Source organism: Anastrepha ludens, chromosome 5, assembly GCF_028408465.1.
Source record: "Anastrepha ludens isolate Willacy chromosome 5, idAnaLude1.1, whole genome shotgun sequence".
In the NCBI taxonomy this organism is placed as follows: Eukaryota; Metazoa; Arthropoda; class Insecta; order Diptera; family Tephritidae; genus Anastrepha; species Anastrepha ludens.
The window spans coordinates 105,646,337-105,759,048 of NC_071501.1; the positions used below are offsets into that span (position 1 = coordinate 105,646,337).

Sequence of the window (112,712 nt, forward strand, 5' to 3'; positions counted from 1 at the left end):
TAACTGGCTCAAGAGGTTGTAAACAGAAACGGCGAATGTATAATTGATTAACTTATTGACATAATTATTGTTGTTTTTTTGAAAGTTATTGAACATTATTCCCCAACCTAATATTTTATACATCTAATTTTTAGCAGTAAATTATTCCAAAGACGGAGAGAGAACACAAAGTATTGACGTTTACTTACCAAAAAACTATAATTCATAGGAACTAAGTCTAGTCAACGGCAAGATTTTGAAAACATAAGGCGTTCTATAAGATGTCTGGGTTCCTCAGTAGTAATGATCTGAAGAATCTGGATATGGTCTTACCGGCACACACTGCTTGTAATCAGTCACTAAGATATTTTTCTACAAAAGCTAAAGCCGAAGTAGAAAAATTAAATACGTTTTTCAGCTTTAAGGTTAAAAGTTCGTGGCCTACAGATTCAAATGCTTTGGAATGGTCGAGTAAAGTAAGAAAAGTCAGACGCTTTTTGCTAAAGGTCGTAATATGTTGGCCGCACATGCTCACGAACGAATGCAGGAAATGCAGAGAGGATGTTGAGAAAACTTTAGAACACCTTCTGTGCGTTTGTCCGGCATTATTAAAAACGCGTTTAAAATGCCTGGGAGCCCCACTGTTTGAGTGTCTGGAGGATGTCTCAAAAACGGATCTCCCAGCTCTGCTTAGATTCGCCAAAAGCGTTGACATACTACATATACGATGTCTACTTTCAGTATTCATCCCTAACCTAACCTAATCTTTGTCAATGTTTAGTCTTATATAGTCACCATTCGGTTTCTCTTAGTGAAGATGACACCAAAAAAAAATTAATATGAATTCCAAAAAAAAAAAAACCAGAAAACGCATTCTCATTTAATTAATTTAAAACTTCTCGGATTTCCCATGGTCGAGGTCATATGCGGTTAGATCAACAAAGTGCTTTGTAGGGTCAGCGGTATTGGTTCCTAATGATTTATTGATTTTTATGTACTTAAGGCTAGAACTCACACATGACTTTGTATGCATTAATTATATACATATATACATATATATATATGTATATATATAATTGGCGCGTACACCCTTTTTGTTTTTTTTGAATGTTTGGTCGAGCTCCTCCTCCTATTTTGTGGGTTGCGTCTTGATGTTGTTCCACAAATGGAGGTCCCCGTTTCAAGTCGATTCCGAACGGCAGATATTTTTTTTTTGTTTTTTGTTTTTATGAGGAGCTTTTTCATAGCTGAAAAACACTTGGAGGTTTGCTATTGCCTGTCGAGGGGCGACCGCTATTAGAAAAATGTTTTTCTTTGTTTTGGTGTTTCACCGAATGGTAGTCTCGAACCAACCCATTTGGCTACGGCGGCATTAATTGCACTAATATAAAGTACGGAACTTATTTTGAGAATTGAGAAATTTTTTAACTTAAAAAACTTTTTTTTTTAACTAAAAAAAATATTAGAAAAAACGATGAAATTCCGGCAATGTGAATGTGTCTGTTGGGTCGGTTTTATATGGGGAAAAGCGCAATTTTTGGGTAAATGTGAACTATTCAATAAGAAATTATTATAAATTTTTTCTACACATTAACTTGAAAAGGAAATTATTCCTTGATTCATATCAACTACATTGAAGATTGAATTTTGGCACTTAGAAAACACCGAAATTTCGGTATCTCGGTATTGACATCCCAAGCAGGCGATAGCGCCGTTAATGTATTGGATGCATGTGAATGTCACAGAATTGGAGCAACGATCATTGCAATGGCGAGACGATAAAAAGTAAATAAAAATCCTTAGTTTAAAGGCGGTTGTGGGCAGCAAAGGAATATTGAGTGTTCTACGATAAGAAAATTATGAATGTGAATTACATAATTGAAAACCTCTTTGTGTGGGATCGCAAACTGTAAAATGAGTCCAATGCTGGGGTTCAATTCACGTTCTGCGTAAACGTGAAATGAAAAGTTTTTTCCCGTTTTCATTACACTTTCGACTCGAATGCCGTGAAACAATTAAAAGAAACGTTAAGATGTTTTCACATGAAAATAACAAAGGGGAATGAAACGAAATCTTTTCACTTTCTCATTTCGCACTCTGGTCGCGTGCGAAAGTGAAAACAGCTGCCAAAATATTTTCACATCAAAATTTTCCTTTCACAGATATTTCGTAGGAGAAAAATGGAGAAGTAGTAGTGCTAGGAAGACATCGGAGCACTATCGATACTATCGATGTTCGACATTATTTTAAACCATCGATTGTTTTTTTCCACTATCGATGTTTTGAGAAAATTTTCCATCTCTATACATTTTGTGCGTGGCTGATTTGGAGTAAGCAAAATAAGAAACAATTAAATAATTTTACTAATATTCTTTAATTCATTAGTTGAATTTTAATTGGTGTTGGTGCTCGGATGGTCGCAAGGATGGATAAGTTCGTTGGGAACAAAACAAAGGGTGATTATAACTTAAAATTTTTACCATTTGAAATTGCAAATTTATTTTTGTGTATGTGTATTTATGTGCACACAGAAAACAACAATGCGTGCGCTGCATGTGCAAAAACGGCTCTAACGAGGAGAGCAGCAACAAAACAAATAAGTTTGGAAAATCGGAAGTGTGGAATTTTTTTATCAAAATGAATGGTTCAAATTCTAAGTGCAAAGTCTGTGGTAGGGTTTATAAAACTTGCAATAATACGTCAAACCTCAGAGATCATCTTCGGCGATTGCAACCGGATATAAAATTATCAGACCATAAGTCTTCTGGCAATATTTTGTCTTTTATGGAAAGAAAATACGATAAGAGTTCTGATCGTACAATAGTAATTGACAATGCGATTTCTGAGTTCGTTGCCTGTAGCATTCAACCGTTCACCCTTGTTGAAGAGACCAGTTTCGGTAAATTAATGAAATTGCTGGATCCCCGCTATGAATTACCATCTAGGAAGACATTGAATCATGTGCAGTTGGAAAATTTGTTTATTAAAAATAAAGTTGACCATCTTGCTATTACGACGGATCTGTGGACTTGACGAGCAAGTAAATCATTTATCACTGTCACATGTCGTTTTATCGATGATCACTATATTTTGCGTTCAGCTGTGCTTTCTACAAACCTTTTGCTAAACGAAACAAACCATTCAGCACAACATACGAGGTGTGTTCAAAAAGTATCGTGAATTTGGAATTTCGCAAGTTACGTATATTCGAATTTCGATTTTTTGTGGCGATATGTTGGTACTCATGTCTCTCACTCATGCCGACGAGTTCGGCCATTTTGAATGTTTAGTTAATTATTGGCAGCTGCTTTGCTTGCACGTGTTTCGGCTTGTCTTCGATTTTTACCTATTCAAAAAGATGGATCAAAGAACCTGTATCACATTTTGTGTGAAAAACGAAGTTAAGTGCGCGGATGCATTCCGACTGTTGACTGTGTCATACGGAGAAGTTACTTTGGACCAAAGCAACGTTTATCGGTGGTACAAAATGTTCTCAGAAGGCCGAGAAGATGTGAACGATGAAAAGCGTGCCGGACGCCCGAGCCATTCAACAACAGACCAAAAAATTGATGAAGTGAGGAAAATGGTATTGGCCAATCGTCGAATCACCGTTAGAGAAGTTGCTGAGGACCTAGACATACCAATTGGCTCGTGCCATTCGATTTCTTTTTCAAAGATTTGGGCATGAGACGGGTCGCTGCAAAATTCGTACCAAAACTGCTCAATTTCGACCAAAAGCATCATCGCATGAACATTGCTAATGAGATGTTGGACTCTGTCCGCGAAGACCCAAATTTGTTCCAGAGGGTCATAACTGGTGACGAATCGTGGGTTTATGGTTACGACGTGGAAACCAAAGCTCAATCATCTCGATGGAAGCTGCCGCACGAACTAAGACCGAAAAAGCGCGCCAAGTTCGGTCTAATGTAAAAGTTTTGTTTACCGATTTCTTCAATTGCAGGGGCGTTGTGCATTATGAGTTCTTACCACAGGGTAAAACGGTCAATAAGGAATATTACCTGCAAGTTATGCGCAATTTGCGGGAAGCAATCAGCCAGAATCGCCCGGATTTGTTGAAGAACAAAAATTAGCTATTGCATCACGATAACGCCCCTGCTCACACATCGTTGCTTGTGCACAATTTTTGGCCAAAAACAACACACTAATGATGCCACAGCCACCGTATTTCTAAGATCTGGCCCCCTGTGACTTTTTCTAGTTCCCGAAACTGAAGAGGCCCATGAAAGGACGACGCTACGCTACGATTGACGAGATAAAGACGGCATCGAAGGAGGAGCTGAACAAGATAAATAAAATGATTTTTTGAAGCGCTTCGAAGATTGGAAAAAACGTTGCACTAAATAGATATTAATGAATAAATAAATAATTTTTGAAAAAAACACAAAATTCGCGATACTTTTTAAACACACCTCGTATTGGCGGAACAGTACGCTTAGTTTTAAATGAGTTGGCAAATTCTCCACAAGGTCAACGCAATTTTAACCGACAACGATAAAACAATGACTAAAATGTGCGAGAATATACAGAAAAGAAATTTGCCTTGCTTCGCACATACACTAAACTTAATAGTACAAGAAGCTCTTAAGATGGATGCGATACATTCGCTGGTTTTGAAGTGCAAACTCATTGTAACATTTTCTAAACAAAGGAACATAGCATTTGCAAAGCTTAGAAATGCACAGCAGCAAGGAAAAGAAAGCTTAAAACCCAAAGTCCAATCGGAAGAAGGTTCCCAAATGCTAATATATTCAATTTAATTGATAGCAGTTAACGTAGACTGTTGGGATATGGAAAACACACTATAACCAGATTATCCACGCTGCTGGATCCTTGATTCAAAAAGGAGAGCTTCCTTTTTTCTCACAACATTTCAAAGTCCGTAAAAGCGCCAAATCAGCAATTGTTTGCTTTTTTGAAAAGGAACCTTGCCAAAAACCCGAGGCCTGAAGGTGGCGAAGCCATTTCAAGCCCTCGAAACTATTATGAAAGTCCAAATTTGGATGAAGATTCTAACCCTCTTGATTATTGGAAGGTAAGTTTTTTTTATAATACAATTTTAGATAAATAATATCACTATGGTTTTTTGTAGTACATGAATGGAAATGACGCTCTGATGCCTCGCTGCAAAAAGTTTGTATGCATTCTGGCAACCTCAGAGGAAAGCGAACGCATTTTCAGCAAAGCTGGAATTGTTGCAAGTGACAAGAGGGCTTGACTTAAAGCTTCCACAGCAGATAAAATTATTTTTATGAGTCGAATCAATTGGCCACTAGAAGAATCTGATCTCTGAACAGTTATAAACACAATTGAATTGTGATATTTTATTTTAAATATTAGGTGCGCAACTAAAAAATTCGGCTGTAGCGTATCGAGAGCTACAAAAAGTTTATGGAGATGCTGTTTCAAATTGGAGGCATTGCTCAATGAGGATCCGTGTCAAACGCAAGAAGAGCTAGCTTCAGTATTAGGAGTTAGCCGCGAAACCATTTCCAAACGATTGCATGCATTGGGAATGATTTAGAAACAGGTTACTTGGATTCCTTATGAGTTAAAACCAAGGGATGTTGAACGACGTTTTTTCGCCTGTGAGCAAGTTCTCCGTCGCATTGTGACGGGTGATGAAAAATGGATTCATTACAGCAATCCAAAGAAAAGAAAGTCATGGGAACTGCCCGGTCACGCTTCTACGTCGTCGCCTTGGTCGAATTTTCACGCTATTCATGCTATATATTTGGTGGGACCAAGTTGGTGTTATTTACTATTAACTGTTAAAAACAAACGAAACCATCACTGGGGATCGGTATCAACTTCAATTGATGCGATTGAGCCGAGCACTGCGCGAGAAGCGGCCACAATACACGGAGAAGCATGAAAAAGTGATTCTACAGCATGACAACGCTCGGCCTCACGTTGGCAAACCCGTTAAAACCTACCTGGAAACATTGAAATGGGAAATCCCATCCCAACCACCATATTCTCCAGATATCGCGCTGTCGGATTATCACATGTTCCGATCGACGGCACATGGTCTAGCTGATCAGCAGTTCCATTCATATGAAGACATCAAAAAATGGCTTGATCCGTGGATTGCCTCAAAAGATGAACAGTTTTACCTCGACGGTATACGAGATCTACCAGAAAGATGGGAAAAGTAGTAGCCAGCGATGGGCAATACATTCAATGATTCACTTGCAACCATTTTTTCAGAATACTTAAAGTTGTATTTTCATCAAAAAAACAGCGAGAATAATAATTATTGCCCACCTAATAATATTTATATAACTAATAAAACTATATAATTCTAAGATTTAATACCTAATGAGAAATGTATTTTCTATCGTATATATTTTTATACAAATGAATTGCAACAGTGGCTTTAAGTTTATTTATTTCTGTTATTTTTTATTTCATAAAATGATTCTCGGTATAATTTTTTATATTTTGGTTTTCTTCATAATAAGAAGTATAAAGTATATCAATCGCTCAAATGAATTGAGTTTTGTTGTAAATAAACTTAGCCTTAAATAAATGCATGTTTATTTTTAATTTACCAAGATTGCAAAATATAATTAGTTTCAAGGCGATAATATCGATGTTTATTAGTGCAAAATATCGAAACATCGATTGCGCAAAACATATATGTTTTCCCGGCTCTAGCCGTCTTGTTGAAACCAAATGTTGTGGAGATCACTGGCTTCAATTTCCGGCATGAAAAAGTCGTTTGTGTTCGCCATTCACTGTTACATTGACGCCAGCCTCGCTTGGAAGAAATATGCACCGAGGATTCTTCCAGCCCATAGGCCGAAGCAAACGGTTGTTTTTAATGGATGTAATGGCCCTAGACGCTCAATTTTACATTATTGGATGAGTCTCGGCCGATTAGAAAGTGAAGAGAATATTAGGGCTGTTAATGAGTTTTTTGCCGAAGACCTGGAAGAATCGATTGGGCGCAGATCTCAACAACTTGGCACTACTTGGGCGATTTTACGCAAAGATCTTGATTTGGAAGCGTAAAAAATAGAGCTAGTCCACGATTTAAAGCTGGGCGATCTTCCAAAGTGTCATAATTTCAGTAGTTGGACTCTTGACTCTGGAGGAATCCTCGGCCCATATTTCTTCCACGACGAGGCTGGGGTCAATGTAACAATGAATGGCGAACACTAGCACCGTCATGATAGACGAATTTTTGATGCCGGAATTTGAAGCCCGTGATCTCCACAACATTCGGTTCCAACAAGACGGCGCTATTTGTCATACAATGGATTTACTGCCACGTCGTTCCGGTGAGTAGTTTATCTCTCATCTCGGGCCAGTGGATTGGCCGCCAACATCGTGTGATATCACACCATTGGAATTTTATTTGTGGGGGTGTATAAAGTCTAAATGCTTTGTGGATAAACCAGTTTCGATTGAGTCAATAGAAGCCAACATTACTAAATTTATTCACGAGACACCGACCGAAGTCTTCCAGCGAGTCATTCAAAATTGGTGTTTACGGATGGCCCTTACGTGGCAGTTGCGGCCAACATTTGAAGGGTTTTTTGTTTTTTTTTTAACAAATGTCTTGAATGGTTGTACAAAAAAATAGTAAAGATTACCGATGCCTCTAAATTAGTCAGCCTCTACGTATAACTAATATTTAAAATTAATATTTTATATCAAAGAAAAAGAACTTATTTGAAGTATATTATTTTTTTGTAAGTTTATTTTGGTACAATTAAATAACCTTTAAAAACTAGTTTTAAGCAAATGTAGCACATGAAGAAACGTTTTTATTAAAATTAAATATAAAAAATAAAGAAATGAAGATAAATAAGTTTTATAGTTGAGTGTTATTGGTAAAAGCATCTTCCACTATTTTGTCTTGTTGTCTTTTTGCAATGTGCAAGATTCCTCAAAGTCCTCTAAAAAAACCTCATCGAACCGCACTCTTGCCCGAAGTAAGAAATTGTATAGCACCAAATTGGTGTTGATTATAAATCCTGCATTTTGCGGAGTGTAAAAAAGAGTTATTTCCTTTGACAAACAGCGAAACCTGGATTTTAGTATACCGATACATCATTCTGAGCTTTCAGAGCTCTAGTTGACTTGTGCGCCACGTTGCAACGTTCTTCAGCAGTTGCAGATGTTAGATCCATTCGCTTTGCTTCGTTATCCAGTTTGCAAAAGGTAGAACTAACAGCCAGACCATTAAGGAACAGCCTTCGCAAAAAGTGCAAATCCTTCAAAGATTCTACGGATCCGTTCAGCGTTTCGGAAGTGAGGTTTATGCAGCTATTTGCGCTGACAAAAGAATTTTGTACTAATGTCCTTTTCATTCTGACAACGCGCAGCCGGAATTTCGGAACGGTTATTACTAATTCTTAGACATTTTCTTCCGAAATATACAATATATATATATAATTGGCGCGTACACCCTTTTTGGGTATTTGGCCGAACTCCTCCTCCTATTTGTGGTGTGCGTCTTGATGTTGTTCCACAAATCGAGGGACCTACAGTTTCAAGCCGACTCCGAACGGCAGACTTTTTTTTGTTATGAGGAGCTTTTTCATGGCAGAAATACATTCGGAGGTTTGCCATTGCCTGCCGAGGGGTGACCGCTATAAGAAAAATGTTTTCCCTTATTTTGGTGTTTCACCGAGATTCGAACCGACGTTCTCTCTGTGAATTCCGAATGGTAGTCACACATCAACCCATTCGGCTAGGGCGGCCGCCGAAATATCTAGGTATATTTTACAGAACTCAGAGCCAGCTGATTTCACATTTCAATTTGAAATATGTTTTTCAAAATATCTTAAAAATGCTGAGCGTTTCCATAAGGCAGTGATTTTCGGAAGATACCAAATTTTTGAATGTGAAGAGGTTTACTTGAGCTTCATGTCAGGCTAACAGCAATATTAGAATATAAGTTTTTATATTGTACAATATGAGTTTTATACATCATTTAATTTATTAACTTTTTTTATTGAGGAAGCAAAGTTATTGCGTCTAAATTGTCAGTATGTTTGTGCCATGGATACAAAAATGAGTTTCGAACAAAGTGCTAATATCAAATTTTGTTTTAAAATCGGTAAAACGTTTACCGAAACATTTGAATTGATGGAAAAAAGTTTATGGCGATTATATCTATCTCGTGCCAGAGTTCATGAGTGGTTTACAAGTTTCAGAAATAGTTGTGAGGGCATATGTAAATGACAATGAACATACGAGCCGCCCAAAATCAGTAATCACCGAAAACTCCATCGAAATTTTTCGTAAATTTATCAAAAATGAACCAAAATCATCATTGAAATTTATGGACTCGGAGTTGTATATATCCAAAACGTCGATTTATAGTATTTTAATTGATCATTTAAGCTTACGAAAGGTCTGTGCACGTTTCATTCCGCACAAGTTAACTGAGGACCAAAAATTGCTCAGAATTCAACATTCTAAAGATCTCATGAAAGAAGCGAGAAAACGCGAGAACTTTATTTAAAATATTGTAACTGGTGATGAAACGTGGTGTTGCCAACATGAACCTGAAACTAAGCGTCAGAGTACAGAGTGGAAGACTCCAGATGAGCCACCACCCGAAAAAACGCGCTTGGAGAAGTCAAAATCAAGTCGATGCTCATTTGTTTTTATGATTCCAAGGGAATTGTCCACAAGCAGCTCGTGCCAATGGGCCAAACCGTCAATGCAATTTTTTATCTTGGCGTTTTGAAGCGTTTGTTGAATCGCATTCGTCGAATTCGCCGTGAATACCATCTCATTGATCCACTCTTGTGACTGAGTTTTTGACTAGAAATCGCATTTTAACCATCAATGACTTACCGTATTTGGCTATGAAAGGAAAACGTTATGCGTCCGTAGAGGCCATCCAAAAGGATTGTACCGACATTCTGAAGGTCATTCCGGCCAATGACCTGAAACACTCTTTCGAAAAGCTTTTAGATCACGCAAAACAATGTATCGAGGCCAGAGGGGACTATTTTGAATAAATAAACTCAAAGCAAAGATCCTGTCGTTTCAATTTTAGCTCAGTCTTGTTTATTTTGGACTTCACCTTGTATAATTAGTTTGAAAAGTGGTGACTTTCATGACTATACTTGCATGTTTTTAAAGGGAACCTTTATGATGTCCTCCTCGAATTCTCAGGTATCAATTCAGTAATTAGTATAATTACACCATTGTTCAACGGATTCCATGCCTAGTATACTAATGGGTCGAGGCTGTGTAATGGCTGTACCAGGCCATCAGAATCTCTACTTAGAGACCAGTTAAATATATTCTAAATAAATGATTTCGCATTTAAATTTTCTGCCCTTGAACCCAGGCTAAGGCGCAGATAGCAGTTACGTCATAGTTATAGTGGTCGGTATTATAACAGGACGCGCTTTAAGAAGTTCACAAGGAAAGTGGCTGTATTTATTTTCTAAAGCTTTTTGCGACAGCTGCATATACGACGAAAAAGTAAAAAAGTGTTGAGCATTAATCTCCCGGTAATGTACTGTTTTGGCTACAACCGTGATCTACAAAAATACTCCCTTGAATATCCAGCGGATTTAGTGTCTGTGATCACTCACTGTATTTTGTTCTTCATAAAGCGTATTAGTGTTCCAACTTTATGTGAAGGCAAAACAAGAGGAGCCCGCAAGGGAGCAGAGGTCGCGGTCGACCAAAAAACATTTGGAGAAGGTCGATGTTGTGCGAACTAGCAGATGCCGACATCTCATGGGACGGTGCAAAAACAACAGCATAGAACCGTGTACGATGGAAGAGTCGTGTCGAATAAGAAAAAAAAAAAAAAAACAGATGGCACCACTGTGGCAATAATCTGAGTAAACGATAGTGATATCAATAATTTCTATTTACGGAATTTTTAAGAACAATGCAATAAACTTAACAACCCAATATATTTCGTGGTGTCAAATACTTAGTGAGTAATCGGATACTGTTGACCCAACTCTTTTATATTCAAAAATGTAGTTCAATTTGATGATGGCTTTAGATGAAAATGTGTATTTACTTTTACTTAATAATTTTGTATCTGTAGTGTGCTGACTTTTTGACCTAAATGATCTTTTGTGCCTTTTTACTTTTACGTAGGGAGACATAGAAAATAGAAAACTTTAGGGCAGTTTTTATAGATTTTTTTATTTTTTGATTTTTTTATGCAGCGTTATGCGGGTGGACAAGTTTGTAGTAAGGGCTATAAGTTTTGAACAAATTTGTTTGTGGTTTGACAGCACGTGCACATCCCACGAAAATTGACAGCTGAAAGATTAAATTCATTTGGCTTCAGAAAATCCTAATTTGCTTGCAGTGTGATCGAGGTTGCAGGCCAAAAGATAGGATAAATAAAATATTAATTTAAACATACGCCAGTTTTCTTCTAAAAGGACTTATTACGATGAAAATAAAACATACTTCAATTTATTATAAAAACTAGTTTTGCTTAAACAAAAAAAATATTGCTTAGACATTAATATTAACAAGATTAACTTTTTTTTGGTAATATTTTTGTTTTTGTAAAAAAAGAGAAAAAACAAATGCTTTCCATAATACCGTGTATATGTATAGTATGTATGTATGTATGTATGTATGTATGTATGTATGTAGGCGTATGTACTTCTTGATATTGCCAAAATCCCATAAAAGCCTATCAATTTACCAAGGCGGAAAATTTTACCAGTTTCGCTAGGAAAAGCTCAAAATGGCGACACTGGCTGCGCACATCGTTTAAAGGCAAACGAAACTTATTTGCGTGCTTTTACGCCAATTGCGGCGCCGGTGTCTTAATCTCAGCTTTAAAAGCTTTTTGTTGAACTGCTTTACACACACACACGCACTTCTATATTACATGTGAGTAACCGTTTAGGAGGGGGGGAAAAGCGCCATGACGCGATTTGGATACATTCACTGTGTCGAGCTTTGGCAGCAGCTCCAACACATGGATAGCTAAGGTTAGGTGGTCTGCTCTTAGAAAGAATTCACATGGATAACTCAAACGGAGCGGAGAGCAAATACCCGCAAACCCATTACATTAGAGTAGTGTAAAAATTAAGTTGAGTATATTCGTGGCTCATCAATTTCAAGCGCTGTAGATGGAGAACTGAGCGAAGCGTCATAAAAAGCCACAATGCGGTGTATTTCGCCTCAAATGAGTTTGCTTCCCACTCCATTTCGTAGTACAACACATTTCAGCCGTAAAGTGAGTTTTTGCCAGCCATCAAATACCAGTTACTTGCGCACAACGGACGCGAATACAACAAATCAATTGATCGACGGCAGCGTACACTACGAGATATATTTTATGGAGGGTATAAGCGATTAGTGGGGAATCAAACGAAATACTTGTTAAGTCTAAGAAAGTGAGATTAACATTGCCGATAGCAGCGATTAAAAAAGTTTGACGGTTAAGAAAAAATAAACACAGTTTGGTAGCCGGTGCGAGTATAAATTGGCACAAGACACGGCGTATGCGCTGCGAACATTTCAATTCATAATTAAATGTAGCCAGTGATACATTCTAAAAGAACGATTGTTTCATTAAATTAACGTAGTACGTAGTTGGGTTGTTGGTTGAGTGCAAAGCGGAGAGCCGAAAAGTGGTAAAGTGCCAAGGCAAAGCAAACATAGAATTTTGTAAGCTTCGAAAAGGCGGAGACCACAAATAAATAGTTATTTAATTATCGGTAAGTAAAGTGAATGGCAAAGGGTGCATTAAAGAAATTTACTAATTAAATAATATATATAAATAATTAAAAATATAAATATATATATTACGTACATACAAAATTGAAAGTTGGACTTTTTAAGTCCGAAAATTTAAATAGGGGAAATAATGCGAAAAATCGTGAAACTCAGAAATGAGCGCATGCGCAACAGCTGTGGCCCACAAAGCTCCAAGTGGTTGTTGAGAAAATAAAAAAATAAAATAAAAACAACAAATGCAATTATTGTAGCAACAATCGCGAGTAATAAGCTTAGCAAAAAAAAGCAACAACATAACGACGATGGCGAAATTTTTAAAATTTTGGAGTGAATGAATGGCAAACATGAAGCACAAAACCAAAAACTACAGATTACATTTTTTTGGTTTTTTAATACCTGCACGTATAGACATTTTTACGATTTGTCTGTTTTATGCTAACTCTATATACAGGGTGAAACAAACGGGAATATCTTTTTGGAAAATTAAAAGAAAAATATATATTTCAAATAAATAGAAAAAAATAAATAATTAAAAAAAATATATATTTAAAATAAGGAAATGAAAGAAACAATTTTTTAATAAAATATTAAAATAAAATGAAATATAATATATATACAATATATAAATATATTTAATAATAATATTAAAAAAAATGTTTATTTAATTTTTTTATTAAAAAAGAACGATGCACAAAATCGGTCAAAATTGGCCCGACTGGGGATTGTAAAAGATCATCATTTTCTGACAGCTTTGACCTCGCTGAATCGAAAAATGACACTTAGAATGTTGTAAACCCTGGGGAAAGTGTTGAAAAACCACCCTCATCCCTTAATCTCAAAATATGAATATAAACTGTAAAACATTTTAATACAAAAATAGCACGAGTTTTATTCTCATATATTATTTAATTTTATAAGTAAAAAGATGTAAAATCAGATACACCCTTATCAGTTTTAAAAAACCACCTCTTTGCACCCTTACATTGAGTGAAGTAATTATCTATTGTTTTAATCATTTTTTTCATCCCAAGATTATTGTCATTAATAATATTTTTTCTCTCAAGCGAGCTGATAATTACCCCATAGAATTTTAATACCCCCTGGTATTTTTGAAACCCCCCCTATTATATCCTTCTTACAAAATACAATCAAAAGTGTCCAAAAAGCCGAAAGTTGTCTCTTTTTCTAATCCATATAATCTTTGTCCTATATGAATGTTAAAAAGACTCTAGTAAACTTCAAAATCCCCACACTAAAAAAACTCACCCCCTTTACACCCCTTATATAAAAATAAATCATTAAAATTCCCAAAAAAGCGTAAGAAATCTATTCTTTTTTGCTTTCGTTACTTGCTTCTTGGCAATATGATCACGTCTAATTCATCCTCCGAAGCTGTAAATTAGATGTAGCGTATTCATTCTTCTTCTTCTTGTGATTTTTGCTAAAAAAATTGACAATATTAACACTATTTTTTTATCAGTATATAAGTTTCGACTATTACTTATTTTTTAAGGGATGTAAAAAAGGTTGTTTTTTAAGCCATCAGGTGCTCCTTAAATTGATTAGAATGTTTTTGAAATAAGGTCAAGAAGCAAGTAACGAAAGCAAAAAAGGGTGGTTTCAAAAATACCAGGGGGTATTAAAATTTTATGGGGTAATTATCAGCTCGCTTGAGAGAAAAAATATTATTAATGACAATAATCTTGGGATGAAAAAAATGATTGAAACAATAGATAATTACTTCACTCAATGTAAGGGTGCAAAGAGGTGGTTTTTTAAAACTGATAAGGGTGTATCTGATTTTACATCTTTTTACTTATAAAATTAAATAATATATGAGAATAAAACTCGTGCTATTTTTGTATTAAAATGTTTTACAGTTTATATTCATATTTTGAGATTAAGGGATGAGGGTGGTTTTTCAACACTTTCCCCAGGGTTTACAACATTCTAAGTGTCATTTTTCGATTCAGCGAGGTCAAAGCTGTCAGAAAATGATGACTTTTACAATCCCCAGTCGGGCCAATTTTGACCGATTTTGTGCATCGTTCTTTGTTTTTTATTTTCTTATTTAAAAAATATTTTTTTTATTATTTTTTAAAATATTCGAAATATACCAAAAACATTTTAGTTTTTCAAAAACATATTTTTGTTTGTTTCATCCTGTAGAGCTAACACAAAATAGACGAATCGTAAAAATTTCTATATATTCAGGTATAAAAAGCAAAAACAAAAATTATAATATATAGGCATGCATATATGTAGGTATAATTGGCGCTTACACCCTTTATTTGGTGTTTGGCCGACTTCTACTCCAATTTGTGGAGTACGTTTTAATGCTTTTCCACAAATGGAGGGACCTACAGTTTTAAACCGACTTCGAACGGCAAATGAGAAGCTTTTTTCTGGCAGAAACACACTGGAAGGTTTGCTATTGCCTGCTGGCTGACAGAAAAAACTTTTTCTGTCATTTAGTGTTGTATGCACAGAGATTCGCACCTGTGTACTTCCGAATGTTAGTCACGCACCAAGCCATTCGGCTGCAGCGGCCGGCTTAGGAATACCAATAAATCACTTTTGCTTTTTGCAATCACGATTCCATTCATGTGATTACTCTGACTGGCTTCGTAGTTCGAGTGCCAACCTAATTTTTCCATGACCTTGACGCTGATATTCGTTTCAAGGGAATCAAATCGTAGCAGCGAGACGTCCAAATTAAATCGCCATGGTGGTTGATAAGATAACTTCCGAACTTAGTTCGAAAAAAAAGTATTATTTGACGGATTATGTAACTTGGCTCACCACCTGCCTAACACTGAAAATTTTCCAAGTGCATATTTTCAACTGGCCCTATGTTCCACGCTGGAACTCTAGGAATTTATGGTGATATATTCAATACTAGCCCACAGAAGTTGTTGTTGTTGCCAAACGTGTAAGTTCGACGGGGTCGGTCTAAAAGAAGCTAATAATTATGGTTCTGATGCCAGTCGCAGATGATGCCACCACCCCGAAATTCCCACTTAACTGTCACTTATTTGCATTGTACAGATCCATAAGTAAAAACACTCTCAGTTGGTTGCCAAGAAATACCCACAGCTGGGATCACCTGATTCCAAAACGGTCTTTTATGGAACAGGGTTGCCTAAAAAATTATTCAAATTCATAGAAAAATATATGAAAAACGCTATAAAATGAATATTTCTGAATAAAAAGCATTATTATAACTAAGAGATATATTAAAAATATTTGCTATAGTAAACTTTCCAAGTCAAAGATATATAATTTTATATATTTTTTGCTTTTGCCGATATTTTATTTATTTTTTTCTGTTACCATAAAAATTCTAATTTGGCATAGAAACCCGTAATACACTCAAGCAAAATGATCAAGCACTCACGCCATCACACACTGTCAAAAAATAAGAAGAAGAAGAGTGTTTTTACTTGCATTCTTCTGCAATGCTTATTTGTGAATGCGCTGTGCTCCCGACAATCACTTGATGGCTTTCCCATCGTCAAAAATGGCAAATATTGTTTGTTCATAATAGTCAGTGAGCTCAAGCAGAAAGCCTTCAATGTTCGAATAATTTTGTAATATTCCTATCGCGGAATACAGGTTTTGGAAGGGAACAAATTTTCAGCTACAAATTAACACCTAATTGAAGCAGATACCCGTGTTTTGACCACCCTTTGTTTTAATCACATTTACTTGCATATATGTATGTTCGTGTGTGCGCTTCATTATTCATATGAAAAATTTACTACTTATATTTATAACTATACAGTCTTAATCACTTTACTTGTTCCTATAGGTATGTCTGTATGTATGCCGGCATGTATGCAAAAGGCTTAAACCCAGTTCATCAACTGGTTGTTAGCCACAATATGACTGACAAATCACTGTGCAAAGTAGCTTCTTGTAACCACTTAAATTGATTTGGAAATTTTGCTATTTTATGGCAATCATAAACCGCAGAGCTAAATTACAGATTACTTAACAAACATAGAAATATGCAAATACCGAAGCAGAAGAGTAGAGTTAATTTTTATTAAAGTCTTCATTTGGTTTACAATCCCAAGTAAAAGTAAAAATAAAAAAATCTCCGGTCACTCCACACATTTTGTATAGACGACTCTGATATTTTGGCATCTACGAGTACCTGGAATGTCTCGCTTATTTTCCACTTGTTGATGTCCTTGCAAAGTAAGAGTTAAATTTGAAAGATGCAGTTGTCGGCACAAGACCAGAGTGAAGGGTTTAGCCTAGCTGACACTGCATTCATGCGTATATTTTTAAAAGCTTCGAATTCAGGCCAGCTAAGAAACAATGTCGCATTGGTCTGGCGGTAAAAAGTAACCACCATTAACCTTCTGGAACCATGTATATATAGATATATATGGTATATATTTTCCCATAGTTCCTAGATGAAACATAGGGCCTTAACCTTCTGAAGCCATGGGCATGTGAAACTGTTCTTAGATGAAACGGAGATGGAAATAATTGACGGTAATTTGTCAGAATTTATGTTATCAATCACAAATAGAGGCTTCCCAACCACTGTTTTGGATTAGTAGGAGTTTACCAGGAATACCAAAATGAAATTTTGTTTTCTAAGAGCGATCGCAATGGCTTCTCATTCCTATTTCTGCCATTGACAGCCCCTCATAAAAAATATCTTCCGTTCAGAGTCGGCTTAAAACTGTATTTCGCTCCATGTGCGAAAGCTCATAAGACATTAGTGTAATATACTTTACTTACGTTTACTCTAACAGCAAAGCGGCCATCAAGCACTTATCTTTCGAATGCCTTCTTTTTAAACTTCTATAGCTACGAGGACAAAGTAATGTACAAGGGTATAGAAATTAGATAGCCAAGGTCTCTGAGCAATAGGTGTTTTGAAGCTATTTTGCACAAAAATTGTCAGCTTTGCAACAGTTTAAAGTCGCGAATTTATGCTATCCCGAAGTTGACGGTGATTGTAGAAGTTGTACGAGAAACCAACGCAGAAAAAACCAACTCAGCTAACTTAACTTTGGTGAATTTTTGAACAAAGTTTAAACTTGCGAGGTTAGAAATTTTTTCTTAGTTTAGTTAGACGTAAGAGCTCAAAAGGCCTGCTAGCACTAAAATCTTCGTACCTAAATACATAACGAATCTTACTATACTCAACCATAGTTTGCAGCTCTGCGGAAGATCTTCCAGTGTAGAAATCAAAGAACGCAGGAGCTTTCTTTCACTACATTTCTTTTGTTCTTAGTTTTACATGGAAAGATAGATAATTTTATTTTTGTGGACCGCTTTTAGGGTTTCATCTTTGTTTCAGTCAATTAAACAATTTTCGGAGTAATTGTCGATATTCACAAATAAAGTGTAAATATTATATCATAAATAAAGGCCACAAATAGCCCACTGTAAATATTAGCCAGTAAAGATGTTCTCACTCCACACTCTACCCGAACTTAGCTTCTCCAATGAGAAGTTGCTTAATCGCTCCAGATCCTCATAAAAAATTATCCCCCAGAATTTTGAAACCAATTCCTTGAAGTCTTGCACAATCGTGCTTATGGAGGTGAATATTCTCTGACCCTTTCTCATATTACAGATTCTACGGGAATCATTATGCTGAATATTGTGCTGTGACAATTTGGCCGCCAGGTTCATCGTTTTTACATAGACATAGAGGCTTGAGAAGTTTCGAGAAAAACAAAACTTTGCTGCTGTACAGATGAGTCCATCTGCTGGCTACAACTGCCATTTCTTGCCCAAAAAAATTGGCAGGGTTTGTTTGCTACTACTTGGAGAAGGTCTTATTTCAGATCATTATGTAGTCATTTGTCTGCTCAGATAGATGCTGTACGGGGAAGGGATTGTACGAATCTTCGAAAGTTTTTAATACAAATTGAGTTAGTCCTTACCGACCTAAGCGTCCTTATTGCAGAAAAGTGGAATTTTTCCGAAGTGAGAACCAATATGCTTACCAACTTTGTCGCCAAATCATTTCATTGAATTTCAGCTTGAAAAACTTTTGGAAGCCTGAAAAATTCCTTTTGTTAGAGTTACTGGGACACTCTATCCATTTCACTTTTGAACAGGAAGCAATTTTAAGTCAAAAGAGTTTGTATGTGACTATGGTCCTATTCAGAAGGGCCCGGTTTTGAGAACCACTGTGGGCACAAAACACCAAATGATGGTTATGGTAATGGTAATGGTTGTACAGCCGAAAAATGGGGTTGGCCAAATAAATATACCTTTTGCTCCTTTTTGGCATAAAACTCGCCTGCTTTCTCGTTTTCCTTCGTGCCCCTCATATACTGATACCCAAATCAGTGAGACCTGATTATGAGTGGCCAGTTTGTTGAGAGCATTGCTACACTCTACATCAGGTGATAGAAATAGTTAAAAAAATAGCGGTCGCCCCTCTGTAGATAATGGCAAAGCTCCGAGTGTATTTCTGTCACGAAAAAGGTTCTCATAAAAAAATATCTGCCGTTCGGAGGCGGCGCACACTGGGGATTTTTGTACAGAGCTGCAGAAAAAAGTATACATCCAAAAAAATATTTACATTTTTACTACTAACGAAGTTGTATATATTTGTGTATGAAAAGAACATGTTTAAAAATAATTTTTTTTTTTATTTTAAAAAAACAATGTCAAAACAAAATTAAAAGTGTTTCGTTATCATTATGCACACACTAGAAAGCGTTTAGTTATTATCATTGCCAAAAAATAATCAGTGGCGCCTGGTGGCACCTAGTTTCTGACCGTAGGTAAATGTAGCTCAACGTGCAGATCCAAGAATATGAAGGAATATGATTTTTTTTTGTAAAATTAATTATAAATAGATAATCAAATGCTTCACAGCCTTTGTTCTTCCGGCTAAAATATATAAAAATATCGTACCCTAAATGAAAAATAAAAAATTGGACGTCGGCTCAAGCAAAAGGAAAAAAAACACCTTGGGCTTTGAAGTTTTTTCTTAGTCAGTTCAATACTATAAAGAAATTATACTTTTACATATCTATAAAAAAACTGTAAGTCGGAGTTTAGTAATTCTTTTTGATTTTATTGTTGGTTCTATTCTGGAATTTAGAAATACCATTAAACATTGCGTAGGTGGTATGTTGCAAATTTGACTTTCTTCCGCTAAATCCCCAGTGTGCGGCGTAAAACTGTAGGTCCTTCAATTGTGGAACAAATTCACAACGCATACCACAAATAGCAGGAGGAGCTCGGTCAATAAAGGTTGTAAGACCCAATTATATATTTGCGTTGAGCAGAAAAGTGCGCAAATGCTGAGAATGTCGAAAGCAAGCCGATAAAGCTTAGCCCTATGACGTTTTTAATACATTTTTGTTTTCGGGTGTGTAACCAAACCCAACTGGTCAAGTGGAACATTGGAACTATGGAACATTTTCTACATCTTGACCCCCTCTCTATCAATCATCTCTGCCAGTCATCTACCGTTTACTTACCTACTAAATTCATTGAAATACATTAATACGAAATTTATTGAAATACATTTCAAGCGAATCAAAAGACAGTCTATAAGTAACCACTTTACAAATATCAATAAAAATATCTTTGTGATCTTGATCAAAATGGATGCTAAGAAAGAGAAATAGCGAAAACTAATAAATTGACAGCCTAAAATGGACACAAATATTTAGGCATATATTTAAGTGTTTTATTCATTCATTATCAAATGCATGAGTTTACGGAAATACATACATATTTATGCATAATATTATTTATACTTATACCAATATAAATACATTAAAAATGAGGCCTATTAATACGAGCTGCCGTGTCTGCTCAACTTGCCTGCCATTTAATATCAACACTGCAAAATTTGTATTTGTTCGCCAAAGATTTATTAATAATACTACAGGCTGTCCTTGAGTACAGTTCGTTGTTGCCAAAATCAAATCAAAACTGTGGTGAAGTCAACTTAAATGAAATAATTTAGACATGCACGTCGCTGGCGGAAAACAAGTTTCAAAATGTTTTTCGCGAAAAGTAGGCCAAACTGCAGGCGTTCCAAAAATGGTGGTCAGCACAAAAATAGCCAATTCAGCAAATCAGAAAAAAAATATAAAAAATTAAAAGTATAACAATTTTTAATTTACAAGAATAGGCTGGAGCTTGTTGACAGTAAATGTAATTACATATTTATGTATCTAAATATGATTCGTCATCATTCGCGAAAGACCTTGAAGAAAAAAGCGAAATAAAAACATTTCCTACCAAAAGTACTTACAAACTTATGTATGTATGTATGTGCATATCTGGTACTTTTTCGATATCGTCAGCTCATTTTGGGGGCCATACTTTCAACATAATGTCGGATGGGGCCATTGTGAATGGTGATGAGTGGGCGTTTATGTATTTATTTTCAACGGTTTTAGTAGTTAAAATCTTTGGCTAGTTTCTGGGAGAACGTCATAACTAATAACGAGAAAAATGCCATCGAATTCAATTCTTCTTCAATTTCTTCTTCAATTTACTTTGTCTCCCTAAGTAAAAGTAAATACGAAGGCGGCTTGAAATCTTCGTGCAAAGTCAGAGAGATGACACTAATGGCGCGTATCGAGATCATGTTTAGTTAGTAGCATCTCTTGGAAGAACACACACCAAATTTCAGTCAGATCGGTCTTTGTCTTTGGGCTTGGCTTGAATCGCGAAAGACTAGTGGTTTTCCATCATTCCATTCCATTTTCCATTACGACAACGCACCAGTTCCCGCCTCAGCAGTTGTGGTCGCAAAAGTAATGGGAATAGGGTTCCAATTCGTTTCATATTCCCCCTATTCTCCATACTTTGCTCCCTCGGACTAGTATTTCCTCCCCAATTTGAAGGAATGTTTGGCCGGAAAATTATTTTATTCAAACGAGGAGGTGATTACAAAAACGAGTGGCTATTTTTCAGACTTTGACAATTTCTATTATTTGAAAGGGATCGGTAAACTAGAACATGATTCGACGAAGTGTATAAGCCGAAAAGAAGACTTTCTCGAAGTGTATTGGTAGGGATCGATAAACTAGAACAGGATTCGACGAAGTGTATAAGCCGAAAAGAAGACTTTCTCGTAGAATAACAAAAGATTTACCCAAAACAATTAAGTCGTTTTTATGTTTGCATGGAAGTTTCAAACGACCCTTTAAAGCATTTTCATCTAAGACTACATAAAATAAGAGCTGGTAGAGGAAGGCACTGCTGCACACCTATCCACATTTTTTGTTTTTTTGGATTATTGCGTTCCTCAAGCAAAGAAATGGCATGGAATTGCATTAAAAGTTGGAAGTAAAAATTAAGTATAAATGTAGAGTGCCACTGCCGCAAATGTTTGCTTATGAGTGTATCCATCCTGGTACTATTTTGTATTTTTTTTTTTACATTGTAATTAGTTAAAAAATTAGGAACTAACGCAAAATTTGGATTAATTTTGTGTAATACAAATAAATTTAATAATTCGCTGCACAAAGCTTGTCCAGGAGTGAGTTACTGCGTAAGATGGTGCGTTTTTTTTTCGTTTCAGCCTTTCTTTCCATTTACCTGGGTCAATTAGGGTTGAGGCTTCGCTATTTACATGGTGGCGTAGTCTTTCCATACGAGACTTAGCATTTCTATTGATGGCAAACGCAGCAGTAGAATACTTCTGGGCCAGGGTTGAGCTTGATACCAGCCCTGAAAAGAAGTATTTGGAGCAGACTTGCTGCATATATTTGCTCCTATAACGATAGATGAGTGGTAAGGTACGTTGCACTAGACTGGGGTGGCAGCCCTTGGTCGAGAAGAAGCCGAGTAATTCTGGTAACGTAGAACCCGCTGCCATGGGAATGGTTTCTGTTGATCGGAATGGCAACTGATTCTATGCCAAGGTTGTGGTCGACATCGATGTTGTGAACGTATCGAGGTGGATTAACAGCGTATTGTAATACTTTACTTTGGAATCTTTCTATTGATTTTGTATTGGTGGAGCTTAAGCAGCCCCATAGCTGAATCTCATAAGCTCAAATTGGTTGATGCACCTGCTTGTACGGGAGAATTTTATTGTATATGGATAAATAAATCTCATTCTAACTTTTCTTGTTTCTTTTTCTTTTTAACTTTAGCATTCCCTCTAAGCTTGGTATCTAGTGTCGCACCTAAGTATTTGGCGGTGTTGTGGTACGGGATTTGCACACCCGTTATGTGTGGTGGTAGATAATTGATCTTCTTCTGTGTGCAGCCTATATGAACCGATTTTACTTTGTTTAATTTTATGTGCCACTCCAGGTTTTGAAGTTTTTCGATCAATCGGAATTTGTCCAACCGACAAGTTGGCTGTGTCGTCAGCAAAAGATGCTGTGGAGCAATTTGTGTCATTAGGCAAGTCACATGTAACAAGTCACAAGCCATCCTGTGTGACGCCAGCTTTTATTTCCTTAAGTTCGGAATGTGTGTCTGCGTATTTTATTCGAAAAAACCGATCGGATAGTACGATTTTGGAATATGAAATTTTGTTGGTAGAAGCGGTAGTACTATTGCTCACATCTTTCTTTGGCCAAGTACAAAACAATGAGGAATTTATTGCCACATTTTCTCGACCCTATAGTTTCTGTGAAAAATGTACTCTATCCTTTGTAAATATGTACGAATAACTCAGCTCTGTACATGGTAAAATATATTTCTTAACTGGAGATATGTTTGTACCTTAACTTTTATTCAGCTTTTCTTCATCCACAAAGTGTAGCTATTAAAAGCTGTTTATACGCGGCGATGTTTGATTTAACTATTATTTAACTTTAACTTTCAACAAATTGCTTTCAACACAGTCGCCAGCTAACTTCGAGCCATTCATATTTTACTGCAAGCAATACTTTTTTTTTTATATTCTGTGCCATATGTGGGTTCATTTTGAATGTCAAATAGAAGCGAGTGGATCGTTTACGATTGTTAGTATTATTATATATAATGAAATTAATACTACATAGTTTTTGGAACGATAAAAGCATTATTCTGAGTTATATTGGGCACCTTCGATTCGCTACTTCTTTGCTCGCTTTGTTTGTGCTCTGCTCACTTGATTAAATATTTTGTATTATGATATCGATACACTTTTAGCAATCAGTTCATGCTCAGTAGAATCATCCGATCCCTGCTACTGCTTGGGAGAATTGGGAATCAACAAACGATAGGCAAAGCCGGAACGAAGTCGCTAATCCATCTCCTAAGTTCCCACAACAGTCGCTTCTACGTTACCGGAACCACCCGGATTTATATCCGCTCAAGGACTGTCACTCTAGCAGCATTCCCCGCACACGTATGCTTATACAAGTACAACAACATCTCCTATCCTTTGATGAAAATCTAATCTATATTGGACATAATTTACTGATAATTAAACAAATCTTTAAACAAGTTGTACGGATTTGCAAGTTCCACACATGAGATCATCACTCGACTGTCAATGTTGTATGCCATGCAAATCAGAAACTACTTATTGTTTTATGCAATGAATAGTAGCTAAATTAAAAAAACTATATCAACAACAATAATGGGGTGACCAGATAAGAATGATAAGAAATAATTTTAATTTTAATTTTAAAAAATTTAATTTAATTTATTAATTTTATCAATTACATCAACATCTTCATTTGGCGCTACAGCTCTTTGCGAGCTTTGGCCTGCTACTCAAAATGTTACCATTTGACCCGAACCTTGATTGTTTCGCTCCGATTGGTGACCTTTAGTTTCCCCATGTCGTCTTCTAGTTCGTCAATCCCTCTTGATCTTGGTCTACCTGTTCCTTTCGTTGCAAATGTTTTAGCGTCAATTATTTTTCGCGGGGTCCATTCTCATTGTATGGCTTAGCTATCTTAGTCTTTGAGCTTTGATGAACCGCACAACATTTTCCCCTCTTATAAGATGGCCCAGTTCGTGGTTCCATATTATACGCCACTCACAGTTGTCTTTGACGGCACCGAAGATTTGCCTCAAAAGTTTATTAAATTTATTAAAATTAAAGAAAACAACATAGGGCTACATAGCATGACGCATCATGCATGGAATAACACATACTTTAAGTGGCTGCCTCGACTTCGCTGACACTGCCGCAAGGGGTGGGTTCAATCTTTTATGCCGCCATGCAATATATGCCGAATTGCGATAATATTTTTTAATCATTTCCACACGCTCTGCAAGCGTGCAAATACGTAGGATGAAATGGCAAATATGACTGAATATTTTTAAAGCTGGATGACATTGGTAACTTTAGGTCTGTTCATTTGAAAATTATCCTGTAACTTGCCAGTAACTTAATTTTGAATATTTGGTCTGAAAGAGAAAAATATCAACAAAAAAAGACATTAACGCAAAACCAGTAAATATTTCCAAGATTAACGATGAGCTGATGAAATTGTTGGCTGGAAAAATTACAAAAAAAAAAAAAAAAATCAGTTGCAAAATAACGAGCTTTGGCATTACATGATTTTATATTATTCTCAATAGTTTGTTCCATCTCATCATCGCTGTGAGGCCTCCGTCTAAGCAACGAGGAACCCACCCTTAGGCAAATCAAATGCAGATAGTGGAGATGGATAGGTCACACATTGAGAAAACCATCAGATAGCATCACGAAAATGGCACTGGACGGGAACCTGCAAGGGAGCAGAGGTCGCGGTCGACCAAAAAACACTTGGAGAAGGTCGATGCTGCGCGAACTAGCAGATGCCGACATCTCATGGGACGGTGCAAAAACAACAGCATAGAACCGTGTACGATGGAATAGTGTTGTCGGGGCCTTATGCTCCCGAGAGGTGTGAACAAGAAAGCAAAAAACAAAAAAACAAAACACAAAAGACACCTTCAATGCTCTCGATTTGTAGTTCGGTAACTGCAGCATTGGAGACAGAAGTGCATACCTCTATACCATTGGCTGATTCCTCTTTAATATACGATTTCAAATAAACTTTATAAATTTTATCTAAAATATAGTTACTTACATTCTCCACTTTAATCACTTTAATTTTAATTCTTACAAGTCAAAATTTATCCAGTAAAAACTTGCAATTGCCGCTCCAAACGAAATGCCATTTTGTTCGCTCACTTTCCCCTACTTTACAAGTTTTTTGAATACATGAACACCAAAACTTGATGATTTCTAATAATTATTACAAATTATTCTCTTCATGATCAGACCTTTTGACAGCTGCTGAAATATAATACAATAATTGAAAAAACTACCATTGCTATTTAGTCACCCTAGTCACAACTGCAAACGGTAGCAGAATTATATATTTTTTTCGTATACTATGCACAATGCAATACCTGCTCGCGTGCAAGCGTCAAAAATGGGAATTCGTGAACCTCATCCCACTTACATATCTGCTTGTAATTAAAAAGTGATAATTGGCTGATCTGCAATTACTTACATTCGAAACGTACGGTTAATGCATGAAGACAGTTGCAACCTCATAAATGCATATTAACACATATTCATATTATGGCCACTTTCAAAATAATAAGTTAAACAAGATTGCACTGCTGTCAGCCCTCCCGTTGGCCGCTTTAGTTGTTGGCAGGCCCAGGCATTGATGGAGTTATCAAGTGCACGCAAAGTGTTATGAAAAAGCTAATTAAACAGCTTTTGATGCAAGAAAAAATAAAATAATAAGATCGTAAAAATATGAATATTACATAATTGCTAGATATGCACTTACTTGTGGATGTGCGAGTATTGCAGTCAGTTTAATGGTTTAGGGTATTTTAATAAAACTTGCACGTCGCTTGTTTGAGATGCTGGTCATCAACGAATGTAGTAATGCGGGGAAGTTGTAGTAATCTTTCGTGATTTCGTTTCTTCACCTGCAATGGGCACATGTGTATGTATGTAAGTGTGTTTTTAGTTTCGGAGTTATGATACATGTGGACTTAGTAATAGGTTGAAGATCTGAAGCGCAAATGTTAAGTAGTGAATCAAATTTTCAAGTCATAACATTTCTACAACTGTGAACTAGTCTGGCAGTAACCAGATTGCAACCGGTTGAGAGGGTCACAAGTACTTTAAAAACAGGCAAGGCTTTGTAGTTGTTCACACTACTTCTCTACAAACACCCAGAATGACGAGAGCAATCGATTTAGCGAAGTATATCTGCCTCTGTTCGCTGTCCACACGATAAAGCGAGTAAAAATTTAGATAATTTATTGGAATTAAGTATTCAATTTACCCCCGGTTAAAGTAGAAAACTTGGTTCAATTTTAGCTGCGTTAGTTGGAACTACCTTTCATATAACGGCAAGTGCAATATTTCTGTAACTAGCAGCTAAATTTCAGGCATTTTGTAAATTTCCGAAAGTAGGCGCGCCAACGCCCACTCTTAAATTAATGTGCGTATCTATAGAACTAATTTGGCACACACATTCCATTTGAATTTACGGAGCGAGTTTTTGACAAGCATTGAAAAGGGTTAAAAACCGAGTGCATCTTCCATTAAATAAATTTTGATTTCCTATATATGTATATACGTATGTTTGTATTATATTATATTACATATATTGTAATTATTAGTTGCTATAGAGCCGACTTCGGGTGCGTAGCGCCGATGCTTGAATGCTTAACGACTAAGTCGAGCCAAATTTGAGAAATTTGAATGAAACTACTTAAAAAACTATGCTTGATGAGAGGCATGCTGCTATTTAAAATATGCATGTGCAATCGCGAATCGACATCGGCAAATAACTAAGCCCCACTTTTTATAGCAGGGCAGTTTTAAAATCTTCAAAAACATCATATATCATTGCTTAATATTGCGTTAGAGTAGGACATTTTATTCATTTTTAATTATTTTATATACCAGGTGGCGCAACATTAATCACTCTATCTCGTATGTCAATCATATTTGTGAACTCGACAGCTGCAGTATACAAATAGATAAGCCATCACCCAAAATAATTTTTTTTATTTAGTAACAAAGTGATTAAAAAAAAGAGTGACTAATTTTGCGCAACCTTGTACAAAACAAAAATAAGAAAACTTAAGATGGCGGGTTTTTTTCAAAAATGATGAGAGACAATTGTTTTTTAATTTTGAACAAAATGTAATTCTTTTTTTTTTCAAATACATTTTTTCCAAAAAGTATTTTATCCTAGAAAAGTAAAATATATATATATATGTATTAGGGTGGTCCAAAAAAAAATTTGTATGCTGCCGCCCCCCAAAATAGTAAAGAATGAAAAATAAAAATACCCGTATTTTTTTTTCTTTAATCAGACCATATTTAATGGTGCCGCCGGGGCTTTGAAATATCCCATGTATTTTGCATGGGGAAAAAATACTTTTTCGTAGATTTCATGTAAAAACCTGGAAAATGAATATATTTTAACCGGATAACTCAGTTTCTCTTCATAATTGGTCAGGGAATAACAACCAATTATGAAATAATTAATTTTTTTTGTATTAACTATTTTTTATAGAACCCCAAAAAGCCCCCATAAAACGAAAATCTAAGAAAAAATCGAAAAACAATATTTTATATTACTTTTATGATATTTTTTTGTGAGATTGGTTGTTATTCCCTGACCAATTATGAAGAGAAACTGAGTTATCCGGTTAAAATATATTCATTTTCCAGGTTTTTACATGAAATCTACGAAAAAGTATTTTTTTCCCATGCAAAATACATGGGATATTTCAAAGCCCCGGCGGCACCATTAAATATGGTCTGATTAAAAAAAAAAAAATACGGGTCTTTTTATTTTTCATTCTTTACCATTATGGGGGGCGGCAGCATACAAATTTTAATATTAATTTTTTCCCATGCATTTTTGGACCAACCTAATATGTATATAGAAATGCTAAAAAGAACCGAAAATAAAATTTTACTCTAAAAAGTATTTACCACAATTTCCAACATTGAATGAATCTCAAAATTATTATTTTTTTTCTCAAAATCGTTTGAGCTCACTTCTTAGCGGTTACTGAGCTAATTTAAGCTATCTTAAAAAAACAACAAAAGAAGAAAATCTGAGGTGGTGTGTTTTTCAAAAATGGCAAACAAAAGAATAATATTTTGTGGCATGTTTTTTCAAATATGATGAACAAATTTTTTTTCAAAATTTTTTAACAAAATACAGCGCACGCTCGATTACGTGAACTAATTCAAACCAAGGCAGTTCACGTTAACAAAAGTTTCCACGTTTTGGAATGCCGAAAAAGACAAAGTAAATATATTTTTTCACATTCAAATTCACATTTTATTCTTGTTTTCGATACATATTAATTTAAAATTATGTCATACGATGGTTTTATTTAAAAAAATCAGTCAACTTTTTTGAAAAAGTAAAAATATCTGTTTTTCTAAAACTTGACACAGCTTTCTCCCTTAATCGTCTTAGCACACTCATATCATTTTGATCGACGTCTTCATGGCCAGCCCATATTAACGCCTTGTTGAAAATTTCAACTGCTTCAGTCGGCTTAAATTTCTCCAGTTGCTCTGATACGCTGTCATCATCGGATTCGTCCTCTTGTTGAAGATCGTCATCTGCATTGCCCTCCTCGATATCTTCGTTCCATTCATGAATGGCTGGTAACGTGAATTCAATCTGAAATTTTTAATGAAAAAAAGTTTTTTCAATAACTCACAAACATATCTTTGAGCATATCTGCGAAGACGAACGAACCTCAGGATTTAAACTACTAGGAAGATCGACGGTGTTGCTCATCAAGGTGCGAAATTCAGCTTCCCATTTTTCTTTTAAAACCGCCAACGGAACATTATCTTCGCGATCATCATTGTTTACCCCAAAATTTAAAATACTGTTCCACCACTTAGCTAATGGTCTTCACCAACACGAAACCAAGCCGCATCCAAAAGATTTATAGCTGTTTTTAAGTTATTTTTTTTCAACGACTCGAGCAAATCAAACTTTGTCGCTGCTATTGAAGCTAGAAGGCTGTTTCTGTAATACAACTTAGTGATTTTTATTGCATTCTGATCCATCGGTTGAATGAGGGGAGTAACGTTTGGTGGCATAAACATTGCCGAAATTTGCCCATTCTCCGTTGTCAGTTCAGCTTCATTTGGGTGAGAAGGAGCGTTGTGGATTAGGAGGAGAGCTTTAATTGGTAAGGCTTTCTCCTTTAAAAACGATGTAACCTTGAAAAACAATCAGTTAACTTAAAAAATCGGACAAAACTTAAAAAGAATATTCACCTGTGGAACAAATGACTAATGAAACCATTTCTTGAAAATAGGCGACGTCATCCAGGCGGATTTCGAGCTCTTATAGTCGGTGAAACACTGAAAGTTTTTAAAGCAGCGTGGATTCTTCGCCTTTCCAATTACCAAAAGTTTAAGCTTGTAGGGTCCAGTGGCGTTTGAACATCATAAAAACGTGATTCGCTGCTTCTTGGACTTTACCCCGGGGCTCTCTTCTCCAAACTTGACGCGTACGTTATCTCTGGCAAGTCTCCAGAATAACCCCGACTTATCAGCGCTACGCTGTATATTTCTTTTTTTCAAAATCATTTTTTTCAAAAGTATATGTTTTCCTAGGAAGGTAAAGAAAAATATATGGAAATCCTAAAAAGAACTGAAAAAATTTCACTTAAAAAGCTACCATAATTTTCATCATTGAATAAATCTCAAAATTATTAAATGGTTTTCAACAGTTTTTGAGTTCAGTATTGGGGACTACTGATCATAGTAGCTTAACGCATCGAATACTTTCCCCTACAAATGAACCAATTTTTAGAAGAATAGACGACAACGTCCAAAATACTTGGATCACTTGACATGTAATCGCTCATACCCCAGACAGTTTGAAATGAACTTCAGAATGCATTAAATGTGCTTTAGAAGTTATGTGATTTATATCTGTGCTTTAAAATATGTAAAAATGTATTGTAAAGTATATTAAACATTTTTTTAAGTATTTTTAAAAAAATGTAATATAGTTTAAATATATCAGGAAGGATAATAAAAACCAGAAACTGTGTGAAAGCTACTTTTAGCTAGTAGCTCCTCAGCTACTTTTATTTCAAAATAAGAAACGCGAACTAATTGTGGCTCCACATTCACTAGAAACGCACCAGTCGAACGCAGTGAATTCAACTGCGTGGTTTTTATGTAAGCTTATCTTCAAATAAATACAAAGTCTAGCTTAATGACGAAGCAACGTAAGCGTCACGTTCATTTATGAAAATCGACATTTAAATATTTGATTTTGTAAGTGTCATTACTTAAAGTGTTAAATTGGCATACAAAGCGAGAAAAGTGAATGAGTTACAAATACTAACGCACAACAGGTATTTGTAGAGCCTTTCTAGGAGACAATGCATTAACTATAACAAATTGTGACAATTATTTCATTATCAGCAGGTACGTGTACACTAAAATAACAATTAAATGTTAGTTAAATATTCTAAATATGATTTTTTCTTTTGCTGCTGAAAGGCCCATGCAATTTATATTATTTGTATATATTTATATTATTTGTAAATATTTTTATGTATTTATATATATATATATATGTACGTATGTGTGCATGCGGTAAAATACACTGTAGCTCTTGAAAGGCGCATGCAATTTGTATTATTTGTATTTATGTATATGTGCTTGCGGTAAAATATGCGTGTGATTTCTATATACTCACACTTATGTGTATGTATGTGTGTAGTTTAGCCAGTCTAATTCCAATCGAACTTTGATTTAAAGTAATTACTTGCATGCGAGTTCGATTGCGACCAAAAATTCTAGTGCAAAGGTTATTGGGTGTGAGTAAGTTTTGGAATTTTTTCTTGTGAAATTAAAACTTTATATTATAAATGAATGTGTCGATATGTATTTGTACAGAAAAACTGCTAGATATGAAAAATTAATAGTGAATTGGGAGCCACAATTCTTGAAGTTTATCTTTCAAAGCTCTGTTCAAACGCTTCAGTTTGCAGAAAATCCTCAGTCTAATAAGCGAATGACGGCTTTTAAGAATGGATTAGGTTTTACAAGCAATAGGTTAGGTCTTTGTGGTAGTCGGCTTAGAATGGCCAACTCATTTAGACCATCTAGATCACTTAGACCATCTCGTGCTACTGTGTAACACAGGAATTTTCGTGTTTATTCATCATTGCAACCATTTAGATGCTTATATGACGCTTTATCCCAACACCGAATAGTTTCGTAAGGGAGTGAAAAGAGTGTTTTCCTAACAATCTTGCTCTACTCCTAGCTAAGGCTGGGCAATTAAAGAGGAAGTGCTCTACTGTTTCGTCCGCTTCCTCATGAGAAAATACTCCTAGCCTAGAAAAGGGCCTACGTGACAGTCAAAGACTGGTAACAGGAGCCACGACCTTCGAGATGATCTCTCTTGAGTGGTTGAGCAATTTTCCTGGCCTTTTCTTATCTATTTGCGGCCAAATTAGCCTGGTTGTAACACAAGTATTTTCTTCTCTCGATGGCCTATTGGCATCGTGGAGGATATTATTTATGATTTTTAATTGCAAGTTGCAATAGGAATTCCAATTTTGTACCTCTGTTTTCAAGCAGTGGAATATTAGTACCCTTTCTGGATAACTCTTCGGCCTTGCAATTTCCTTCAATATCTCTATGTCACAAAAATCATATAAGACTGACCTTCAAGAGTAGAGCTGTCAGCCATTCCTGAGCAACCTTTGAACTTAGTATGTATAACTGCCTCCATTTATTTGATGGCCGCCTGGCTATCCAAGAAGATATTATCGTTGTTATTGTAACGGCGTGTGTGTGTTAAGGTACACAGTTACCTCCTTTATGGCCAAGACTTCTGTTTGGTAGTCCGTAAGTCGGACAGATAATTCTAGTCCTAATTCTTTTGAAAAAACTCCATAGCTTACTTTATTTTCTAGCTTGGATCCATCCGTGTAAAAATTTATGAGTTTGCCACTCTCTTCTTGACGGGATGTTAGTCTTGAAGGAAATCTTTATTTTGGACCTTTACCCAAGATCCATTGCTTGACTGTTTGTATACAAGGTGGCTCAGAATGAATCTTCTAATTAAGTTTTTGAATAACTTTCTTTACTAAATAAAAAAAATATTTTGCGTGATGGAAATCTTTATTTTAACCTTTACGCCTTCCATTGCTGTTTTTGTTTGTATATACTGCAGTTGTCAAGTTCCTAAGTGTCAAAAATTATTGGCGTGCGATGACATTTGAAAAAAGTATAAATTTTCCGATAGGGTGATTAATTTTGCGCATATACCTTCAGATGTAAGTATTTATATGATTTTATTTACAATACTTATTTTCATAATTACCTCGCTTTCCTCTATTTACTTGCTTAGCGCCACATGTTTGTTTTTTTTTTACAGAAAAAAAAGTTATAATAATAAATAAATATAAATTAAGAAAAATCTCTATATGAAATAAATATTTGTTTTCCGTACGTACATTGCCAGCTCAGCCAGTTTTTTGAGTCTGTGCACGTTATTTATCCCTCAGAGTCATACTTTTGCTGTAAGCAATGTGTGTATGTATGTGTAAGTATATCTGAGCTCCGTTATTGTTGTTACTGTAACAGATGTCTGATCTTGCTCTTCTTGGGGCCTTTGTACTTGAAATTGTCGCTGCTTGCCAATTAGCGCATTTCAAGTGGCATTGGCACTTCGAAACTTTATCGCTTCATTCGCTCAAGCGGAGCATCAACTTTCGATATCTATGGATCGCATAAACTATGATACTTCGTGCAGTTAAGTTTTGATGATTAATTGTTGCAGCCACCTTGATGAAATCTAAATATTGAGGATTCAGGTGGCTTGCGAGTTCAATGAAAACCATTTTTTTAGTTATTTTCTTATTTATATTAACACTTAAAACGTGTTTTTAAATCGGTCAGCGATTAAGCGCGGGGTTAGGGCAGGTTAAAGTGACTTGGCTACTTGACAGTGATCTCAACTAGTTGTCATTCTTGCCAAGAGATTTTAAGGAGTCGTAGGCTTAGCTCTAATCCAGTTGTACGGTATCTAGAGCGAAAACGAAATTATGTGAAGAACGCAAAACCAAGGCAGATAAATTGGGATTTTTAAAATGCTGGACAGTGACTTAGCATTACTTTCGTTAAAACTACGCCTATTAAGCTGTGTAGCGGTTCTTAATTGGCCGCGTAAGATAGAGCAAGACACTGCTCCGGCTATACGTCTCCGATATCACTGCTATGTTGAGCTCAGTTCAAAAATTGCTGAACGAGATGCCCTGTTGATCGACGATGGGCTTGCACCGGCTTATTTGCTATACTTTTATGTCTTTGTGTTCAGGCACTGAGTAGATTATGACTTGCTTTGTCTTTGCATTGTACTCGTGCGCAAAGCAAATTAGTCATCGCAACAGTTAAATGACTATCTGGCTGTTTGGCTGTTTGGCTGCATGGTTTCTGATTGTTCGGCTGTCTAATTGTGAATATTCACATAATAATTAAAAGCGATTAGCTTGGCTGCCAATTCATCTGTTTCAGTTTGAGTAATTTTTAAATAAATTTTTGTCATGCCAGGCGAATTTGCATACTTACATATAGACATAAATACATGCATATATAATACAAACCTGTACACTTTGGAACAAAGTTTTGATTTCAAAAAGGATAAATATTTTTCTGAATAATTTTCAAAAACACAATAATAAAAACAACCAATGCATTTATTTTGATAGTTACTATTTATTTATTTCAGTCAATTACAAAAACAAAAAAGATAAATAAAAAAATGCGTCAATATTAGCGCCCAAGAGCTAATTGGCTTAAAAATTTTGAAAAATAAATATTACCTTCGACAAAATAATCGTCTGGTGTTGATAACCGCTCGCTAGGTAAACATGAACCTTTTGTGTAACTAATTTTGGTTAGCACAAATTTCTTGCGTTTACTTAATTTTTTGCCGTAAATTTCGTCACTGCAAAAAAAAAAAACTCTTTGTTTGCAATTTACACTAACGTTTATGCCACCTTTTTAGTTGAGTAGATATGCAGGCCGTGAAAAATATTCATCACCTCAACAGTTGGACAAATTTTGACTATTTATTTGTTTACTTATTTTTTGTTTAAAGAATATTTTTACACAATTGTACTTCATACCATCATTTTAACTCAAGTTTCAAACTTTGTACAAGATTTGAAATTCAAAAAATTTTCATCAACCTTTTTAATGAGAATTAAAAAAAAAATGGGGTACGCTGTCTTTTGGCCCATTAAATTTTAGTGTAATAAAGCGCAAATTTGAAGTAGCTCACAATTCTTGTTGACTTTTGGCAATTTTTACCCCTGCTTGTGTTGCATATTTTCTCCACATAAGAAATTTTTCGTGGATTTGTATCACAAATGATGAACCAAACTTCTTTCGTCCAAGTGGGCCGACTTTCTGGACAACCATAACAACCTATATGGAGAAAATGCGCAACACTATAAAGAAAAAAATATATTATATAAAAAATAAAGGCATTTTCTAACAACTTCTAACTTGTACTTTATTGAATTGTTTTATTTTTAATTAAATCTAACTCATTATTTTATTAATAATTAAATTTTATTAAATTAATTAAAATTTTGTTCAAATAATTCACTTAATAACAAATTTAATAATTAATTTAATTAAATGAATTTAATGCGCCTTAAAATTGCGTATCGATTTTTTTAGTTCTATTTTAAAAGTTTGAAATTTTGATGAAAATTGGGCCAGTATCCTTGATTTTTGTACAATATAAAGTTTGAAATTTGGATTTATATGATTTTTTTGTTAGATATTAAATAATAAAAATAAATAAAAAGAGAAAAACAGTCAAAACATTGAGTTGCCATATTTTTTTCGCAACCTGCAAGTCTTAGGGAAGGAATCAATACTCTTATTCACTGCGACCAGAATTAATATGTTCTACAAAATGTTATTCGTTTGCAAGTCTTTATTATTTAAATCTCATTACAGGGTGAGAAAAAATAAGTGTATACAACATTTTTTAATGAAAAAAATGTATCATTGATAGTAGCTCAAAACAAATTGTAAAATTTTAATAGACAATGTTTGAGTAACATTATATTCAGGCAATTTCGAAGTGGCCACCTCTAGCACGAATACACGTTTCAAAAAATTTTGGGCTATAGGCCGTAGTTCGTCTACCGTTATGCGATACCACTCTCGACGCAACGCTTGCTTCAGGGACTCCAAAGTTTTGTGGTGTTTTGCACAGGCCTTCTCTTCCAAAATCGACCATACACTGTAATCTAGCGGATTCAGATCCGGTTTTGCACCACTCTTGGGTTGATTTTGCTCCGTGGGCTAGTGCCGAGTCCTGTTGTAATGTCCACAATTTGTTTTGAGTTACTATCAATGATAACTTTTTTTCCTTAAAAAATACATACACTTATTTTTTGTCACCCTGTAAAGAACCGCGCAAGGTTCTCTGACGAGACGTGAAATAAATGTCTGGGCTTGGTAAGATCTTCAAAAAACCAAAAAAACCTTTCTTACCGGTAAGAAAACCTAGCAAGATTTAGGAGTATTGTGGATCTACTCCGTAAATATTTCAACCTTTTACTTTCCATTATGAGACCTAGTGACAAAAATCACTTTGTTTTGTTAGATAGGAAAAATTTCAACGCACGTGAAACTATAGATCTTATACTTATACAGTAAGGCTGCACATTCAGTTTATCCTTTTCTTATCAACTTAAGTTTTTAAAGGCCTTTAGAGCTTAATGGTGGAAAATGTTGATAGAAGTACCTATTGCGTATACTTTATTTCGGAGGAGAATGTTCAACTATGTTTGTGTATTTTTAAAGGGTTTTCCAATAAGAGGTGTTATTTCGATATTCAACGAAAAATGCTATTTTTTAATATGCATAAATGATCGGATGTTTATTTCATTATAAAGAGGAAGGTATGCCGTTAATAGTGGAAAATAACATCAGGCAAATGACCACCACGACCACGCTTACAGTACAATATCCTTTTCATGAAATTTTCCATAACTGAATTGCAAAGTGGCTGCCCTATGTCCTCGATAGCCTCACGAACTCCATCTTTGAAGTCGACCGTGGGCTGTTGGCGTAGATCTTCTCTTTCAGGTGGCTCCAAAGAAAAAAGTCACAAAGTGTTAAATCACAAGATTTCGGTGGCCAATTGTGATCACCTCTTCGAGAGATAACACGGTCCGGAAAATTTTCCTGTAAAAGATCAATGGTTTCATTGCTTGTGAGGCTCAAAACGCCATCTTGTTGAAAATAAACGTTGTCCAGATCAATACCATCCAATTCCGGCCATAAGAAATCGTTAATCATCCCTCGAAATATGACCTGTTATTCAAAATAAGACCTGTTATTGGAATACCCTTTACTTACATATAGCTTCAATATAAATTTTATTAAATTAATTCACTCGTCAACTTCAAGGCTATTTAACGATACATTTTTCAAAGCACATTTTGGCACTATATTTGTCCTGGCGAAAAGTAAGGAAAAATTTATTTTCAGTAGCTGGGTATATCCTCATTCGATTGATGCCCATATTAATACCAAACATTTAGTATAATCATTTAAAATAATTTTTTTTTAAATTTAGCCTTTTGAAGCTTTAAAAACTTGTAAAATATTAAATTGATGAGAAAATGAAATACTGAGTATGCAGCATTACTGTATAGGATCTATAGACACACCTGCATATGCAAATTTTACACGGTACCATTTACCGTCACACGGTGTAGTAGTTTTTCCAAATGGGACTTCAAATCATTCCGAGGTCCTGGGCTAATATATTTTTGAGCTGTACTTTTCTTGGCAAGTACCATATATCTTTAACTTCAAGAGCCTATGTATCCATTGTGTCTAGGTACCTATACTCTGTATAAGTAGGAGTGGCTATTCATAGTTGAAGGCAGTCCCACATGAGCTTGGAGGTATCCCACGCGAGCTCTGCTGTCCGTGCCTATTTACATTTGTTTATTGCTCGCTGTCTCATTTTGCACATAGTTCTATGCCTCATAGTTCTCACCATGAAAAACAGTGTTATCTTTGTTCTTGGCACTGGCGGTTGATAATAGGTCTATTTATAAGTTCGTGCGGTTTTACAACAGATGGCGTAACTTGATTATTATTCCATCGATCCACATTTCCAAACATTCATTGGAGAGCTACTGTCGTAAGGCACAAACGTCAGTATAAGTTTTTTATTTGAAGCGTAAACAACAATATTTTTACCACACTTGAAAATGTCGAATTTCGTGCCAAATAATGTGTTTTTGCGGGGAATTCTTCTTCATTATTTTAATATGAAGAAAAAAGCAGCCGAAAGTCATCGTATCTTGGTGGAAGTTTATGGTGAGCATGCTCTATCTGAGCGAACGTGCCAGAAGTGGTTTGCACGCTTTAAAAGTGGTGATTTTGGCTTGGAAGACGAAGAACGCGAGGGTGCGCCGCCAAAGTTCATGGATACCGAATTGGAGGAATTGCTCGATCAAGATCCGGCTCAAACGCAAGAAGAGGTTGCAAAAACTTTGGGAGTTGATCAATCAACCATTTCCAAACGTTTAAAAGCCATGGGAATGATCCGAAAGGTAGGCCATTGGGTGCCGTATGAATTGAAGCCAAGAGACGTTGAACGCCGTTTTATGGCATGCGAACAACTGCTTCAACGGCACAAAAGAAAGGGTTTTTTGCATCGAATTGTGACTGGCGATGAAAAGTGGGTCCATTACGACAATCCAAAACGTCGGGCAACGTATGGATACCCTGGCCATGCTTCAACATCGACGTCGGCGCAGAATATTCATGGCCTGAAGGTTATGCTGTGTATCTGGTGGGACCAGCTGGGTGTTGTGTATTATGAGCTACTGAAACCGAATGAAACGATTACGGGGGATGTCTACCGACGACAATTGATGCGTTTGAGCCGAGCACTGCGAGAAAAACGGCCGCAATACGCCGATAGACACGACAAAGTTATTTTGCAACATGACAATGCTCGGCCACATGTTGCACAAGTGGTCAAAACATACTTAGAAACGCTCAAATGGGATGTCCTACCCCACCCGCCGTATAGTCCAGACCTTGCGCCATCCGATTACTATCTCTTCCGATCGATGCAACATGGCCTGGCTGACCAGCACTTCCGTAATTACGATGAAGTCAAAAAATGGATCGATTCGTGGATTGCGGCAAAACCGACCGAATTTTTCACAAAGGGAATCCGTGAATTGCCAGAAAGATGGGAAAAAGTAGTAGTAAGCGATGGACAATATTTTGAATATTAAATTTGTAACCATTTTACGTCAATAAAGTTTCAAATTTCGAAAAAAAACCGCACGAACTTATTCATAGTCCTATTATATAAAAGTATTTTAGTTTGATTACCACAAACCCCTGCTCCCATGCATTGCTTTTGGTGTAAAATATCTTAAAAATGTGTGTGAAATTAAAATTCGTTAAGCACCGATTCTTATTTTACTGGTTGGGGACGGTTGTATTAGCTTCTTATCCGCTGTATGAGACTTTTAAAAATTTTTGTTTTACTTTTAAGCTTTTCAACTCAAAAGGTTAGAGTAAAAAAAAAAAATTAAAAGCTTAAAAATTCATCCACAATGTCAATACGAGGTGCTTCATTATTATATTCGTGGTGGATGACTATATTAGCTTCTTATATAGGGTGGGCCATGTAAAATTTGCTTTTTGAATCGGCTATAAAACAAAAAACTAATCAATATTTTTTCAAACTTTTTTTTTTATTTTGAAGATTGAACATTGTCATTTACGAATAAAAAATAATATCGTTCAAATGACTGCCACGACTGGCTTTACTGTATGCCATTCGATCAACCCAATTTTTAAGCACATTTTCGATTGTTTGAACTCCAATTTCATGAATGGCAACTTCGATTTCGTGTTTTAAAGCATCAATCGTCTCTGGATGGTTCGAATGGCATTTGTCCTTAACGGCTCCCCACAAAAAATAGTCCAACGGGCTTAAATCGCAGCTCCGAGGCGGCCAATTGATATCGGAATTTCGGCTGATTATTCGGTTTTCAAAAACGATAGCCAAAAGTTCGAGTGTAAGTTTGGCAGTGTGACAAGTTGCACCGTTCTGTTGAAACCAAATGTCGCCCATGTCATCCTCTTCAATTTTTGGAAACAAAAACTCGTTGAGCATGTCACGGTAACGCTCGCCATTTACTGTAACCGCGGAAGAAGAAGAAGACTCACCACTTTGGAAATAGGTTTTCAATATTTCCCAATTTTGTTCAAGCGTATAGCGTCCCATTTCGTAAATGTCAAACCTTTAAGTAAATTATGAACATATTTGACATGTCATTTGTGTTACCATTCTCAAAAAAATAGGTGGTTCGAAAAGCAAACGCTATATGGCCCACCCTGTATTCAGAATTTTTTTGTTATGGTAATGTTAGGTTAAGTTAAATTGTTACCCATGAAAGGGTTCACTTGCACTCTGGTATGATTCGTCTTCTAATTTTTGTTTACTTTTTTCCTTTTTAACTGAAAATCTTAAAAATTCATTTACTCATATTTTAACAAATACTTTATTCGTTTCATTTGATTACCAATGCTGCTTTCAAATTAATTGCTACTATTTTTCCATTTCTGCTTCTATTTATTTAAATGTATTTTAATTGATGTATTATTCCTATTTGTCTTCATTTATTGTCACCATCTGTCTCGATATTTGTCATTATGGTGTGACTTTGATGCTTTTTGAATGCGACCTTGACTTTTACCTTTAAATTTTGAGAGTCATCCAACTCAAATAAAATAAACTTGACAAAAAGCAAATTAAGATTGCAGCAATACAAACAAAAAAAAAAACGACTACCTTCCGATCACCTACAAATACTACTAAAGTTACTAATGATCAGCGTGAACAGCCAATGGCGTTGGGTACACATCTACATATGTACGTGTGCATATAGAAATACCTGTTAGTATGAATGCATGGTTGCCCATAACACTTAAAAATGCACCGTCACGTTCGCGACAGACAACTAAAATTAGAAAAAAAGTTATAAATTGAACTCAATTGTCGCTCGCACGAGAATATGGGCTGCAACAATAGGGCTGCGCATGCGCATAAGGTGGTTTTTCATATTTCAGCCATATACTAAGGGCATGACTGGAGTGGAGGTAAAAACGTTCTTGGACAGATTTAGATTAATTATTTTTTTAATATTGAAGTGGGTCAGATTTGTGGCAGGTTTGCATATTTCATTACTTGAATTTTATATATTGAGCGTTCTTTTATTAATGAGCGTTCAGTACGAAATTCACTAAGGTCTCAAATTGATGCGTCAAGGGCCGCTTCTTTGAATTGAAATATAAATGGGATTGGCGCATAGCTGGGTATGGAAAATTAAGAAGACCTTTTCCAATGTCACTTTTGTACTTAGTTCTGATTTCAAAGGCTTTCTATGAATGGAGTGTATTTTCTAATATATAAGTGAACATGTGATTCTTTAACTTCTATTTAGAGCATAAACACACAAAAAAATTTCAAAATTCATCAATAAGTCCCCGTGCTGCTATGAAACGTACTGTATATATGTGCATACTTCATACTGCGCAACAGAAAGAAAAACAAAAAACATCAAAAAAAAACTTGTTAAAATTTGTACACCGTCTTTTAATTTTTCCATTTTTTTATTAGAAATAACTCAGTTCTTAACGATTAACCCCATGCCACTTTGAACCAATTAATACTCGTATTACTCATACGTCCTAACAACTTTATTCTGAGTACATAAACAAATTTTATTCGCCTATGGGCAACAATTCACATATGTATGCACATACTAATATATCAACCAACAGAACGAATCTTAATGTTGAGATTTACTGACAATTTCTCACACAAATTTGCGGCGAATTTACACAAATCTCCACTTCACGGCGCTTTAAGGTAAAAAACACTTAAGAATTACATGAAGAATATTTGTTCACAATAGGCGGCTGGAGAATGAGTTAAATAAATGATAAATAAATAAAAATGGTAAGGTCGAAATGAGCATTCAAGAGAGAATTTACATTTGCGGAAGTAATTAAAAATCCGGTATATCGTAAGTTTTTTTTGTTTATACAGCCTCTATTTAAAAAAAATTTGAATCTTTAGCATATAGAAATAGCCATAAAAAATATATTGTGAACAATATTGTGGGAATATTTTCCATAAATCAATAATTTCCCACTCACTTTGTTACACAAGTTCGCACGCTTTTTTATATTAACAAACACTTAACTCTTTATGCCCTTTTTAGGAATGTTGTTTAGGATGCGTGTCACAGCAGTTTGAGTTTCTTCAGTTCACTTTCTTTTCATCGCCAAAAGCAGTTTCGTAAATTGATAATAGTCGGACGTGCCAAATTTGGTAAATATGTCGAATGCTGCCTTTTTGCTAGAAACTCAATCACAACTCTTGTCCGAACGATCGATTTTACTGCCTTCTGTCAGCTTATGTGCCGCAAATCTTTAATAGAGTTCATGAGTCTGAGAAGTCCACAATTACCTTTTAATCAATTTGATATACGATTTATTATTATTTTTTTAAATTAAATAATGCACTTTTCGATACTTCTGGGAATAATCCACTTGAAAATCCATCCAATGAAAATCGCTTGGAAAATTTATAAGCTTGCGCACCATTTGAAGCGAAGGCCAATGATGGATTTTCATATCGAATTCAAAACCATTTCATTTAATTTATAAAAAGTTTGGTTTTTTTGGAATAGAGGATGTAGGTTCTTGTAGGCACAAATAAGATTCAGCAGAAAGCAGACTTTTAATATAAATACCTACATATAAAATTTGCCCTTTTTGTGCTTTATTTGAAAGTTGAACTTGCGCTGCGAGAGATGCTCGCTTTTCTTAAAATTTGTAGTTTTTCCCATGGAAACAACCGAGTTTTCAAAAATTATATATTATAGGCCTGAACTCGAACGTCTAGCGAATAGCAACGAAAATAATAAACACGAGATCTGAAATATGATGCTGCAGTTGAATGGGTTGGTGCGCGGATCACTCGAACCTGGTTGAAACAGTTAGTGGGGGAGTATTCTGCGAGGAGCTCCCCATTAAATTCAAATTTAGGCTTGCGGACCACTGTAGTGATTTCCAGGCGGAAGTAGCTGCAGTTTAGGAAGCAGTGGATTGGTTGCTTACTTCTTTAATTACAGTAAAAGGACGTAAATATTTACTCCAACAGCCAGGCGGCGGTTAGGGCCTTGGGATCGTTGTTTGCGCGTTCGAAATTAGTCGGGGAATGTCTGATTTCTCTCTCGATTGCAACCGAATATTTCGATATAAGGCTGATTTGGATTACAGGTCCCAGCGACATAGAGGGAAACTGTTTCATTGATAAGCTGCCTAGACAGCGGGCCCTGGAGACAATTTCAAAGTAAAACGAGAGGAATGGGGTTCTCTTGAGAAACTGTGGTCTACTCCTGGAAGCAGGAACCTCCCGCGAGCGTTGAGCTGGTGCGCAAACGTGCAAAATCACGTGATCTTTCTGGTCACGGGTAGATCGGAGACGCTCGAGTGAACTTCTAAGGCTAACAAAGCCAGAGCTCTCGAATTTGCTTACCGGATATTGTTCGTTAGGTGCTTATGCGGTAAGACTTGGGATGGCTTCAAATCTTTTCTGCAGAAGTTGTCTGTAGGATGATGTAGAATTACTTACTCATTACTTTCTTCATAGCTTCCCTGCTCTAGTAGGACAAAGATTTATACACTGGGCCGCTGTTGGTCGTTATCCTCTAACTCAAAGCCCCTTCTTCCTAATTCCACCTGTTTTGTTCGTTTGTCAGATAAGGAAAATCTGGCCAAAAGCCAAAAAAAGTGAAAAATTTCATGTGGTCATGTCTCTAAATCGTTTCGCCTTTGGCTTTGTGTTGAAGCAAAATAGCAGGACTCTTGCCATTAGACGGTTTCCATCGCAAGAGGTCGACTTCTATTGCAATTGCAGAGCTGCACGATGAGGACGCGAATATTGTACACTATCCTGATACTTCTTTAATCGCATTTCCGAATACCTAGTTTCAGCAAATATTTATTCAAATTAGTTTTATTATTAAATTGAAGCTGTTGAATTCCTACTCTTCTTGAAAGCCCAATCGTTCAGATTTAAGGGATATCAGCATAAGGGAAACCAATCCATTTGACAGTATCCCACTTTAATGTAACTTTCCTACGATATACTCATCCTATGTGCTTCCGGATAGTTTTGTTTGGTTGTCAGAGAAGAGCACTAACTCTCTTTTCTCTTAACCAGTATACCTTTAGCCTGTTAAATTGACTCGCTCTGCTTGTATTAGAAACACAAAAAAAAAGGTTTCAATACCATACAAGAAAAGTAAAGAAACACATGCCAAATTTAGCTGTGCTCGTTTTTTTAATCATTTTTAAACTAATGCGTCTTAGCCATCATCGAGATCAGCACCCGAATGACCCGCACACATCGAAAATTCCAATATAAAACAATCGGCAAATCACAAAAACGCACTCGATAGTGAGTTGTAAATGATGAGCGCATTTGCATAAACAACATTCTTGACCTTTGCGAAGGGAATAACCTAATTTCCAGTCAATTAAAATCCAAATCAAACGTACCAAACCAATGCGTATCAAATTAGTACTATTTTTTCAGTCTTCTCCACGATTTGTTTGTGTAGCCGCAGCGTTGAGTGACTCGGTTCGTTATATACACACTTACACATACACTGGTGTGATGTATGCAGATATGTAGTTGTGTTTATGTGCAATGTTATTGACCGCTGGCGTTGCTTCTCTATTTTGTTTTTTGCGCTAAAAATTCGAGTTAAAGTGATAGCAAAAACAAAAAGAAATACATTTTCAATTGTTCAAATGAGTATCGAACGCGTGAGTTTTTGTTATTACTTTAGTTTTGTTTTGTTTGCTTCTTTTTGTTTCTTGTTTTTTATTTGGAAGTTCTAAAGGTCAATATGGCACGAATACAATATTTCAATAACAAAAACAAAAAAATCAAAATAGCAACTCAACCTAGCGTAATTATAATCGCATCATGGCAAATTAAAAAAAAAAAAAATAATCGATTAATTGTATTTGCTGTCTTTTTATACAGTTGCGAGCTTTGCTTTATTCGAATACGACAAAGTAGAGTTAAGCGGTTGTTGCGCGCAAAAGCATAACCACTTCAGTGTTTGGCATATAGCAAAGTAAGTTGGTCCACATGTTTGTTTTTATTTTATTTTCTTGGAGCAAATGACTAATGAAAATGAATTTGATTATGGATGACAAAAAATGTATTCATATACATATAGATATATACAGTTACATATGGTTGGAGGGAAAAAGCAATCTATTGTTTTTGCGTAAATTTTTTCTGAAAATGGTTTAATACTGTTTTATGGTCTAACTTTAGCTCCTAGGTGATGCTACGACTATCTAAATGCCGGTCTACTTCGATTATTTCTATGATTTTATCGACATTTCCATCAATTTCAACGATTTCAGCGGCCTGGCTTGGAAAGGAAAACCTTTATCAAAGGAAAACTGTAAAATGAAGCGAATTTTCTCTTTGTTGACTTCCATTGTTAACACCCTGTAACTCATAACTGAATGGAACAAACAAAAAACTGTTCAGCAGGCAGTTCCTGCTAGGGTGTTATCGCAAATCTCACCCATGCAGACACCTGCTTGAGCCTGAGCCACCTCCCAGGCATGTCAGGATGCACCTCCTTAATTACGCGGACGAGATCCAGGATAAAACAGACCGACAATTACGGATCAGAAAGTTACCACCTTCTTAAGCTCCCGACCCCCGAATGTCGTCATCGGAGTCTAACCACCACCCATTGCAGACAAAGAGCTCCAACTTCCCCGAGAGTCCCCCGTAACCTTCGCACAATTACGTTCTGGACAATGTAGCAGGTTAAACTCCTGCCTATCCAGAATCGACCCCCGATAACCGACGTACTAAACATATCGCACCCTAAATACAAAAGGGTCACAACTCAAAATTTTCCAAAACTCAGTTTTTTGCATAAATTAATTCAGAGTACACATTTCTTACATACAGTTATGTCTATTTTTATGTCAAGTGTGTTGCTTTTGCACGATCAACTAAAGAGAATTATTTTTAGTTGCGTTAATGGGCTCAAGAACAGCTGATTACTTTTATTACACATAAAGAGTTTTATTTTGAGTTCTGCCTCTATAACTGTAAAAAGTGATAAATTTCGTGGTATTATATATTATTTTGCATTGTGCCTCTTTAGTTGTGAAAAGTGAGTTCAATTAGGTTAGGAAACTTATAAAATTAAAACATTTTATCAGTTAAAAAGGCACAACTTAAGATAATATCACCAATTAATAGAAACAATTTCAGTTAAAGAGTCATACATAAAAATTTTGTTTTATTTTCGCAAACATAATATAAAATTGAAAAAAATATAGTAGAACCTTCTTCAATGTTGTATATTTTCATGATGGAACAATATTTTCTTTAAATATTACAATAATTTTTACATAAAACGTTTTTCGTCTCTCCTTAAAGTCTTAGTATTTTGAGTTGTGACCCTTTTGTATTTAGGGTGCGATATGTCCGGCATGTGAAGGCACCCCGCACAACACTAACCACCGTTTCATATGCCCCATCAAACCCACTCATCTAACACCTCTCTCCCTCTCGACCCAAAATGTCGAAACGGCAAGTTTCCTGGGCCTACCGTTAGATGACGAAGACGACCGGTGATTTATACTACACTGACAGGGCAAAATTACTGCTACAACAGCAACAACAACAACAACAACAACAACAAAACATCAAAAGAATTTGTTTAGTGTGAAATGTCACCTTGACAGAGAGCATAAGCTTGGAATAGTTTAATCGATACTTCACGAGAGATCGTTCACAACAGCCCTCGTCCGAGAAAATAATGGATTTCTTATATATAATTGGCGCTTACACCCTTTATTTGATATTTGTCTGAGCTCCTCCTCCTATTTGTCGTATGCGTCTTAATGTTTTCCAACAAATGGAGGGATTTACAATTTTACGCAGGCTCCGAACGGCGGCTGATTTTTTATTAGAAGCTTCTTCAAGGCAGAAATGCACTTGGAGGTTTGTCATTGGTTGCCGAGAGCCGACCGCCATTAGAAAAAACTGTTTCTCTCATTTGGTGTTTCCCATTTGGAGCTTCGAACCTGTTCACTCCCGTATGGTAGTTACGCTCCAACCATTTGGCTACGGCAGACGCCGATATGTATAAGTACAGTTGCAGTGCAAACAGATTAAATCCTGCCCAGAAATTTGAAGTTTTAGCTTGGTTCTCATAGCTTTAGCTAAAGGTTCTCATAAAAAAATATCTGCCGTTCGGAGCCGGCTTAAAACTGTAGGTCCCTCCATTTGTGGAACAACATCAAGACGCACCCTACAAATAGAAGGAGGGGCTCGGCCAAACACCCAATTATGTACTTATATAATTCTAACTATAAGTATTCTAAGCTCATTTATTGAAAAATAGCCAAACTTGTGTTTTTCAATCGGCCTTCTTTCTCAAAACGGTCAACCGTTTTTCAATTAGCGCGCAATCTCCTCACTCATTCACGCAGTCGGTTTTGTGGGCTTTTGAACAAGAATTTTGTGTGTTTAATAGCGGGAAAGTCTAAGACCATAACAGTTTTCGCATTTGATTTTTTTTGATATATCGCGAACACACACGAGCTGACTAACAAATTTATGTTTAATATATTGAAAACTGTCAATATAAATCCCTCTTTCATCCTTAAATATTTTGCAGGCAGGCCCATATAATTCATGCTCTTTTCATGCCACTCATAAAAGCCTGCCGTTACTCATTATTTGCACGCATCTGTGGATACACATTTACGCATTTTCGAACCTATACTACTGTAGCTATGGTTATACTCGTACATTTAGAAATTTTCATACTCCACGTGCTGTAGTCGCACCTTTGCTTTTGGCTGTGGTTAAAAGTAGTCCGTTAGCATTGATATTGAATCTGGTTGAATAGGCAAATTTTGAAAACAGGTTGGTATTTATTACTTGGTAGGCTGTTTTCATTGGAATATTCGTGTGCGCTAAAAACTTATGGATTGTTGAATTAAGATGTATTCAGCAAAAATTTAATTAAATTTTTATTACTTATTTTAAACCAAAATTTTATATACTGATATAAAGCGTTTTTCAGTAAGAGCGCTTCAACTTTTTTTTGGAATAAAACACAAACGGTTTGACTTTTTTAACTAATTTTTTTTTATTATCGAGTTTGAACATATACATTTAAGTATGAAATTCGATTTCTTTTGCATGACCACCGCGTGCACGTTTTACGAAGTCCAATAGTTGAACCCAATTTTCGACCACTCTTTTGCATAAATCGGCCGAAATTCCAGCAATTTCGCGTTCAATATTGGCTCTGAGCTCACAAATCGTCGCCGGCTTGTTACTGTAGACCAATGGCTTCACATAACCCCAAAGAAAATAGTCTAGAGGCGTCAAATCACACGAGCGCGGCGGCTATTCGACCAGTCCATTTCTGGAAATAATGCGCTCATCGAACTTACTCTTCAACAAATCAATTGTAGCGTGTGCTGTGTGGCCCCTGTCCTGTTGAAACCACATGTCGTCTAAGTCCATACCATTCAATTGCGGCCAAAAATAATCGTTTATCACGTCGCGGTATCGATTTCCATTCACAGTAACGTGGCGATCGTCCTCGTCAACGAAAAAATATGGGCCAATTACGCCGCCGGCATGTAAACCGCACCAAACAGTGATTTTTTCGGGATGCAACGGTGCCTCATGAATCACGTGTGGATTGCTTTCTGCCCAGTAACGCATATTTTGCTTGTTGACAAAGCCATTGAGCCAAAAGTGAGCTTCATCACTGAAGATGATTTTTTGGAAAAAATCTGGATCATTTTCGAGTTGATCTTCAGCCCAATTTACGAATCGACGTCGCTTCAAATGGTCAAACGGCTTCAGTTCCTGTGTGAGCTTGATCTTGTACGGATGTAGGCCAACATCTTTTCGCAAAATTCGCCACAATGACGACACAGAAAGACATAATTGTTGAGAACGTCGTGTGAGCGACACATTTGCGTCTTCTTGAACTGAAGCCCTGGCGGCAGCAATATTTTCAACACTTCGTGCACTTCTTGCTCTCACTGGCACCGGAACATTATGTAGCGAAAACGTAGATACACATTTTTTCACTAGACGGTCGATTGTCGAACGGGATGGCTTGTTAAATGGACCGTAATGCTCTTAAAGTAGCAGCAACAGAACGTTATTTTCATAAAAAATTTGTACGATTTGCAATCGTTGCTCAAGTGTATAGCGTTCCATGATAAAATGTATACTAATGAAGTTTACAAATGACAAGCGAAAAATAAAAAATATTGCGTCGTTCGCCCTCACTATCGGAAAAAAGTTGAAGCGCACCTATTGAAAAACGCTATATTATATATAGGCATTTACACTCTTGTGTAAATTAATTAATTCCCTACGATTTCTTCTCATATTCATATTTCAAACTCATTATAAGCCTCTTCTTCATAAATATATTTCATAGAATACACAAAGTGGCGCAAAATGAATTAATTTTGTCTTAGAATAATAGTTTTAAAAAGATGTTGAGTGATGGCAATCTTTATTTTGACCTTTAGGCTCTCCATTGTTTGTCTGCTTGCAAGCTGCAGCTGTCTAGTACACAAATTTCAATTACGATGGTCACAATCTGGTATCACTGGGAGTATTTTTTCCTATTTTTTCAATTTTTCGTAGCATTTTGAAGCCATAAAAAACTATTTTCGACAAGAAAAAATTGACAGATTTCTCATTGTAATATTAATGATTACTAAAAAAAGGGCCCGAGGGATACCTGGAATACTAGATTTTGAGTTATGGCGTCCACGAACTTCAAGCAAAAAAAAAATAGGAAGAACAAAAACGCGAGAACAAAAAAGTTGAGCAGGCATAGAAAATCGGTGTGCCTTTCCGTAATTCGATAGTCGGTACAATCCTTGGCTCGATAAGTCATTTCGATATCGAACTTTCCACGAGACCGTTTTGGGTGCCTGCATTGAGCGATGTAAGCACTCTCGTTTTCGTATTTTAGGGAGTGTTTCGAAAATGTTTTGTAGTCGCCAAAAACTGTGTGAAATACAAAATCATTTGAACGTTTTGTGTGATATCGAATTCCCGAAAACCACCGTTGATCTAGAGCAAAAGGTGCTCAAATACTTAGAACTTTGTCAATTTTGATCTGATCGACTTGAAGTAAAAATTAATAAAAAAAAGTATGGTGATATACATATGTAACTAACATTATATTAAAAAATATCTTAAGTTTATGAAAACAAGAACAACTCTACAGACCGAGTACAAAACTAAGCAACTTGCATGCTCCTTTGTTTATTTCAGCCTCCATTCATACATATTTAAGCTCTATAAATATCATATATACATACATATATATGCATATATAAGTATATGCATCTAACAAAAAACCAATTAAAATATTGTTAACACACGACTATGAGATAATAGTCGTAAACACTCTGGCAATCGGAGTCAAGGGCTACTGATCTAGAACCACTTAGACGAATTATGTGCGAGCAGGCTGGGAAATTATTGATTAACCGTAAAGCGCTTCCATTAAATGTTGTTCGATTGAGTTAAATGTTTTTGTTTTTGTTTTGTAAATGAATATTTAAATAATACATATAATAAACAAAATATTAATTGAAGTAAAGAGTTCTCAATACTTTTGCTCTATTGCGTCGATGAAGATAACAAAGTTATAACTACAAAACTCTCTTTTTCTACATATATGCGACTGGTTGCCTTTGTATTTTTGCGCTTAATACTATTATAAAGGGTTTTCCAATAACAGGTGTTATTGGTGAATGGATTGCGCTATCGAGAGATGATTAACGATTTCTTATGGCTGCAATTGGATGGTATTGATCTGGACAACGTTTATTTTCAACAAGACGCCGCTACGTGCCACACAAGCAACAAAACCATTGATCTTTTACGGGAAAAGTTTCTGGACCGTGTTATCTCTCGAAGAGATGATCACAATTGGCCACTGAGATTTCGTGATTTAACACCTTGCAACTTTTATCTTTGGCACCACGTGAAAGAGAAGGTCTACGCCAACAGCTCAGGGTCGATTCAAGACCTCAAAGATGGAATTCGTGAGGCTATCGAGTACATGGGGCAGCCACTTTGCAATTTGGTTATGGAAAATTTCATGAAAAGGATATTGTCCTGTAAGCGTGGTCGTGGTGGTAATTTGTCTGATGTTATTTTCCACTATTAACGCTATACCTTGAAATAAACATCCGATCATTTTATTAAAAAATGACATTTTTCTTTGAATATAGGTAAAAAACACCTCTTATTGGAAAACTCTTTATAACCCAAAATTGCTCATAACGTCATGGTTTTGAGAAAAGAAACGTGGTTTTTGATATTTTTATTCCTACACTTTTTTTTAACTTTACGTGGTAAAGAATTCAACCTAAGTATGCTCAAATTAAATTATTCTTATACCCCGTAGGTATACAAATAAAACAGGCTCCAACCAGTTTTTGGGTAATCGTCAATTTCAGCAGGACTTTAAATAGTTTCGTTGGTTGTTGTTGTTATAGCAGCAAAAACATTCATCAAACATGTACGAGGAATGCTGCTGGAGTGACAGTCCTTGGTCAGATATAAATCTGGGCCGTTCGGGTAGCGTATAACCGACTGTCTTGGAACCACAGCTTTGCCGTTGCTTTCGATACTGTATTGGGTCCATAAATAGCACACAGTTTTTTTGCGGCTTGTTCCGGCTTTTCACCTTGGTCGTAGTTATGGTTGTACGGAATAGGTTAAGGCCTTTATGCATTGCAACTAGATTCATCTATTGTGCCCCCTAATTACTTAATTATAACTTAGTATACCGAGGAATCGAACCAGCTCCTTAGGAGGGAGCAATTGCAGGTCTTCCTAATCTAGTAGGTATGAGCCTTGGATTCTGTGTCTCCTGTGGCCTAATGCCTCACAGTTGGTGATTAAGTGTTCTATAGATTCCTCTTCATCACCGCAGAACCTGCATGATCTTGCACTAAATAATCCTATTGTGTTAAAGTGTTTATTACAGCCAAAGTGACCTGTAAGTGCTCCGCAGAGTAATCTGAGGCCCTTTTTATCTAGGGTTAGAGCAGATTTTGCTCTGTTGGCATTGAAGTTCAAAAACTTTTTGGAGTGGTTAAGGCCACTTGTGCCGTTCCACTGTTCCCTGATTTTTGTTTGGATCAATTTTTTGGTTTCCCTGTTTTATATTATTTTTGTTAAAGCCGAAATATGGGGTTGGTCCAATAAATAGCTCTTCTGCACCTTTCTTGGCATAAAAGTCTGCATTCTCGTGTCGTCCGTGTCTTGGTACCCAAATCGTAGTTATACTGGAGAATGTATAAAATGTTCTCTGTTTTTACCTTTGCCTTGGAGCGCTGTAACATATAATTGACTTCACCAAATAAACAAAATTGTCTAAGAACTTTTTTAAAGGTATGATTGTGAGGTATCGCTCACAAAAGACATCTAGTAGAAAATATTCAGAACCTTTTGTGGATTTTAATAAAATATGAAATTGGACGTCTTGATGTTGTTTCACAAATGGAGGGACGTACAGTTTTTAGCCGACTCCAAACGACAAATGGTTTTTTAGGAGTTTCTGCATGGCAGGAATACACTCAGAGGTCTGGTATTGTCTGCCGAGGGGCACCTGCTATTAGAAAAAACATTTTCTATCACTTTCTTGCATGCACGGAGATTCGCATTTACCCACATCGGAATGGTAGTCACACACCACCCAATTCGTCTACGGCGGCCGCTGTCACCCGCTGGCATCTGTTGTAAATAATTAAATAAAGTATTTTTCCAAAGAAATTTAAAATTAAAAACGGCAAATCGTTTCAGTAAATTATCCGACGTCAATTAGAATTACTATAAAAATATTTAAATGGCTGCGTTCGTAAACAAACTAATGTTACTGAAAGTTACGAGTATATCAATAAAGCTTTAGTCATCCACTAAGTGCTGAGTAGCTAATTACATATTTTAGTGCGTAATATTTCCTACATACATAGTTGTGGCTGTTTGGAGTAATTTTAAAATGGATTTTTCAATTTTTTACTCTAAAACAGTGCATACAGTAGGTCAAAGCGAAATTCGTACAATGAAACAAAAAAAATTATAAATTCCCCTGATACTGATACATAAAACTGATACATACATTGCACAAACAATATATATATAAAATTTTTTAATACATAAAAATATGTAATAAAATAATTTAAAAAATATAATATATAAAAACAGTTCATTCAGTATATAGCCTCGACCAAAAGTATTAGACACCCCTTAATTAATGATTTTTTCGTTTTAAAAAGTGATGTAATTATCTTTTATAGACAAATCCTTACAAATAAAAAGAACTTGTGATTAGAATATTAATATTTAGTAGGTCCACCCTTTGATTTGATAATCCACTGGCGTGTGCTGCGTCCAAGCTTGGCTCATTCGGCTATACTAAAGGCACTCCACTTCTGATTTAAAGCCTTTTTTAGGGCTATTTGCGATGTTATGCTGTGCTCCTTTATCTTTCTTTTTGAAATAGGCCACATGCACTTTAAGAGGCTTAAATTTGGAGACTGTGCTGGCCAATCTAAAAACAAAATGTTGTTGTCTCTACGCCAACCCATCGTGACGGATGATTTGTGACAAGGAGCATTGTCTTGGGAGCAATTGAGTTCCATCTAAACCAGTGTCGCTGTAAATGCGCGTTAACGGAGGTAAAGTTAAAGTTTCTAATTTACTAATTTATTTATACACTTTTGACTGTCTATGCGGCATAACTCATTATGCGGCATTACATACAACTCCAGATCATAATGCTGCCTCCGTCGCCTAACGAACGCCACACCAGGTGTTCCAAGTACCTGTAGAAAAGGAAAAAATCGTTTTATAAGATTGTCGGAATTAGATTAGCGTAAGAAGCCATGGTTGTTGTTATTTTAAAATGATGTAAACGAAGCTTACTTCGAAGTTCGAACAGCTCACTTTGGAGGTATCCACTTATGAAGTGGAAAATTAAAAAGTGCTTTGAAAATTGCTTCAAGCAGATACAGAAGTGATGAGTGTTAACTTTCAAGGGGTTAGGTTAGGTTAGGTTATAATTGTTGTCCAGAAAGCGAATCCACTTGAACGAAGAATTTTTGTTCATCCTTTGTAAGTTCATTGTAAGGGAAAATAGGTGAAGGAAACCCATAGGACGAATGGCGAGAGAGGAGAGGAGTTTTTGTGGATTACTTGTGGATTACGAACGGTGACTGATTTTCGGTAATGTTTGCCGCTTTATTCTGCCGATGAAGGTCATCATTTTTTTGCTATCAAGGCCTGCTATATCAGCAGGCGTAGGAAAGAAGTGAGAATCAAGTTGCTCAAATCTTAGTACCGCGAGAGCGGTCCCGCTAAGGAGAAGATGCTGAGATGATTCCACCTCATTCTCCATACAGCTGACATAAAAAGGGCCGGAATAATTTCAAGTCTCACGGCGTGCATACCACGCGGATAGTGCCCCGTGAGAATACCCACAAAATTTGAGAGCTGAGGTTTTGTCATCCTCAGAATATCCCTTGAACGCCTCCGACCCACACGTGGCCAGAAAGATTTCACGACCTTACAAGTTTGTGTACTTGTTCAGTGCTCACTGAGCTGACGCGAGGCCCATAGTTCCAGTAGTAGAGCGCAGGCCTAGGGTATTCCAATCTAATTTCCCGTGGAAATTACCCCACAGATCCCTTGTCTAGCCAGCTCGTGCGCATCGCAGTTACCCGCAATGTCATATTGACCAGGTACCCTAATTAGCCTTATGCCCAGGGCTATGGTTGCTGTTCGGCTATCGGAGTAAATATATACTTTCTTAACAGTTATTACGCAAGTGAGTAGCCAATCAGCTCTTTCTTTGGTAGCAGCTACCTCTGCTTGGAACACACTGCAGTGATCCGGCAACCTGAATTTCAGTCTGATGGGGCCCTCTTCGCAGAATACTTCCACGCCAACCCTTGCGTCCAAGTTAAAGTCATCCGTGGAGAGGTTCACCAAACCCTGTCCCCAAGTGTTGCATCAAGTCCACTCTTCCCTTGATAGAATGTGGGTGGAGAAACTTCCGCTTGGACTAAGAGAGGGTATACACTTATGCGATGTCAGGCTGATGTACCCAAAGCTTCTAAGGATACTTGAGTGTCCGTAAGTGAGGTCGAGCCTCGAACCTCTCAGTCTGTTTGCGGTACGTACAGCAGCAGTTTTGCCCGCGATGTCTACAGGTGACTTCCAAGCGGAAAATTTGAAAAAGAGTAAAACAATTTCTATTATTGTTTTACTGTGTTTTTATTATTTGGCGCAAAATATATAGAGCAATCCTCGAATCCCTTGCTACATATATTTCGGGCCAGTTAATGGAATAAAACTACATATAACCTTTGCTTTTAAAAAATTTAGTCCTAGAAACATAGTCAACATTTGATAAAATTACGATAATTTATTAATTTTCCTTTCCCTTCTTAACCCTTATGACGCCAGTATGGTATCTATTACCGCTATTTAAAATTGTACGTTCCATAAGAACTGCGCCATCGACCAAGAAGACCGTTGAAAACGCGATGCTCTCTCATCCAATTTAACAATAAAAATTAGTTAAAAAGTTTTATTTTCCTTATAAAAAAATGTATACAAATCTCAAAAGCGGATACGAATAAAGTAAAATTTATGAAACGTGGGTTAAGGGTGAGCATTTCCGTTTTTCCACCAACTTGGTGCTTTTAAGGGGACAGATACCTGTAAACGGCCATATTTTCCCTGATTTTCATTAAAATTATTAAAAATGAAGAAGTCAATATATTCTTTTCAAAATTGGCATACATTAAAATAATATAAATTTAATCATTTAAAATGGCGGATGTACATTCAATTCTTCTAGGAAGGTCGCAGCGGGGCTCCTCAATCGGCCGGCATTGTAGTATCGGCGTCAGTGACCTGAATACAAAAAACCAAAAGTTTTTTTGTTTATTAATGTCATAATTTCTATATAAATTAAACCAAAATTGAAAAAAACGCGGAATAAAATGCTTAAAAAAAAATGAATTTCGGGGCGAATTTTCCTACTATTTTTGCTTCGAAAAAATTATTTTTTCGAAAAATTTTCCAAAACTTGAATCCCATCGAAAGTAATATCATAAAAAAGATATGTATGTGTAAAATTTCAGGGAGATCAATAACTTTTCGAGTTATCGTGTACGCCAATTTGAAAAATCTAGTTTTGAGAAAAACGCGTCTAAAGTTTGAGTTCAACGTAACTATACCTCTCCCAGCACTCGAACGCAAAGAATAGAGTCGTCACGGTTGACGATCTATAATATAAGAAATACTTAAATTTACGTTCTAAACATTTTTTGACAAAATCTTAAAGGATTATGAAAAAAAATTAATATTTTCGAAATTTTACGATTATCTGCCCCCTTAAATTGCAATAATTTGTTTTTTAATTTACATACATATATCAATATTTCCTCTACAAAATATTTCTTCTTTGAAAACCAATTGCGTCACTTACGCTAGTGATTTTTATTCGAATACTCGTCATTATTCATATGAAATTTTTTTATTTTTCTATGACTTAAATTACATGCGGTTTGAAAAACAATCACGTTAAACGAAAATTGAGTAAAAAATTTGAACAGATAATTTGTATCATCCATAAAACAGACTATCGTAATTATGTATGCAGATTTGGCCAATTAAAAATCTCTTTATGGTCATTGGCGCGTACCTCCCAGTTCGCGCAAATTTCTGTGGCATATCGCTTATCAGCACATTTATGTATCTGTGTATGTGTGGACGTGAGTATTTAAGTAGTTATTTGGATTCAAATCTAATAGCTGTTTACTACACAAATCTGCAAATTATACATTTGTTCATTTTAATGCGATTGTGCGAGTGTAGACTGAATTAAATAGCAGTTGGAATACCAATAAGTATAAGGTGCATACCCATGCATACACAGGCACATATAATATAAATTAACTGTTTGACAATATAATTTGTTATTCCTCAACAGACAATTAAAATTGTCGTCAGCCTTTAAACGCAATGTGGATGAAAGCCTTAATAAAATAATTAATATTTACAATTTATAGCATTCACGGGTATCTGTGTAGACGAGCATACATACCTACATACATGCATATGTATGCACTTATGTGTATAGTCATGCAGCTGAGGAGGTAACGGAGCATTTTGCGATAATTGTGGTTCAAGAGGGATTAACCAGGTTTAAGTTGTGCAAGGTGCAATAATTTTAGTACACAACTGGAATATTCCGATTATTATGTACATTTTTAGAATTTTATAATACTTTTGTAAATTTTATAATATTATATTAGAGAAATACTGGTTTTTTATTGCGCTTAGTAATGCCTGTAGATCATTTATTGATAATCGTTTAGTTTTGCGTTACGGATTCCAGTTCCTATTGAGGAGTGAGGGAAGTTAATTTATGATTCGGGGTGTGCTCGTTTATTATTTCATTTATTAAAGCTCAATTACTCTGTGGTAGGGGCTGTCGAGAATAGCCTATTCATGATTTCGCAACTCACGGCTCGTCTATAAAAAAGCTGTTGAGAATTGCAAGGCTGTGCTGGGCGAATGCGATAATAAAATAAATAGTGCGGTTCGCTTGAATATTCTATGTAATATCCTCAGTCAGCTTAGTTCAGACCTTTTATTACTTAAAAGTCTCTAAAATCAATTAGCAGTACCACTGCATTCTACTTTGAATTATAAGAAAGCGAAGCAAGCGAGGGTCCTTTGAAAACTTCGTGCAAAGTCAGAGAGGTGGCACTGCTGGCGCGTATCGAGATTATGTTTAGTTAGCAGCATCTCTTGCAAGAACGCACACCAAGTTTCAGCCAGATCGGTCTATTTCTTTTTGTTTGGCATTCGGTTGAACCGAGAAAGTCGAGTGATTTTCTTTTTCCATCACGACAATGCACCAGCTCGCGCCTCAGCAGTTGAGGTCGCAAAATTAATGGAAAAGAGGTTCCAACTCGTTTCACATCTCCCCTATTCTCCAGACTTAGCTCACTCAAATCACTCAGACTGCTATTTGCTCCTCAATTTAAAGAAATGGCTGGCTGAAGAAAGAGGATGTGATGGTAGAAACGTATTTTCCAGACTTGGACAAATCCTATTATTCGGAAGCGATCAGCAAACTAGAACAGCGCTGAACTAAGTGCATAAGTCGAAAAGGAGACTATGTCGAAAAAAAAAATTAATAGTTTATATTTTTGTACGGACTGTTCAAACGACCCAAGTAATGCGAAATGACCGTGAGGTGTGCATCGGGTATTTCATAAGTTTGATGATAATTCTAGTGTAGGGCAATTGCTCTGACTAACTACGGTAGATAGGCAACTGTTTTGAGTGTATCGAGAAAGCTTTCGCAGCGTTTCCACTAGTTATATGCCAATGGAAACTATTCAACCGCTTTTTTTCACATGCCCAGCTCTAGCCAGAACCAGGAACCGATATTTAAGTTCCTACTTCTAACGAATATAGATAATCTATACACTTTAGGTATCAACAACCTTTTACGGTTGGTTAAAAGCTCAGGATGGTTCAATATGGAGAGGGAAATGTAGCCCAGCCCCCGTGGCTCACAACGGACCCATTTCGTGGCCTAAGTGGCATCGTTGTCTCTATGAGCGATGCGGCTGCCAAACTTAACCTAACCTATATGCCAACGATTGTAGTTGAGTGGTAGAAAGTAGGGAAGGTAAAAGAAAGCGAACGAGTGTGAATGATTCAAATAAAGCGGATGCTATTAAAGAGGACAAGGTATTTCAACTTTTATTTAATTTTAGAAGGTGATTGAAGAAGTTTGGAAAATTGGCAAGTTAAGGATAAATATTTGAGCGTCCGTTGTTTCAGGTCTTATTCCTATACTTACTCGAGTTTAAAGTATTTTATTTTTTTACTATTTATTTTCGAAGTCGTTATGTGCCATTATTCTAATTCTACTAGACCAATCCTTTCCAAATACCTCGGCAGGCAATAGCAAACTTCCGAATGTATTTCTGTCAAGAAAAATCACCTCTTAAAAAATATCTGCCGTACGAAGTCGGCTTAAAACTGTAGATCCCTCCATTTGTGGAACAACATCAAGACGCACACCACAAATAGGAGGAGGAGCTCAGCCAAAAATCCAAAGCCAATTATATACTCGTATATATAATCCTTTAAAAATTTTGCGTTATAACTATTCGCATAATTTGCAGATTTCACTTCGAGCTTTTTAATAATTATTAATCTTACGAAAGAACAATTTTTTATAAAAACATGATTTTTACTGAATCGCTTATGACTTAAGCCTTATCTGATTGTAAGCCCGTCGCGTATCTCCATCAAAGTGTGATTTCTTCGCCTTAGACATGAAATGCCGATTGTGTGTAGCAAAACAGTAGGAAGAGGGGTCGGGTGGGTCTTAAACCTCGCTTGGTATCGAACGACTCGGAGAGGTCCTTTCCGATCCTGACGCAGCTTACCCTAGCGTTCAACGTCGTTTTATATAATCATACCTATACGCCAAAATTTCTTCGATAAGGCTCTGCAAAGGTTCTAAATGTTCTTAAGTTTTTGGATAAAAAAAGGATATTTTCTCTGGAAAGTGAAAGTAACTATTGGTGACACAGAAATAAATGAGATATTAACATTTCTTTCCATAGTCAGGGTAGAGATCAAATCTCTTGGGTATGCTGGTAACATTTCTCTTCCCTGGATTCCAGAACAAAGGAATATAGAGGGAAATGCAATTGCTGATGAGCTTGCCAGGAAATGGTCGACTGAATTGGTATCAGAGGTTTCTTACCCTGTTACCGGCATCACCCTAACTGTTGTTAAATAGGAACTATTATTATTATTATTGATTAAGAAAAACATTAATATTAATATTAAAGAGGAATTGCACAACTTATTTATCAAAAAAGCTCAGAACAAAACGTTGGATCTCAAAGACTTCTGCCTGAAAAACACTAGCAGTATTCGGCAGTTTTAAGTAAATAGATAAATTTGTTAATTTAGAGAAAACCTCTGCTTCGACTTCCGATTTCGAGTCAAATTTACTGACTCAAATCATTTTTATGTATTTCATGACAACAACCTTGTATGTACAAAGTAATTTTTTTATTTGCAAAAAGTGCATAACACCGTCAGCTAAAAAATTAAAAAAAAAATCAGCGGCATTTTTTAGTAAGCTTGCACTTGAACTTTATTATATTAAAATTTAATAAGCTATAAAACTGCAAATCAATAATCTTTCTAGAAATTCTAATTATAATAAATATTCCGCAGAATTGCGATGAAAATTAATTAATTTTTGTATTGTACAAAATTTAAAACTGGGATTTATAGGTTTTTGTTAGATAATGAAAAAAAATTAATATAAAAAAAAAACAAAGAAAAACTGGTAAAAACTGTTAAAAAATTGAGGAGTGTAAGCACTCGTATATTTCGGTATAAATATTAGATAATAGAACCGAAGCGTAATATAAACAAACAATGGGAGTGGAATGCATCGTCGCGATTTACGGCACTCGTGAAATTCAAATTCAGCAAATTGAGCAGAAATACTCTTTTTGTTTTTGTTAAATTAAAAATGTCTAATTCTTGCGAAAATATGTTTGTAAGTATGTATTTATGTCATAGCGAGCGGCTTTGATTACTCGCTCTTAAGAACTCGCACAAAATGCACTACGAGTGCCATTAATTAAATTTGTGTTTAAGTGAGTATTTTAACATTTCGTCCGCAGCTACTCATTCTCTGAATTGGAAAAAGAATGCATTATTTTGTATTCATACATACACACATACATACATATACGTCTGCACATACAGTATTGACGAAATTTAATTAATCTGTTTAAAAAAAAAATTTAAAAAAATGAAATAAAAAATATTTAAATCCACTAAACAAAATGGGTAAAATTGAATTTGAATTCTATTCGACAATTTTAGTACATCACAGCGACTTTGGACTCCACTCATCAGTATTCTCTACAAGCGCGTGTTTCACCAGATATGAATACTATTTCATGTAAAAATGTATTTTTTGCCAGCTTCAGGTGGAATAAGAAAAATGGCACTAAAGAAGTATTCAGATTAATTAAAAAAGATAAAAATTAGAATTGAACGAATAGAAGAAAAAAAGAAGAGCAACATTAGACGGATTAATCTGCAAAAATATATTCCATATCGTAAAAGAACAAGAAAGTCAGGTTTAGAACCGCCAAAGTTCACCTCGACTGAAGTGTTTGAAAATAGAAGACTGACGAAGCTGAGTACCAAGTGACACAAAATTAATCATACAATTTTGATTTTGAATAACTTTTGCTAAATAAAAAGAAAAAAAATTAGTTTGAGTCATGGAAACCTTTATTGTGACATTAAAGCACTTTTTTGCTTATTTGTTTGTATGCTGCGGCTATCACGTTTCAAGTGTCCAAAATTATCGGCATACGACGCCATTTGCAAAAATTATAAATCTTCCAGTTAGAATAAGATGCTTACGCGGACCAACACGAGAAATACTGAATCTTAAGTATTGAAAATAACTGTAAAGCAACATGGATAGAGTGTTATCTATGTACGTATGGTGAAACAATTTTTGATGGTGTGACCCATGATGGAAAGAATAATGAGATGGCGCCTATCGTGGTACCGTTACTTTGCGCTCAGCGAATTTGTTCAACAAATTTTCATTAGCACTAAAATCTTCTCAGACTGACCTGTTTTAACCTTCTTTTGTTTAATAATACTGTTTTTTTTTTAACTTACAGTTTCGATAGCTTTTAAAAACACCAAACTTAAAAATGTTCGCATTTTGGGTATGAAATAAATAAAAGCACTAAATTTATTGCGAAGGGCAAATGGTTGGTCATACTGCACAACTCAGCTAATTTGATGTCACGCACTTTCTAATGGGCGCAATATTGTTTCTATCATTCTTGGGTGTGACCAATATCAGGCCGTTAGCCGGCTCTCAGCTAATTAGACAGAATCATCTGATGGGCTGACGTAGTAGGGGAAATGAATCGGTTTGCTTACGAAAAAACTAAGAATGTGTTTGTGATACACAAAAAAAGAAAATTAACACAATGTCATTTCGTTGCCGTCTGAGTAACGACCGATTGGACGTGGTAGCCGAAGTTCCCCTCACAATTTTGATTTTGACTAAACCTCGTAAATCTGCCACAGTTTCCGTTAAGGCAAAGTGATTTTATATATCTCACTGACTGCAGTCTGAGCCATTTTTTATCTTTTAAGTCAATTATGAAGGGACAGGTGTCATCATTAGGCCTTTTATATTCGTTACTTCTCTGCTTCTCTCACTTGATGAAAAATATGCATGTAAAAGCAACAACAAAGATATCGAGCAAGAGTCTCCGCCAGCGAGTATGGTTATACTTTATTTTGAAAATATTTTCCTTTTCTTCAGAATAAAATGAAATCTATTCCAGACGATATATAGTAATATTTTTGTATGAAAGGCTGCAAAATTTAGTTTAAGAATATTGCAAATATAGTGGACAACATTGAGAGATACATTTAATCCTTTGGAGACGGATGACCTTTTGTAAAAAATAAAAAAAAAAATGGCGCACTTAAGCTTCTCTGCAGTATTTTTCCAAAATCTGTTCACCTCCACTTATTGGATTTTTTTCTACTAATTTTACGTATTGCTGACGCGTTGTTAAAATTTTTAACCTCGAACGAAAATTAACATACAAGCCAATTTCTTAAAACAAAGCAAAAACGCTTTTACTTTATTAATATCTATATTTGTATTGGAGTCGAATGTGCTAATTGGAATTCTAATTTATTCTTCCTATTTCCATAGAATCAAAAGCGTACACGGAAGTTTTATTGGCTTGCCTTTTAAACCTTTAAATTTCGTTTATCCTCTTCCGTTTTATAGGGCTGTCCGGTGTATGCTCATCAGTTTGATGTCACTTGCGCCCAGATGTATGCAACTTAAGAAGATAAGCAGAGCATTCATTCGTAGAGCATGACGCTTTACTATTTCTTTCATGTCCAATCTATTTACAGTGGAAATTCCGTTCAAAATTACATTAACTGTTTTGATATTTCGGAGCAGTTTCAGAAATTGCAAAGATTTTTTATTTGCCACTAATCAACATTACAACGGTCTTTCAAATTAAAATTTTAATCAGAGTTAACTGCGCCGGTAATCCTGATTAACGCTTGACGCCTGTCTAGGCTATTAGACAACTTCTATAAAATATATGTAATTTGGTTCTGCGATAATTCGTATTTTTATCTTATCCTAACAACTTCGCTAATATTTTTCTAGGCATTCGTGCTTGAAAAAGCTACTCTACGTCTAGTGTTCATTACTCCTATTTCGCTATAACTCGAAATCAACGAAATAGGAAAAAATTCGTATACCGCTTTTAAAGGTTACTTTTGGTTTTCGTTTTGCAAAAGTGCCTTAATTAATTTAACTCATAACATTTTGATGGTCTCTTGGATTACGAGTTATTAAGATTCCAGTGTATTTAAATTTTGCTTCCATTGCAAGGGTATTTCGTGAGTTAATTAACATCTCCAGGTGCTTCGATTTGAATTTTACTCCTCTTAGATCTATATTTTTCTCTAAGCTTGCATGTGCGTAGCTTTTTATTTGAAATTTGAGTTAGTTAGAATTATTTCTAAGACAACGCTGGTACCTCTAGCGTGTGAGGATTTGCAACCATGGACTTAAGCAAATAAATGAAATGAATTCTATAAGCTTTAGAGGCGCCCAGGTGACATTACGTAATAATGGAATGACATCAGGGAATAATACTAATTTCAAAGGGTTTGTCATCATTTAATTTTCATTTAGATTTCTCGCTTAAAATTATTATAATTAACTGCTTATCTATGAACCTAAGTAATGAAATTACTAAGTATTTGGCAATACTAAAATTATAAAAAAATTACGATAAAATGAAAAAATTCAAATGTGGTGCTTAAGGTTAGCCAATACTGTACTTATATATCAGGTACCTAATATGTATGTATGTATGTGCTAGGATGACCGGTTCCACGTGTTGCATTATTCCATTATGTTTTGTTATGGCACGACAATAAAAGCGCAAACTTCAGGCGCGGATCAGCCGCCAAGCTACACACTGATTACACACATTTGTGCTTAAAACAGGGGAATTTTTTTGTATTGCTTATGTATTTAAAAATAAAAAATTACATGCAATTAAAATTATTATTCGCGAAATCTACACTTTATATTGCCTTTGAAGAATGACAAGATTACAATTAACTACTCAACAAATAAATTTAAGCGTAAAACCAAACTTGTTATTGCACCTTAATTTAATAATTATTTTATTTATTTTTGCAGCATTTACACACAAACAACATCAATTGGCAATATGGTGAAGGCCGACAGCATACAATACGATGATAACCAGGTGCCCTACATCGATTTGGGCACAGCTGTTCTTCGCATGGAAAAAGAGGAGGCACCCGAGTGGGCGTTGGAGATAGCGCGTCGGGAATTGCGTGAGGTGCCAGAAATAATGGAACCGGCCATTAAGAAATTGCGTGAACTGATACAGGGTAAGTTTGCGCGCGGCAAGCAGTGCTGAAAGCTGATGTGAAAGCTCTCTTAATTTCTGTTCATCTGCGTAATATTAATTTATTTCTTCTTCTCTTCAACGAACAGAAGAAAAGCACTTGAACCTGCCGTTGGATGATGAATATATGAAAATGTTCCTGCGCCCATGCCATTATTATCCGGAATCGGCGTTGAAGAGGGTAAGTGTTAGTGCATGTGGACGCGAGGGATTCAAAATTAAGAATTTAATATTAGTTTGGGGAAAAATAAATACATTATTTTCTTGGTAGATGGTTGTAGTGATCGATATCTCGTAAAATATGGATCAAACAAATTAAAGTTTATGCTCGTTGTCAAGGTGACTTTTCACACTAAAAAAATTATTTTGTTGTTTTTTTGTTTGTTCCATTCAGTTGAGAGTTACAGGGTGTTAACAAAAGAAGCCAACAAAGAGAAAATTCGGTACATTTCAAAGTTTTTCCTTGATAAAGGCGAAAATGCGAAAATGTAAGCCAGGCCGCTGAAATTGAGGATGGTGTTTATGGTGCCGATGCTGTAACAGCTAATTACATGCAATTTTGGTTTCGTCGATTCTGTTCAGTAATTTTTTACGTTAAAGAAAATGTCGATAAAATCACAGAAGTAATCAAAGTTCGCCGACATTTAAGTAGTCTTAGCATCGCCTAAGAAACTAAAGATCCACCATGAAACAGTTTTAAACAATTTTCCCAAAAATTTTACGCAAAAACAATGGATTTCTAGCTCCCTATTTTAGTTAGTGCTAGACTTTTAATAGCTAGAACATAAAGTGTTAAGGCGGAAAATTTTTATTTGAAGCGATTCTAGTTATTGTTGTTGTTGTAGCAGTAACTTTGCCCTGTCAGTGTAGTGCAATCACCGGTCGTCTTCGTCTAGCTCATCTAACGGTAGGCCCAGGAAACTTGCTGTTTCGATAGGTTAGGTTCAGAGGGAGAGGGGTGTTAGATGAGTTGGTTTGAAGGAGCATGTGAAAAGGTGGTTACTGTCGTGCGGAGTGCCTTCACATGCTGGAGATAGGTTTGGTATGTCGGGGCGATTCTGAATAGGTAAGAGTTTAACCTGCTACAGTTTCCAGAAGGTAATGGTGCCAAGGTTAAGCGAGACTCTCGGGGAAGTTGGAGCTCTTTGTCTGCAATGGGTGGTGGTTGGACTTTGATGGCGGTATTCGGGGGTCGGGAGCTTAAGAAGGTGGTAAGGGTCTACCGATGAATGTCGTTGATTGTCTGTCTTTACACTGTCCGATCCAGTAGTTGTCGGTCTGTTTTGTCCTGGATCTCGTCTGTGTAATTGAGGAAGTGCCGGACATGCCTGGGAGGTGGCTCAGACTCAAGCAGGTGTTTGCATGGGTGGGACCTACGGTAGCACCCTAACAGGAACTGCTTGCTGATCAGTTTTTTATACTATCATACTTTACAGGGAGCATATGGGCCTCGTCATGTATGTAGATGCTGTAGTGGGGACATCAGAAGACATCCTGGCAAAATCAAATGATAGTGTTTTGACAAGTCTGTAGCGTCGTCCACTGCGAAAAGCGCAAACTAGCCCTGTCTAGTGTACCTCAAGCGATTCTAGTACTCTAAGACGGCCGTCATAGCCGAAGGGGTTTGTGTATTTACAAGGTGGCGCAAAATTAATTATCCAATTATTTTTTCATTAAATATATTAATATTATTATAATATTTTGAGTGATTGAAATTTTTAATTTTACCTTACGTATTACTCGTCTGTTTGTATTCTGCAGCTGTCTACTACACAAGCGTCAAATATGATTAACGTTAGATACCATTTGCAAAAATTATAAATCTGCCAAATCTTCCGATATATATATATAATTGACGCGTACACCCTTTTTGGGTGTTTGGCCGAGCTCCTCCTTCTATTTGTGGTGTGCGTCTTGATGTTGTTCCACAAATGGAGGGATCTATAGCTTCAAGTCGACTCCGAACGGCAGATATTTTTATGAGGACCTTTTTCGTGGCAGAAGTACACTCGGAGATTTTGTCATTGCCTGCCGAGGGGCGACCGCTATTAGAAAAATGTTTTTCTTAATTTTAATGCTTCACCAAGATTCGAACCGACATTCTCTCTGTGAATTCCGAATGGCAGTCGCGCACCAACCCATTCGGCTACCGCGGGCGCCAAATCTTCCGATAGGGTGATTAATTTTGCGCCACTTTGTATTTATAGCAGAAAAATATAAGCAATTTCGTGTAGTGTTGTCACTTCCAATTTCTTTTTATTTGAGGAAAGAATTTCTTTCAGTGCACGTCGCAACCTTGTCCCCCCTCAAATTGTAAATTTATTCATTTCTAATAATGAAAATAAATATTTTTAATATTTTTTATTTTAAACTCCATTTATTACATACAATCCATCATTTAAAATTAATATTCAGTATTTCTTCTAGTTACAATTTAGAAAAGAAAATTGACATTGAGTAAAAGTTCCCAGTGGAATTCATTACATAATTGTAAACATTGGCCCCTATTATGAGTTGTATTCGATCTTCGATATTCGCTGGTTGTCGAAGATCGTAAATCGAATGTCAATTTGGTATTATGAGCGGTGCAACCCTATCGAAATTTTCGTTGTTTACCGAATTTAGAGTCGAATGCAATTTTGCTTTCGATCGTGTAGCGTATAGTGGGAAAACTTGTTAAAGTGTAAGTTGTTTGCGATTATTTATGGTTTTATAGTAACCAAATAATAAATATATACTAATTTTGTTAATATTATGCAGGGCGAAAGTCGTGAGTACCAAACAACATTTAGAAAGGCGAATCCACAATTCGCAAAAGGGATTTGCACCAAACTTCAAGGAGCAAAAAAATGGGAGGAATTTACAACGGACCTGAATTGCTTGGGACCACCAGTGAGAAGGGCAGCAAAATGGATTAAGCTTGATAATGGTTTTTTTTTTGTGATGTTTATAGAAATACATTTTCATATTTTTTTCGAATAACGAATAATTGAATAAAGAAAATTTATAACAAAAATAAAACAGAAAGTGTGGTGGTGTAAAGGTTTCTATTTAATACTTTTTAGATTTTTCTATAATATTCTCAAAATTTCATTTCTTATGTTTTCTAATTCTCCGTTATTTGACTCCAATTCAATATCTTCAGCATCATCGTACACATTGGGTTGAGCAAGTCCTAGCATACCTTCATTACCAATACTCAATTGGTACGATCCCTGAGCACAAACTCGCAGAACTGTGGCTAGCTTTAAAATATTTGGAATCAATTTGGCTCGGGTGCACTGCTGCAACTGGTTTTCTGTACTGGACAGTAGGTTCACAAACGGCTCTTTAGATAATCTAAAGTTCTTTAAAAATCTGTAAGGAAATTTCTGTAATATTAAGTACGTCAACACATTTTGAAAATTCTAAATTTACTCAGTGGAAGCCATTTCTAGGTGCTTGGATGCGTCCCTCAACTGTTTTCTACTTCTAGCTAGTTCCACTAATCTTTCATCGTCCGATGAATCGTCGAACCACAACTCCGTTGTACTCATTTTCACAAAAAAATACTTTTTTTACCTTTTAAAAATAATGTTAGCAAAGAATTTCAACACAATCGGTTTTTCTTTTATTTTGATTTGCTGTATCAGCTGAGAAAAAATTATCTATTGTAAATGCGTCGAGCGATCGAAATTCACAATAGTCCTATTCTTCAACGAATGAGCACCATAATACCAAATGAAAATTCGTTCGATCAGTACTTTCGACTACAGTCGAAGATCGAATGTTGCTCATAATAGGGGCCATTGTTTAACAAGAAACAGGATGTATAATTTTATACATACGTTTCACCTTAAATTGCTGTATTCGCCATGCATTATTTTACTCTAAGCGAAGCAAAATTGTTTTCTAATAAATTATTGGCTCGAAAATCTGGATGAGTGGTAAGGCGATTGCTGTTTCTCTGACTGATGTTGCCGATTTCTTCATTTATTGTTGAAAATTTCAGGTCACGGTGTAAAACCTCGTTGCTTACAAACCCAATAATTACGCACAGATTAAGCTCCGATTTGCACATATCTTTTTGTTTTTCGAAGCTAATCTCTCCTGGAAGGTTTTTGTAGACATAAATGACATGAATTGCATGGACTTGAATTGCGCGTCTATAAGCCCAAATGTGTTAGGAAATCACAAAATTCATTTTCAATCTGCAACAAATCAAAAATTACACAACCCATTGGAGTACCGTTTTTTTGCTTTAAAACTTTCATATATTTAATATCATTCTGCGTTAATCAAACTTCTCAATTATTTCCTGTTGCTATTGAAATTTTGAAAACAAAAGGAAGATGTTTCAAAAAATTGCTGTTTGTGTGTATGTTCGCTGTGTGCTAAACTCCACTAAACAGAAACAAGCAGGCAATGCAGAAATAAAAAATGTATGCTCTCTGAGTAGTATGAGTATAACTTATGATTTGTTATTGTGTTGTTCACTGCTTTTTCGTGTATATGTATGAACCTTACCTTAATGGCACAGCAGTGCATGCGGAATGCTTGTCAATGTTTTTTATTATCTAAAACAAACTTCTTTTTATATTTAGCTCAAAAACTTCTACCACATGAAGGCGAAATACGGTGCTCCCTGTGAGAACATTGTGCCCAGCAAACTTCGCAACGTTTTTGAGGAGGATCTGCTGTCGCTCTTTCCCAACCGAGATCAACATGGACGTCGAATACTTGCTCTGGAGGCTGGAAGTGAGTGGTTAAATTTTATTCATTTAATAATTATAAAATAAAAAAAAAATAAATAGTTAAAAAACAACAACAACAAAAAATCAATTAAATTTGTCATTAGAATCTTACAGTGAAATCATTTATAGATTGCATAGTGAGTGTTTTTTGTTGTTGAATAGCAAAGCTGTTACTCAGTAGTCTGAAGTTATGAAATGGTCTCTTAACATTCGGCACTTCGTATTGTATAGGATGGAGATACTGTGTAGACTGTAGAGCTCTACAATTGTACATAAATATAATAGTAAAAAAAAACATCTTTGCATAGTTAGTTGCTACTTTTTAATATTTACTGCCACTATTTAAAATAAATTAAAAATAATAACTAATTAATTCAGCATTGGAACAATGTAGAGGGTCTTAGACACTCCAAAAATTTCTTAAGTTTCAACGCTAAAAGAGCCAACATGGCCCTCACGTTAAACAAAAAGAGCATTCGCACTCTTACAGGCGCCCTCACGGGTCACTTCACCTGCAACAAACACTTACATAAATTAGGCATAACTAACACCAGCACCTGCAGATTCTGCTGCGAAGATGAGGAGTCTATGGAACATCTCATTATCGAATGTCCGGGGTTGACACACAGAAGGAAAAGGTTTTTAAACAAGTTCATGCTTACAGATGAAGACCTTCAATCACTCCCTCAGAAGGAGCTGGTACAATTCATAAGCATACTTAACAGTCAATAGACAGCATAGGGTGCACAATAGATCAATATGGTCGCAGTGCTAAAGGGCTACTCCTTAACCCTTTACAACCATTAACCATAACCATTAACTAATTAATGCTTGTTTTTTTATTCATAGAAAAATGGAAACCATCACGCGCCCCTGTCATTGATCTCTTCCGCACCATACAGCTAACAGTGAGTGTGCTGCTCTCTTCGAATCTCATTTTCGGAATCTTTTATTTTACAATTTTCTCCTACTTCCACCACCAGGTTTTGGGCTCCATGGCTGAACCACTATCGCAGATTTGCGGTGCTCTAGTCATTATCGATATGGAGGACCTACCCATGAGCCACGTGATGCAGTTTACACCCTCTTTCGCTGCCATGCTGCTGGACTATGTGCAAGAATGTATTTGCATGCGTCTGAAGGCGGTACATATAGTTAATAATTCGTATATTTTCAATATGCTATTTGCTATCTTCAAGCCATTCATACGCGAGAAGCTGCGGAAGCGGGTAAGAAAAAAGTGAACAAAATATTAAAAATGCTATTACGGAGCACAAGGGATACAGATAAAAAACAATAAAAATAAAAAAAATTATATTTTGATAAAAGTTGCAAATGCTGTGCAGTTGTAATGTTTTGTTTTTTTATTGATTGTAAAAATGCGGTTTCTTTGTTTTAGATTTTCTTCCATGGCAAGGATTGGAAGTCGCTGACGTCGCATATCGATAAGAACGCGCTGCCTGCGAAATATGGTGGCACGGGTACTTGGGAACAGCCTTCCGGCAAGTTGTTGGGCGACTTCTTCGAATGTTACTCAGCTGATTATGAATGTAAGACGCAGTTATTTTCACATAATTTTGTTTTTGCCTTTTTGCCCTATATTTTGTTATTTAATTTTGCTTTTATCTCCTTTGCAGTGGCGGACTCTTACGGCTACACAGAAGACTATAAAATGAAGAAATAGTGCAGAATACCCGTGCACCTACTCTACATCTACACACATATACATACACACATATATATCTAAAATTGAATTCTAAATGTTGTTGGTACTAGTTTTGCTCCTGTTGTTGTAAATACATAGCAATTTTGTATTTGTGTTTAATTATTTTTTATAGTTAACTGATGTGATATTGAAGAATTCTTTAGTGAAACTATGTACAACCAGAGAGGTATTGTGAGTGTATATTTTATGAAAAAAAAAAATTCTAATGCTTGCCAATATGCACCATTTTACCTTCAAAAACAAAGGAAAATAAAGAACAAAAATAGAAACAATATAGTAAATGTTCAGTACGATTAATGAAATTTATTAATTTTTTAGAGTCTAGTTAATAGGTTAAGACTTTTGGTGATGTTTGTAAAATAGAAAAAATAAATAAAATATAAATAAAATTATTAAAGAGTGAACAAAACAGCTTGAGCACGTCTTTTAAGTTCTCCCAGCCACACACATTTCGGTCTTGCGTTTCTGACAGAGATAACACTGCGAGAGAAAAAGTCTAGGAACGCAATAATTACAATTGAGAATGAAATTATTAGACCCGTTAAAACTTCTTGCTTTCTCAGGTCAAATGTTTGTAAGGCCTAGTTAAATGCTAAATTTTAGTCTCCGTGTTTTTCGAAAAAGGGGAAGAAAGGTTAAAACGTACTGGGGAATTGCAGTGAATGGGTAAAAATATATACAGGTGACATTTCCAGCTATTGATTTAAATAATAACCTTGAGTTTCATGGCATACACTTGGATAGACACCTTGCCTGGAAGACACAAATTTTTGTCAAAAAGTTAAAGGATTTTTTTTTAATAGCTTGAGAACTTAAAATGATAATACAAAACAGAAATATTGTGAGAATTATTTTTGTATCATAATCTGTTAGATAATTTCATGACTTTTATTCTTTGAATATGATATCCGGCATATGTCCGCGGTGGCTGTGAGTTGCATGGTTCATTCGATTAGTTCAATAAATCGATTGTTAAGTGCGCTGTACGGCAAGTTGTGTCGTCTTGTTAGCACCAAATGTCGTCGATGGTTGGCTGATTAATTTTTGGAAAAAAAAATTCAGTCAACATGGCCCGATAGCACTCGCCCTTCATCGTAACGGCAGCTCCTTTTTCATTTCGAAAGAAAGAAGACCAATTATGCCGCCAGTACTCTATGAACTTTGCGAGCAGATTTTTTTAAAGTGAAGTTTCACAATTTGGAAATGTTGTTCGGGTATTAAACGATTCATGATGACTTACCAAACCTTACTGAACAGAAATGCCAACACAGTTTGTCGTTCTCAGCTGCTCATAGTTATCGATATTGAAAAATCACATGCAGCCAAAAAAAAAAAACACTCGAAATAAACAAATTTGAAAAATTCACACTCAAATTTGTTAATATACCTAAAATGTGTATTAAAATTAAACTACAAAGCCCTTCTATAAAATTCCATAATAAAGCCAATATAGACGCTTGGTGGCCCCTGTTCGGCATTCTAAAACACAGAAGGCATGGACTTCGAATCAACGATTCTCTCCATGTCCCTTGATTCCATGCCATCAAGAGTCGTACTTTAGAAGAGATACAGTGTAGTGCTGCCAGAGGCTCAGGTGTCAAACTAAGAAAATGAGCCCAACAAAAACACTGTTTCCTCATTTTCACAGATGGCTCCAGGACCGAACATGGCCCCGGCTCTGGGGTCTACGTGGAATCCAGTAGTTCAAGAGGCGATGAGCTTTGTTGCGGAAAACAAATGGAGAGGCAGATCTCTATGTATCTGCAGCGAAAGCCAAGCTGCGCTTATGGCCTTAGACAGCCCCCAACCCCATCAGGAGTAGTCGAGTCCTGTAAATCCAGGCTGAGCTATGTCGGTAGGCATAATAGCCTGATTCTAACAGGGGTCCCCGGACATGGTATGGGTAGCGTGGGTAACGAGACCTTTGACTACTTAGCTAAGATGGGCTCTGAGACGAACTTCTTTGGTCCAGAGCCCGTTTTGCCACTCCGTTCTGCGGACATCAAAGCCACGGTTAGTAAATGGGTAACTACAACCCACAAGCGACCTTGGCAGGCTGAGAGAGGCAGCAGATGGACTAAACTGATGTTACCTGTCATGTCCGACCGACTGTCCCAAATCCTTCTGTCATTAAGCAAAAGTGAGTGCAGATGGCTGGTTGGACTGATGACGGGCCACTTTCTATGAGGTAGGCATCTCAGACAGTGCACTCTGCCCAGCTTGTGAAGAGGTGGATGAGGCGGTGGAACGCTTTCTGTGCGGGGTAGAACTTCGCTGGAATCAGGCTTGAGGTCTTTGGCACTGATGTGTTAAGAAGCGACCACCTTGGCTCCTTGGCACCACAAGATCTACTTACATTTCTTCGGAGGTCGGGTAGATTTAAAGAAAATTAAAAGGGAATCCGAAGTTAGTACAATGGACTTAATTAATGTCTGAGTGCTGCGCTTGCTAGATGTCCCGGCAAAAAAAAAAGCGCAGGGTGAACAGCTTTAGGAAGGGCACAAGCTATTCTACTTGCCCTAACCACCACTAATTCTTACCTCTGACGGTGATAGGCTTTCTCTTCCATATCAAAAAAATTTAGCATAGGTGTGTATGGCGTAATATTCCGCGAAAAACATTGGCAAAAACTAGGAGTATTTTGTAGCCACATGCAACTTGCCCTTTGTTATACTAAAATTCAATGGGTTATAAAACTGCATATTCAGAAAAATTCTAAAAATTCTGTTTAAAAAGTTGAAAGTTGTAATGAATTAAAAAAATAAATGAAAATTTTGTACGAAGTTTGAAAACTTCAGTTATGTGGCTTTTATTGTAGTATGAACTTTATTGAAAACAAAAAAAAAAATAGTGGTGTGTTTATAAATTTCAAATTTACGTTCTCTGCCCATACTATTTCCTCTCAGCACACCCCTTTGGAAATTTATAAACACACCACTATTTTTTTTTTTTAATTCGTAAATTCGAATTTACGTTCTCGGGTATGGGTGCGAATAAAAAGTGGTGAAGGCAAATAATAACATTGATATCATAGAAAAGGTGCAATATTGGGCGTTAGAGTGTGGATTTCTAGCGGGCTGGAGTGTGGATTTCTATCGGTATGACACCCTCCAATATTTGAGGGTAGCCTTCGATAGTAATAATAATAATAATAATAATAATAATAATAATAATAATAATAATAATAATAATAATATAAATACCAAAGAATTTGTTTTTGTTACAAGTTCTCTGTAAATAAATTTCTTCCTTTGCTTATTTCAGCCGTTAAACAATCATATCAAATTGAACGCCTAAGTGTATGCCATGTTTTTACGTCTTGCTGTATCGCGTTGGACTTGGCGCCAATGGTGCCAAGCAATGCAGGAAATAGTGCAGATACAAACCAAATTGTTTAAGGAAGGTGACCAGAATATTTAATTGTACACAGATTATAGTTAGTTGAGTAAAGAATTTAATTAAAAAATTATAATATCAAACAAGTTAGCTGATACGTCTAATAAATTTTATGGAAAAACATATATAGGTAACTTTGTAATTGCTTGGTTACTTGGCAAGGAAACTTTGATTTGCAGAAAAATTATTTAAATTTGTCAGGTAATACAGCAGTTCGTCAAATTCATTGACTGATTTCGGCATCTTCTGACTATTGTCATCCTTTTTTCTGCAAACTCGCGCGAAAAGTTTAAGTTGTTTCAGTTGAAAGTTTTTGCGTTGTAAGAATTGGAGATGCTTGCATGGATAGGTGACTTATTTGATAATGAAATTTTACAAATTTTTTTTTCGAACATTCTTCATATTACCAGTTAGATGTTTAGTTAAGAAGCCTAGGCTTTTAGAAGCCGATAACAGCAGCAGTGAAGAAGAAGAATTACATTCCCACGACAGTTGGTTCTACGTTACTGGAACGATCCAGATTTATATCTGGTCAAGGACTGTCACTCCAGCAGCATTCCCCGTATATAAGTATGGGAAATGTTTATGCTACTACAACAAACAATAACAAGAAGAATTACAAGAAATGTAACGTTAAGATTGGGTTTTTAGCATAAAAGCAAAGCAATGGAGGAAAATAAGAAGTGAATGGTTTCAGGCATTTTCCTGATTGGAAGAAGAAGGTGCAAAAGCAGGTGGTTGTAGTTCGTGTGGAGAGGCACTTGGTAACCACTTTGCACACTTAAAAAGCGTTCTAAAACGGCGTCGCATATTCAAAAAGTAGAAAACAAAAACAAACCCACTGTAACTGATTACTTCTTAACTTTTCTTAGCTTTTTTATATTTATTTATTTCATTCTATTGAACTTGATTTTTACTAGGTTAAAGTAAATTTAGGTAGCTTTTTTAAGTTGCAAAAATTTTAATTTTAATTTTTAAGAAATGTTTGACGAGTGGCAATCCTGTGCTCTACCCTATCAGGCTATTGCGGTTATGCCAGCATCAGATTGAGCCAAATCTCCGTTTTGAAAGCACAGGAAAAGTATACAGTCAACAACATCACTCGGAAGAAACAGAACGCCAAGCGTGTTGTCCGAGCACGAGTAACTCGGTGCCACTCTGCCTTTTCCCTCCTATCTGAACACAGTCTAATAAGAATTGTCTCGCTAGTGGCGAGTGTGCCTCGATAACTTTGTCATTGCTTTCACATAGCCAGAAAGCGATAAAATCCATCACAAAACTGTCGACATTCTCCAGGGTAGCCATGAAATACCGCACATCTCTTAACGAGATGGTTGAGTAATTTCACCTAATAATGCCTGACATAGGCATATCATAACAGACATGTAAGCTACTTATCTTAAATTGTAGGAGCAGCGAATGAAATATGGCGTAATGAAACGACCTGAGGAATCGTCTGATAACACAGGTCGACACTGAAAATGATTCAAGCATCGGACCCGGCCTATCTTATAGATTTTTCATCGCTGAATACGAATCTGACCTTAAAAAGTTTCCATCACGTCAAGATTTTGAAAAAAATTAGTTCAAAAAGTCAAAAAAACGTGTTTTTGACCATTTTTGACCAAATGTAGTGGATGAACCTGAGGTGATGGAAGCTTCTACCTAGCCTTAAACTGAAGCCTGAACCTTCAGTTATAAGATCCAAATCGAAAATACCCTGAATCAATTGTAAATTTTGATGTAGCACAATTTTTTTAACTGCTCGCGCACGATTTTCATAGGTGCAGCCATGCAGGCTAGTTAGCCTTATCATAGTGGTGCGCTGACTTGTACCTTTTGCCTATCATGTTTTTAGTTATTGGGTTTGCTTAGCACGATTCGGAAGTTGTAATTTCAAAATTGAAAGTGTCGGATTGAAATTTTTTTTTTTATATGTGCTTTTTTTATATTAGATATATATGTTATCAGAACTGCACTTTACATATCTTTTGTGATAAAAAGTTCATTTTTAATTGACACTTCAACATAAATTGGTCAATCAATATCTTCGAAGTTTCTTTATCATCAGTTTTTTTCAGGACTACATCTCAATTTCTTAATATTAGAATCTGACCTTTACCTACATCAGATATTTTTCAAATATATAGGTTTTTTGGTTTTTATACTTTAACTGATTCCTCAGGTTTTACTATGCCTAGAGTTTGTAAAACGGATCCAAATTTATTCTGTTACATTTGTGGACAGTTTATGACAAGAAAGCAGAGACGCACATTAACTCCTGCTACTAAAGAGTCATATGAATATTATTTTAGTTTAAAAATAATAAATTTTGATAAAAGTTGGACTCCAAACTTTTGCTGTAATCATTGTACATCAAATTTGTTTTTATGGAGACGAGGACAGCGTCCTTCCATGTCTTTTGGTACTCCAATGATATGGAAAGAACCAATAGATCATTTTACTAATTGTTACTTTTGTAGTATAAATACTTCTGGTTATTCTGGGAAGAATAAATGTAAAATCGAATATCCAAATGTATCTTCAGTGACTTACCCGCAAAATCACAGTGAACTCTTGCCTGTACCAAAACTACCAAAACTTGCTCAAGAAGACGATTTAGTGACAGATAAATGTACTTATTTACAATCAGTGGATGGTTGTAAAGAACCAGAAGAAATGTCCGATTCTGAGTGTTTTGATACCATTTCTGATCAACCAATTCTTATAAATCAGTCAAAACTAATATAAATGATTTATTTAGAGATCTGAAATTATCAAAACTTCAGAGTGAGTTACTTGGTTCTCGGCTAAAAGAATGGAACATGCTGTTGCTCACGCTGCTAAAATGAAAGAGACATATGAAAATATGAAAGTGCTTCTAGATTGTATTAACTATTCAAACTACAAATGGCAAATTTGTGCAGACTTAAAAGTTGTAGCAATTGTACTTGGCTTGCAAACTGGATATACGAAGTTCTGCTGTTTTCTTTGCGAATGCGACAGTAGCGCAAGAGATAAGCATTACAAAGTTAAAGCGTGACCTAAGAGAAAGGAATTTATTCCAGGAGCCAAAAATGTCTCAAGTAAACCTCTTGTTGATTCAAATGACATCATTTTACCACCACTTCATATCAAACTTGGCCTGATGAAAAATTTTGTAAAAGCCATGGATAAAACTGGTAAAGGATTTCTACATTTAAAAGAAAAATTTAAATATCTGAGTGATGCTAAGTTGAACGAGGGCATTTTTGTTGGTCCAGAAATTCGCCAAGTGTTAAAAGATGAAGAATTTCAGAAAAAGCTCACTGCTAAGGAAAAAGCTGCCTGGATATCATTCAAGGAAGTGCGCGAATTTTCTGGGTAGCAGACGATCTGACAAGTACAAAACGTTAGTTGCAAATATGTTGAAAAACTATGAACGCTTGGGCTGCAACATGTTCTTGAAGATACATTTTCTTGACTCGCATTTGGATTTTTTCCCACAAAATTGTGGAGACGTTAGCGATGAGCATGGTGAGAGATTTCATCAAGATATAAAAACTATGGAGAAAAGATATCAAGGAAAATGGAATCCTAGCATGCTTGCTGATTACTGCTGGGGCTTATTAAAAGATGATGATTGCAATTACTCTAGAAAGTCACAAAGATTAACCTTCCCAAGTCTGCCGAATAAAAATCAAATTTTAGAAAATGAAAGTACTCAAAACTAAATTCTTTATCCTTTGTGTGTTTCTTCTTATTCCTTAAAACCTTGAGAAAACTTACAAAGATTAGAAGCATCCGTGAAACTTGTATTTGAAGAACAAATTGTGGATTCAAAAAATTCAAACAAAGAATGAAGAAAATCCTTTCTAAGGAATAACAAAAAATTACCACAAATGCGAGAATATTAATAAACAAAAAAAAAACAAAAAGGAAAAAAAACAAACAAAAAAAATTTTTAAAAATAAAAAAGAACAAAAAAAACAAAAGTGGAGTGTAAAATACTGACAGCCTCCTCGTGGCACATTCTGGGGTCGTGAATTTAATAAATTTATTATGCACTAAAATATTGGTTCACCAGCTAATGTCAGATTATAAAACTTTATTACTACTGTCAAAAATTAGTCTAATATAACTATATAAATTCATCTTTCAATAGTTGTTCGTGAAGTAAAAAGTAATTTAGATCACCATATTGGTTTTGCCTTTTTAAATTATGATGTCATATTTGTCTTCAGCGCATCATAAAACCAAACATTGAAAGAAATTTTAACTAACTAAAACATGATAGGTAAAAGATACAAGTCAGCGCACCACTATGATAAGGCTAACTAGCCTGCATGGCTGCACCTATGAAAATCGTGCGCGAGCAGTTAAAAAAATTGTGCTACATCAAAATTTACCATTGATTCAGGGTATTTTCGATTTGGATCTTATAACTGAAGGTTCAGGCTTCAGTTAAAGGCTAGGTAGAAGCTTCCATCACCTCAGGTTCATCCACTACATTTGGTCAAAAATGGTCAAAAACACGTTTTTTTGACTTTTTGAACTAATTTTTTTCAAAATCTTGACGTGATGGAAACTTTTTAAGGTCAGATTCGTATTCAGCGATGAAAAATCTATAAGATAGGCCGGGTCCGATGCTTGAATCAGAAAAATAATCATTTTTTGTCGACCAGTGTAATTGTGGCCATTCCCAGCTAAAAGCACAGAATCTCTGCTAAGCCAAAATAAGTATACTCGTATTCTTTGCACAATGATTTCAGTTATAACAGGGCACTGCTTAATAGGCAGACACACCCAGAGGACCCGCACTTCTTCTACGGAAGCTGTCTAGATGAGGAAGAGAAAGAGACGAACTCGCAGCTACTGTGCCATTGTCCTGCTCTCTACAGGCGAAGGTATACTATTTTAAGTAGACAATTTTTTAATGAATTGGAAAATCTCAGTACAACAGATACTCATACTTGTAGGAGTAATAAGGACAAGTTCTTTAAGTGGAATCACAATGGGCCATTCCCTTAAGTGTGTCTCACAGTGAACAACCGCTTCAACCTAACCTAACCTAATGATATCAAAAGTAGGAGTAGTAGCTTTTTTCTTTGCGACTAAACGCGGCCTATTAGCACTTTTTGCAGGGTCATGATCCAACATATACAGAAAAATAAACCATACACTAAACATTTTCTAGGTTTGTGGTGGAATACTTATGGATGGGGGCAGTTTTTCATATAGCGGCGTAGAACCAATCAACTTATTGAATGATTAATGGACCTGAAGGAAATAAACGTTATGCTGTTGGAGATGGAATAAAATGGTTATTCCAAAAAGAGAATGTCTTTAAATACATCAGGGAATCAAAGGACCTGGTTTAGGATCAATGGTGTTGAGAAGCGGTGGTCCTATCCTTAGGCAGGTAGATGATATGGTTGAAATACCAGACTGACACTCCCCAAGTAGCACTAAAGCGCTGTTTTGCTACCATTTTGAGACGTTCAACAGGCAGATATATACAGCCAGCCAGAGCTGTTGATGTAATTGAGAAAATTGATGGGACTTAGGTTGGCGCATTGCCTAGGCTATCAAACAAAGGAGCACCCAATGATCTAAATTCTCTGGCTGCCAAGCCCGGGCAATTGCAGAGAAAGTGCTCAACAGTTTTCCTCTTTGAAAGGTCCCTATAGGTTCTGCAATGGAGATTAAATGGTAAACCTAGCTTTTCTGCGTAAGTGCCAATTGTCCAATTACCGGTAAGCACAGCTACAGAAATTGAATGCCGTGAAGTCCTCAGGACTATCTACGTCCTGCATCTATTGTACTGTGGCCATAGGATTTTTGAAATACCACACGAAGAAATGGAGCTCCATCTGTGCTTACCTAAGAAATAAATTGTGCAATTCCCCTTTAACAACAGTCAGGAGGATGCCGATGACCCGGTAGGATACCCTTGACACCAATTCAGAGAAATGTTACCTGCATACCTTAGATATTTGATCTACTCCTTATAGGAGTTGCCCTATTCTTAACCTCATAGAACGGGTAACGAGACCTCTGACTGCTTAGCTAGGATGGGCTATGAGGTCAACTTCTTTGGCCCATTCTGTCACTTCTTTCTGCAGCCATCGATGCTACGGTTAGTAAATGGGTTACTACAGCCCACAAGCGAGCTTGGCAGGCTGAGAGAGGCAGCAGATGGACTAAACTGATGTTACCTGTCATGTGTGACTGTCGCAAACCCTTCTGTCATTAGGCAAAAGGGAGTGGAGACGGCTCGTTGGACTGATGACGGGCCACTTTCTATGGGCGAAGCACATGGAAAAGGTAGGCATCTTAGACAGTGCACTCTGCCCAGCTTGTGAAGGGGAGGATGAGGCGGTGGAACGCTTTCTGTGCGGGGTAGAACTTCGCTGGAATCAGGCTTGAGGTCTTTGGCACTGATGTGTTAAGAAGCGACCACCTTGGCTCCTTGGCACCACAAGATCTACTCAGATTTCTTCAGAGGTCCGGTAGATTTAAAGAAAATTAAAAGGGAATCCGAGCGCAGTTCAATGGACTTAATTGTGTCTGAGTGCTGTACTTGTTAGTTGGCCCGACAAAAATGAAAAACTTAAAAGAAAACTTCTGGGCTGACATCAAAAAATAAATTAATTAAAAACAGGCATGATTTTAAGATTTTTTTTGCGTTACAAGAAAGTATTAGATTATTTAGTCAAATTTCATACAATTTAAAATTATGCAGTAAATTTTCATTGTAAAATATTGAAAATTGAGCGAGTGACGGTAAATTTCAGAAGACCCCACGAAAAAAATGTATTTTGCTGTGTGTATTTTAACTCATAACAGAATAATTTGAGGCAAAAATATTAAAATGCATTTGTTAAAGATGAAGTTTTCTGGGGTATTCATAAGAGGATTTTTTCCGATTTTCGCAGTTTTTCGTAGCCAAACTTGGAAGCCAAAAGACTGATTTTCGCTAAGAAAAGGGTAAATTTATCGTTGAAGGATTAATAATTAATAAAAATATAATAAAAAATGCATAAGGATATTTGATGAATTATTTGAGTAAGTACGGTGCAATATCTCAAAATAACTTTGACTTGGAGTTCGGGGCTACACAGACCTCTAAAATAACAAGTTTCGAAGAACAACTTTAAGTTCGAGCAGGTATACATAGAAATTCGGGCTGATGTAAGAGACTGATTTCTTAGGATGAAAAAACATTTATTTCATATAAAATATTAAAAGTGTTGTTGTTATATTATACATACATGTATGTTTGTATATATTTGATGGGATCCTGTTTATTTGAAGGTATCCTGTTTCCTTGTAGCAAAACAAATCTGCCTTAAGAAGAAGCGTAACATTTCTATGTAAACATTGGAGTTTACCCCTATCGCTTCCTTTCTTCTATTTCTGCATTTTATATAAACACGAAAACTCAAGAGCCTGCGTTTTTATTTATTACCTGAAATTTTTAAATAATAACAAAATCCGGCTAACCCATTCATTCACTTCACATTCACAGGTCTGCAGTCATTTCTATTGTTTGGAAAAAATTGTTAATCTTGCATTTTGTCAATTGCAATACAACTTCGCGTTTCGTACATTGAATTTGGGTTACCCTTGCCACAGAATTTATTTACTGCCTTTCTCCCAAGACAATGCTGGGGGCAGCATAGAAAAAGAGAGTACGAAAACCAAAAAATATTATACCCAGTGCATATATTTGGGGGAATTTTTGAAAATTTTAAAATATTAACTTCTGTAAACCTTACTGTTCTTCGTCAACAAATATGACCTGAGAAGAGCTCTAGTGAAATTTTCCGACAAATAATTCTCTAGGGCATTTTGAATCTCTAGCAGCGCCCCAATTATCAATTATTATCAATTTTATTTATTACTAGCAACCCGCCCAGCTTCGCACGGGTATAAAATATATACCCTATGTCACTCACTGAAAAAATGATTAAAATCGATCCAGTAGTTTTGGCTTATTCATTATTGCCCGTGGCCCGCACGCGTTAAATTTGGAGTAAAACAATTCCCCTTTCTTTATAGCATGAAGATTTCCTGCTATCTTTGGGATATCTAAATTCATACCCTACATTTTTGCATATTAACTTTTTGCATTTTTACATATGTATTTATTTTATTTTTACCACAATTACTATATTACAGAATGTCTTTATATACAACGTTCATAGCCTTCTTGTCATTAGACAATACAAACATGTTTTCTCTAGAGGTTACTCTTGAAAGAGCGACATACAGTTGGCCATGTGAAAAACAGTCAACACTCAAATCTAAGCCTGCAACGTTGAAGGTTTGACCCTGAGATTTATTAATGGTCATTGCAAAAGATGTCTTTACCCGAAATTGTAAGCGTTTAAATTGGAGTGGTAGATCCGATGGTATCAGAGGGATTCGGGGAATCAATACATCTTTTCCGGTACCACATCCTGTGAGTATTGTGCACTCTATTATGAAAGTTTTCAGTGATTTTACCAGCAAACGCGTGTCATTGCAAAGTTTAGGTGGACTTAGGTTTCTTAATAAAATAACAGGACAACCTATTTTCAGCTCCATTTTGTGAGGAGGGAGTCCAGACGGGTTCAAAGAATTTAGAAATTCTGAAGGAAATTGAACAGCTTCTTCCAAATCGAGAACAGTATCGACCGATTAGTATATTTTCGTCGGCGCATCAATCTTTGAAATAATCAAGTTATTTACTTTATCTACTTGTTCGTTAGTTGGTGACAGAATAGCTCTTTCTTTAAACCAAGATATTGTCTTATAACTTATGTTATCAATGTCTGGATAGACATTGTTGACTAACTCTTGGATGTTGGCTATCAAAACACAAAGGTTTTCTAGGTTAGTCCTTCCCTCACTTTGTGATAATTCTCCATTGCCAACTTTTAGCAGCATCTCTGGAAATAGCCTGTTCTCACGTGAAGATGACGAAATCCTCATATTAGTTTTAAGCTCTAATTTATTGACATACGACTAAAGGTGGGATCTTTTTAGCGAAGCATTTATTTCGTCAGCACGTGTTCCTCGAGTCACAACTGGTAGGATTTGACGGAAATCTCCTGAGAACAGAATTGTACATTCACCCATAGGTGCATTTTTGTTGCGCAAATCGCGCATTGTCCTATCCAGTGCTTCCACAGACGTCTTGTTTGACATGGTAGCTTCGTCCCAGACTATTAATTAGCAGTCACGCATCAATTTTCCTGTATTGCTCTGTCTAGAAACACTACAGACGCTGTTATCATCATCGGTGGCGATTTTCAGCGGGTGCTTCATTGTAGAGTGTGTGGTTCGGCCTCTTTCCAAAAGACTCTTTCCAAAAGAGTAGCGGCAATGCCGGATGACACAACAGCTAACGCAATTTTTCCGGTAGATCTCAATTACTAATTACTGTTGTAATATCTTGAAAAATATTGTTTTTAATTATATGCTGTAAAGAGCCATATACATAGATCTATATGAAAACAGCAATGTATTTAAGGTATTTAATTGGATAAGGATTAATGTTGTACCCATTTGTTGAAATCGCTTCGAAAATAAGCTATTAGTTGTAAAAAGTAAATGACAAAAAATGTTATTGTACGGAATTGATAGCAAACTAAACGCGCTCCGAATCAATAAATACTATTCAAAAACTGTATTTTAATTATGTGCGATTTACTAAATAATATAGAACCTGAAAATAGCGTTTTATTTCGCTGTAAAATTGTATGTACATATAATTACATGGAATTCAGTACATACATAGATACATATGTACATATGTCCGAAATGAAATAATGCGAGCGATTCGTAAATACATACATACATACGTCACCATACGATGTAATTCAACATTAATGAGGTGTGGTGAGATTATCGCTTAACGCCTATTGCTTCATTCGGTTGACAGCGAACACACACACAAACAGCTTTTTTTGGAAAAAGAGCTGCTTTTGTTTAAACAATTTTGGTTAAATAACAAATAAATCAATTATTTTTTTTGATGCAGAACGAAAGTAAATATTTCAAAGTTAAACTTCAAGAAAGTTTCATTTTAATTGGTTTATTCGTTTATGATTTATGGCCGTGAAAACAAAAAAATGATGTTTTTTTGCCACATTTTGACCGATTGCCACGCCCCCTTTATATATTTCTTCACATTATATAGATATAAACCTTCCTCTTCAATCAATCTGTCTTTAAAAGAAAACCGCATCAAAATCCGTTGCGTAGTTTTAAAGATTTAAGCGTATAAGGGGACATAGGGACAGAAAAAGCGACTTTGTTTTATAATATGTAGTGATTTACTATACGGGTCTAGTACTTCTAACCTAAGTTCGAATCACTGTGCACCTGAAATTGCTGTGGCTTAGAAGTAAAAGTGGATAACTTGAAATTAGTTTGCCTACACCAAAAATGGATTCGGCTATAAAGATCGAGACAAAATTATAAAAGCACCACATGGTGATAAGTTTTGACAATTTTTTATAAACTTTTTTTTGTTTCAATTACTTCTTTTATTGAAGTTGAAAGTTTCAACAAACTTTTCAGCCAGAATAGAAAATAATGGTCTACCTCTAGAGTGGGCCTTGCGTCAACTCAGCGAGCGCTGAGCTAGTGCGCAAACGTGCAAACTCGCGAGATCCTTCTGGCCACGGGTAGCTCGGGGACGCTCCAGTGAACTTCTAAGGCTAACACAGCCGCAGCTCTCGAGTTTGGTAGGTATCCTTACCGGGCTTTATCCGGTAGGTGTCCCTGTTGAGAGGCTTGGGATTGCTGTAAATCATTTTTGCAGAAGTTATGTGGAGTGGAATCATCTCAGCACCTTCTTCTTAGCTGTTTTGCTCTCGTCGGGCAAAGATTAAGACATCTGAGCTCTCACTTTTTTGCCACACCTGCGGCTGTTGCGGGTTTAAACAACAAACACCTAGTGCAATTCATCAGTAGCATGAGGCTATTAATACAAACGTAATTATTCACTGTTGTTCGTCAACCTCCAATCCAAGCGCTTTCTTCCTATTTCCACCTGTTTTGGTTCTCTTCATTCTGTCTGTTTGTCCTATTTCACTCACTGGAAAAGTCTGCAGTGAGCTATAAATTAGTTTCTGAGCAGTATTTGCTCTCTAAAACAAGGACTCTGCGGTCCAATTTGATCATAACATTTATTCTTCATAAGCTCTTAAGATTAGACAAATGGTGTTGTTATATCCTTCTTTTGTTGAAACTTTCACGTGATGTTTCCTTCCAAGAGGAACTGTGGAATATACAAAATAAGTAGCGAAAATTCAATGTTCATCTATAGGGATGGGTTCAACAACCCACACTCAGTTATGCATTGGCTATAACAACTGTGACGCTGATTTTTACCGCCTGTGCAACAGCTAATAAAGCGTTGAAAGTCTGTGCGGCAGGTCCTTGTTGCTGCCACTTTTTTTTTTTTTTAATTTTGTCAATTTAGTTTCGTTTCAGTTTTTTTGTTGTGTGTAATTATTTCCTCTCAATACATTTCCTCCCCGATGCCGACCTCCTTGCAGCGGCTGGCTTGTTGTAGTTGTTGCTCGTTCAAGAAGAAAGAAAGTGGCAACCGTGGGAACAGCAACTTGTGCAACAAAGCATTAGAGAGTTTAATGAAACGGCGAAGATGATGCACATGTGCAGCCAAGCCAAAAAAAAAGAAAAAATTAATATCAAAACAACAACAAAAACTGAAATAAAAGGAAATATAAAGAAACAAAAAAAAAAAATCGAAATTTTAAAAATGGATCGATCGATGTTAATAGCTGCGCCCGCGCACAGATTATGAACGATCGATTTAGGGGTTGGAGCTGAGACACCGAATATTTATGACTGTTGTTTTATATGGAGCAACATAGCCTAGAATGGTGGCTAGTATGTTAGGATGCGTGTGTATGTTTTGCACGTCTGTTGCACCGGCTTCAAGTAACCAACATCCATCCACCAACAACGACACGACTCGGTGCGGTGATAGCGTTGTTGTCGTGATTTAGGCACTTTTTTGGGTAGAGGCATTTAATTTGTTGAATGGTTTCAAATTTCATTGGAAAAAATGTCGAGAACGAAGCACTCACTCGACTCGACTCGTCTCGACTCATTACCGAGTAGCGAAGAGGATGCAAAGGTATTGTGGCACACATACAGATACAGTTAAACATTACGGTGAGCGCTCATACACATCTACAATTAGTTTACTGTAGGCAAGTAAGTCTGTATGTCCGTCTGTATGTTTGTACATATATTTGTATGCACATAAGTCTGTCGCTGGGGTAATCAAGTGAGGCGAGCAAGAATCTCAGGAATGCGTGCCTTTTATTGTTAATTAAGTAGGTGCAGTCGTTGGCGCAGGAGGCAAACGAAACGCGGTCGCGCGCGCGTAAAAGATGCACACACACGCATCCACACAGATTCATTGTTACTCTCCCAAGCGCAAAAGTATGAAAGATACTAAAGGGTGCTCCGAATTCAAGCGTATTTTTGAATCATCTGTTATTCACACACTAACAACTGAAAATCTTTACTATCACTCAGCTTCATACCCCAAGGAGCGAAGTGGGTCTCAACTTATTTCAAAAGAAAATGCAGGGTTGCCCAAATTTCGCGTTTATTGAAAACTGTTGTGGACTGGACACCGTTTAACACGTTCGCTACCGTTGGCTAGCGTCACATATGCGTAACAGCTGGGTTTTCACATAGGACCGTCGACACAAATATGTGGCCCTGGTTAAACTTAATACAATTGTAACTCCGTTCGCCACCGTCTGCGGGAACGGGGCGTGACATGCAGATGGTTAGATGGTGTATAAGAAGATCTCGCACACCTTTGTAAAATTTTGTTAACAACAAGACTTGGACCTTCTACATATTGATGAGCAGGGCTACGAACTAGTGAGCTCCTCAACCTAATACTCATTTTCCGAAAAAAATTAGCTAAAGGTTGAGATGCCGTGTAAAAAATATACTAAAAATAAATAATTGGCGCATACACTTCTGTTAGGTGGTTAGGTTGGTCGAGCTTCTCCTCCTGTTTGCGGAGTGCGTCTTGATGTTGTTCCACAAATAAAGGGACCCCCAGTCGACTACGAACGGCAAATGGTTTTTTATGAGCAGCTTTTTCATGACAGAAATACATAACAACGCAGTGATGCAGATTCCCTTTCTCCTACGTGTCTGAACGTAGCCTTAAGGCGCAGCTAAAAAAGATGCCTGAATGAAGGCATCTTTGGGCATTAGTGGGACTAGGACATTTTCAATATTTCATGAACATTTTGTCGTCAAGAAAATTTATTTTTGTTGGATACCACATAATTTTATAATTGCCCAAAAAAGGACTCCCGTCCCTTGGTGAAAAAAATGTTGAAGAATTTCAGCCGCGGTGGATCATAGTTCATCCATGACATCGTAAAAGGTGACAAATCTTGGTTCTACGCATATGAGTTGTAAACAAAACAGCAATCGACAGTATGGCTGTTCCAACACAAGTTTAATCCAAGAAAAGTTAATCGCAGAGAAAGCAACTCAGAGGAAATGGTGGACTGGTTTTTCGGAAAATCTTATCACGCTGAAACTGTCATCATCATCATTCTTTCCTTGAATCCCTAGCGGGACATAGGGCACCATCTGCACCACTAGCGAAAACTTTAAACAGTCAGTTTTGAGTGCTACACAACCATTTGTTTGCCAGAAGTTTTCAGAGAATTGAGGAAAACGAACTACCAAAGACGATTCATTCCTTACCAATCCAATTCGAGCTCGCACTTATCGGCTCACCTAAAAAATTTTTTGAGCACTCAAAAGATCGAATTAATGAGTAAGCCGCATTGCAGTCGTAATTAGGCACCTAATTATTTCTTTTTGTTCCTAAGCCTCAAAAATAGAATGCGAGGCCAACGTTTTTCAACGCCTGAATTTTTCAAGAGGCTGTTGAAGCCATTAAACAGCTCGATTGGGAGGTATCCACTTCTGAGTGGCAAAAGTGCTTTAAAAATTGGTTCAAGCGAATGCAGAAGTGTATAAATATTGACTTCCAAGAAGTATGTTTTGAAAGAGAGCAAATCCATTTTAATTTTTATTTTTCTTTTACATTTTACTTTATGTCAAATTATTAGGCGCAAAATATAAAAAATAAATCAGTTTGTTCATTTTATTTCATTTTGAGAAAAGATACTTTAGATTGTTTCACCCTGTATAACATACATTCATATGAAGGCTGCAGCACTTGAACACGCACGTCCTTAAACGAGGATAATTTCGTAAATCTACATACAAACATTTGAATTCACTTGAGCGCAGTGCGCACAATTCATGGTTACCCCCGCGAAGTGGCCGGTTTGTGCTGCTCAACTTCACACAACATCCGCTCCGGCATTTTTTGAACAATTGAAGGCATTAAGATAACTTCCAGGAATTATCATCAGTAGAATCTTTCATCTGTGCTGTTGATTTTTATTCTCTTGTGCTTACATAAAAATGTTTGATGTATTTTATTTTTATATTATTTTCCTTTGTGGAATTTGAACAATTTCATAAACCTTCATAACTGGATGGCACAGGAAGTAACGAACTATCAATTGTGTCTAACACTTGTTGTGCCTAAAAGATTAGCAATTGAGGCATTATTTATGGTGGGAATTGATTTTTTTGCTGAAAATTGTTGAAAGGTGGTAATCAATTTTAGGTTCTCCCCATTAAAGTTTTACTACGTACTAATTTCCCATGTCGCAGTTCAACAATAAATATTTGGGAATATGCCTATGTAGTGTTAGTTCCCTTATTTCTAAATCGAAGAGTTAGATTAAAAGTAATTTGCTATCAGTTTATAGGTGAGAGATAAAAAAAATAGGAGTTGAAGATGAACTGTCCGTGAAGGGATTTATTCTGAATAGCAATTTGGGTCGGGATTAACAAATTGTGCTAGACGTTTCCACGTACTACTACTAAGTTAGATTAGATTAATGAGGCTTGTCAGCGGCCACCGTAAAGAATGGTTGGTGTGTGACTACCATCATTCGGAATTCAGAGAGAACGTAGGTTCGAATCTCGGTGAAAGATCAAAATGAAGAAAAAGTTTTTTCTAATAGCTGTCGGACCTCGACAGGCAATGGCAATCCTCCAAGTGTATTTCTGCCATGAAAAAGCTTCTCATAAAAAATATCTGCCGTTCGGAATTGGCTTGAAGCCGTAGGTCTCTCCATTTGTGGAACAACATCAAGACGCACGCCATAAATAGGAGGAGAAGCTCGACCAAACATCCAAAAGAACAAAAAGGATGTACGCGCCAATTATATTATATATATATGTATATATATATAACGAGGCTGGTCAACACTGATCTCACTTAGACCAGAACGGACCTCCCCTATGGCCAAGAGATTTCATGGAGGAAACTCACTGTTTTGCAAGTTTAAGTAAACTGCTGATCTTCTAGTCGCCATTATCCCTCAATGTGTCCGCTGACACCAATTGTACACACAAAGTAAAGTGCCCATTTCATGTTTCAATAGCGAACGAAATTGTTGTTGTTGTAGCAGCATTAATATTCCCCATACATGTACGGAGAATGCTGCTGGAGTAAGAGGTCTTGGCCGGATATAAATCGGGGCCGTTCCAATAACGTAGAACCGCCTGTCGTGAGAACTTAACGAAGAAGATCTCCCACAATAAATAATGAGCCTGAGTGCATCTCATAGTGGACAGTCGCTGCAGCAAGCCAACTAAAAAAAGCAGACCCTCCTCTTCCTGTACTAACCGCAGTACGCAACACAACATTTGTATCCGTTGAATTGCAGAATGTGAACACTTTTCACTAACTCTACATCACTGCGAAGTGCATGGCTCCCTCAACTGCGTTATTTGCCTTTGCTAAAAATATACGAAGATCCATAAACCTTTCGCGGAGCATTTCGAATATTTGTAGAGCTGCCTCCGAATGGGAAGAAAGTTACCTGCTTCTTTTTGAACACTTCCTTTGCCGCTGCCCTGTTCTAAGTAACTTTTCATCTCTGCAAGATATTGCTGACAAAAGTTTAAACTGTTTATTAAAACTCGCCAAGTCAAGTATCACAAACTTTGTTTAACACGAAGAAAGAAAATTTGTCTATTAGCATACCAGTATCCCCAATAGGTTATGTAAGGCTTTGTGAGTCTCGGAGTAGTTACCATTCATTGGATTCTGGATCGAAGCCCGATCTGGAGTGCAACATCGAAAGAAAGAACTACTTTTTTCTAATAGCGGTCGTCCCTCGACGGACAATGGAAACCTGCCGAAATTTTTCTAATTTGGACGCTTCGTTAAATGATATTTTTTTACTGAATTAAATTCCCAAAATTTGTAAACTCTTCCCGGGTGTAAGCTTTTGTATTATAAAGTGTAATGCAATACTGAATAAAAGACGGTATGAGCTGTCAAATGAAAAGTGTTTCGTTTCTTGAAAAATATGGCTTAAGAAACTACTCCATCTCCCTGCTACGCAACCTACAACCTACAAAATAGGTGTAATGAAAGGGGACCGACTGAAATACTTATATACTATTTTTGTTCAGTCTAACTCATAGAGTTTATAGACCTAAGCAATTCTTGAACTTTGAATTAATGTTGCTTAACTCTGTTCAGCTATCAAAATAAGGTTCTTCAAAACATCTCATTCTAGTTCCACACAATACGGCAGGATATAAATAGCTACATTAGAATCTAATGGCTAGTGTCCTGTGGAAACAGAAGCTAGTCGGTTTACAGTTCACGCTCAGCATCAAGTTTTTCTTGCACAACAACTGATTTCAGGATTGAGTTCGGAAAATCAACGAAACTCGGTGATTCGAGATGGTACATTTTAGTTAAAATTCGTAGTGAGCTGATCAACACACTTGCTTGGACTTTGGTTTAAGGCATTGCACGAAAAATTTTGACGACTTACTAGGTTGTTCAATAAGTTTTGCGGCGTATGGACTTTTCGCCATTAACTAGTACAGTAGAAAGATGAGTAGCTCAATTTAAATATTGTCGTACAAGCCTTGAAGATTGATGTCAAGGGTGTCCAAAAACAGCAACAACACCAGAAAACATAGAAACAATACAGAATATCGTATTGGAAAATCGTTAAATGACTGTAAGAGACGTAGTAGAAGCCCAGGCATCTCAATGGGCAGTGTAAGCAATATTTTGACTGAGGTATGGGGTTTCAGAAAGCTATGTGCACAATGGGTGCCGCATTCGTTTACAATGAAAAAAACACATTCGAATACAACTTTCTCCGCAATATTTAGAGCGTTTCCGAAAGAATAAAGTGGATTCATCCCTATGGATGAGACTTGGGTCTATCACGCTGATCAAAAATGAAAACAAGATGCTAAAAAGTGGGTTCTTCGGCTCCGAAACGAGTTCGTGTCCAGAAATCGGCCAAGAAGGTATTAGCAATCGGTTTTTGGGATGCGAGAAGAATTTTGTTTGTGAATTACTTGCAAACTGGTAAAACAATAAATTCTGAATATTATTGCAACCTTTTAGATCAGCTGAAGGAAAAACTTCTTGCAAAGAGACCCCGCTTGCAAAGGAAAAAAAAAATAGTTTTCACCAGAACAATGCACCGATCGGAAGAGCACTTTGACAATGGCTAAAAACCTCGAGCTAAAGTTCGAATTGTTGGCGCATCCATCTTATTCTCCAGATTTGGCTTCCATCTGTTTCCAGACATAAAATACTTCATACGTGCAAAGCGTTTTTCATCAACTGATGAGGCCATAAAAGCTGTGGAAGAGTATTCAGGTAATCAGTATTTCAGGCCTTCTAGATTCGCACTTCAGGGATGGAATTCATTAATTAGAATCTCGTTGGAACGAGTGTGTGGACGTTCAGCGAGACTTTACTGAACAATAAAGTGTATTCAAACTATAAAATTATGTTGTAAGCAACGGCTTACGTATACATATATGTATGCATATCCTTCCAATCCATTTTGATAGTTGAATATGCCCTGTCGTAGTACGGAGATCACAAATTCCTACACACCCTAACTGTAATTAGCCAATCTTAGCCATTCCGGGACAGCGCATAAGCTATTTCATTACCAAGAATATTATCGGGTTCTGCCACCCATATCAGGATAACGCCAAGAAGACGGACTAAGTCCGTAACATGCATCCTGTATTTGCTTTTGTAAGCTTATCATTTGATAACAAGCGTAGTATATGACAGAAGACGGTCTTAGTTTACTAATTTTTTTTAATATTTTTACTATCTCATGCTCAGCAAGTAACTTCATTAAGAATTATCTATTTATTTGAACTCCTTCGAAACCACCAAAAGTATCTAGAATTAATTAGATCTACATTGAGCCGCCGGCGGCCGCCCTAACCAAGTGGGTTTGTGCGTGACTGCCATGCAGTAGGGCTAGGTTTGGCAACCCACAGTGGGCACAAATAAATTAACGATGTAAAAGGGATTTTTAATAGCGGTCGCCTCTCAGCAGGCAACGGTTAACCTTCAAGTGTTAGAAGGTCGTTTGAAAATAGAGATGGCAAAGTTAGGGAGATGTCACTACTGGCACGTATCGAGGTTGTGTTAAGTTAGTAGCATCTCTTGGAAAAACGCTCACCGAGTTTCAGCCAGATTGGTATATTTCTTTGTGTTTAGCATTCGTTTGCATCGAGGAAGTCGAGTGATTTTCTTCTTCCATAACAACGACGCACCAGTTTACGTCTCAGCAGTTGAGGTCGTAAAATGATTAGAAATAGGATTCCAACTTATTTTCCCCTATTCTCCAGACTTGCATCAATCGGATTTCTCGAGCTACTATTTGTTCCCCAATTTGAAGAAATAGCTGGCGAGAAAAAGATTTTATTCAAACGAGAAGGTGATTGCAGAAACGAATGGACAAATCCTATTATTCGGAAGGGATCAGCAAGCTAGTACAGTGTTGGACGAAGTGTATAAGCATAAAAGAAGACTTGTCGAAAAATAAAAAAAAAGTTTACCCCAAACAATAAGGTAGCTTTTATTTTTGCGCGAACTTTTCAAATGAGCCTTGTATTTCTGACATGAGTTCTAAAAGAAAAGTAGGTTCTAATAGAAAAGCAGCATTTGCAGTTCGGAGTCGGCAAAAAACTGTAGGCCTCTTCATTTATGGAACAACATCAAGACGCACTCCACAAATAGGTTGAGGAGCTCGGCCAAACACCCTACTTAAATACAAAGGATGCGAGTGCCAATATAATTATATAAATACTCTTTAAAAAAGCATCCATGGGAATGCGCCTATCAAACACTTTAACGTGTCACTTTCGGTTTACTGAAGGTATTTTGGGCATTGGCGGTTTGAAAGGAAGCAAAGTGTTTCTTTAGTGTATGAAATCCAATATATTTTATATTTTTATACTTATAGAAGACTCCTTCTCCATCAGCTAAAGCGAATTTCATTATTCCTTTTAACATCATTTTTTTTTAAGCGGTATAAAAGCCAGTATAGCCTTCAACTACCTTATTGGTTCTTCAGCTCAGTAGCAATTCACTAGAACTGTTCAGCCTAGTGACCCAAGCACTAAGAAGCAGCAATTCATTAATTGTTTACGGATTTATCTGAATACGACGACACCTCTTACGTTGCATTGCTTTGTTTTAAACACAACCTGTTAGCCAGTGCAAAATGCACTTCTTCCATTTTCTACGTTTCTTCATTAAGAACAAATTACGAACACCAAAAGCTACATAAGTTTCCGTCAATAAATATGGATGCAACATTATCCGCCACCGCCTTTACTGCACCCCACAACATCGCTTGCTAAGCAAAGGCCTAAGTAATGCGCAACTGCAACTGCAACCGCAAACACAACCGCAATAGCCATGTGGCCTCGGTTCATTTGTTCAGAGATTACGTGAAAGGTGAAAGTTGTATTGGTAACGGCAATAATGCCAACGCGCGAGTGACGAACGGCTAGGAAAGAGGCAGCGACAGATACAGACAAACGATGAGAATCACCAACTGCTGATCGAAAGAGCCAGTGAGACTTTAAATTGCACGAACTCTAATATACCATAGAGTGGACGGGAACTCGTCCGCTCTGTCGCGAGTGACACCACCATCGCCACCGCCGCCGCAGCCGCAGCCATCGTCTTCATCTTCATCTACGTCTCGCCGTTACCAGCGACGTTATCGTCGATGTGGATCGGTCGAACGAATGAACGGTCGAAACTGATGGCATTGGTGTGGCGTGCGACCGCGTCTAACGGACAAGTGGGTAGCGGGTTAATTTTTATGGCGCGATGCTGTGGCCGACTGACTGCAACAACGGACATAACAATAATGTGGACCAGTAGTGCAAAAATGTGCATTCACCCGCTCTGTTACCGGTTCTGCGGATACGTGTACGAGTAAGGTACATAAATGGATGCTTGTATGTAGTTGATGTACGAACACACGCACATACATACTCGTACATGTGCACTATAAGATGATGTATGTATGTAGGTGCATCTGTAGACATCCGTTTCAATTTGCCCGTATATGCAAACGTTGCTATTGTTGTTATTTTTGTTGCTGTACTGTGATACTTTTTTCTCTTGCTTCGAATCGGCCGAATGAGCACAGCCGCTATGCCCCAAACGCCAATTCCGACATACAACAAGATCGTCTCGCTACGTACCCCCGCCATCCACCTGTCTGCCCATTGTTCGCCAATCTGCTCTTCAACACTTTGTGTGAATTACCGCATAGCCGTAAAGCTGTGTCGGTCTGTTTGTCTGTGCGCCGTTGTGATTTCTTGGTTGGGCGCTGCGTTTCAGTGATCGGTGATCGTTCAGACGTTTGCCTGCCTTCTTCAACTCTTCATATTTTTTGCCATTTTTCTATTCTAGATGCTTTTCTTCGACATTGCTCCACTGCCGCTTGAGGCACGCGGATTCTTTTCTGCTCATTGCACATATTTAGCGAAGCGGTAGCATCTCAAATCCAAGTGCGCTTGATTCAGTCCAGTTTTTTTGTTTTTTTGTTTTGGTTTGCTACTTTAACGTAGTATTACTTTTTTCTGGCTATCATCTTTCATTTGCTGTGATTCCGGATACGCTCAAACGCATGTGCACAGAGCTAACCGGGCGCTAAAGCAGAGGCGACCGCAAAAATATGGTTCGTTGTAATTAAGCGTTGTTTTGTTGATTTTAAGTAGAACAGCTGCAATGTGCAACAGGGAAATGTTTGGGCGTGCGTATGTGTGCATGAGAAGATCGCGATCGTCCAGTGATTGTGACGTGCGCAGACTTTTAATTTGGCCTGCAAAGATATGTGGCAGATAAATAAGGAATTGCAGCTTGTCTTCTGCTTCTGGAGCGGATCTGACTTCCGTGCGCGGCTTGTGAACTTTCACATATATTTATGTATGTATGTGTGTATATTTAGGAGTAATTAACCTGTTGTTGGGTCAGTTGGGAATCTGATTTGGAATATTAAAACATTTTGGAACCGAGGCGGCCTGAATGCGAGGATGCATTTTTTTTTCATTGATATCTGGAGCAAAGGGAACAATATTGAACATATTTATAAAATTTCTTTATGAAAAAATTAAAAAAAACAAAAAAAACAAAATAAGGGTTTTCCAATAAGAGGTGTTATTTTGATCTTCAAAGAAAAACGCTATTTTTTAATATAAATGATCGGATGTTTATTTCATTATAAAGAATACGGCATGCCGTTAATAGTGGAAAATAACATCAGACAAATGACCACCACGACCACGCTTACAGGACAATATCCTTTTCATGAAATTTTCCATAACCGAATTGCAAAGTGGTTGCCCTAGGTCCTCGATATGCTCACGAATTCCATCTTTAAGGTTTTGAATCGACCCTGGGCTGTTGGCGTAGACTTTCTCTTTCACATGGCCCCAAAGAAAAAAGTTACAAGGTGTTAAATCATAAGATCTCGGTGGTAAATTGAAATCACCTCTTCGAGAGGTAACACGATCCGGAAACTTTTCCAGTAAAAGATCAATGGTTTCGTTGCTTGTGTGGCACGTAGCGGCGTCTTGTTGAAAATAAACGTTGTCCAGATCAATACCATCCAACTCCAGCTATAAAAAATCGTTAATCATCTCTCGATAGCGCAATCCATTCCAAAATAACACCTGTTATTGGAAAACCCTTTACTACGATTAAGTGCTACTTCGGTCTAAGAGGGCAATTGAGTAGTACAGTCCTCTCCCGACCAAACTAAAACTCTATAAGGTTCTCATCATGCCTGTGCTAACGTATGGCGCAGAAGATTGGACGATGACAACAACCGATGAGGCGTCCCTTGGAGTGTTGGCAGCGAATAAAGATCTAGTGGCTTCGTGGGCTCTGTCATGTGGCCCAAATGGATACAAACGCTCCGGCTCTGAAATTATTCGATGCAATACGAGGAAGGCCTGCTCTGCGTTGGAAAGATCAGGTGGAGAAAGACTTGGCTTCACTTGGTGTTTGCAACTGGCGCTGGTTAGCACGAGAAAGACACGACTGGCGCGCTTTGCTAAACTCGGCCAATATCGCGTAAGCGGTTATCGCGCCAATTAAGAAGAAAAACTCGACATTAGCTACTATGCGATCCTTACATAAAAAAAATATTTGTGAAGCATTCTAACCGTCCAACTTCTCAAAAGCTAGGTATTTTTGTCTACAGAAGTATATCACCTTGATTATAAAGCCCCGGAATATATTCAAAAAATACAAGTTTATTCCTTAAAAGTGCATCAAAGTACTTTGATTTCTTCAAGTACTCCCCATCAACCGCAACTCACTTATGCCACCATTTGATCCAGCTCTCGGTATAGCCATCAGAGGAGTCTTCGACTTTTCCATTACTTCCTTTCGGCTGTTAAAACACATTCCGCGTAGTGATTTTTTGTCTTAAAAAAAAAACATCTCAGGAAGCCATGTTAAGTGAATCAATGGCTGTTGGATGGTATTCGTTTCAGTCTTGGTGAAGAATTCACGGCTAATGATAGCACTCTGTGACGGTCCATTGTCATGCTGCATAATCCATGACTTGTTTTCCAACAAATCCTTTCTTTTTTTCAATACAAATTTGTTTCGACCAACGGAATTAGCGCACATTGCATACTTGCAGACCTATATAATGAAAGTCAGGGACCCGTAATGACTGTGGAGTGTTGCTATCTTGGTGTGCTTATGAGATCCTTTGTTTTAGTTACATGGTGGGATGTCTAACTACCTTCTATTCGCTAGATCTAGAAAGTTCAATGAATCTAATCTGAGGATTAAACCTAGGAGGTACACAGGCATGACCCTATGCATTGTTACGAATGCAACGATTAGCAACCCATAAGGAGGATGCGAATAAAGATCCAGCGGCTACGCTGGCTGGATCATGTCGTTCGAATGGATACAAACCTCCGACTCTGAAAGTATTCGAGGCGGTACCAGCTGGTGATAGCAGAGTAAGAGGAAGGCCTCTCCTGTGTTGGAAAGATCAGGAGGGAGAAGGACTTGGTTTCACTTGGTGTGTCCAACTGGCGCTGGTTACCACGAGAAAGAAACGACTGGCGCGCTTTGTTAAACTCGGCCAATATCGCGTAGGCGGTTATCGCGCCAATTAAGAAGAAGAAGAAGCAAACCCATATAAGATGATCATAAACTGGAACTTTACAGTACTCAAGCCGAGGTACTTTGGCAAGTTGTAATTAAATAGTTTAAGTATGTAGATCAAGATTTTTCCAAAAAGTGGAATATCTGCTAATGGCTCGTAAGTCTGCGGATGGTTATGCGTTTTGCATAAAATCCCAAAGAGAACTTGTCCAATAGAAGAGGCAAATCTTATAAATATGAGGTTTTTAAACTCACTTGAAACAGCCTTACCAGTTTTATATCTATGAAGCCAGACGGTTCTAAATAAAAAATGCGATAATTCTAGAAAATATTTTCTGAACTGTAATGTGCCAGATGCACATTTTCTCCATTCTTTCCGACAAAAATGTCTGGCTAAAATACTTGAGTGTCTTATGTCCAGAACCCATTCTAGAGCTTTTTTCAATTTTTTTCACATTTAGGTGTGTTGTCACTAAGAAAAACTGGGATTTGTCACTTCTTTTGGCATTCTAAACTTGGTAGCTATGCCATCCAACACCTTAACCTTGCGTCTTGATATTGTTGCACAAATGAAGGGACCTACAATTCTAAGCCGACTCCGAATGGCAGATGATTTTTATGAGATGTTTTTTCATGGAAGAAACTTGGAGGTTTGCCATTGCCTGCCGGAGGGGACTGCTATTAGAACAAATTTTGCTATCATTTTGCTCAAGTGCAGGTTAATAGAGACTAAATTTCTATTGAACCTTGTTTAAGTTGTACACAATTTTACACAGCAGAAATGTTTGACTCACTAACTTAATACCTGCACCAAAATACCCATTTATTTTTGTTATTCGCCCTTTGTATTCAATTTATGAAATCTAATTTTCTACTTGACCCTCAATGCCTTAGTAAGCATTGAGTGCCGAAAATATGCAAGACATTTAGTATAAGTATGCATTAATAAGTCTACTAGCCACTTGGTGTAAATACTCACCCACCAGCTGATAAATGGCCGCGTACTATAAATATACTCTTGGTACGACGATTGCGAAATTGCAGAAATCTAATTTACTTCCACGACGATGATTTCCTGTCAAAGGAACGAACGTTGCTACTTCCGTAATTTCCGTCGTATAAAGGAATTTCAATATTTTCCACATCGCTTTCATTAAGCTAGCGGCTGTTGCTGTTGTAGCGCAAATATCATCTCTGCCATGCCCTCGATCGCCGCTCTGGCACTTGTGTTGCATCAGGAAGTACTGTTGTGCACATCCATCCTTCAAGCAACGTCGCAACGATATTTTGCGACCATATACACTCACACCCTTCAGCGACCTACTTAACATCCGCCCAATTCAACACACAACACAGCTTAGCTCATCTCAATGCTTTGCAGTGCTGAAATCAGAACTTTGTATGCTACACCTACTCGCCGCTACACCCCTTCCGTTCATGTCTTCCTTCCATGTTACTAAGTATTCAGTGTGTGCTGATGTATAAATGTGCGTGCCAACAAGGGTTGTGCGTGTGCGTGTGTGTGTGTGCCCTACTGGGTGGTCGACGCGTTTCATATCCTCACACCCAACCGATTACGTCCGCATCCGTGCAGTTTCGTGCCCTTCGCCTCATCCATGCACTCACACCGTATATCATTGTTGTCTTGTTGCTATTTGTGTCTTGCCGACATAATCGCTTGAGGCTTTTGCTCTACTCTGTAGTACTCAGTGTCTTTCCTTCGCACCGTTCTTCCGCAGCACTCGTATTCCACTGAGCCTGATGCGCTTGCGAATGCCTCTTCCTTGAAAGCGCTCAACTTCCTGTTTCCGGGATATAATGTTCATATTTTCGAGGACATTTTCAGGAAATAAAGTACGTCGCCCTCAGATTTTCCTGTCTGTAATGTGCTTGGTTGGTTCGTTCGTTCGTTACCACCCACGCCCCTTTCCACTCGCTTTGCTCCCTTACATCCAGCTATACAGCTTCACTGGCTGATGTGTTGGCTCGCATTGCCTTAGTGGCTTTCAAGCGACCCAGCAACCAGACTGGCTGGCTGGCTGACTGGCTAACTGGCTGACTGAATGTTGGCTCTATGTTCAATGGTTGTACGGTCGTAGGTCGGATGGTTGACTGTCTGGCGAGTTAGTTGGTTGCTTGGTCGATCAGACGTTTTGCTGCTTGCCTTTGTGATTTCTGTATCTGCAAGGCAGGCAGCAAAGAAAAAAGATACTGCAGTGTTTTGCGGACTCGTTGCCCAATATGTTGGTCTGTTGGTGTGAGGTGTATGTCATATGGTGGTGTGCTTGCGAAATGACGACCAGGCATTCATTTCCTCTGTTGCAACTTTGCTCAGCTTTGCACGTGCATGTAGGCTTGTGCTTTCAGTTAAATAGTGCTGTACTTCCTGTGTGGCTGTGGGTCGCGTGGGCGTCCCTGCTACTTGTGTAGAGGCCACCATAGCCCATTCTCGCTTCGTAACAACATCGATTGTTCAGCATCATTTCCGCATCAGAGTCGTGTTCCGCACTGCCTAGTGCACCGACCCTCTTCTGCCTTCGTTGCTAACGTTTATATTTTGCGCTCTTCATTTTAAGGTTTTCGTTGTTGTTGTACTTGCCTGAAGGTGCGACGGGCAAATGATAAAGCCGTAGTGTGTTAGGCGTGTAAAAAGGGAGAACAAAAACCTGCGCTGGAGTGGTTGTCGCATTTGCCAAGTGCGAGCACTAAAATGAATATATTAACGTATCATCACGACACATCGGCCTTCATGCCTTCTTATGGTCATTTGTGATTGCCCTGAAATGGATTTGTTACTGATTTGCTTAGGTCTCTTTGCTGTGCGCCGAGCTCCGGAAGTGTAGTGTTGGGTGGTGGTGTTGTCAGGAAGATTTCATAATCAATGCGTTGGGCGAAAGGTTCCGGATATCCGACATCGAACTCAGGCTCTCAACATCTATGTGCGGAAATGAGAAAGTTTTTATTTCCTGCACAGCATGCAAAGCCACACATGAACATGTGTGCATGTGCTTGCGTATTAGTTGGTGCTTTGAATCACGCACGCACTCTCATCTCCATAGAGTAAAGGAGCAATTCGAGTCAAGTGGTAAATCAAATAGAGATTATAAATGCGAATCAGTGTGAAGCTTCATCAAACAAAAATAAATATTTCCTTTTAAGTGATGACATCGTAGTTCCTGTGCGCTTTTGGGCTCAATGAGGACTGACTTGTCCAAACATGTTCTTAGTACCTAAGGTCAACATTGAGTTCAAAATAATAAATCATTCTCATAATAATCCTACTAAAGGATTGTAAGCTTAACATTCAAGTCATGAGCTGTTTTCTTTGAAAGAATCTAACTTGCAGAACAACGTGGAGACCGAATTGAAATTGTAATAAGAAGGTAACTTTTTTCCATAATTACTTACTTTTCTTCTTATATATACAGTGGAGTCTGGGTATAAGGAACCCCCGGTATAATGAACACCTCGATATAGTGAACACCTAGAAATTTACATTGAGTACTCTAAATAGTGAACTATCGACAACTCGAAATAGTGAACAAAGCTTTAAACGCAACGGCAAGCATAAACTGTTAAAAAAAAAACTCAGAAACATTATTTACGAATTGAAGCTTTGCGAGGACCAAGTATATAACGCAGACGAGACCGGCTTGTTTTGGAAAATGCTTCCTGATAGAACGTATGTCAGCCAAACAGAAAAAACAGCTCCGGGGAGAAAAGCAGAAAAGGCCAAAATTACTTTTCTTGCATGTACAAATGCAACTGGTCAGCATAAAGTGAAACCGTTAATAATTGGGCATGCCAAGAAGCCGCGCTCCTTTAAGGCTTATGACATCCCGGTAGACTATCGGAACTCTAAGAATGCATGGATGACCGCCAACATTTTCAGAGAATGGTTTCACCATTGCTTCGTCCCTCAGGAACATACATTTATAATGCAACTCTTGACATTTTTGCAGAGTATTTATTCGTTTTTAATTTATATTAGGTTCAAAAATATTTACTACAGAAAGGATTACCAGCCAAAGCTATCCTTTTGCTTGATAACGCCCCTTGCCATCCACCAGAAGATGAACTTAAAACTGCTGATGGATCCATATTCGTGATTTATATGCCTCCAAATGTAACGCCTTTAATTCAGCCTATGGATCAAAATGTGATTCGCTTAACTAAGTTGTAAAGTTGTATTGTTGTGAAAGGATGACATCACACAATTTCTTAAACATTTAACTTTAAAGGAAGCTGTATCATTTTTAATGCTTGCTTGGAATCAGCTGCAGGCAAATGTAATAGTAAAATGTTGGAAGCCTTTATTAGAATGCTTAAATACTACAGAAGCAAATGAAAGCGAGGATGAAGACGATGATATTCCATTGAGCTTACTTCGTGAAAAAATATTGCAGGAAAAATGTGAAGAAGTTCATGATATACAGGGTCTGCTGCAAATTGTATTACCGGAGGTAATTTTATTCACCCTCTTGACAAGCACCTGTTAATTAAGTTTGTATGTGAACATTATTTGTTTTAGGAAACCTACACTGAACAAGATATTGAGAAGTGGAATTCAATCCAAGTTGACGAAGAAATTGATTTAGATAATTATGCCATGGATACTGAAGAATCTGGTAGTGACAGCCAAGGCGAAGGACAGATCGGAAATTTAATAAAAGCTACTGAAGCCATTAAAAGCTTCGATATAGCTATCGCATGGGCTGAAGCTAACACCACTGACTATGCTAGCATACTAGTACTGAAAAGTCTACGCGAAAAAGCGGTCCAAAAGTCAATTTCCGAACACAAACAGCAAACATCTATTCGTAAATTCTTTCAATAATATGTATGTATTTTTCAAAATATTACTTCATACAAATAATCTGTTTTGTTTATATAAAAAACCTGAATTTAAAGCTAATAAACCAAGTTAAAACAAAAAAAATGTCAACCTTAATATAGTGAACAACCTGGATACTGTGAACAGGCCTCGGAGAAATTAGTTCACTATATCCAGACTCCACTGTATATATATATAATTGGCGCGTACACCCTTTTTGGCCGAGCTCCTCCTCCTATTTGTGGTGTGCGTCCTGATGTTGTTCCACAAATGGAGGGACCTACAGTTTCAAGCCGACTCCGAACGGCAGACTTTTTTTGAAGTGAAAACTTCTTTAGAATCGTTGGGAGTGATTTGAGAAAAAGTGAAACGAAAAAAGCGACACTCTTGGCTATGAATATTACATATACACGTAGCGACGAACTAAATAACTTTTAGGCCAGCGCCGACAGCATGGCGCGATAGCCGAGCGGCTAGCAATGTGAGCTTCCGATCCAAAATCCTTGGTTCGAATCACAAGAAAAAAAATTTTTTTATACAGTTATTTTATTTTTTTATTTTATGATATGTTTATGAGGAGCTTTTTTTCATGGTAGAAATACACTCGGTGTTTTGGCATTGCCTGCTGAGGGGTGAGCGCTATTAGAAAAATAGTTTTCCTTAATTTTGGTGTTTTCACCGAGATTCGAACTGACGTTCTCTCTGTGAATTCTGAATAGTAGTCACGCATCAACCCATTCGGCTACGGCGTTTGTTTAATTTTACTGATGCAAAAATGAAGAAAAATATATGAATAAAGTTTGCTTACTGTTTACACATTTTCCAAAGGTGACGGAGAACCAAAAAAAAGAGTGCATATGTGTAATTGTGTTAGAGTTTCGGTCACGCCCCAGCAAAACCTGCGTACATATGTGTTTGTAACATTCAAAAAAATGTAATTGTGTTAGAGTTTCGGTCACGCAGGTTTTGCTGGGGACGCTCATAATAGCAACCGTGTGTGTATTTTTATATTCGTAAATATTTTAATTTTTAAATATTTACCGCAATTATGCCGAAAAATAATGCAGAAAAGTGTCGTGAATATCGACAGAAAAAAAAATCAATAAATAGCATCACGGAATTCATTCACGAAAATTTAATAAAGCATACACCAGAAGTATCGCGGATACTTAGAAAAGATTACAATAAAGTTCCAATGATTTTAAGTGGCGATTTTAACGTAAATTTTGCATTGGACACAGCGGTTCCTTTAATTGACGTTCTCAATACAACATTCAATTTAAAAATGTGTAACAATCGCACTGAATCGACAACACGATCAAAAACAACCATTGACGCGGTATTTCAAAGACATGTTGACAACATCGAAACCAAAGCATTTGTATCATATTTTAGCTATCATAAGCCACTCGTATCATTTGTTGAAATTGAAAACATTGAGGATGAATAATAATAAAATGAAGAAAATAAAATATGAACTTTATAGCAATATTATAATGAACCTGTAATTATCTTGCTCCTAATACTGCTTTCGTCTTATTCTCTCTCAGTTTGTTTTACGGAAGGTTTCACTTCTATCGCGTCTAACCGTTAGACTGGTGTTTTTTTTTTATGAGGAGCTTTTTCATGGCAGAAATACACTCGGAGGTTTGCCATTGCCTGCCGAGGGGCGACCGCTATTAGAAAAATGTTTTTCTTAACTTTGGTGTTTCACCGAGATTCGAACCAATGTTCTCTCTGTGAATTGCGAATGGTAGTCGCGTACCAACCCATTCGGCTACGGCGGCTGCTCCTTTTCTTCTTACCTTCAGAAATTCAAAACGTGGAATGACTTTCTTCAACGCTTAGCGTATTGGTTTCGTTATTGTAAGCTTTAAAAGTCTACATTTCAAAACGTAAAAAATGGCATAGTTTTTAGCCATTTTGGACGAGTTTTACAAAGCGTGCCAGTCGTGAAGCCAAGTCCTTCTGCATCTGATCTTTCCAATGCATGGGAGGCCTTCCTTTTACTCTGCTACCACCAGCTAGTACCGCATCAAATTCTTTCAGAGTCGCAGGTTTGTGTCCATTCGGACGTCAAGACCCAGCCAACGAAACCGTTGGATCTTTATTCGCTGCGCTATGTCTATGTCGTCGTAAAGCTCATACAGCTCATTGTTCCATCGCCTGTGACACTCGCCGTTGCCAACGTGCAAAGGTCTAAATATCTTCCGCAGCATCTGTCTTTCAAACCCTCCAAGGAGCGCCTCATCAGATGTTGTCATCGTCCAAGCTTCTGTGCCATACGTTAGGACGTTAGTTAAAAGAGCTTCTCGGAAAAAAAGAATTTACTCGAGGTCCACAGATGTCCACAGCGGTGCACAGAAAATATATTCCCAGTCATATACCTAAATATCGGCTGGCGAAAATCCTCCACTGAACCCTCCCCGAGGGTGCCAGCTGGTAATAAGTACCACAGTTTTCCTATTTTCAGGAGGTACTTAGCTAAGTTAAGGGTACTATGGGTAGGGTTCGATACTCCTCAATAGTACAGCACTACCCAAAGTACTCTTAACGTGGTCGGGGGTGAAGGGCTGGATTAAGGTGTGATGCGACCCGTGCCGAGAATCTGTCAGGCTTGGGGCCCTTCTAATAAATAACCAAGTCTCGAACGGAGCTTACGGATACCTGGCGCCCTCCGTAATAACTAGCCTTACCCGTGTAGTTCGGAGCTATGCACGGGCGGACATCCTTTCTCCGACACTCGTTGGTCCAAATATGCTAACAGACTATTCAAAAACTAATAAAAAAAAGGAGATCGGTCCTCCTTCTAAAAGACCAACAGGAACAAACAGTTCCGCAATAAGAGCAACGGTCGCACCGAGCTCAAAGAAAACTCCATCCATCGGCCAAATAAGTCGATCGAAATACACAGTGACAGCCTCAGCGAAAGCGAGGCCAGTTGCCACACAACCAGAGCTGGACACAGGTCCAAGCACAAGTAGGGGTGCACTAGCCCGGCAGTCAACTGTGATTCAGCCCCCAAAAACGGTCCCGACCGGAAGCACTGCTACTGCTAGCTCCGGTACCGAAGGATGGCCGCTTTTGAGGGTGGTAGACCCAGCGAAAGCGAGCTACCAGGATCGCAGAAACGCGGCTAGGCTCCTAAGGAGGGTGCACGAAACTCACCCAAAGGAAGGTGAAATGTCTCAGGAGTTGAAAGAGGCGATTGAAAGAGCGAAAGCGATCCTTCCTGATTTCAACCCCGACTTCAAACCAATACAATCGGCTCCAAAACGACAGCGGTCCTTGGAGGATAATAAGCCAAGCGCAAAAAGGCACAAATCAATGGGCCCAGAAGATCATTTGCGGAGGTTGCAAAAGACTGCTTTATCATAGGAGTCCTGGACGAGAACCATCCTGAAGGTATGATCCCCAAGGCCCAATGGAAATGGATCGAGGGCGAGCTAACGAAAGTGGCACTAAAGGTTATTCTGGAGAACCCCGGCCCCCCGCCTGCCTGCGAAGACTTAGGCTGGCACCAAGGCCAGATAAAAATAATAGCGTGCGACGATGAGAGATCGGTTCAACTGTACAAAGAGGCCATCTCCCAAGTCGGCGAAGTGTACCCAAATGCCAAGGTAGTGGTCGTGGACAGGAAGGATATTCCGTCCAGGCCGCCAGCAAGGGTTTGGTTACCTTCAACCGTCGAAGACCCGGAAGAGATTATGAAGCTCATTCGGGTCTGCAATCCGGATATCCCAACGCAGGAGTGGAGATACGTCAAAACTCTTACCAACAAAAACAGCGCGGAAGAATCGAAAGAGCAGAAGCGCGCCACCATGCAGGCTCTCCTGCTCCTCACAGAGAACTCAATTGAACCGTTAGCGAAATGCGATGGGCAACTGAGATACGGTTTTGTAAAGGTGAAGCTTCACATTTATAAAACCGACACGGATGCAATTGAGTTCCTCGCCACGAAGGAAAGTGAAAAGCCCATGAGTGAACTGGAACCCATGAGCGAAACCGAGCCAATGAGCGAAGACGACCAGCCCACCGAAGAAGAATATGCCCCTTCAGGCTCAGAAATGGGCTTAGGGAGGTTGTATTTCGAACGGGAGGGTAAGTATTCCACACAGCAGCGTAAGTATTCCGAAAGGAAACTTTTATGCGAAAGCAAAGAAGACCCAGACATAACGCTAACAGCTGATGCATCTTCTACAGATAAACCTACACCACTGAAAAGAAACCTGTCTTACCCTCCTGGATCGTCTGGCAGAAGATCAGCCGGATGTAGTCCTCATCCAGGAACCCTGGGTACGGAATGGCGAAATCTGCGGTCTGAGGACATCAGGTTATAAAGTATACAAGACCAATTGTGAAGGTACTAAAAGAGCATGCATAATGGCAAAAGCACATCTTAAAGCACATCTAATTTATGATTCAAAATTTCAGTAACGCAGATACTACGACGGTTAGCTGGGGAGTGAGCGGAAGCAACATCTGGCTAACCTCGTTCTATTTTGCCGGAGACGACACAGGTCCACTGCCGTCGCCGCTAATAAGAAGCCTTGTGGAAGACTGCAAAGCACACAACCGCAAACTAGTACTAGGAGGTGATGCCAATGCCCACCATACCATATGGGGGAGCTCGGATACAAACGAACGAGGTGAGTCTCTCTTTAGTTATATTATATGTAGTAAGCTTTTAGTGTGTAACAAAGGCAACGAACCTACATTTATTACGCGCAATAGACAAGAAGTTCTTGATATTACGCTAGCATGTCAAACGCTCTACGGAAAGATGACGCAGTGGAGGGTTCTGAATGAACACCCTTACTCCGATCATCGCTACATATAAATAAAATTTGTGGGAAATAACCCACGGGCCCCGCCCGCCAGCAGGAACTTGAAAAAGACCAACTGGCATATATATAAACGGGAACTTAAGGAAAGACTTCCAAATTCCCAAAATATTACTATTGAAGACAGAGAATCATTGAACGAACACGTCCAAATCCTTACGGAGGTCGGAGGTCTGTAGAACTGCGCTAAACAAGGCTTGCCCTTTAATTAGGTATAAGGGGAAGAAAAAGCCGCCCTGGTGGTCAGAAGACCTGTCTACATTAAGAAACGACAGCAGAAAACAGTTTAATAGAGCGAAAGCGACAGGAGAGAGTAAAGACTGGGACTGCTACTACAGTAAGCTAAAAATTTACAAAACAGAAGTTAGGAAAGCGAAAAGGTCTGGTTGGAGAACGTTCTGTGGAGAAATCGAAGGAACCACAGAGGCTTCCAGACTGCGTAAAATCCTCTCAAAAAAACACAATCCCACCGGATACCTCCAAAAACCGGACAGGAGTTGGACTACTTCGAGTGACGAAACTTTGAAGTTGCTAGTGGACACACAATTTCCTAGCAACGTATCATCTAACGTATTAATCAACAATGGTACAGAAAGACCAAACTCTGACATTGAAGAAATAATCACTGAAACTAGGATAACCTGGGCAGTGAACACGTTCAAACCATTTAAATCACCGGGCCCAGATGGATTATTCCCGGCCCAAATACAACATTCACTCAACTACATCATGGAGTGGTTGACGGCCATATTTAAGGCTGCTCTGAAACTGAAAAGTGTCCCATCAACATGGAAAGAGGTAAAAGTGGTCTTTATCCCTAAAGCGGGAAAAAGTTCACACACAACACCTAAGGATTTCAGGCCAATAAGCCTATCCTCCTTTCTGCTAAAAACATTAGAAAGAATTTTAGAAGAGCATATTAGGGCTAACATCAGCCCTAATAAGCTCAGCATCTCACAACATGCGTACTGTAAAGGGAAATCAACTGAAACAGCACTTAACTCACTTGCTACAGAAATCGAGAAGTCAATGTATAATAAAGAATTCACACTGGTAGCCTTTCTAGATATCGAGGGCGCATTCAACAACATCCTACCGGATACCATAATAAAGGCAAAAACATGCTCTTGAGCAGATTTGTGATCGCAACCCTAGGGGCCTCAGAGATCAAGAAAAAAGTTAGCAGAGGAACACCTCAAGGCGGTGTGCTGTCCCCTCTCCTATGGGTGCTGGCACTAAACTCATTGCTAAAGAGCCTAGAGGAGAGAGGACAACACGTTGTAGCATATGCGGACGATGTTGCAATGGTAGTAAGGGGGAAATTCCCCAATACACTTATAGAAGTCATGCAAGATTTACTAAACATGGTTGAAAACTGGTCAAAAGCAAATGGGCTAAGCGTCAACCCCAATAAAACTGAACTCATCCTATTTACCAGGAAACATAAAATTCCAAATATAGCTCCTCCGACTCTAGGTGGAACGGCACTGTCATTTAGTGATGAGGCCCGCTACTTAGGTCTAATACTAGACCGAAAGCTAACATGGAAGGCAAATGTCGAAGATAGAGTAAAAAGGGCGACAATAGCACTATACTCTTGTAAACAGTATGATATTAGTATGGTGGCCAGCTTTAGATAAATTGTACATTAAAAGAACCATGGCACACGTACAAAGAATGGCCAGTCTTTGCATCAGCGGGGCCCTCAGAACCACACCCACAGATGCACTAAATATTATGCTTAACATTTTACCAATAGAGCAGTACGGTAAGCAAACAGCTGCCAAAGCAACTCTCCGACTAAGAGAAATCGGCCTACTCAGAACGAACCAAAGAGGACACTCCTCAATTTATTTATTTATTTAAGTCTATGAATTACAATCCTTACAGACTATGATACAAAAGTTGCTTAGATTAAGCTACAAATATATTATATGTATTTAAAAACTATACTAGCTACTAACTAACTATAATATAGAATTCAAAAGATTTAAAAGTGCTGTTCTTGAAAGCGAGAAATCAAGAAGAACATCATTATGAACGGCATTTAATTCCCGTAAAGCACGAGTAATGGGAGCATTGCTGGCATACGTAGTTTTAAAGTTTCCCCCATAATAAGGGTAGAAGTTCCTAAGAGATCGCTGCGGAACATTAAATCGAATCCTTTCCAATAAGTAGGGACAATCAATTACTCCAGTAATAATATTATGAGTAAAAGACAGACACAGTATAGTCCTACGAATCTCTAAGGACTTGAGACTTATAAGCATGAGACGAGCAGAATATGATGGCATGGGATCAATAAAATTCAGGGACCGAAGGGCATATTTGAGAAATATTTTTTGCACACGTTCGATTCTATTAATAGCTTGCTGACTACAAGGTCTCCAAATAAAAGCAGCATATTCTAAGTGAGATCTAACAAAAGATGTATACAGTAACTTAATGGTATAGGGATCAGAGAACTTAGTGGCGTTCCGTCTGACGAAGCCCAACATCGAAAAAGATTTAGAAGTAATATAATTTATATGGTTATTAAAAGAGAATTTGTTATCGAAGATGACGCCAAGGTCCTTAAACTCACTAACACACTGCAGGACACATGCCGAGATCCTGTACTTAGTGCACAAAATATTAGATGTTTTAGAGTACGATATTTGGAAGCACTTAGATAAGTTCAGCGAAAGTCGTGAATTCTGGCACCAGAAATAAAGCCTATTCATATCGGCTTGAAGTTTAATGGCATCCTCTTGCGTCTTGATCGCTGAGAAGATCTTAAGGTCATCAGCATAAAGCAAAAATTTAGCAAATGTGAAACAACTTTTGATGTCATTAATAAATAACACAAATAAAAGCGGTCCCAAGATACTTCCTTGCGGAACACCTGAGATGGCAGCAAAGGAAGTAGATGAAATACCATCGATTGTTACTACACAGCGTCTATTGCTCAAATAAGAGTTTATCCATTGCAGAAATGTAGAATGAAAGCCAATACTAGCTAATTTTTTAACTAAGATTCTATGAGAAACTTTGTCGAAGGCTTTCGAAAAGTCGGTGTAAATACAGTCGACCTGGAAGCCAGCGGAGAAAGAATCAATGCAGTATTCACTAAAAACGGCCAGATTAGATACTGTAGATCTGTTAGCAATAAACCCATGCTGATTAGGGCAAATTAAAGATTTAACGGCAAAACTCAGCTTTGCATAGACCGCATGCTCAAAAATTTTGGAGATAGTCGACAGCTTAGAGATAGGTCTATAATTTCTAACGTCATTTTTATTGCCACTCTTAAAGAAGGGTGTAATGAAAGAGAGTTTCCATGCGTCAATGAAACACCCCGACGATAAAGATTTGTTGAAAATAATTTTCAGGGGATAGACGAAGGCCGGACAGTTTTTTATCAAAACTGCTGAAAGTCCATCAGCATCAGTTTGAGAGGATGATTTCAATTTAGTTAAAGCATTACTAATATCCTCAGAAGAGAGGCAAAGACCTCCAAAGTTCAGGGCATAATCTAAGTCAGAAGAAAAGTCGGATGGGCGATCAAGTTCGTCGTCAGCAAAATTAGATTTAAAAAATTCAGCAAACAAGTTTGCCGTTTCAGTTGGGGTTCGCGCTTGGCTATTATCGAAAAACATACCAGTGGGAACACTGGCACTACTCCTTCTAGATTTTATGTATTTCCAGAAGATTTTGGGATTCGCTTTAATGTTTAACTCTATATTGGTAATATAGCTGTTATAGAGAGATTTATTTAAATCGTTGAAATCCTTTAACGCTTGCTTATATTTAACGAAGTACAAATGATTCTTCGTAGATTTAAACTTCTTGAAATAATTATTTTTAAGATTTTTAAGCTTTTTCAGAGACTTAGAATACCAGGGCAATTTATAGGGCTTTTTCTTTCTGAGCGGAATGTTATCTAAGCAGAGTTTAGACAAAATGGACTTAAACGCAGAAAAACTACTAGATGTGTCAAGTTCAGCAAATAAATTATCCCAATTAATGTCAAGTAATAAGTCATTGAAATTGACAAAATCGCATAAAGAATAATTGAATGATTGCCTGAACAATTCCCCTGCATTCCCAGCACAACGGATTTCTGTAGGACCAAGGACATCAATTTTAATAAATCCTTTGTCACAGTATTTCCTTCCAAAGAGGAATGGCATAACGGGCTCATTGTTAAGATAAATGACTTAAACATCTACACAGATGGCTCAAAACTGGACAACAAAGTAGGTGGAGGGGTCTACTCCGACAAACTCGGAGTATGCCAATCATTTCGCTTACCTGATCATTGCAGTGTATTTCAGGCGGAAGTCACTGCCATAAAAGAGGGGCTTAAAGAAATATAAACGAGAGTATTATCCACAAATGAAGTCTTCATTTACTCGGACAGTCAAGCAGCAATAAAAGCGCTGGAATCAAAACCGCACTCGTCAAAAACAGTTCTAGAATGTTTTAAACTACTAGATGACGTATCTAAGTGCTACAAGGTGCACCTTATCTGGATACCAGGCCACAGGAACATTGCAGGAAATTGTAAGGCGGATGAACTTGCAAGAACCGGTACAACGCTCGATCTCGAACCGGATAAGGCGCTGATACCCATGCCCATAGCCACTTGTAAATTACTTATAGACAGGGAAGCCATCAAAAAGGTAAATACAATCTGGCAAAACCTCACAACATGCGAACTAAGCAGACAGACATGGCCGAACTGGAACAGTGGTCGATCGAAGATCTTGCTAAGATTCAACAGAGAATCTATAAGAAAAATGATAGGTGTATTAACAGGTCATTGTTTAATAGGCAGCCACGCTAGAAGGTTAGGACTACCTTACTTCGATTTCTGTAGAAGCTGTCTAAATACAGAAGAAGAGGAAACAGTCAGACACCTTTTATGTGAGTGTGAAAGCCTAGCTAGGAGAAGGCTGCGCACCCTCGATACAGCATTTCTAACCGATGTAGCGGATATAACCCATCTAAAACTAACGAAGCTCTGCTCGTTTATTAAATCAACCGGATGGTTTGAAAAGGAACACCTAGAGTAAGGATAAGCTCCAGTGGTATCACAATGGACCTGCCGAAGGTCTAAGTGTGTCTTACGACAACCACCCTACCTACCTACCTACCTAA

The 112,712-nt window shown here is 37.2% G+C and overlaps 3 protein-coding genes and 1 long non-coding RNA gene across 5 annotated transcripts; 3 read left to right on the forward strand and 1 right to left on the reverse strand.

The window, feature by feature from the left end:
- Positions 1-1,648: 1,648 nt before the first annotated feature.
- LOC128865074 (uncharacterized) lies at positions 1,649-2,805 on the forward strand. The gene is made up of 3 exons (XR_008454738.1): positions 1,649-2,309; positions 2,365-2,435; positions 2,511-2,805. It is a non-coding gene; the product is annotated as an uncharacterized LOC128865074 (long non-coding RNA).
- Positions 2,806-12,160: 9,355 nt separating this feature from the next.
- LOC128863280 (alpha-tocopherol transfer protein-like) lies at positions 12,161-71,316 on the forward strand. 2 transcript variants are annotated; one of them, XM_054102380.1, is made up of 8 exons: positions 12,161-12,680; positions 64,222-64,439; positions 64,546-64,637; positions 69,040-69,193; positions 70,039-70,097; positions 70,173-70,418; positions 70,589-70,739; positions 70,827-71,315. In XM_054102380.1, the coding sequence occupies exons 2-8, from the start codon at positions 64,253-64,255 to the stop codon at positions 70,871-70,873; spliced, it is 936 nt and encodes a 311-aa protein (XP_053958355.1). In that variant the 5' UTR covers positions 12,161-12,680; positions 64,222-64,252; the 3' UTR covers positions 70,874-71,315. The 2 variants fall into 2 exon arrangements, with proteins under 2 accessions (XP_053958355.1, XP_053958356.1); XM_054102381.1 differs by lacking the exon at positions 12,161-12,680 and adding an exon at positions 63,946-64,163 and having other exon boundaries at positions 70,827-71,316.
- Positions 67,495-68,225, reverse strand: LOC128863281 (uncharacterized). The gene is made up of 2 exons (XM_054102382.1): positions 67,874-68,225; positions 67,495-67,813 (listed from the first exon to the last, which is right to left on the reverse strand). Exons 1-2 carry the CDS (start codon positions 67,990-67,992, stop codon positions 67,528-67,530), a joined length of 405 nt encoding a protein of 134 aa, XP_053958357.1. The 5' UTR covers positions 67,993-68,225; the 3' UTR covers positions 67,495-67,527.
- A 29,999-nt stretch (positions 71,317-101,315) lies between the features above and the next one.
- LOC128863646 (uncharacterized) lies at positions 101,316-102,904 on the forward strand. The gene is made up of 2 exons (XM_054102898.1): positions 101,316-102,355; positions 102,424-102,904. The coding sequence occupies exons 1-2, from the start codon at positions 102,152-102,154 to the stop codon at positions 102,727-102,729; spliced, it is 510 nt and encodes a 169-aa protein (XP_053958873.1). The 5' UTR covers positions 101,316-102,151; the 3' UTR covers positions 102,730-102,904.
- The last annotated feature ends 9,808 nt before the right edge of the window (positions 102,905-112,712 follow it).

Coding starts and splice junctions, on each gene's coding strand:
- LOC128863281 (XM_054102382.1), bottom strand. CDS start 67,992: ATGAGTACAACGGAGTTGTGGTTCGACGATTCATCGGACGATGAAAGA. Junction 67,814..67,873: donor CTAGAAATGGCTTCCACTGA/GTAAATTTAGAA, acceptor ATTTCCTTACAG/ATTTTTAAAGAACTTTAGAT.
- LOC128863646 (XM_054102898.1), top strand. CDS start 102,152: ATGCTTGCTTGGAATCAGCTGCAGGCAAATGTAATAGTAAAATGTTGG. Junction 102,356..102,423: donor TGCAAATTGTATTACCGGAG/GTAATTTTATTC, acceptor TATTTGTTTTAG/GAAACCTACACTGAACAAGA.
- LOC128863280 (XM_054102380.1), top strand. CDS start 64,253: ATGGTGAAGGCCGACAGCATACAATACGATGATAACCAGGTGCCCTAC. Junction 70,098..70,172: donor TCCGCACCATACAGCTAACA/GTGAGTGTGCTG, acceptor TTCCACCACCAG/GTTTTGGGCTCCATGGCTGA. Junction 70,419..70,588: donor GCGAGAAGCTGCGGAAGCGG/GTAAGAAAAAAG, acceptor TCTTTGTTTTAG/ATTTTCTTCCATGGCAAGGA.